The sequence below is a fragment of the Bactrocera tryoni genome, chromosome 3 (assembly GCF_016617805.1).
Source record: "Bactrocera tryoni isolate S06 chromosome 3, CSIRO_BtryS06_freeze2, whole genome shotgun sequence".
Taxonomy (NCBI): Eukaryota; Metazoa; Arthropoda; class Insecta; order Diptera; family Tephritidae; genus Bactrocera; species Bactrocera tryoni.
The window spans coordinates 77,519,905-77,641,800 of record NC_052501.1 but is presented as its reverse complement, the minus strand read 5'-3'; the positions used below and the strand labels follow the sequence as shown (position 1 = coordinate 77,641,800).

Below are 121,896 nucleotides of genomic sequence, written 5' to 3'. Positions count from 1 at the left end.
CCTGCCTCAACGGTACTTTTTGGCGAAATTTCGCATATATAACCGTAATTAAGATTATTTGTGTAATATGCATAATAACTATTTAAATCAATTATATTATTTGTTGTTTGATAAGTTGTATTTGTTGTTGTTGTTGGTGAATAACTCTCTCCCACACCAGCTAAACGTTCGAAGCTACACATATTGGTTTTAATAGTTTCTATAAAAGTTTTATTTACTTCACTCTCCTCGGCAGCAGTCGTTTGCACATTCAACTGCTTCGTCCAAGTGCCATCAAGTACTAATTTGTTTGATGGCTGCATTGCTTTTTCGGAATCATGTCACACAGTGGTGCCTTGTTGGCCTGGCAATACTGAGCCACAATGCGGTGGCACTTTGAAGGCGTCTCGATAGCGCTCACGACAATCACCTTTGGACGCAAATACGAACTTGTAAATGATGTACATCGGTATGCAGAGTACCGAGGAGCAGGTGACAGCCCAGCCGACTTTAATGCTCCATTCGGGGTACTGGTATTCTTCGCCCAACATTTCCTCATAGCCGAGTATGGAGAATATAAAAATGGCCTGCAAGTAAGCATTTGCAACTCAACTCGTTTATAATTTAAGTATTACATATATAATAAATGTTTACTAACCAGTAAAAATACCGGACTTATATAAGTCCAACAGATGCGCCAGAAAATACCCGGTTTAATGCCCAACATCTGTTCCACATCTTCAGAGAAACGATCGACGCCGTAAAACCAAAACACGCCAGCCGCTTCCACGAATACCACGAATAATATAGCCAGACCGGGTCCGTACACGTTCAAGAAGTTTACCAAGAACACGCCGCCCTAGAAATTTTTATTATATAAAAAATAGACGATAAAGTATATTGTTTATAAAAATATGTTTTAAAGTAGTACTCGCATAGGCAAGTTTTCTAAAAGGTTCTTTCAAGCAGAGTTCTCGCGATTCAACCAACCATACCCGCTGATTGCTGTATGGACTAAGTTAGTAAAAGCAGTATTAGTTTTTACAATAGATCCTTTTTAAAAAGCACCTAAAGGGCTAATGTTCGAAAATTATACGAAAATATATGGCGACTAACAGAAGTTTTCAAGTCCAGAGTGTATTCTTGTAGAACCCCCAGAGGTGATCTAGTGATTCATCTCCAGAGCAACCGATTCCCCAATCGATGACGACGTGGACGTTCCATTGCCCGACTATGAGGAAGTTCGATTAAGAATTACCCGTCTGAAGACCAACATAGCGGAGGAGCACGGCGGCGAAGAGCTGATAAGAAGCATGCACCAGCTTCTTTGTAGCTTATGGTCGGACAAAAGCATGTTCGACGATGGGTATTTAAGTGTGCTTCGCCCAATACACAAAAAGGGAATCCTGAAATCTGCGCCAATTACCGTGGGAGCTCTCTTTCACAACCCGAAAAGGAGCTGCCTTAAGGTCTCAATTTGGAATCCCCGCAAATCTAATACGACTTTGTAAACTGACGTTGAGCAATACTGAAAGCTCCGTCAGGAAAGGGAAAGATTTCTTCGAGTCATGTGATACCAAACGAGGTATCAGACAAGGTGACTCTCTTTCGTGCGACTTCTTCTAACTACTCCAGGAAAAATAATTTGGGTCAGGTAGTGAACGAGGCAAGACGAAATATCTCCTATCATCAAAAAAACAGTCGTCGCACTGGCGACTTCGTTCACACGTCACTGTCGCAGTCGTAACTTCGAAGTTGTACATAATTCCGTCTAACTTGGAACCACAACATCAGCTTCAAAATCCGACGCAGAATAACTTTGCAAACAGGTGCTACTTGGGATTGAATAGGCAATTGAGCAGTAAGGTAGATGAACAAAGACCAAATTCTACGAATCACTCATCATCTCCGTCCTGCTATATGGTGCAGAGGCCTAGACGATGACAACATCTGATGAACCGGCGTTGCGAGTTTTCGAGAAAAGTTCTGGGAAAGATTTATGGTCCTTTGCGCATTGGCCACGGCGAATATCGCATTCGATGGAACGATGAGCTGTATGAGATATACGACTACGCTGGCTAGGTCATCTCATCCAAATTTATGAAAACACATTAGAGTATTCGACGCAGAGCCGCCGGCGAAAGCTAAGGAAGAGAAAGACCTTCACTCCGTTGTAAAGACCAGGTGGAGGACCTGGCTACGCTTGGAATCTCATTGGCGCCAAACAGCGAAAAAGAAGAAGGACTATCGCGCTTTTATAAACTTGGCTATATCCGCGTAAGCAGTGTCTACGCCAATAGAGAAGAGTAAGTCAAAGGGTGTAGGGGTCAAACTACCACAGTGTACTAAAATGACAAAAAAAGGTTTACGCGACGGCAAATTTTTGAACTCCAAATACGTAATCAGGACAACTTAAAGACCCCACAGACCTCTTAGCAGTCGCAATTTTTTCCTTCAGATTTGTTGAGTAATGTAACCTTCTTCTTTGAAGGTAGTCCTTTGCTGAGTGACTCGTATTTTGGTGATTCTATAGTCATATTCGCAGATTTTCTTGAAGTTATGCCTAGTATTTGTCAATTATAGATTCCTAAACTCAAAACACACTTCAGTATCTCGATGAAAAAAATAAAAAATTCTTTGCCACTTCCAAGAAACATATCAATCAAGTTGAAACCTTTCCTAGATTTATCACTTAGCACCTCCAGATATCTCGATTATTTTTTTTGTTGCATATTTCTTTGGTACCCCCAACATACATAAAAGCCTAAGTAGGCACACAACCGGCCTGGCGGTGCCAAAGAATATCGACACTGATTATGCGCACATCAATTGAAACACGACTAAATGCGTGAAATTATAATTTCTAATGCAATCAAAGAGAGTGATAAGGTCCATTATCCCTTCTTTGCCATGCTACAGCTTAAAGCCGTTAAGCGGTGCGCTGGTAGTTGCCTGTGGAGACAAGTGGGTGGCCTATATAAAAGCAACAATAAATAAAATCAACAATCACTGATGTTTACCAACGCTGACAGGTGTTAAAAATGGCGCTAAAGCTTGAGACGTTGGAAGCAAGTGTGGCAAGAAAGGAAGTAAACAAAAGTGCACGTTAGCTGACAGGCAGACGTGTACACACAAATACACATTCACAAAACGGAGGCATCACACAATTGGCTTTACAATGGAAGCCACTTAAGTTGACCACCTGGCTGTGTTGCTGTTGAGTTATAAGCCGAGCCATAGCGCTGGTGAACCGCAAGGCAGAAGGACTTATCGGTTGCTTATGGAAAGAAAGCTGAAAAGGTAGGGCTACACACATACACATAGTCAAATGTTGAAGGTGAGTGTGAAATTTATTTATGCAGGTCAAGATAGAGTTAATGCACTGCGAATAAGCATAAAGTAATAACTTATGCGTCGGAAAAGGGAAAAAAGTAAACGAAACAAAATCATTTATTAGATAAACACTAGAAAGCACTCGTCGTGTGGTACGTTTAGTGGCTGATTGACTAGCAAGATAAATGAATAAATGTATTTGCTAAATAGCTTCAGGATTGAGCGGTGCCTAATAAAATTAAGCCAAATTAATTAATGCAATTCTGTGGTTCTGAATATTAAACCCATCTAACTCTATGTATGTATGTATATTTGGGTGTCCATTGTTTCCCAAGTTGATTTGTATTTTTTTTTTGCAATTACTTCATAACTATGAGTTTTCTGATTTATTGAGTAGTCGAAAAAGTCTTTTCGTATTTCTAATGAAACTTCAACTTATTTTTTTACATTTATAATGAACCTTAATGAACCAAATATGTACCATTTTGGTCGATCTCTTTTAGCCATTTTTCCGCTGGAAACAATATTCTATCAGTGTAAAACTTTTCTGGTTTCTCGGCAAAAAACTGCGACAAGTAATTTTCAGAGGTTTCTCTTGAAGCCAAATTTACTCCATTAAGGGAGTTCTGCATTGACCGAAACAAATGGTCAGGGCTATATGGTGGATGCATCAAAACTCTCCAGTCAAGCTTTCCCACTTTTTGCCGAGTCACCAAATATGTGTGTGGTCTAGCGTTGTCCTGATGGAAGACGATACTGTTGATCAGTTCGGCCCGTTTTTTCGATTGCTTGCTTCAATTTCATCAGCAGTTGGCAGTAAAATGTAGAATCAATCGTTCGATCAGGCTGTGGCAGCTCATAGTGGATGATTCCTTTTCAATCCCACAAAACACTCAGCATAACCTTTCGTGGCGTCAATACTGGCTTTGCGTCCATTTCTTGAGCTTCATCACGCTTGGACCATGATATTTTTCGTACATTATTGTCTTATTTGATCCACTTTTCGTCTCCTGCTATCATTCGCTTCAGGAATGGTTCGATTTCATTTCGTTTCAGCAAAGAGTCACAGATGTTAATTCGGTCCATTAAATTTTTTACAGACAATTCATGTGGTACCCAAACATCGAGCATCTTTTTGTAGCCAGTCTTTTTAAAATGGTTCAAAACCGCTTATGTGACAGTCCTTGTCAATCGTTTCTATAATTTCATCGACTTTTTCAACGATAGGTCGATCAGAGCGAGGTGCATCTTTCACATCGAAATTTCCAGAACGGAAGCGAGCGTACCATTGTTGTGCTACACGAACTGATACAGCATCGTCTCCGCAAACTTCACAAATTTCATTGGTGGCTTGCGTGGCATTCTTCCCTTTTTTATATAAATATTTCAAAATATAGCGAATTTCTTCATTATTTTTACTAATTTTTTTAACAGCTGTAACTTTTTTACAACTTCCCCAATTTTTTTTTTGGTATTTTTATTGACAAAATACGAAAATACTTTTTCGACTACCCAATATAATGATTTTTTTTTTCATTGAGTTACAAAGTTTTCGGAAAAAAAAATTTACTTAAAATAATATAACTTCAAATTTAAAAATAAGACAAAAATAGAAAATTGTAAGGTGGAGGACCTTCCCGTTACAATTAAGGTCTCATACTTATTTTTGAAAGTACCAAGCGAAAAAAGATTCGTTTTTTACCCACCCTAATGTATGTGCATATATAATTATGTTAATCTTATATACGCATAGTACTCACATAAGTCATAGTCGGCAGCGCGCACAGGTAGATGCAAGCCAAAAGTAGCAGCACAAAGATTTCGCGGCGTCGACCAATGGCGCGTGGATATTCATCACAGAGCGCGGTTATCATAGCCTCCAAACCGCCAAATGTGCTATCCAAACCCAATGTGATGAGCATGAGAAAGAATATAATGGACCAGAAAACTGAGCCGCTCATTGTGGCTATGGCCTCCGGATAGACAATGAACACAAGACCAGGACCTTCCAGACCCACCTTATCAATTGAGGTCTTCTGCACATGTGCCATGTAGCTGGAGGTGAAAAGAAAAAAAAATATAAATATTTATGATATTAAAGTAATAGACACGTTTTTTTAAATACATTTACTAGATGTTTTTAAATATTTTTTTTTATACGCACCCTAATACTGAAAATATCACGAAACCCGCCAGAAAGCTCGTCAAACAATTAACGCTACTCGTTATCAACGCGTCTCGATAGCAATTGTTATTGAATTTATTGTAACTAGATAATGCGAGCAATGTGCCGAAACCGGGACCAAGCGAAAAGAATATCTGCGAGGCGGCATCGATCCAAACCTGTCGTAGCAAAGCACATTTTTGGCATTAGAAAAAATAGTAAAAATTAACATTTAAGTATGCTGAAAGCATTACCTTAGAGTTCTGCAATTTGTGCCACTCGGGCGTCAGATAATACCGTATGCCCTCCATTGCGCCTGGCAGCGACACACCGCGCACCAATAATATGAAAAGCACCACATATGGCGCCAATGCTGTTACCCACACAACCTTGCCAGCGCTGCGCACACCCTTCCACAGCGAAAAGTACACCAAAATAAATACGCCAAAGACGCATAAAGCCAATGTGGGCTTAATGGGACCCATATAGTCCAAGCCATCCGATTTGTACTGCTCGAGTACCATGCGTCTGCGTTTAGTTGGCAATAAAAATTCAAACTAGATTTACAATTGTTTCAAAGTTGTCGCCTTAAAATTACTCACTCGAAGAACTCCTTGGCTGGTGTGGTCGCCTTATCGGTGAAATTTTCGTTCGTTACTGGCATGCAACTATTGGTGTTCCACGAATTGCCACAAGACGTCCACGGTAGGGTTGATGTGAACGATGCGAATAGATAGTAAACCGCCCAGCCGATTATCGTGTTGTAGTACATGCCCATATAAACATCAATTAGGCAAATGGCGTAACCGACACCTGTTTGTATGAGAAGGAACGTAAAGAGGATGTTGAACGCTTTGAATGCTTAGTGGTTACATAAATGCTTATAAGTTAAAGCTGTATTTAGTTTAAATTTGGTAAAAGAGGAGATGCCTTCTTTTTTTTCTCCATTTGTTGGGGTGTTTTTTACGTGGCGGGTTTCGAACTCATCGCATAACCTTGGGAAGGGATGTTTCGCCTTCTCACTTTAGCTCGCCTTCAAACGCATGTTTTTTGACCACCCAGAAGATACTTGGCCTAAGATCGGAAGTCGTAGGCTACTCGAAAGAAAAAAGGATCGTTTGTAAAATAATGTAAGGGGAAGACCTACACTTCGTTGGTAAGACCAGGTGGAAAAGGACCTGACTACACTTGGAAGCTCCAATTAACGCTAAACAGGGAAAAGCAAGAACGACTCGCGCGCATTCGGAAATCCGGTTATAACCGCGTATGCGGTGTCTACGCCAATAAAGTAGAAGAAAAGAGGAGATGGATCGCCAGTACTCCAGATTTTTTTTTTTTTTTCAGGAAATCTTTAAATACCATATATTGGGCCAGTGCCGATAATATTTGAGTACATAAAAGTCATAGTAGGATGAAATTTATTGGAGTAGAAAGATAATGAACAAAAATGAAAGGAAAATTAATTTACGCTTGATCTGAGGACGGTAAGAAGAAAGGAAGAGGTGTGGTTGAATTATTTAGGTTTACACATGATTTTCCTCGATTTCCGGCAAAACTGCAAGTTCTATTAAAAATAGTTAAATGGCAACATTGTAGGTAATAAAAATATGTATTTACATCTATTTCACATAACCTCAAAATTTATGTGAAAACTGCAATAACCGGGTTTTTTGTCATTAATTTTTATTATATACAACTTGGTTGATGATTAGCGTGACGAGTTGAGTTGCTTTAACCATGTTCGCCTGTTCATCTGTACATACCCAAACCAGTCTCTTAGTGTTTGAATTTTGCTCACGTTCCCTTCTTCCTAAGAAGCTACTTATTTGTGGGAATTGCCGATATCGGACCACTATAAAATATAGCAGTCATATATTCTGACCGCTCAATATTGAAACCTATGTCATTCCCGCGACATTCGGATCTACGTAACCGGAATGGACCTGGACTTTTATCCGGCCAAGGACATTCCACATTACTTCAGGAATGTTTTCAGGCGCTGCAAAAACAACAAAACTTTGTATGAAACATTTTTTATTGGACATTGCCCAGTTTGGGAATGCCTGGAATAGAATAAATATTATTTTTTGGTCATCACTGTTAAAAATATTCGAACTTTGTAACATAAAAAATTCAAGTATCTTCTTATTATTCCTCGCTTTTAGGCAATTACAACATTTTTCAACACCATCTTCATTTTATTGTCCATTCACAGACCCTGCATAAACATTTTGAAAAAGGTTCAAATATCACTCGAAATGAGGACATATTTATTCTTTACTTACTAACATTACTAACGCCCTGACATAACGGCAAAATATGTATGGTTGTAGGTAATCAGTCACACCCCCTTTTACCTATGCGCGCTTACGGTAATGGTTTCCTTTGTACTTTCTTTGCCGTTCGTTCGTTTCCTTTCAATCACTTTCCACTTGCACTTTGACTATAGTAGTTGATTTAATAAAAGTTGACTAAGCAAACACTTGTTGAGCAAATACCACAAAGCAGTGTCAACGGGGATTTCCTCGCAAGCCACTTGAAACTATGTGACTGTGTATGTATGAGTGCATGAATAAAAAGTAGTGGAACCTTAAGTGATAAGGCATTTGTCTGAAGAGCGTTTTATTCATTGATTTGAAGCACAAGCAAGCCGATTGAACTGTTGGCCATTTTTTTTAGTGAAGGTTAACGTTTCAAAGCACAGTGAAGGGTCTCATATAGTTGGAGTTGTGGCATAACTATATGTTTATTCAAGGTAGAGTTTTGGCGGTTATACCGGATCTTAGAAAATTTTTAAAATGAAAGCCAAGTTGACAGCCAAGTTCAATAAACAACGTTTAACTATGAATATCTTTCGGTTTTGGTAATGTCGCTTTATTTCTTAGACCACGTGCTAAAGTTCTTATAGCAGTGTGATTTTTCATGAATCTCTCTTTTCTCGTGGTAGATGAAAATCAGTCGATTTAGTCGAACAGCTTAAAAGTAAAAGGGATAAGTTCATTTTTTTATCCTGAACAGGCAATAAGTTTGCCACAATAAGTTTGTAACATCCGAAAGAATAGTCGAAGACCCTATAAAATACATATATACATATATTCTGTGCGAAACTCGGTAAATCCGCGACAGAGACGTTTGATTGATGAGCAGGTTTACCCAGATATTGCTTTAGCAAGAAGTGGTGTGTTTCGGTGGCACCAGGCCTTAGGACCAGGAATAGTTCGCTGATGAAGACCAGAAGAATGAGCAAATCCAAAGTGTAAGCGATGCTCATTGTATTTTTTGACATCAAAGGCATCGACCACCATGAATTTGTTACTCCTGGACAAACCGTCAATGCCACGTTTTACGTGGAAGTCCTCAAGAGACTCAAACGAATTGTCAATCGGCTCCAAAAAGACATCGCAGTCGATTGGAAATTGCACCACGACAACGCCCCTCACACCGCCTTTCTTGTGAACAACTACCCCAAGGCCGGCATACCAACGCTTCCGCAGCCGCCTTACAGCCCAGATGTGGACTCCAGTATTTTTTTTGTTTCCTTGCCTGAAAAGTCCAATAAAAGGCAAGCATTTTGAGACGACAGAGGGAATCCAAGCAGTATGCACCTCGGCTCTCAAGGCCAAATACTTAAAATTTCTTTAGAAGGAACTTTTACAAGCAAATATGTCTATATCTACAACAACTTACTTTTAGCTGGGCAGTGAACGCCTTGCCAAACAAATGTGTTTATGGAAAAGAATTTTATTAATAAACCTAATATTTGCAGTGAATGAAAACGTAATGATGAATGAACAAAGTAATGAAATTAAAACTATATACAAACATACATACAGACACATGTTAACAGCGTTGGGCACGCAACCCGGCACATTTAAATGTTTCTATCAGCGACTTCAATTCAAATTTAATGCATTTACGAGTATGTACTTGTACACACATATATTCAATCTATATAAATATGTCTGTTTGTACATATGTGTGAGAAAGTTTCATCTACACCATGGATTGCCAGCTAATTGTGCGCTAAAGATGACTTGGAAGATATGGGCACAATCGCCCTCGTAAATATACAAGCGCAACGAGTCAACAAGGCGTGAAAATACACAGATATCTATATTCATATACATATATCATATTATAGTTGTATATATATACATATATATAACATATAAAATTCATGTGCCTGTTTGAGTTTTCAAAATATGTCAGTTGCAAGCAGAACTGGCAAAAAATAGATGAGGGAGGACATGAACGAAAACAATAGCACACTGAATATGTAGATTAAATCGAATTAAAAATTTGTTATCACAAAAGTTTGTTAACTTTTGGAACTGTTAAGACTTGCGGCATTGAGTAGATAGTTGGCAGTGTGATTTGGAAGAGTGATATACAATATGTATGTTCTTGGATGCAATTGTAACGGGTAAACGAAGTAGAGGGACATTTTTCACGTTTTCGACCCAAATTTTGTTCAGTGGTGAGGTATATTACTGGTTCATTGGGTATGTAAACAATCAAAATGCCACATTTGGGACGAAGAGGAACCTGAAGAGATTCAAGAGCTGCCATTTCATCCAGAAAAAACCAACGTTTTGGTGTGGTTTTTAGGCCGCTGAAATCATCGATCCATATTTCTTCAAAAGTGATGCCGGTGAGAGCGTAACCATCGTTATCGCCTTATGATAACCGAATATTTGATGCTTGAAATTTAAGCTCGTGATCTTGGTAATGTCAACAAGACGGCGCCGATTCCCACACATCGAAACAATCAGTGGATATATTGAGAGAACACTTCAGTGAGCAAATAATTTAACGTTTTGAGCCGATTGATAGGCCACCAAGGTAGTATAATATCACACCGGATCAACGGATGGACCAACTGGGACGTAGCCGCGACCAAAAACAAAGAGATAATCTTCCGTTCCCACGACAGTAGGGTCTACGTAAGCAGAACGGACCCAGATTCTTTATCCGGTCAAGGGCTGTCAACACGGCAGAATTCATTTGTTTTTGTAAGAAATTCTTACTAACTTCTTATTGCTAACTTCGACTGAACTTAAGCATAAAAGGGTAAAGAAAGATTTTTAACTTCAGTAAAAAATAAAACTTTTTAAATTATGTAGTCAATATACAAGTATGAATTCATTGAAACGTTTCGGGGCAACAACATTTTGATAGCACTATACACGTATAATAAATAGCAAACAGTTTGGATGCCACAGCAATTTTGCTCTGAATTACATAGGTTGTGTGAGCAAAGATTCTAATTATTTGTTTGAATTTAGTAAATACAAGTAAGGAGCTTGACTGGTTTGGGAGATACATACATATGTAGATTAAACCGATTATGGGTCGAGGCTACGCTCACTTTTTAAATATTTTCAAACCACAGGTGACACTCACTACTGCCGTCCTTTAGTTATAACACTTTATATACATGTTTTGCGTTTTGTGGGCGTGACAATGAAACAAAATTATTATACTCTGTAGCAACATATTGCAAGAGTAAAAAAATACCGAACAAAAGCAAACTTTCCATAAAAGCTTGAAAGCTCATGAAAGCACCGCAAAAGCAAAACGCAAAGCTGCGCACGTCGCTTTATAATTTCTTACCGAAAAAGCTTTGCACCTTGCCTTGGCGACGCACAATATTTATTTCCATTGAAAAAAATAATAAAAACTATTGATCTCATATTTATTTCAATTATTTACAGCTTAACGCATATTCAACTTAATTTTTTATCGCACAACACTTTATTTCCATACTTTATTTCCATAATTATTCGATTCACATAATTATGCTTGAATTTGTTCACACACCGTGCGGAGACTTACATATTCGGAACCACAAAGATGTCGCCGGAACTTTGACAGCACAGCGCTGTATTTTCAAACGATTAGTAGTAATTGTGGTATTCACTATACGATAATGTTGTATTTGCATAATAAATTATTAAAATAATAAATTGTGTATTTTCGAATTTTGTTATATGAAAATAATAGAGATAAATATTATTGTAATATTTAAAATTTAGTTCGAATTAAAATTTACAAAATTATTTTTAATTCAATTACATACATACATATGTACATACATATATGTATGTATACATTTGTAATTATTTTGGTAATTACTTTTTGTGCTCTGGGAGCATGTATATTTACAGGAGTGACCTGATAAGTACTAACTTTTCAAAAATTAGAAAATTTTTGAATAATTTCGATTTATTGCTCTCCTTTTTAACCGATACACTTCACTTAGTGATGCTCCCATTCCTTTGAGAGATTTGGAAAACATGTTTTCTGACGGTCTGGCATCATTCGATCTAAATATATGTAAATATTCTTATTATTTGCATATTTTTTATGCGAAACTGTTAAACAATTTTTTTTTTCTTTTTAATCACTTTTTAGATACATATTTATGTATTTTTAATTATCCTTATAAATAACGGTGTTTTTAAAAATATTTTGTTTACATTTTACTTAAAAAAATCATTTTATAAAATTACATAAAAACATTTTATTTAATGAAATAATAACTTTGCCACCTGACCGTGAATACCCCACTTGACGCTTTTCGGTAAAAATGTAACCCTGCGTTTTGTAAAAGTTCCGGCGCCATTAAGCTTGAGGCGTCAGTCCCGAATTATTTTTACGCCGCGCATCACGAAATCTGTGAAAAACGGATATAACTTTTGGAATATCGTTTAAAGTACAGTTTTTTGTGCGAAATTTTCAAGTTGTGTTAGTTCCAATGTGTGATTGAGTGAACCAAATGCTGTAGATGCATTTTTAGAGGGTTTTAGCAAATAGCAAAAGTAGTGCGTGCGTGATGGCAAAAATGCGTGTGTGTGTGTAAAAGTGTTTTCTATAAAAAAACGTGTTAAAGTATATGTTATAAACAATAATGAAATAGGCGCATCGTTGCCTCCAAGCAAGGTAAGTTTAATTAAAAGAAGTTCTGTTATATAGAAAATGTATGTGGCGGAGCACTAAGTATTTTCTCGATGCACCATTATGTTCCAGTGCTGCTGTCAGTGTCACTTTTTTGCTGTTTTGTCCCTGAACGATCGTTTTGTTGTGGGTAAAATTGCGCAGCTTTTATGTAAAGCTTTTTTAATTTCATAAAAAGCTTAAAAGCTTCCTGCCAGGAAGTCCCTAAAGTTATTTCCATTTTATATTTGTAAAAAATTTTCAATTTAGTGTTATGGGCTCCCGAAACTTTAAAAGTGCTTTTGTGAGTATAATTTCTCTAAATGTTGTCGGCTTGACCGATCCACTTGAGAAATCCACACGACCTTTTTTGATAGATTTCTCAGGTAATGATCGAAGAAAAACGAGTTATTTCGATTTATTAAGGCACTCTGAAGAGTAAAAATCAAAAAAAAAGTTTTTTTTTCGAAAAGCCGCCATTTTGTCAAAAATCAAAATTATGACTTGTCATTCCATCAATGCCTGGATTCATCTTATGTAATCATATATTTCGTTAGTATTTAGGGATTTGAGATAATTTTAAGCAGAAAAATGTTTCTCGCCGCTAGGCACCTTTTTTGGAAGTCCTCCTAGAGATCGATTACGAGATCAAGGGAAAGCAGAATTTTTCAAAATGAAACACTGATTATCCCGTTGAAAAAAATTTTTTTTGGTTCCTGTTTTCATGATAAAAATCGAACTCCAGAATTTGAAAAACATTGCAATTGTTATTTTTAACTCTTGAAGTTTGCCTTTGCCTGATAGGAACGGGCTTGATTTGGCCATACGAGCATAAAAGAAATAAGAAAAAAATGCTATAAAAGCCAACCTTTATCAAACAATGTTTTTCGCCTTATTTTTGGTGTAAAAGAAATTGTAATTTAACATGCAGAAGTTAGAAGTTTATTTATTTAGTAATTATTTTCTTCCATAATATTGCATTAAGATTTTTTTAATAGATCGATTTTTTATATAATATTTTGTTATTTTTTCTCATTATTTTTTTATAATTATGGTTTTTTATAATTTTTTGTTTTGTATATTTTATATATATACATATGTATATTATATATGTATATTTTATAATTTTAACGAAAAACCTCGTTTTTTATGACTTGCAAATGGGTATAACCCCTTAAAATCCGTCAGCTAATTTTTTATTTTTTATAAAATATCAGATTTTTAGTTTTCACTGAGAAAAAAGTCTTTTAAAAATGTATTACCCTAATGTTCATGTGTTCGTTTGCTGTGTATATACATACATATATATTTTAGTGCCTCTGGGCAATTGTCGCAAATAAATACACACTTAATAGCGGGTTTACAAAACCAAAGCCAATATTTTTTATTACAAAAAAAAAACAAATATACAATTGCCGTAAAAACGAGTATCAATACTCGTATTAATTTGTTGCTATTGTCAATAAGATTTGTTTATTGGCAATAATCATGTTTACTTGAGTTAAGTGAAAAATTTGCCCAAAAGCTAAATATAAAATATAACTGCATATAAATGTATTAATGTATATAGATATGTACATATGTATATGTAAATATGAAGGTTTGCAAATATTATCGAAATATACATAGTATGTATATACGTATTATGTATGAATATGTATATGAGCCATATATATCGACAATTGACAAATAAATGTATAGTATGAGGGTTAATAAGCGTGATTGAAAAGGGATACGAGGAATAAAAACTGGCAATAAATACACTTGCGATTAAAAACATAAATTCGTCGACAGCAATTTGTTTGAGTGTGTAAATGACATTATCGCAATGTGTTTGTTATAGCATGACATTAAAGATATACCATATTTGCATACACACACACACATGAATGTACATATCAAATTATGAAATTCATGAAACTGTGTATGTTTAGCACTCGTAGAGGGGAAAATAAAGATTTTTTAAAGTCAGTACATTCATTTAAAGATTACATTAGAATTTACTCATATAATTTGTGACGTTGACGATGAACCACGTTCAGGACGACCATCAACAATAACTGATAAATAAAATAAAGGAATTGGTGCTTGGGAATCGACGATTAACAGTCAGAGATCTTACTGCCATCGTTGGAGCATCGGAAGTATCAGTGAAAACCTTTTCGAAATTCATTTGGGCCTCAGAAAAGTGAAAGCACGATTTGTTCCAAAATCACTAATTTTTTTCCAAAAACAGTGTCGCGTTAACTTCTGTGAAACAATGCTTTCCGACTAACAGGATATCATGAAACGTATTACTACTGGCGACGATCTACGCTTACGATCGGGAAACAGACGATTAATCTGCCGAATATGGTGGCCAAGGAGAGCCGAAGCCAAAGCCGATCCCGTCAAAGCAAGTCAAAAATCAAGGTTTGTTGACACTTTTCTTCGATTATCGTGGTGTGGTGCAGTCCAAATTCCTTCTGACCAGCCAAACTGCTCCGGGGAAATCGTTTTGAGTCAGTTGAAGACATTAAACGTAAATCGCTATACGCATTGAAGGCTTTTCCGGAAGTTGACGTTAACAACTGTTCCGAAAATTGGAAAAAAAAACGTTGGTATTGGGACGTGTATTGGGACTAAGGGGATTTACTTTAAGGGGGTGACAAAGCTTTTTTTATGAAGAAAACTGTTGGAGCGAATACAGCGAAGCGCTATTCTCTGCATAATAGGAGCTCTAACAATCACTCCAACGGCTGCACCAGAAAGTTTACGTAACCTACGCTCTGCAGCATAATCAGCCGCAAGATTGGCGGCGTTAAGTGAATTCTCCACAAGGACCTTCGGGCCTAGCTCAATAAGCAGGAGATTGGTGACTAAATTATACCACATACTTACACGCTTTATTTCGGAGGAGGAGACACTAAAAGAAGTTGGATGGCGCAGGAGCATGAGACTCACCAGCGGAATGGAGGGGAGCCGGAAGCTATTTTTCGGAGCCTCTCTAAGGCGGCACTTCAAGCTTTCGGAATACTGCAGTATCTACCAGGCGGAAGTGTTTGCGGTCAAGAAAGCGGCTGAGATTGCTAACAACACAGGATAAAACATGGAAATTAAAAATATACACGTCGATAGCCAGGCGGTAGTTAAGGTAATAATCTCACAATGCATTACGTTAGAGAATGTCCTTAGAAAAGCAGGGAGGAAGTAGATGTAGTGGCTGCCGGAAGCGGCTGCATATACATATGCAGGGGTACAGGCCACAAAGGAATTCCTAGAAACGAAATAGCCGATGAGATTCACAAAAGTGCCATACGCATGCCTATCAACAAAGTACAGGAAATACAGACGTCACTAAATACTATAAACGATACTTAAGGGCTGACAGACGGATCAGGACGGGATGGAATGCAGGATCGTTAAGATCGTATGCAAAGAGCTTTGAAAGAAAACTCGCATGCGTTTTAATAACACTGTCTCAAAAGGACTGCTGGACGGTTGTTGGCGGGTCACAACTTACTTTCATTACATGCGAGCCAGATGATCATAAGTCATGACGATACATGCAGAAAGTGCAGAGCGGTAAGTATGAGAGAGACGCTGGAACATCTCCTAACATTTGCCACTGTTCAGAATCGACATTATGTAGGCTGCGATTTTTCGAGTCTAGCTTGAAATATTGAACCGCATTTAAGACTGATTTCTTGAAAAATTTTCTATATAGGAATAGTAAGATAGTCACTCATCATCTAAAGTCTTTAAGTTACTTCAAGATTTTCATTATTCTTGCTTGCAATTGCTCAATAAAACGCTTTAGAAAAATAATCATTGCCTGATATCTCAAATTTCTGCAATCTTTTCAATAGTTATATAATTATTGTCTCGTTATAAAAAATGCTTTACCTGTTTTAATACATACATACGTAGGCGCTAGGCACCGAATCTGCTTTCTATAATAAAGGCTGACATACCATATTTAGTATGTAAGCATAAAAAAATTTCTGACACGTTCCGGCAGACGAGATAAACAAGCGGACGTGACTGATTAGCCTCATAAGCGGCGATAAAAAATCATTAAGGACATATCGGTGTATTGAATTGAAGTCAAATGGATGAGAATACAAGTAGTAGGATTAAAAGATGTCCCTACAACAAGTTACGTAACTTCAGTAACGACAATGGAGTAAAAAATCTGAAGAATGAAGAAATGCAAAAAGAAAAGGCAAAGCCGAAGTACACAATCACCTGTGGAATTTGCTTGATTTGTGAGAAATATGCAGGCAGCACGTTTGTAAAATCAACAGGTTGCTAAGTTTTTGTTTATGCATGCCTTTGTTTCGGTCCCTCAAGGCATATTTCTAACGTTTGCTTACTACTTAAGGAAAGTAGTGCTTAAGTGTTTATTTATGAATGCGCTGGAGCATTCATGCTATAATACATACTCGTATTTTTATACGACTGAAAATTAAATATCTAAAGGCTTACTATATATGCATTTCTTTAGATATATATATTTTTTTTCAATTTGTTTCAATTTACCTTTTAAAGCCGGACAAATGCGCTTCCAAATGCTTAAGCAACCACAGCGATGAAATTGCCCCAAAGCCAATTCCATATAGAAGAGCGGTAGGCCACCGAATATTAACATCACACAGTAGGGTATAAGAAAAGCACCGCCGCCATTCTGATAGCAAATGTAGGGAAAACGCCAAACATTACCCAAATCGACGGCAAAACCAATAACGGCCAATAAGAACTCCGCCTTTTGACTCCACGTTTCACGGTTGCGTTCGGTGACGGAGACGATCAGTACACGCTGTGGGTGAGATGTAGAATGTAACAGTAACATTAGTACCTTAATATTAAAATTAGTTTATTTCGAAAAAATTTATCGGGTATTAGCGTTTTTTAAAGGGTATTCTAGTCTAGAAATGTAAAAAATCATTTGTTTTTTTTTTTTTTGTATTTTCCAAGTTTAACTATGTCAATAAGAGATTTTTCAAAATTCAAACTATTTTCGAAGATATATAGTAGGTATTTTGCTGTTCTGGCATCGATACTGGTTTGGCCGGCCCTGAAACTTTATACGCGTTTCTCTCGAAACTTTCTTTTTCACTGAGATATTTACGACTTTTCAGGTTCTATTGAACCGATTTACCTGAAATTTTTAGAGAGTCTACTTTATGGACTGCTCTATGTCTGGATTTTCCATAATCCAAAATTTAAATTTTTACTTTTTAAAACTTTCGAAATAGTCAAAATGTGGTAGGAAATTGTTCCTTTTCATGCGGTCGATAATTCGTGAAAAATAATTGTTCCAACTATTCCATTGTTCCAGACATCGCGAAGTGATTCTAGACTAACATTGTTTTTTTTTTGGTTTCAGAATGCTACGGGGTTAAAATTAGTCACGTGCCATTTTTTGGAGACCTACACTTTATCAATCGCTAATTTTTGAAATTATTTCCTTTTTTTATTTTTTCCCTTCTTTCGTTTATTTTTTCTTTTTCTCTAGACATTGCGACTTTATTAACATATAGATTTATATTTTTTCTGGTTTCAGATTGCTAGGTGAGTTGAAATCGTGGGTATGGTCACGTGCCAATTTTATAAAACCCAAACTTTATCAACCGCTAATTTTTGAAATTTTTAATTTTCGATTTTTTAATTTTTTTTTTATTATTTTCCCTTTCCTTTAGACATTGCGACATTATTAACATATAGATTAATATTTTTTCTGGTTTCATGGCTATGGTAAGTGTCAATTTTTGAGACCTCCACTTCATCAGCTGCTAATTTTTGAAATTTTTAATTTTTTTTTAATTTTTTTTAAATTTTTTTTTTTTTATATTTTTTGTTTTTAATTTTTTGCTTAATGAAAACTTTTTTTTTGTTTTCAAAAATATGTTGAATTTTTTCTTTCGACATAAATAATATGCTCTATGAGTGATTTTAAGATTGTAATAATCTAACTAGAATGCTTGGGGTTTAACCTATCTGGTCAAAAATAATCTACAAGTGAGTCGCATATTTTCTAAAACGCTTGTCTTACTAAAGAATCATACTTTTACAGTTTATAACTAACTACTCACCTCATTATTGGCTAGTTTGGGCGCTAGCGGATCGGTGACCTTGGCGGGCGTGGCGGTATCAGCGTCATCTTCCGGCGAATCATCCTCGTTTGGCTGCGCTGACGATTCCTTATTATTCGCCCAGGGCGCTGACATTGCGGCAGCAGCAGCAGCCGACGCTGTTGTATTGTTACCAAATTCTAAACTATTATTCTTACTACGATCCATATTCGATCCCGAGCAATTCTAATAAATGTACACGTTCATCAGTGGCAACTCCGCTGACGCGTCCGTGTTAATGATATTGTTTAAAAAAAGTATTTGTAGCGTAAGTGTGTGTGGTTTTTGTTAGTGGTGTTGATGTTGTTGGTTGCTGGCAGTTTGTGAAAGCATTAAATGGGCGCTGTAGACGGTTGTGGGAGGAGCAACGTGATGGGCGTGTTGTTGTGCAGATATGGATGCATATGTTGCGTTGGCAGGTCGCTACAGACGTTCCGTGGTAATAACAATAATATTTGCGCACTTTCTCTACATATGTATGTGTGATTGTTTGTTTGCAAGTTTATGTTCTGTCCGCCTCTTGAACCTTTAATAGTTGCAATGTTAGCTCGCTGCGCTGATATTTCACATCATTAACAACTCATTACTGCAACTGCAAGAGAGTGGTGAAATAATATCTTTTAATTAAACGCAATATTAATATGTTATACGCGCGCGGTAACTATTAATATAAATGCAAATTTGCATGGCTCCTTTAATATGCAAAAAATGAGTGTGATATGATATGCAAAGCACCGTCGGCAATTGCGACCAACCCATTAGCTGCATGAGTCTGTTGTATCGGCTGTGTGTCTGTATACATATGTATGCATGTATTTGCATATCCCCAAGGTGATGACTTTTAAGTTGCTTCTTATGCATCATACATTTGGCTGACACTGTTTCGGCGCGAGTCCTGCTGACCGGCCATTGTCAAGGTGTGTGTACATCGTCAGACGGTATTTGCACACATATGTATATGAAGATTTATGTATATGAATATTGTGTTTTTACAAGCATGAGTTTATTGCAAGTGCACCAATGTCAATGTTATTTGAGTTATCAACACGGTTAAGAGTTTATCATTTAACCTTCATACTCGTAATAACGCTTGAATTATTTTTGCTTGACAATCCTTAGTGTACACTCTCAAGTCGCGTTTAAATACACATATGTATCTATTACATAAGAGAGTGTTTATTAAATAGAGTTCAGGTAGACTAAGCAGTCATATGAGTATTGAATTCCCAAAGCAATGGAATGGTGTCTGAGATAACTGCGCTTTAATTGATATGTGGCGAGTATTTATATTAATTTTATATCATTTGAGGTATTTTTCCAAAATATGAACAAAAAATACATACAAAAATACATCAAATACCCTTCAATTGTATATTTCTTATAACTTGAAAGTGTATACAAAATTTTAACTTGAAATTGTAAGGTTAGTTTCTATGGCAGCTATATACTATAGTAGTTCGATCTGCTTAGTATTTTTGGAGATTGTAGCATTGTCTGGGATACTAATTCAAACCAAATTTCATGCAGATAACTTGTCAAATAAACAAGTTTTCCATACAAGTATTTGATTTTTAACGGTCAGTTTGTATGGTAGCTATAGGCTATATTTGTCCAATCTAAACAATTTATTTGTAAATTAGAGCGCTGCTTAAGACAATAATTTGTGCCAACTTTCGTGAAGATAGCTTGTCAAAGAAAAAAGTTTTCTATACAACAACTTTTTGTTGATATGTCAGCTTGTATGACAGCTATATGCCATCGTGGTCCAATTTGAACAACTTTTACCGAGATTGCAGTGTTGCTTTGGATAATAATTGAAGCCAAATTTCGTCAAGATATCTAGTCAAATAAAAAACTTTTCCATACAAGTACTTGATTTTTACCGGACAGTTTGTATGGCAGCTATAGGGTATAGTTGTTCGATCTGCACAGTATTTTCGCAGATTTTACCGTTGTCTTGAGCAATTATTTATGCCAACTTTCGTGAAGTTATCTTGTCAAAGAAAGAAGTATTCCCTACAAACACTTGATTTTTACCGGTCAGTTTGTATGGCAGCTATATGGTATAGTTGTCCAATATCGGCCATTCTAACAAAAGACAAGCTTCTTGTGAAGAAAAATATATGTGCAAAATTTCAGATTAATATCTCAAAATCTGAGGTAGTACTTCGCTTATAAACAGGCGGCGCAAAGTCGACTGAGTTCGTTTTTTTTTGTAGGCGTTACAAACTCCTTGGCAAACTTAATATACCTTGTTCAGGATATAAAAAAATATATATTAATGTTAATTAACCCTACAAGGCACAATGCATAAATAAAAGAAGCCACCCCACTTCAGCATTTAAACAAAAATCACTTGCACCTTCTGATTCCTGAAAGTATTGTCTCAAATGTCGTCTCTCGCGGCTTGTATGCATGACTAATTATACTAAAATCTTTGTATTGTTGTAATTATTTAATAATTGGATGTAAACATTTCTGTGCACATGACAATAATACTATTGCCTGGAGTGTGAGTGACTGAGCTAATGAGAATATCATTCGCATAAAATTTGAGGTAAGAAACAGTACACCAGCGGAGCTCGAGAGGTATTTTTATTTATATTTCATTTAATTTTAAATGCATTATGCTTTCGAAGAAGAAGAAGAGAAAAATACTAATTGAATTGTTTCGAAATTGAATTATTTTCGTACGTATCAGAAATGGTTGCCAAAATAATAACAAAAAAAATATTTTTTTTACTTTAGGTGATGTAAGAAGTTATCCGGCCAACGCGGCGCTTCTTTTTTCCGACGGGTCACCGGTAATGGCGTCGCAATGGCTGAGTTTAAAATATGTTTCCCAAAAATTTCAGAATTTCTTTGTTAATAGTGTATGTTTGTAACAATAAAAAATTTTAACAAAATATTTCATTTTTATATGAGAAAGAAATTGTTGAAAAAGGCTGTTTTTTACCTGAGGAAACCCATGGAATCCCTTAATATTCTCCATAGTTCGAAATTTTTTTTTAATTTTTTAAACTTGTATGTTGAATAGTTTTACTACGAAATCTGTAAAAAAGTACGCAGCCTCAGGGTGCTTTACTTTTGGTTGATAAATAATGATCCACACTTTGAGTTATAGAAGCTCATAAATAATAAAACACTAAAATATTTAGTAAATAATAATACATAATTTTTATAAAAATGTCTCAACAAGAAATATTTCATCAACACTATGCTCAATCAGCTTTCTTTATGCATTTATCTATCCAACGAAATTCACTGAGCGACTTGCTCCATCAACCGTGATTTGCCTTGAACTTGCCATATTATGTCAATCTACTAATTGCCAGTTCCGCTAATGTGTATGGCATTTACAGTATATAATTAATACATACGCGTGACTATAATTAGATCTAAGCTAAATTTACTTATTGTGTAAATTGTCAGAACTAGCATTTAGCAATTAGATAAAGAAATTAGTTATGTCAACACAGGCAAGTGAGTGTTTGAGCTAATCGCTCAGATGTCAGTTAGCACGTGGATAAATACAAATATATAAATACTTGTAGAATGAATTTTGTTATTCAAAATGAAAAAAATGTAAATTCGGTAAAAAAATTAAGGCAAAGCTCTTCGTTCATATCGCCGTGAATTATGTACACAGAATTAAGCGATCAATATGAAGTTTAAGGCCGAAGTTAGGGGCGACAGGCTAAAAAAGGTGATTTTTGCAAATTAAAACAAAAAAGTACTGTGTCAATTACTTAAAAAAAAAATAAAATTTGTATTAATAAACATATTAATAAACATATTTTTGGAATTTTGGAAAAAAAAAATTAATAAGTTTTGAGCTCCACGCAGTCGCCGACGGCGCTAAAAAAAGGTCCAGCACTACTGCAGTGATTTCGGCCTTCTCCATGTAAGCACTCGAGCAAATTTGAAATATGCACTTTAAAGTAAAGCATATTTTAAACAAATTCTAAAAACTTATTTGAAAAAAATAATAATAACTTCATGTGATTTTTCTTTAAATTATGTTCTTTGTTTTGCTGTTATTTTAACTGATTTAAGGGTATTTCTGGTCAAAAAGAACGCATGAATTATTTAAAATGAAAATAATATTGTGATTTTTTTTCAATAAAAAAAAAATAATGTTCTTTGTTTTGCTACTATTGTAACTGCCGACGGTATTCGTGGTCAAAAATACGTATGATTTATTTGAAATTAAAAAATATAAAAAAAAGTCATCTAATTTTTCTTTTAATAAAAAATAGTATTTTTGATTTTGGTAGTATTTTAACTGCTTTAAGCCTGTTTCTGGTTATAAAATTCGCAAAAAAAGTATTTTAATAAAAATTAATTTTATATTTTCTTGAAATAAAAGTTTTTTTTTTATTTTTGCTACTATTTTTAACTGTCTTGTTAAAAAATACTTATAAATTATTGGAAAAAAATCATGAAATTTTTTCTTTTAATAAAAAAATAGTTTTCTTATTTCTGGTACCTTTTTAACTGATTTAAGGTTATTTCTGGTTAAAAAAAAACCCTAAAAAATTATTAAAAAAAAAAATAATACATAATTTCATGTAATTTTACTTTAAATAAAAAAATAAACATTTTTTTATTATATTTAAATAAAAAAAGGTTTTCTTATTTTTCGGATTGTTTAACCTGCGGAAGGTATTTCTGGTTAAAAAAAATCGTAAAAAAATATTTAAAAAATAATAATAATTTCATGTAATTTTTCTTTGAATAAAAAACAGGTTTTCTTGTTTTTGGGACTGTTTAACAAGCGGAAGGTATTTTTGGTTGAAAAAATACGTATAAATTATTGAAAATGAAAAAAAAATTAATTATTGTAATTTTTTCTTTTAATAAAACAATTTTTTTTCTTATTTCTGGTAAAAAATACATATAAATTGTTTAAAATGAAAAAAAAACTAATACTAATGAAATTTTTCTTTTAATAAAAAATAGTTTTCTTATCTACTTTAACTATTAAAAAAATAGTAATAGCAAATTGTAAAACTAGTAATTACATGAAATCTAATTTTTCTTTGAATAAAAAAAAGGTTTTCTTGTTTTTGGGACTGTTTAGCATGCGGAAGGTATTTTTGGTTAAAAAAAGTCATATAAAATTATTCAAAATCAAAAAAAAATATTATTGCAATTTTTCTTCCAATAAAAACTAGTTTTCTTATTTTTTCTAGTATTTTAACTGCCGACGGCATTTCTGGTTAATAAATACAACACAAATTATTTAAAATGAAAAAAAAAAAATAATTAATGTAAGTTTTCTTTTAATAAAAAAAATGTTTCTAATTTTTGGTACTATTTAATCTGCGAAAGATATTTTGGTCAAAAAAACTATATAAAATTAAAAAGAAAAATAAATTAATATATTTATTTCTTAAAAAAAAATTGTTTCCTTATTTTTGGTATTATTTTTAACTTTCTGCTTTAAAAATACATACCTATGAACTATTGAAAATGAAGAAAAAACCTTGAATTTTTCTTTTAATAAAAAAATAGTTTTCTTAATTTTGGTATTATTTTCACTTTTTAAGTGTATTTCTGATTATAAAATGCATAAAAAAAATTTTTTAAAGTAAAAAGTTAAAAAAAAAATAGTTCAAAAAAATAATATTCCTTTTAATTAAAACATATTTCTTATTTTTGGTACTATTTTCACTTTTTTAAGGTTATGTTTGGTTATAGAATTCGTCACAGAAATAAAAATTATTTAATTCAAAATTGACTTACTTACATAAAATTTTCTTAACACTTTTCTATTATTAATATATTTAACCCGTATTTTTTCCGAACAATAACAACAACAATTATCAAAAAAAAAAAAACAATAATTATTTAACAACAACAGCAGTAAAATTAAAGTTCACAAATCTATTCTTCTATTTATTCTAACACAACACAGGAAGAGTTCAACACTTGCAAATCACAAATCAAAGTATGATATTTAGCCACTTTATATCCGTTTCCGTTCCGCTGGTTATGTAGAGGGTTTTGAGCGCATCGCACGGCGCCGAGAAAACTGCAAGCTTTCGAAATGCTACGCGCCTTTTTATAGCCGCAATGAACACACTACACACGCCATGTGCGCTACGATTGCGTTCTGTGCGTAGCAGTTCGTCGTCAGCGTCTTCGTCGACGCCATCGCCTTTACTTTGCCACTTCTACTTCTGGTTGGTCTTACACTTCAACAAACCAAATGCAAAAAAAAAAAAAAATTGAAATTATCCAAAGAATATAGCGGCTAACAGTAAAGAGATACAGTGGCAGCACAAATCCACTACAACAAATTTGCAGGGATGTGTGTGTGTATGTACATATGTATGTAAGCAAATATGCCAGCAGCCAGCCAGCAAAGTCAGTCAGTCAGTTTGTCGGTGGCCAGTAGCTGCTGGTTCGTCTATTTGCCAAGGCTTTGTGCGCACAAACTGTTGCGCCATCGACAAGCCTCCCAAAGCAGACGCTTACTTACACACTCAGGCACACGCACGCACATAAGTATGTATGCAACCCCACCCTTTCGTACTTGCAAGTGTGTAAATGTTTTTCTGTTTCGTTTTTTGTTGTAATGTGCGTACGTTGCTATCTGTTGGTGGTGCCATCGGCCCATTACGCATACGTATTTCACCTATAAATGCTTTACAAATGTCGACGCCATCATATGCATTAGCTTCAATAGGCGAGTGCCACGCGCCACCCATCATTGGCGGCACATGTTCGCCACTGCAAGGCTACTCGTGGAGGTAACAGCGAACGCTTGCAATAAACTGTTGCTTTTCACGTGCGCGCACACATATACACACACGCACAACACTTCCTCGTTACGCGTATTCGCCATTTAGGAATATGATTTGCATGTGTGTGTTTGTTGCATTGTTGCTTGGCGCTGCTTTACCAACTTGTTGCACGAGTATCGAACATCAAGCGACGGATGGTCAATGCCAAATTATATAATGTGATTATGCAATAGTAAACAATTTAAGTCAGACTCGAAAACTCTTGTCCAATGAGGAATATATTTGCAGATTCGTAGAAATCAGCTGGCAATTTTGTTTTGGTATCCTGTATGTGATCCATTTTTGAATATGTATCATTATTTTCTTGTTTTAAATTTGGGTTTCAGCTCTTTTTTGTATTTTGTGGTAGTGAAGGATCATTCTGAAGCCTTGTGCTGCCTTGTCTGTGAACTAAAAGTCTTTATTATGACCACCTTTGCACTATATTTATTTCGTTTCGACTACATTCAGGTCCAACTGTTTGTATAATACATGTAATCTAATCCTTTTTTGTGCTTTTGAGATAGTTGCTTCCGAAATTTCAAGTTATTAGTGCTTAGCTCGTGGCTCTATTGGGTCTTTTTGGCTCCAAATAATGTGACTGCATTTGAGCTTGTTACAGCAGACGCAGTATTTGTAGAAAAATAGTATTCATGCAGGCACGATTCGAATCTGTTCAGCCTATAACTCTTTCGTCTTTCAGCCTTTCGAGCCGTTCGCGTCAGCCATGAGTACCGAAGAAGATGAAACTGGGAATTGTATGAGCTCTACGATGAGATATACATATATAGTAAAGCTCATACAAATCTAACGAATGCGCTGTTTAGACCATGTCGAACGGATCGAAAACGATGTTCTGGTGCATAGAAACATGTCTACGCTTGGGATGTACTTGTACAACAGGCGTGACCACGTAAACAAGTTAAGCATGAGGAAATGACTACTGCCAGCCGAATGATGACTTCAGGCCATTAGAAGCAGACTCGGCGTCACCAGGAGCATGGTATCATACTCGATCTTGCTAATGAACTGGGCCTAAGTTAGCAATAACACCGAAAAAAGGGGACCTACAAGGGATGAAACACATCGTTTTCATTGCCCAGCAGAAAAAATTGAACCAATAGTTCTGTGATCGACAGTTTTTTACGGCTAAATATACATACATACTCTTTGATGGAACAAAGGGTGAAAAAAAGTGGTCTTCTTTACATTAAGTTATGAAAGTAGGCAATAACAGGACTTTTAGCTGGTAATTCGGTTAATATCATCTGGGTACCTGGACATATAGGAATAGAGTGAAATGAAAAGACAGTTGATCTGTCTCACTGGGTGACAGTTGGATAATTTCCTTAAGCTGCTCCAGGCTATTCCGCTCCCGTTAGGTTTATTTGAATCAGTGGATACTTGAGGAACACTTCAGGTCTTGGAACAAAAGCACGAAATTACTTTAGGGCAGTGTTGATCCTTGACAGACCAAATAGCTCTAGGCAAAATGAAGCTGAGTGACATTGGAAGAAATAGCGGCTGCGTTTGCTAGGTCTTGTACGTATGCACAAAAACACTCCTGCTCTGAAAGTATTTGGCGCAAAATCCGCCGGGAGAAGCAAAGGAAGAGGTAGACCTCCACTCCGTTGGAAAGAACAGTTGGAAAAGGACCTGGCTTCGCTTGGAATTTCTCATTGGCGCCACGTTGCGAAGAGAAGAAACGACTGCGTCTACGGCGTCTACGCCAGTAAAGAAAAAGAACTTTGTATAGGTCATCGCAGGGCACCTGCCCTTAAGATCCCACTTCAGAAAATGGGAAAAGCGAATGTGGTTGAATGCAGAGCATCCGCGGAGGATGGTCAGACGCTGAAACATTGTCTATGCTAATGCCAAACCTTCAGCAGGATGAGATGGGACATATTACACGGCTCCCAGTGTTACCACTTAAGAGACGTTGGGCAGCTGGGTGTTTCACGTGTTGCGTAAATGCGAAAATGCGCTCGGCTCGGCTTGTAGCGTTCACTACTCGGACACGCTAAGTGCTGCCGTCTGCGGTTCGGCGCCATGCGTCTCCCCTTTCAGCCAACTAACCACCCATTGCCGATTTGCTGAATAATCATAAGTCTGAGGTGAAAAAAAAACATTGATAAATGAGCTTTAGTTTTATTTTTGGTCAGAAACATTTTAATTTTTTTTTTAATTTTGAAATTTGCTTTTTTAAAATTATACATAAAATATGTACAAATAGATAAATATCATATATGCCATAACATATATGTATGTATACCAAAATACTTTAGTTTTTAATATGTATTTTATACCTTCGACTCTTACTAGCACATATTTTGCTTAATCGTTGCTTCCATCTGAGTGGCATTTTCACTTTAATTTTAATTTTATTTATTTGTATTAAAAATATATTGTTTTTGCATTTGAAAACAGTTTTTTACCATAAAAATTTACTAAATCATTTTTCATTTTTTTATTTTGTTTTTTTTAAATTTTTTTTGATTTTGTCCCATCAAAATTCACTAAAAATTTTTCAATTTTGTTTTCATTTTGTGTTTTTTGTTTTAAAACTACACTGCACACAAAGAAATTTCAAGCTCTACTAAACTATTTTTTTTGCATTTAAAAACAGTTTTTTTGTACTATTTTTGTATCATAAAAATTCACTAAATAATATTTCCAAAAAAAAAATTTCCTTTTTGTTTTTTAAATTAACCTTAAACCTCATTGCACATAGAAAAGAAATTTCCCGCGCTACTAAAATAATCCAACACGCGTCGCGCACAACATCATTACAACTGCTTTAGTTGGTTTCGTGAACGCTATCATCGTTCTAACAAGCGACTATGCATATTCATGTGCACTTTACGTATGCACTAACGCGCTGCAAACACCTATTAAATGCACAAACGCACATACAGCAACCAACAGATACAGGTACATATGTATGTATGTAGGCAATTATGTATGCATGTATACTTTTGCATATGTATACACGTTGCCGTGACGAAAATCAAGTGCTCGAGCAGCAACAGCAGCGTTGCTTAGACAATATTGGAGACAATCAACGACAACAATTTGTGGTTTGTGTGGTCATCGATTCATTCATAGTATAAGCAAATTTAGTGTCAATATGTTTTGCATGCGGCGTGGGGGTGTGCACTATGTGTGTATAGTGCTTGCTTACGGTAGTCGTTACAAAAACAATATGCCACAGTTTGTTTACATTTTAAAAAGGTCTTTTGTTGTTCAACGAACAAATGTTACTCATACGCCGTGTGTGTTGATCATATGTTTGTTTATTGACACTAAGCCTTAGACATGCACGATTGACACAAGTCATGACGTTTGCGATACTTAACATTGTACTGCTTTGATGTTCATACATATAGTATGTGTAAATATATATAGTCGTATATATAAACAAACAATATGTTATGTGTTCTGGTTCCAATGTGTCTAAAATGAAAACAATAGCGTAAGAATTGAAAAATATGGCAAATATTCGCGTCGGATTAAGCAAATACAATTTTTCAAAGCTATACTTTTGGCTACGCCGAATAAAAAAAATGATATTTGCACATACATGTGTACATGTGTATGTATAAACAAATGTATGTTTTATAATTCCTAGAAAATCAAAAAAAATCACTGAATTTAAGTTATATTATTATTGTTTCATAATTTTGAAAAAAAATAATGCCACAAAACCGTTGATTTTAATTAACATGGTCAATACCATGCTATCAATCACTCAAAATGTTTCAAATTACCGATCAGTTAATAACCACAAAACTACGTCATTCGGTTTGCGTTAGCAATAACCGAAGTTTAGTATAATCTGAATCATTTTTGTACGTATGTATGTAAACACGTCAATACCTATATATAGCTAGTTGTTTAATATCAAGGAAAGTATATTTGTGGAACTAATTATTTATTTATTATGTTATATTTTTACCCCAAGACACGTGTGATGTTCTGTTCCAACGCCTTAATCGAAGCACGATTTTCCGCATAGACTTTAGGCTTTACATAGCCACACAGAAAAAAATCTAACGGTGTGATAACACACCATCTTGGTGGCCAAACGACCGGCCCAAAACGTGAAATTATCTGTACACCGAAGTTTTCTCTCAATAAATACATCAATTGATGTGATGTGGCGCCGTCTTGTTGAAATCAAATGTCGCCGAGATCACGAGCTTCAATTTCAGACATCAAATAGTCTGTTTCATGGCGCGATAACGGTCGCCATTGACGGCTACCTTTTCACCAGCATCATTTTTGAAGAAATATGGCTCGATGATTAAAACGGCTCACAAACTACACCAAACCTTTTTTTTTTTCTGGATGAAAAGGCAGCTCTTGAATCTCTACAGGTTACTTTTCGTCTCAAATCCTTGTTTACATAACCATTGAGCCAGAAATGTGCCTCATCGCTGAACAAAATTTGGATCGAAAACGTCGGATCTTCTTGGAGCTTTTCAAGAGCCCATAGAGCGAAGCGATGACGCATTTTTTATGTGTATTTTGTAGAAGTATATAAATATTCTTATTTTTTTTTGATTTGCTGTATATTTTAATTGAATTCTATCTGAAGACAATCAGCAAATTTTATAAATAGTAACCATCATGACAGGAATGATTGGGTTCCATTGAGACTAATCAATATATTCTCCTTTAACATAATTTGCTAAAAAATATTTTTAAACTACTTAAAATCTATCAGGAAGGTCCAATATGTGAGTTCTTTTTAAGCGTCTAACATGCATACTGTTGTTCAGTAGACTTATCGCCAGAAAGTTTTCATGATTAGAAAGTCTATCAAGGCATCTTCGACAGGCTTTGCAGATTTCCTCTTTAACAAAAGGTATATTTAAGTGTTTGTGGGTTTCGAAGTTGTTTATGTGCTAAGGAACACTGCAATGCTTCTTAAAGTCTTCGATTGATATCTTTGGAGGATTTCAATGTTGGATGTACCCGCTGTATCCCATAACTGCATTGTATACGTCCATACTGCTTTAAGGTTGGACTTGTAGATCTTAACATTTAGTTTTTGGTAAACAAGTAAAAGTAAAAAAACGTGCCTGTTATGCTGTTAGTATAGCTAGGTTAGTCTAGCAGGCTAAAAAGTCACGTAAAGACCGTTGTGTTTCTTATAGCAGCTGGAGTGCTGCAACGTAGTCCATGAGAAGTAGCCATCCTTAAGAATATCAGCGCTTGAAGCGAGTTTCAGCAGATTCTGTGGCCTCGGCAACGCTACCTCTTCTAGAAACTTATACACTTGAGCCCCCAAATGATTAAAATGTTGCTTTGTCAATGCGATACCAGTGTACAAGAGATGTTCCATTGTTTCATTGTGCCTTGCTTTTGACGTTTCTTAGTCGTCCTGCTATTATAGATAGCTTGTATGTCCTGTTATTTCAAGTACTGTCATTCTTAACATGTCACTGGCCTGGAAATAACTCATAAAAAACTACTTGCATCGCTCTTTAGTAATGCAAGAGCCTATCAGTAGCAATAAGTTGAGACACAGCTTAGGTACATCTAAAAAATATGAACATATTAATTTAATTATGTGTAGTCTCAGCGACAAATAATTTTCTACGAAACCCACGTCTTCCATTACATCTGCAATAATACCAGAAATTGCTTCGAAAGCACTTTCAATATGGAAAAAGCTTTTGTTTACAAACAAATACATTTCGCATCAGCTGGTTGTCATTTGCCGTCAGAGAACGTAGAAATTGAGAGCGTACGTTCTCTGACAGTTGATTAAGTACGCCTTGCCAACCGATTTACACCATGAAAACAAATTCTAGTTGGTAACGCGAACTTATAAATGTTGAAGATTTTGTTTTATTTAATTTTAATTTAATTTGTTGTATTAATTTTGTGTATTGTAACAAAATAAAAATAAATTTGTACGGAACTTTTATTATTATACATTGTACTTGTAAATACATATATATCTAAATGAATTTATTAAATTATTGCAGATGCAATATACAGTGGCGGTTGCAAAAAATTTACTTCTTTAAATAACAGCCGATTTACCACGCATAAAAAAATCTATATGGTATTAATAGCTACAGATTCTTAAGGTTATATTGAACTAATTATTGTACGATGTGCCTTTTTTATGATTCCATATTATTTTGATACTGCTGCAACCTGGGGTAATAGTTTTCATGAGAGCTTAAAGTATTAAAGTTTTTCATAGGCTAAATGTAATGTTGTGAGGAAAGGTCTTTAAAGATGTTGAAAGTACATATAAAAGACTGGGCTGTGAGTTGAAATTCTTGCGAGGGAAAAATATGTGTGCTTCAAGCTTTGAAGACTAAATGAAGAAATCAGACACGGAAAGTGTGAAAATTGAAATTTGTGTCAAAATGTGATTCACTTAAGGGGTTACATGGGTTTACGGGAGCAATAAATCGATTCTTTATTGTTTTATTAAATTCTACAACACCTCTAGTCTTAAGTTTTCAAGTTGAACCGAGTAATAGTTTCGGTGATACAGCCTTGAGAACTTTGAGATACAATTCCTAACGACTTGGACGAAGGACTTTTTTTCTATTACAACTTTTTGAAAAAAAATCGCGTAATTTCAATCTTTTATAAAGATGTCTGCCAAAAGTCCAATCTTGAGTTTTGTTCTGTTTTTTTCGTCCAAGTTCTAAGTTAAGGCTTTAACAAAAACACACATTTTTTCACTTTACTTTACGATACTGTAAGGAGTTATTCGCATCTTTGTTTCCGAGAGGTCACTGGAAATTGCGTCGCAATGGTCCTTTGAACTCAGATTTTACAAACTTCATGAATCAAGTCAATGCACCTAAAAAAAAAGTACTAAAGTAGTGAATATACAGCTTCTAACTAATTAGCAACTGTTTGAAATGCGCATTAACCCACAATACCAGAAACAGGAATTGCTAATCATTTACACATGTGTCGATTGACTGAAGCGTAACAAAGCTGTTTGTTTGTAAACAATATTAAAACCTTTAACTTTTGGAATGTTCTTGATATGCTTGCTTTTTTTAGTGAATAAAATTCTATTGAATGTGGATTTTTATTTTGATATTCTTCCACCCAATGCTACGGAACCCATATATCCCATTTCTCTCATTAGTAATTTACTAAGTTAGGTTAGGTTAATCTGGTAGGCCAATAAGTAACGCATAAACCAGTTTGTTCTTTTGTTATACTAGATGAAGTTCAGCCGCTAGGTCCATGAGGAGTAGTCGTACTTTAGAATGCCTGCGTTTGACGCGAATTTTAACAGACTTTGCGGCCTCACTCGATACCTCCTTCAGTGTATTGTACCGTGGGAACTCGAGATGCTTGTAGCGTAGACTTGCCAATGCGGCACAAGTGCACAGGAGATGCTTTATTGTTTCCCTGGTGTCTTGCTCTAGACATTTTCTGCAGTCTTCTCGACCTACCAGCTCCATTCTACGGCCTTGTGTCGCCACCAGACAGTGACTAGTTAGCATTCCGATCATGTTCCTACAGTCTCTTCTATCGAGCGTCAATAGGAATTTTGTGTATGAAATATTAAGATAAAAATATTAAAATCACTGGAGAGAAGCTCAGCCTTAAAATGTAGCTCAAAAGATTTAGCGCTACTAATTCTCTTCATGTGATGGACTATAAATTTTTGGATTTCCTTGATCCCGTAGACAACCTCCAGGATGATCTGAAATTGAAAAACAAAATCCAAAAGGGGCTAGTCATAATTTTGATTGTAGAACATCAATGGTGGCTTCCTAAAAAAATATTTAAAAAGTCGAAATTGTTGTAAAAATCTTATTTCTTCGATTATAATCTGATGAATATATCTAAGAAGATCTTGTGAAAATTTAAAACTAATCGTTTCGAGAAAAACGCGTTTAAATTTTTGATTTCCGGTCATATCTCCGAAACTCTTTGCTAAATCAGCTTCAAATTTTCGGCGAATATTCTCAATTATATGTAAATTCGAAATATACTTATGTAAAAAATCGGTTTTTGAATTTCACAAGTGATCCACAATAATCCTCTATGTAAATTGAAATTCATGTGATTGAAAAAAGCTGATTCAAACATTGTTGACTGAACGAAGAAGTCCAAAAGGGGTAGTAAAAATCGAAGCTTGTGTCAAATGATGATTCACTTGAACTTGAACTTGATTTGTTCAGTTTTTATACACTTTATGGACCAAGTCAATGCTCGGAAAAAGTACTAAAGTAGTAAATTTACACCTTCTAATTAATTAGCAACTGTTGCGCATTTAGCCATAATATTATAATACAAACTGGAATTGTTACTTACGCTACACACAAATATGGATTTATTGAAGCGTAACAAAGCTGTTTGTTTATTATTGATATTAAAACCCATTTTTATTTTTTTTTTCTTTTAGAATTTCCTTCATATGTGCTAGCGATGGTGACTTAAATTCTATAGAATGTGGATTTTTTGTTTGAAAGATCGCTTGCTAACAATTTTACTAAAAACTTTAAGGTTAGAATCACTGTGATGAAGCTCAGTCTCAAATAGTATTCCTTGTCAACAATTTGGCCAGTCGGAGTGAATTCGTAGTGCAACACACCTCGTTAATCGAAGAAAACTGCAAAACTGCCTTGATTTTTGACCTGTTTGGACGTGATTTTTTTGGTTTCGGCTTACCTTTGCCATATTAGTCGTACGATTCATCATCTCTTTCCGGGTCATAACCATAGATTCAAGACTCATCGTCAGTAATATTACGTTTCCTAACTTTATGGTATTCGAAAATCATTGTTTCACAGACGTCAACGCGATGCTGTCTTTTTGAAAAAATTGAATGCTTTTGGAACCAATCGTGCTTTCACTTTTCTTAGGCCTAAATTTTCTTTCAAAAATCTTTTCACTGATCCTTCCGATATTCCAACGATGCAAGTAAGATCTCTGACTGTTAAACATCAATTCTAAATCACCAATTCCTATGTTTTATGAACGTGTTGATCATCAGTTGATATTGATGGCCGTACTGGTCGTGGTTCGTCGTCAACGCGTTCTCGACACTCTTTGAATAGTTTGTACCAATCATAAACACTTGCTCGAGACAAACAATTATCACCGAATGCCTCTTTCAACATTCTGAACATTTCGGCATCATAAATTTGATTCCGCACACAAAATTTAATGGAACTTCTTTGTTGAATAATTTAAGCCATCGTAAAATTCGCCGAATGCACTTTATTTACTTCAGAAAGACAAGCGTATACCAAGCACTAAAGATTATTTAGATGTGACATTTGGCACAGATGTCATATACACCTAGAAAAAAAATTTCGTGAAAGTTAAATTAAAAAGTCTTACTAATTTCTACCTACAGTAGTATTTGGTCAATGAAGTCATAACGCTTTTTGCGAAGCGATTTTTTCAGTTTCAAAAACAGAAAAAAATCGTAGGGCGCCAAATCTTTTGATTTTACTGGTATATTTATAGATTCCTTGTATCTTGAAACCTGTTTTTATCCTCCAAAGCATGCACTGTAGTCAAGAAGATATATTTCATAAAAGCTTGAATAGAAATCTAGATCTTTCGTTGTTTTTATATACCTAACTGTGGAAATTTTCTGAAATAGTTGTGGGTATTAATGTTTTGGTGAGAATCCATTGATATCCACATCCAATTCTACATTTGAAACTTCATATTGGTTCATATTACGCAGATCGCGCTGTTTTGGAAAGGAACCGAAGTGTTTGTGGTAAAACGATCGTGGACTGAGACAAATCAATACTAGCTTTAACATGTTTTAAACACAAAAATTATTAAGAATTTTTGCCAAACACCCAACAAGAAATAAAAATTGAAATCTTTGAAGTTATATACGATTTATATTTAAGTTCAATGTTTATTAAATTCACAGCTTAATGGTACAAAGGAATATATCACTATAGCATACTATACTATACATACGCATGCTTTTTTGTACAGCCCTACAAATGGGCTTAATAATTTATGTAAGCACTATATATGTATATATCAAATCGCCATGGATTTTCACAACCCATATTCTATAAGTATAAATACAGTTTACAATAATACCAGAATATCCGACAAATTAACACTACATATATGCAATACTTTTACAGTTTTATAGTTTCGTGTTGATGGTGTCATTCTTAGACGATTTCTTATCGATTTCGTTCCATTTTTGTATTTCACCCGAACCGAAAACCCAAAATATCAGCGCAGGTATTATATAGACCGCGGCGCCTATCAGGAACACGTAGTGCCATTGTTCAATGGTGTTCTAAAGAGACAAAGAAATTTATTAATGAAGCTAACTCATAATTTATACATTTTAAATGCCGAACACTTACACTTTCTTTAGTAAAGGCAGCCACAATCATGGGCGAGAAAATACCAGGCGTAGTGCCAATACAGTTAATGATACCGTACAGTGTGCCCGCATAGTTGGGTGCCAGATCTTGTGAGTTCTGCAAATTAGATGCGGTCGCTGCGCCATTGAAACCCAATGAGATTGTCATAATGATGACACAAACATACGGATCTCTTATGAAATATGCCAGTATGATGAGCATGATGCCAGGCAGAATGTGCGCTAAACGAAAATGCGGGAAAAATATATAAATTTTTTGGAACACAGTCAATTTTTTTTACAAAAATCAGTACTTACAAGATAGACAGAAAGTTTTACGCATCATTGTCACGCTCAGCCAACTCTTGCGGCGAATGAGATCGGCGATGGCGCCAAAGCCGAAGGCGCACAGTAAACGCGCCAAATGTGGCAAGCTGGAGAGGAAGCCGGCTGAAGACAAGTTGAAGCCGAGCACCTTTTAAAATAGCAAACAAAACATTTAAAATTTTACTACAAAGCCAATAATAGAAGTAGTTGTAGAGCTCACCTCACTAAGGAACTTAGGAGTGGCGGTAATTAGGAAGAACAGACCCCACATGCTGCCATAATGTAAGAGCAGTAACGACCAGAAGGGTAGAGAGACGACGAGGCTCTTGTATGGTGGCCAGCGCTGTGAAATAAATAATTGAATATACATACATATTATATAAATACAGTAAAAGTAGTGACTAAATCTAAGTCAGCCATAAATAATACCAACCTTCTTCGTTGTGATGGTATCGCCCAGACTCTTTTCAATATATTCACGCTCTTGCACGGAAATGGTGCGATGTTGTGCTGGACTATCGGCAACAACGTAGAACCAAATCAATGTCATGATCAATACGAATAGACCAACCATATAGAAAGCCCAATCCCAGCCCATGCTCTCGATAATTACGCCACAAATGGGCCAAGTTATCATTGTGCCAAATGTGCCGCCCATTAAAGAGGCGACAAATTTACCCTTCTCATCAGGTGGCGACCATTTGGAGACCAAATCTGCGCAAAAGTAAACAAAGAAGAGGATTATTTTTTATTATATACAAAATTAACTCAATTTGCGCAACTACTTACTGTGACAGCACGGATAAATCACGCCCTAAAATTAAAAAAAAAATATATATATATAATTATATAAACGATTTCGATTAAACGATTTCAACCTTTAAATAATATTGTAACTTACACTAAAGAAACCAATGAGAAAACGTATCACGAACACAGCCCATTTATCCCATGCTGCGGCGAGGGGTGTTAGTGCTGTAAGCACGGCTGCGCCCAAACAACTCCAGCCTGCTACCGGCTTGCCACCGAAATTCTCGGCCAACATACCCGCCGGCAGTGAGGTAATCATATAGCCATAGAAGTAAGCGCCTAATAAATTGGCTTGATCCGTTTGACTCCAGTTGTAGCGTGGACCGTACTAAATATTGAAGTTGTGTTAGAATTTTTTTAAATTGAGAATTCTCGGAAGACTTACATTTGGCAGCGGTTCGGTGGCATTGGGGTCCGTGTGCTCGACCATAGCTATGATATTAATACTTAGATTGACACGCACCATATAGCTCATAAGACATGCCACGAATAACATTACCGCTATGTTGAAGCGTTTTGGAATGTTAACTGAAAGTGATAAAAAAGGAAGAGTAGTAGATTTAGTAGTCTTTTGTTTCTAAAGAGTTTAAGAGTATTTTAGTTGAACGTTATATATATTATTTTATGTTTTTTTGCATATATTGCGTAGTCGAAAAAGTCTTTTCGTAATTTTAAATAGATGTCGGTGCAGTCGTATATCTCCAGTGCTACCAATCAAATTGTGTCATACCATATAGTGTTGGAAAGTTGAGTTTTTAAGTCCATTTAACCAAAAAAAAATTAAATTCGGGGAAGTTGAAAAAAGTTACAGCTGTTCAAAAATATTGTGAAAATATTGAAGAAATTCGCTATATTTTGAAATTTTTGTATAAGAAAAGGAAGAATGCCACGGAAGCCACCAATTTGTGAAGTTTATGGAGACGAAGCAGTACCAGTTCGTGTAGCACCACAATGGTATCTCGCTTTGGTTGACCTATCGTTGAAAAATTCGATGAAATTATGGAAAATATTGACCAGGACCGTCACATAGGCAGCCATGATATCGCTAAGAAACTTAACATTCATCATCAAACGGTTTTGAACCATTTAAAAAAGGTTGGCTACCAAAAGAGCTCAATGTTTGGGTACCACATGAATTGTCTAAGAAAAATTTAATGGATCGAATTAACGGCTGCTATTCTTTGCTGAAACGAAATCAAATCGAAGCATTTCTGAAGTGTATGGTAACAGGTGACGAAAAGTGGATCAAATACGGCAATAATGTGCGAAAAAGATCATGGTCCAAGCGTGTTGAAGCTCAACAAATGGTCGCAAAGCCGAGATTGACGCCTTGAAAGGTTATGCTGAGTGTTTTGTGGGGCCCTGCTGGACCCTGGTCGAATGATTGACTCTACATTTTACTGTCAACAACTGATGAGAGTGGAGCAAGCAATCGAAAAAACGACCAGAACTGAGTAACAGAAAGGGCTTCGTCTTCCAACAGGACAACACTAGACCACACACATCTTTGATGACTCGGCAAAAACTGTGAGAGCTTGGCTGGGAAGTTTTGATAATCATATAGCCCTGACCTCACACCATCGGACTACCATTTGTTTTGGTCAATGTAGAACACTTTTAATGGAGTAAAGTTGGCTTCAAGAGAGGCCTGTGAAAATTACTTGTCGCAGTTTTTCGGCGAGAAACCAGAAAGGTTTTACACCGATGGCATTATGTCTCTAGCAGAAAAATGGCTAAAAGTGGTCAACCACAATGATACATATTTGGTTCATTAAAGCTCATTATAAATATAAAAAAATATGTTGAAGTTCCATTAGAAATACGAAAAGACTTTTTCGACTACCCATATACTGCTTTTTTTTTAATATTTATCAAAAAGCGGAATTTTTTGATTTGAAAGAAGAATTAAACCCCTTCAATCCATAAAGTTTTTGGTAGATAAAGTACTGAATTAGATTTTAGCCTAGTTACTAAATCATATTTCGATATCAAAGTGTATAAATCTAGAGTATGTACCAAAAATGGCGGTGATATATTTATGAAATCAAGTTAAACACAATTTTGACTTGTTTTGAAAACTCAAAACTGTCAAAAGTTTTGTAATTATTGAGGTTATGTTTGTTAAGAGTACATGTGAGCTCTTAAACGATGAAAGAACACATTTTGTCATATCCCTTTTTCATCAACCGATCAAATCGATAGCTAGTACTTGTTTATCTAGTGCACAGATATCTAGTTCTTGTTCATAAAGTGCACAGAGTCACTGTCATTTGTCATTACCAATCGTATAAACATTATAGAATAACTACAAAAGTCATTAGTTAAACTCACTAACGCTTCGACATTGACACGCCGTTGGAACTAAAAATTGTCACGTTGCAAAATTTTCATAATTAACTTGGAAATTTGATAACGGTACAAACACATGCAATGCGCATTTGTTAAGTTGGACGGAAGTTTTAAAGGCCCTTTGCTATGTATTTTTATATTTTTTTCTAGCTACAGAGACTGTCACGCGAACTATTTCTTTTTTATTATTGCTGAAATTAGTTTATTGTGACAAATAGTTTTCATTCAAATTTTAAGCTTCAAATAACGGCACTAGCAGCTAACTGTTATTTGTAGCAGGTTTATTGTATTATAAAACGTACTACTGTGCTTTGCGTTAGGAAATTTTGCGTTTTGTTATAAAATTTTATAATGACAATGAGTTCATTAAAATAAGAGCATTTTTGATGTGATTACTGCCTGTGATTACTGACTATATAAATCTTTTAAGTCTTACCTATACAAAATGCACTATCTAATTTCTCATTCTCAATATGTATGCTTTCTCAGTTTACTTGAATTATGTGCGAATATCATATACATAGCAACAAAATATTCTATATTCTTCCTATATGTGAAAATATTTATACCCTTAACCTTAATACCCAGAAGGAAACGCCGAAGACTCTATAAAGTAAATACATACATCTTTATATATAACAATTACATATCACGTTGTTTGTCCGCGATGGACTGCTAAACTACTGAACCGATTTTAGTAAAATTTAGCACACTGTGTCCAGTTTGAACCAACTTAGAAGATAGTGTAGTCAAAAAAAATTCATAAAAATAAAAAATACAGTGAAAGCTCAATTAAATGGACGATCCCAGTTTGCGCAAACGTCTTTTTATGCTCAAACTACGGCTTATTTGTTGGAACCGCCGTTATCAGACGACTTTAGACTATAGTTGCTATACAAACTGACCTATCAAAATTAAATGCTTCAATGGATTTTTATTTGCAAAGATATCTGTACGAAATTTGACACAGATTATTGTCCAAGGCTATGCTACAATTTCCGAACATATTGTTTAGATGGGATCACTATACCATATATCTGTCATATAAACCGACCGCTCAAAATGGAGTTTTTGTATAGAGAACTTTTTTATTTGACTATATATCTTTTCCAAATTTGGTATGGATTATTGTCCAAGATAATCTTGCAATGTCCAAACATGTAGTTTAGATCGGACCACTATAGCATATAGCTGCCGTACAAAATGACCTATCAAAACCAAACTAAGCATGTTTGATACCTTTTAAGGATATAATAAATGCGCATATGAAGGGTATTATACCTTCGTTGCAGCCGATGTTAACAATTTTATTTGTTTAGTATTCATATTTGTAATAGTATAGCATTGATTTGCCAGCTTCTAACAAAGTCAGACTAGGTTAATTTCTAAGTCAGTGAAGCGCGAAAAATAGCTTAGAAAAAAAATTTCTAGCAAAAAATCATCATAATTTGTCTTATAATTAGCGAATCTGTAACAAATTATACATTATCTACATATATACAGGGTCTACCAAGGAGAACGACGTAGTGTTAGAATGAAAGAAAACACTTAAATTTGCTCAAAATGGCTTCTCTTTTTATACTCTTTCAACCAGTTGCTACAGAGTACCGTCCACTTTTTGGTGAAATTCCATATCTCGAGACCCGGACAACCGTTTACGACAAAATGTAGAATTCTTCTTACATTTTTATGACACATTATGAAAATGAATGAAAACGGACAATGTCAGATATACAAGTATATAACTGAAATTAAGGGATAGTCCTTTTCTTATCATAGCATGTCTTTCCTTAGCTCACATATACTTTTACAATTTACGCCAATTTTCAAAGACCTGGGGCAGTGTTTCGGCTGGAATTTCGGTTATATCTAAAATACACTGACAACACTCGACTCAAATCTGTAAACAAACAAGGCCGGCACAAGCTTTCAAAATCATATCATCCCTATTGGCAGACGCTGTACATACTTACAAAAATACATAGCTATTTACATACATAGCATAGCTCTTATAGAGCGCACACGAAGCCTTAATACTTGTGTGCCTAAATGATTAAATGTTTATTCTAACATACTTAGATACATATCGTACATAATCGTAGCATACATACAAACAAAGTCGTAGAATTTTTAATACATAATTCGCTGTAATAACTTTTGCTGGATTTGCGTTTAATTCGCGAAAAATGTAAATATCAAGCAGCGTTAGAGGTTTCATAAAAGCTTTTCAAGGCGGTTTTTTTAGTATTTCTCTATTCGTTTGTTTGTGTTTGTTGTTCGTGTCTGAACTTATTCATGCATCAAATGGGTAGTACATATCATCGAGATACTGTCAATATGTAACTGGTACATAATTTTGCGAGAAAGCAAAAATATCTAAATGTGTGCAGATTTGCTAATTAAATAAGATCAAATTATTATTGTGTAGTCGAAAAAGTCTTTTCGTATTTTGTTAAAAGATGACGGTGGAGTCGTATATATCCACTGCTACCAATCACATTGTATCATGCCATATAGTGTTGGAAAGGTGAGATTTTAAGCTTCGTTTAACAAAAAAAAAATAAATTCGATGAAGTTGAAAAAAAGTTATAGCTGTTCAAAAATGTGTGAAAATAATGAAGGAATTAGGTATATTTTGAAATTTTTGTATAATAAAGGGAAAAATGTCACGGAAGCCACTAATGAAATTTGTGAAATTTACGCAGACGATGCTTTATCAGCTCGTGCAGCACAAAAATGGTTCGCTCGCTTCCGTTCTGGAAATTTCGAAATTTCGATTTACACTGATGGAATAATGTCACTAGCGGAAAAATGGCAAAAAGTGGTCGACCAAAATGGTGCATATTAGGTTTATTAAAGTTCATTATGAATAAAAACAAAAAAAAAAAAAAATAAGTTGAAATTTAATTCGAAATACGAAACGACTTTTTCGACTAACCAATACAATATCCTTCATAGGTGCATTTCGTTGAGCAGAAAATGGTATAAAAAGATCTTTCTCTTGATTTTGAGGGGTTAGTTTGTATGGCAGTTATATGCTGTAGTGGTCCAATATCGGCGTTTTTGACCGGTTTTTGACAAATGAGCGGCTTTTTGCTGAGAAAAGGGCGTATGCAAATTTTCAAATTGGTATCTAAAAAACTGAAGGACGTATACAGACAGACCGCCATATTATGTAGGCTTTCTATTAATGCTTCAGTAAGTCGTAGCCACAGCTGTTCCTACCTTTTCAGTTCTCTAATTTTAATTGTAGCTCGTATATTGCGGTTAGATATCGGTCTAAGTTAAATGTTCCGAATACATTTTCGAACGAATGTTAAATGTTAAGGCTCTATGGTGACTCATACAAACAGTTCTATCAATATCCTGCCATATTTCTTCAGTGAAACTGAAACCACCAGCTGTCGTCAAGGTTAGAATCTCGGTCAGAGATGTAAAAGTTATGTGATAAGATGCCGTAATGTTGTGCTGTGATAATAAAAGTCACATAAGAATCCTGAACTCCAAAAACTAATGCGTAAGTTGCGTATGTAGTATACATTCTAAACAGCAACAAATTAGATCTCTCAATTTTTATTTTCTGTAAGCTTCATGCCTGCTGTTGCTTGACACTACATACAAATGTTTGCATGTACATATGTATGTACCTTTATGCAGTTCTATAGCGGTGTTCGTGACGGCATGTAGCCTGAAATTCTCTTATTGTGACATATGAATTATTTGCACGTTTTATTATTGCCGGTAATAAAAACATTTTAATTTCCCTTTCAAAAAAATTTTGCTTCAATCGATTGGAAAATGTCTAATAGTCTCAAGAGAAACTATTTTACAAGGCATTTGGCTTTGGTTGTATTTTGGTGACAAAATTCAGTAAGGTATGTATGTATGTATATGAGTGCATGTGTAAATAAATACTTGCAGCATTTAATAGTAACAGCGCTACACTATAAGACTGCATATGTACATTAGAGCGGATCGATCTTAAAAAGAAACGCAGAAATATCAAATTTAATGGAGAATGTTTATTATCATTCAAAGATTATCTCTTTCAAATGTTGGTCGCGGCTGCGCCTCAGATGGATCATGCGTTGAGTCCAATATTCGTTCGACGATTTCGTTCGAGAATTTCGACTTTTAACTGGCGAATGACACGCGTTATGTTTTGCTCCAAGGCCTGAATCGAAACAGGATTGTCCGCATAGATTTTAGACTTTACATAACCCCACAGGAATAAGTATAACGGTGGGATATCACACGATCTTGGTGGTCAATCGACCGGCCCGAAACCTGAAATTATCTGCTCACAGAAGTGTTTTCTCAATAAATCCATTGATTGACGCAATGTGTGGGTAGTGACGCCGTCGTGTTAAAACCAAATGTCGCCGAGATCGCGATCTTCAATTTCAGGCATCAAATAGTCGCTTATCATGCCGCGATGGCATGTCACCATTGACGACTACATTCTCATGGGAATTTTTGAAGAAATATGGAGCAATGATTTCATCAGCCCACAAACTACACCAAATCGTTGGGTTTTCTGGATTAAATGGCAGCTCTTTAATCTCTTCATGTTGCTCTTCGTCTCAAATGCAGCATTTTTGCTTGTTTACATACCAATTGCGCCTGAAATGAGCCTCATCGCTGAACAAAATTTGTCTCGAAAATGTCGAATACTCTTGGAACATTTCAAGAACCCATAAAGCGAAGCGATTGGGAAAGTCGAGCGGCTTCAGTTTTTGCACAAGCTGTATTTTGTAAAATACACCAAGTCGTTTCATACGTCAATCCGAGTTGCTGCGAATCTGAATAATCGGTTGTATGGGAGATATGTGATATAGGTGTTCGATCTGACGGACTACGACAAGTGATTAACATAAAATCAATTGGACATCTTGAAAACTGACGAAGAAATCCCTAAAAATCTTCGCCTTAAAAATTGCTGGCTTTAAACCGGTTTTAGAGCCAGTGTCGCTTAGGCAAAGTTGCTCAGAAAGATTCTTAAAGCATTTCCCACAAACGCGATTTTATAGAAAACAATCGACCCACTCTTCCGATTTTCCGTATTTTTGGCTCACTTTAAATCGAACCGTTCGCATGTATATATTTACAAAATCTATGAAAACTCCATGAAAATTAACGGTACACGCTTGTTTTCCCAGAATTTAGCAAATCTGCAAGACAACATGTGAACCAATAAATTGCGTACGCCATTTATGTGCATTCTGCATGTGTTAATTGAATTTACGTGACATTTAATTACGTTTAAAATGTAGCTAGCATTGTCACGCGGTTTATACCTGGAATAAACATATACATATGTATATGTATATTTGTTTATTTCCATTTGTAATTTTAGTAGGAAACGTGTGGCTGCCAAAAATAGCGCGTTTGCCAGCAAAAACCCAGCTAGTTGCCGTGAACTCCAACTACGCGGACACTTGCCAAAACATTAACCATCACCACCAGCAAACAATTCGCGAAAATATGCTTATTGGTAAGATCAATATTTGTGACAACGTTTTTTGGTGACGCTCGTCCGTCGTCGGCCTGCGTCTTTAATTAACAAATATTGTATTTCAATTACTTTCTATTTGCATAAATAATAAAGCATCACATGTTTGGGTAACTGTGCAAACGCTATGGCAGTCAATTCGTCATATCAGTAGGCAGCGAAATAAATAATAGATTATATAATTTTGGGTTTATGTGCAAATTTTAGCAAATATATTTTTCAATTAGCATTGGGTTGACAAAATAAGTGACTATCAAATATTATATTTTAGTCACCATATTATATTTTCAATTCACTAGACACGATTGTTTATTGAAAAAACTAAATCAACATACTACTTTATTTTATTTATAGCATAAGTATTTTTAAATCCTTTCAAAGCAGATTTCTCAAAAAACTGAATTAATTTTTTTTTGGTTTACTTATTAACTGTAACACCCGTTTCTATGATGGCAACTGTTTTTTTAATGTTTGAATTGCTTACATATGCATGTATGTATGTGTCAGAAAGAAAAAACAAGAACAAACACAAATAAAAAACAGTCTTTACAACAACTTTGATCAGTCTTTTGTAGATTAGCTTTATGTTATAATAACTCGATCTGAACAATTTCTTCGTCGATTCCACTGTTGCGTTGAACAATAAACAATGCAAAATATAATTAAAAATACTTAATTTTCTCAAAATGTTTGAAAATAATAATTTTTAAAATTCTTATTTTTTAATAACTTTACTATTTTGTTATATTTTATTTACGTACATATTTTCAAAAATATTTAAATTTTTAATTTTAAAAATTTTAATTTTATTTTAAATACTTAATAAAATTCTTGGAAAAAAAAGTTTTCAATTATTTTTTTAATTTTTACTATTTTGTGATCCCTTAAATTTTTTTACTAATCAAAAATAATAAATTTTAAAATTTTTTATATTTATACCCTGAACAGGGTATATTAAGTTTGTCACGAAGTTTGTAACACCCAGAAGGAATTGTCGGAGACCCTATAAAGTATATATGTATATAATTGATCAGTATGTCGAGCTGAGTCGATTTAGCCATGTCCGTCTGTCTGTCTGTATATATACGAACTAGTCCCTCAGTTTTTAAGATATCGTTTTGAAATTTTGCAAACGTAATTTTCTCTTCAAGAAGCTGCTCATTTGTCGGAACGGCCGATATCGGATTACTATAACATATAGCTGCCATACAAACTGAACGATCGGAATCAAGTTCTTGTATGGACAACTTTCACATCTGACAAGATATATTAACGAAATTTGGTATATGTATGTTAGTTGCTAAGGCGACAATGTAATCTCCGAAGAAATTGTTCAGATCGGTTAACTATAGCATATAGCTGCCATATAAACTGAACACATAGTTACTAACAGAAATGCACCTGTGAAGGGTATTTAGCTTCCGTGCAACCGAAGTTAACGTTTTTTCTTGTTTTTCCTAAAATTATTATATGAAAATTTTTCAAAGTAGTTATTATTTATTTCATTTTTTAAATTTATTTAAAATATAGTTTTTTTTTTATAATATTTTAATAATTCAAAGGTTCGAAAACATTTAAAATCGTTTTCTAAAAAAGTTTTTTTTGTAGTTTGCCTACATTTTATTGATATTATTTCTGTATATTGTAGACTTTTGAAAACGATTGATTTTTTCTGAACTTTTGAAATTATTAATTTATTAAATCCATAAATTTTTCTTTAAATTATGGTATTAAAATTTATTTATTTATTATCGAAATTTTTAATTTGCTTCAATTTTGAAAATTTTCTTAGAAAACAGTTTTCATTTTATTATTTTATTAATTAAAATTTCGAAAATATTTGAAATCTTCTTCTAAAAAAGTTGCTTTTAATTTGTCATAATTTTTTTGATATTACTCATACATATTATAGACCTTTGAAAATATTGATGTTTCCTGAATTTTTGAATATTGAATTTTCGAACATAATATTTATTTATTTTCGAAATTTTTAATTATTTTTATTATTTTGTTATAATTTTTTCGTCATAACTATATCAAAGTAATTATTGTTTGTTTAAAATTTGAAAACATTATTTTTTAAACTATTTAAATGTTTAGAAAATATTTTTTGTTTATTATTTTAATAGTTTTAATACAATTTGTTTATTTTCGAAAACATTTGAAATTTTTAATTTATATTTCTAATTTTTTTACATAATTTTCTGATATGTTTATATTATAGAGTTTTAAAAACTTTTTTTTTTAGCTTTATCGGAATTTTTGAAAATATTCATTAAATAAAAATTAAGGATTTTTCAATTTCCAAAAAATAAAAAATAAAAATAAAAAGATGGCAAAAATGTAAAAATATTTTTTGGAAAAAATTAAAAATATATCAAATAATTTGGCAATAATAAATAAATTTTAATAAAGTAATTTAAAACAATGTAAGGATGTCAAATTTTTTATTATTAAATTTTTTTTATTTATTTATTTCCAAAATTATTTGAAATTTTTTATTATTTTTCCAAAACATAGGTTTACATTTTTGTTATATTTTTTAATTTTTTTTGGAAATTGGAAAAATTCTGATTTTAATTTAAATTTGTTTTTGATCTTTATATTTTAATACTTTAAGTCTTTAGAAAATAGTTTTTTCTTATAATGAATTTTTTGCAATTTTAAATTTTAAATTTTTTCGAAAATTATTGAAAAATATATATATCTTTAATATATGAAAAATATCTGATATTAATTGATAAATTATTAGATATTTTTATTTTCTTTCCAAAAAATAGTTTTAAATTTTTCTCATATTTTTTATTTTTTTTTTTTGGAAATTGGAAAAACCGTGATTTTTATTTAATTTTGTTTTTAGTATTTATGCTTTAAGTCTTTAGAAAATATTTTTTTTTATTAAATCATCAATTTTTTAGTTTATTTTTCGAAAATTATTGAAAATATCTGTTTTTTGTTTTTTTAAACACTTGGAATTTTTATTGTAATTTTATATTTTTTCAAAAATTATTGAAAAATATATTTTTTTGTATTTTTTAAATATTTGGATTTTTTTTTAATTGTATATTTTTCAAAAATTATTGAAAATTTTTCTTTTTGATATTTTGTAAATACTTGAAAAATATTTGCATATTTTATACTTGTATTTAATTTTTTAAAAATTTAATACTAGCTTAAATTTTTTTATTTTTTTTATACTTACGGCATGGTAAATTTATGAACGCCATGATATTAGTTTTGGTGGTTTTATAACGAGGTAGTTGTGTTTTTTACTTGACGAAGCGGTGCGTCGTTTAAAGTGCTCACGCGATTTTAGCAACTCATATCAACAAGCAAGAGTTAGAATATGATTTTCAAAAAATCTGAAATAGATGATAAATACAGTTCAATAAATTTGTATAAAATTTGTGCTACTTCGATACACTTAATATAATTTTAAACGTTTTATCAATATTTCTAATATGGAAAAGTCACAAAAAAGGTTGAAAATTATTATTTTTTATATAAAAATTAGCAAAATTTTTACAAAATTGACATTTGATAAATACATATAAGATTTAATTTACAAATTCAGGCTCGAAAAACATTTTTCATAACATCGAACTAGTTAATGACCTCTGATTCATCAAGACATACTACAAAGCAGTAGTATAGTACTTATATGCAGTATATGTATAAATTAATTTTAATACATGCTCATGTTTGCGCACTTTTTGAGATATCGATATGAAAATTTGCACATGTAATTTTCGCTCCATTCAGCTCCTCATTTGTCGAAACCGCCGATATTGGAAAACTATACCATATAGCTGTCATAGAAACTGAACAATCAAAAACAAGTTCTTGTATGAAAAACTTTCTTATTTGACGAGATATCTTCACGAAATTTGGCATGAATTATTGTCCAAGTTAAAACTATAATTTCCGATGAACTTGTTAAGATCGGATCACTATAGCACATAGTTGCCACGCAAACTAAACGATCAAAATTAAGATAAAATCTCTTTATGCCCTTTTGAGCAATAAAAAATGCTCTTTTGGAAGGCCTTAAATGCTGGGTGCTACCGATTTTCTTTTTTAATTAAATTTTTAAATTTTTAAAATTTTAATTTTTTTAATTTCATTTTAAAATTTTAATACACGTTGCATTATCAAAATGTGACTAATTCAACGACTTTAGCTTAATTCATACTTGAGATATAACTAAGTATGCATTGCTGTAAATCAGGTTCTAATAAGCCAGAAAAAAATATTTGCGTTTCCAAAAAAATGTGTAGCAATGCGTTTGACCCCCAGAATGTTAACGGACTCATAAACCAAAACCGTCAGCAAACATTTTATCGCATATTAATTACGATTGTACTCTTTCCTCTATGTTATGTGCTACATATCACAGCAATAAATTGTTGCAGGCATAGTAAAAATGTGATAATTAAGTCATAAACATGTACAACTGATAACCATAAGGAGCGTGTGATTATAAATAATTTAACTGGTTATTAGGCAATTAGAAAATAATCAATGCGCAACAACAACAAAGCATATTTGCACCATAAATCAACGATATTCAATGCCTGCAAACATATTTACATACATATGTACACAAATAGGTGCTAAGCAAGTGCTCATAAAATAATGATTTATGAAAGAAACTTTTCACTCTTTTGTCACTTTGTTTTATTGCTCAATTGACGGTTATCACTGGAAAAATTGCATTTCAGAGCGACTCGTGCACAAATATTTACACCGAACAAATATATACCCACACATATATGTGTGTGTGTGTGTGTTGGGTACATACAATAAAAGTTTGCTTTAACCGTTATCAACGGAAACAGAAGCGCCTGATTATAAGCACACACACACACACATGCACTCGACTTGAATTGACAGTCGAAAAGTTGAAAATTATTTGTCTGAGTGTCGGCTTTGCCGGCATTACAAGATGTCTACCGACACCGTCGTGTTTCATCACAAATTAGCTTGTGGAATTTTTTCTCGCGTTTTTTGCTCACACGCTTTTATTTGCATGCGCATGCTCGTAAGTAGGTAGGTAGGTAAGAGTGCACGCAAAATGCAAATGCGCGTGTAATTTAAGTAATGAGTTAGTATGGTGTAATTGGAAAGTTCGATTTGCAGTGTGCCACTTTTTAATGTCACCTGGTCCACGTGGCTTAGTAGAGTCCGGATGCAGCTGACTTACTTGTACATAAACAAACTTACTTATGTTCATATTTCATACGTCATTAAGCGCGCAGCACAGACATGCGTGTATATTTTAATTTTTTTTTTTGGTATTTTTTATTTCATATGACGTTCTTGTGGCGACTACCGTCACAAAGCACTTATTCTGTTGCTTTGTGCAAATGAAAAAGTTGTCTACGTATTTTCAAACTGTAATTTATATATTTAGTAGTCGAAAAAGTCTTTTCGTTGTGCTAATGAAAGACGAAGCTATTTCTGTTGATCAGTTCTGGCCTTTTGTTCGATTGATTGCTTCCAACTCATCAGTTGTTGTTAGTAAAATGTAGAATCAATCAAAATACGAAAAGACTTTTTCGACTAGCTTATACTGAATTGCATATATTGAATGTATGATGGATTTATTAAACTACAGTAAAGCTCTATAGTCTGCTATGCTTATCGAGCTCTAGAATTTTCAAGCAATACACGTCACTTCTGTGAACGTAAGTGCCTTGACGCTCTTGATTAAAGTAGTGTAATCATAAAATGTTAAAATAATAATCCATTTATAATTGACAAGTAGCTGAAGTGTGTTGAATACTATTCACATTTGTGTGTATACATAACCGCGTCAGTGTTTTCTATGCCAATAAAGAAAAAGATACATATAGCACATACACATTTCTAACTGTGATCTTCAACTTTAATGTTAAATACGCAAGTATTAAGCGTATTAAGTGATGTCTGATGACATATTATTAGGAATTAAAAGAGTTAAGTAAAATCCTGAAAATTATGAAATGTAACTGCGGTTACTCGCTGAAAGTGAAAGTTAATGTTAATTAATTTCTGAATATTGTTTAGTAAGCATATGAAATATGTATGTAATTGAAAGGACTAGAAAGTTTGCTGTATATTGTCTTAGCTGCTGTATAGAATAAGAAAAAACGTTAACTTCAGCTGTGTCTATAGCTACCCTTCACAGCTGCCTTTCTTATAGCAGAAACGGTTATAGAAATATTTCTATTTTGATATTGATCGAACAGTTTGTATGACAGCTAATTGTTATAGTAGTCCGATCAGAACACTTTCTTCAAAGATTCTAAAGTTTTCTTGGACAATAATTCATGCCAAATTTCGTACAGAAACTTTGTGAATTAAAAAAAATTTCCCTCATTAGGACTTGATTTTGATCGATTAGTTTGTATGGCAGCTATATGTTATAGTAGTCTGATCTAAATAATATAGTAGTCTGATCTAAATAATATAATCAGAGCTTTGTTTTGTATAATAGGTTAAGCCAAATTTTGTGAAGATATGTATCTTGGCAAATAAAATAGTTTTCCTGACAGGGACTCGAGATGTATCAATCAGTTTGTATGGCAGCTACATGTTATCATGGTCTGATCTGAACAGCTTCTTCGGATATTGTAGCAATGCGATGGTTTATAATGCATGCCAAATTTTGTGGAGATATCTCGTCAAATAAAAAAGAACTTGATATGGATTGATCAGTTTATAAGGCAGCTATATGTTATAGTGATCCGATATCGGCGAATTTAGTAAAGGAGCAGTTTCTTGGCGAGAAAACCACATGTGCAAAATTTCAGAACGATATCTCAGAAATTGAGGGACTAGTTGAAGTATATAAAGTTGTAAAAAAACTATAATTAAAAATAAAAGCATTTTCTATAAAGTTTTAATTAAAAAAACCTATTATAAATTATAAAAATTTATAGATCTTTGAGGATTTCAATAGCTAAAAGTACTTAAGGGGGTATTCTGGTCTAGGATTTTGAAAAAATTGATTTTTTTATTACATACTTTGAAAGTTTAGACTTTCAAAAATATGACCTTGGAAGAATTTTTCAAAATTCGACTTATTTTCGGAGATACAGCCGATTTTGTGACGTGGCGTCCGTGTTCACTAGAATTGTCTCCTAAACTTTAAACGCGTTTTTCTCGAAACTACTTTTTTTTGAGGTGGTTGACATGATATCTCAAGTTCTACCGAACCGATTCCCTTGAAATTTGGTATGTATCTTCTTTATACAATGTTCTATCGTGTCTGTATTGGATTTCCAAAAATTTTGATTTGAAGTGTTTTTAAAAAATCGGGTCAAAACTTTTTTTCAAGTCGACGCCATTTTGTTATTTTTTCTTTATTTTTTTTAAAATGGTCAACCCGATAACGACATCCTTACTAATGAACAATCTTCTTGTCTTTTGTGTTTTAGATCTCTACAAGGGTTGAAATCACGTCAACCAGGACGCACCGTTTTTTTTTAAGCCCCCACTCCACCGACCCGTATCTCGAGGAATTTTTGTTTTTTTTCTTTCAATTTTTTTTATATTATTAAAATGTCAATAAAGAAAATATAAAAAAAAATGGATGGTAAAAATGTTTTTCATTTTTTCTTTATCTTAGTTTAAAAAATGCCTAAAATTCATGCGTCTAGACCAGAATACTCCCTTAAAACATTTCTCCAAATTAGAATAATCCTAAGGTTATTGAACGCCGCAATAATTAAATTTATGAATTCCGCAAAATATTTTGCGTTTAAAAACATTAAATTTTAGCGAAATGTGAGAAATTTTAGACTATACTAATTTTCAATGTCACTGAATAGCCCACAGCATAACTTTAACCTCGTAAGAAGCATACATTCGGGCGCACTTGACACATGGATGTGGGAAATGACAAACATTTATGTATAATGTACATACATACATAACTAATGCACGAAAGGCAAACTATCGTTTTATAAAAGTTTCAGAAAAAATATATTACAGCCTGAAAATTGTGTTATATAAACACAAACTATTAGTATTTGAGGAACAGAGAAAAAATCTGAGACAATTTGTATAAATACATATGGGCTTTATCGAGCTTTATGCGCACATAATTTTGGAGAAACTTAGTTAGCTTAGTTTTATTTAATATACAGTGTTTCCAGTTTGCGTAATCTAATAAATATTACTTTTTTCTAAAATGTTGCTGTAAAAAAAATAATCTTTATAAATAATTTGTAAACAATGAAGTGATCATACAAGTTTTAAAACTCTCACACTTGTTTGTGCTAAATTTTGCTGCGCCACAAGTTTAAATTATGAAATTAAGTTCAGCTTTAATGAAAGTCGGAAAATGTGCGAAGCTCAAAATATCAATTTACTATATGATATATACGCACATGCATATAAATATTTTATATAAATGTTGCCTGCTTTCACTGATTGATGACGAAGCAGTTAGCGTAGGGGAAAAACAGACCATAATAGCATGACAAAAACTTAGTGAATAAATAAATTAAAAATTAGTAATTATTAGGAGATTTTTTCTTTGGGTTTTCATATATGTAATAAGATATTTTTAATCTATAAATGTAAAATATCTATAAATTTCTATTTATTATATATACTGAATTATGACATCTTAAAGTTAGAGAAAAAAACGAAATGAATGAGACATCATGTGAGGTTAGCCTCTTCCTAGTTGCGGGGCGTTTAATAGGACATTACTCAATTGGCGTCCATGCGGTGAGGTGGGGAACCTTACCAGACGCCATCTGCCGAAGTTATATGGAAGAATATGACGTGGAAACAACTCAACACTTCCTTCTGGACTGTCCCGCGTTTGGGAGGTCAAGCCTTAAACACTTGAGAGCACATGCCTTCAGACATCCTAATGAACTGGCGGTAGTGGAAATTAAATACCTCTGCAAATTTCTCTTAGCTACTAGCGTTTTGTTAATTTATAAGTTCGAACACAGGAATTTTTCATTTTTATGGCTTCACAAAGGACTACATATAGCAGTCCACGTGCCATCTTTGATCAGCCATCTAACCGAACCTATCTCATTATAGTTGCTAAAGATGTAATCTCAAGCCTTACCCTACGCTTAACAAGCAAACATTTTCTCTAACCTAGTCCCACCGAACCTCCAAACTATTGTAAGCTACTTTGGTTATAAAGGCTTGTGAGTTTTTTCAATATTTTTAGCATTAGCACACAAAATATCACACAGAGCTGCCTGTTCTTATGATAGTCAGCTCTACAACCGGAATGAATCTAATATTCATACATCCAACTACTGCCAACAGGCTAATGTTCTACAAATATTAAACATATACGAGTATTTTGGAAATATTTCGTACGTTGTATAATGAAAGCAATAACTTTAAACTTCTTTGGTTACCGATTTAGGATCATAGTACAAATTTTTAGCATAGCAAAATGTCAAAATTATCAAAAACTGCTTTTGCAACTTTTTTTGTATTACCTCATGGCTTAAAAAGTATTGAAATTGTTTATGAAAGTATTGAAATGTTTATAATAACATTAAAAAAAATTAAAATATTAATTTGTTTTGAAAGTAAATGTTATCACAGACTGCTTCGAGTTCAAGCAACCCCAGTAATTTAATTTTTAACAGACATGTGTTTCCAACAAAAAAAAAATGTAAAAAAAAATGTTTTGATTTTTAAAGTACGTTATTTATTTGCGTCAAGTCGCGATCTTGTTAATTAATGAACTTAGCCGAAATACGAGAATACTGTCGGGTTAATTAGCGGCACACATGCTTGAATATTTGGTGCTTTGGTAGATACTAAGTAAACACTATAATTTTTTATGATTACTTTTCATTATTTGCAGGGTTTTCATAGAAACTTTGGAAAAAATTTAAAAAAAATTTACTTTATCTGGAGCAAATAAAGTAATTACGTTGCGATAGGGTCTGATTTTTTAGATAGTCTATATAAACAAAGATTTTGCGAGTTGAATCAGATCTCTGGGCGGATTTTTATTAACTCTCATTTTGAAGAGTGAGTTAGAGAGAGAAAGTTCTGTGTAGTGTGAAGCATTTTTTAATTAGGACATGGGATGGTACGAGTATACTAGTAATAAGTATTTATTAAAATTAACTTAAGTCCTTATTTCACCAGTCTCTTCAGGCCATAATTAAATTTAAAAGCATGATATCTGCATACAGCTAAAACACTTCAAAAACCTTGTGACTGCAACACCATATCCGGTTTTTAGGGTCTTTTGCCTTTCAGCCCTTATTCAGCTTAAAATAATGATTGCTGAATGCAGTGCTGAATTAGAAAGCCATAGAAGTATTTTGCAAGCATATGTGAATTGCAATTGTTGAAATTAATTAGGTACTTAAAATATGACATCATTCGATGATAATTCTGTTTTTAAAATCTTAATGACTGGCGAGTGATTTGTAGCTATTAAGACTTAAGCTTCGATAATTGAGACAGATTTCTTTAGCTTGATTAGCAACACTATATTTTAAAACTTTCTAATATTTTGTAGTGTGCTCTTGTAGCCAAAATTTGTACAAAAAAAGGGTTTAGTCATAATAAAACAACAATATATAAATGAGTTTTGAAAAATTATGCAATTTACAAGTGCTTCATACTATATTTGATCTCTTGTGATATTAAGTTCTTCATACAATGTACTGTGAGTGCTTGTAACTTACTTTTACTTATGCACTTAACTTAACTTCGAGTGTTTGCAAATCTCAAGTTCAAAAGCTTAAGTGGCGTAAAGGGTAAATGTACATCGGCGGTTTGATAAGACAGTAAACTTTTTGGGACCAAAAAAAATGAACGCTTAACGACAACAACTTTTAATATACCAGAACTTTCAGTTACTGAAAATATGGCAGACCACTTCTAAACCCTTAAAAATATATTGAATGTATTTCTAGAGGCTCTATAAAGACTCTCTCTCTTTTCAAATAGGTTAGATTATATGGCTGATCAAAAAGGACCACTTTGGGTGAGAGACCCCACCTTTTAACAATGGCTCCTCTACAGCAGTACAAGGCAATCTATGCCTTTTTTGCTCTCTCTTCGATATACGGCTTCCAAGAATGGTTTCTATCCAGGATGAGCCGCAGATATTTCACTGTTACCACTGCCCAATTGATTACGACGTCAAGGTACCCCAAGTCGTAAACAGTGCTCACGAACTTTCCTTTGACCATAGGCGCTACATCATCTGCTTAGGCAATTACCCTGTAGCCATGATCTTCAAGTCTTTTAAGCAGGTCGTTAACGACCAGGATCCATAGAAGAACAGAGGTAGTCGTTCCCCTACTCACGCCTCGTCGCGCACACGTATTACCTCATTCCGTTTCAAACACTCTGCCGCACAGAAGACTGAGAATGAGGTTTGATTCAACCCCAAGACCGTCCAGAGCAGTAACGACGTTGTTGAAGGCTCACTCAATATCAAGGAAGATCCCAACAGCGGAATTCTTAATCCTAATGGCTTCTTGCTTAAATTAGATTTTAATCAAAATTATTTGGTTTAAAAACTCATTTTAAAGTTTTTTAAGTTTGAATTTAGACATAGAGATTAACAGATGTGCTTTTTATTCATGTACATTATTTGTATAATTCAAAAGCTGCGTGATTTATCAAATGTCCCTCGTACATCAACTTGCGTGACGGAAGCTACACTGCCAATTGTTGTCAAGTCGAAATGTGTGCATTACCACAACAACACTTAATGGCAATTTGTGACTACTACTAATTTGGAAAATTGTTGTTGTCATTTTTTGAAACGAGTGTGTAAACTTAATTAAAGGTTTTGTTTTTGTAGTGCAAAATGCACTTGATTGATTTGCTAATCGAGCTAATGCAATTCGCAGTCAAGTGGTTAGTCAAACCGAACCAAACTGTAATTGCAACAGTCAAAAAGTTTCTAAGTGAATTGTGTTTGCAATTACAGTTATACATACATATATTCAAACATACATTACAATTAACTATTTCGCGGTAAAAAATTTTAGAGTTTTTTAATGTTGATTTTTGTTTTTGTTGCATTAATTAATGCCAAATTCAACGTTCTTCGAGTGTATAACTCTACATATGTATATACTATATATGTATATTGGGTAGTCGAAAAAGTCTTTTCGTAATTCTAATCAAATTTCAACTTATTATACCCTGAACAGGTTATATTAAGTTTATCACGAAGTTTGTAACACCCAGAAGGAGACCCTATAGAGTATGTATATAAATGATCAGTATGTTGAGCTGAGTCGATTTAGCCATGTTCGTCTGTCTGTCTGTATATATACGAACTAGTCCCTCAGATTTTAAGATATCGTTTTGAAATTTTGCAAACGTAATTTTTTCTTCAGGAAGCTGCTCATTTGTTGGAACTGCCGATATCGGACCACTATAACATAATCGAGTTCTTGTATGGAAAGCCTTCACATTTGACACGATATATTCACGAAATTTGGTGTGGATTATTTTTTAAGGCAACAATGTAATCTCCGAAAAAATTGTTCAGATCGGTTAACTATAGCATATATCTGCCATACAAACTGAACAATCGGAATCAAGTTCTTGTATGGAAAACTTCCTCATTTGACGTGGTATCTTCACGAAATTTGACATGGATTACTGCTTATGGTAATAACATGATCTCCGAAAAAATTGTTCAGATCGGATTACTATAGCATATAGCTTCCATACAAACTGGTCACATAGTTGCTGAAACAAATGCATCTGTGTAGGGTATATTAGCTTCGGTGCAGCCGAAGTTAACGTTTGTTCTTGTTTTTTTTTTGTTTTAATTTATACTGATAAATATAATATATTATAAATAAAATATATACATTAATAAAAAAAATTTGATTAAAAATGTTAACTACAATTTTTGCTGTTAAGCCTGAAAAATCAAAACTTTTTTTGTTTTATAAAATGTTTTTTTCTTAATTTTTTTTTTTTAATATTTTTTTTTTATAATCAAACTTGTTATTTTTATCTACAATTACCCGCTTTGACTATCACACCACAAGCCATCAAACAAAAATGTTAAGAAATAGCAGATATAAGAAAAAAAATAAATACAAATGTGTGTAATCTTTTTCAATAAAGCGGAAAGCTGAAGTAATTATGCAACACCAAAAACAGTTCATGCAAATTTGCATTGTCTATTTTTGTAGCGGAACATCTCATTTTGATTACAAACATAAACACGAACATACATACACGCACAGCCAAATGTGAAGTCTCCAAGTGTTAAATAAGAAGACCGTAGCATAAGAAACAAAAATTGGTTTGTAAAAGAGCAAGAAATTACAAATAAACCGATAATAATTTATAAGACGCAGCACGTATTGGCCCATACGCACGTGACTTACATTATTATTGACAAGCGGAGTAGACAAGCGCCTAAGCAACCGTCTAAGCAAGCCCGTGGCGCTTGGCTTGATCTAAATATTTTCGAAATAATCCACTATCCATACGAAATATACCCAACACAATGAACTGGTGTGACTTCGAGTGATGAAGTTTCGCTAATAATTTTTCCTGTTGCATAATAAAATAAGGGATAATTTAGAAAATTTAAAATTCATTCTAGATACTTTCTAAACTTTAAATAAGTAAGCGATTTCGGCAAAGTCCACAGCTCCTAAATTTGACTGCTAATCGAAAACCCGAATACTGCCTTTGTTATCACCATCATTGAAGGCTTGTTAAACTTCTATGTTGAATGTTGTTGTTGTTGTAGCGGTTGAAAACATTTCTGAAGAAATTTCGAGGAATGGTGCCGAGTTGACAATCTTTGGCCGGATAGAAATCCTGGTTCGTTCTTATTACTTAGATCCGACTGTGCTGGATCCTTTATATCGAGAGAGATAGAACTACTTAAAAATTTCGTTGAACAAAGCTGAAGTTCTTATACAACCTATATCACACTCTAACCCTAAAAGTCCATGTGAGCTTCGAAGAAATTTCTTTCTAATATCGTTTTACATGGTTCAGTCAATTGTCCAGACAGTCTAAAATAACACAAATTTGACTAAGGTTTGACGAACAAACTTGTCTTCCGCAAAATTTATGCATTTTCCTCATAAACAAAGGCTTTACTGCCGAATCTTAATGTGTTAGCTAGTAGTTCAATGGATACCGCAACTTCTAGGCGCATTATTGGTACTCAAACTTCCTTTAAAAGGGGTAATCGATCACTCCTTCGATTTCTTTCAAATTCATAAATCTACAACATAGTATATTGCCTGTCTTATTCAGCTTCAGAATGGCTCGACCTTACCAACACCTACTTCGGATCTTAGCTTTGTTTAGGAAGTTCAAATTTCGGTTAAACTCTGAGCTGGTGGGCACGGCATTCTGTCCCTTGTAACTGCCTTTGTCTCGTTAAAACCCTGGTACCCCAGAGTGCGTTCTAGGTTTTCCTCGTCATTGTTTAGTTAGTTTTTTAGGTGTTGGTTGCAAAGGCTCTTTTCTTACGTTGGTCAGTTCTGGTCGGATACCACATAAGAGCGTGCGTCAACTCCCGCCTTCTCTTCGTCAGAGATAACCTTGGGTCTATTGAAGGTGGCTTTCTTTCGGGGGACGGATAGCGGCTCTTATCGGCTATGAATTGTAGGAAATTTTTTATAAACTGAACGAGGAGCAAACTAAATCGGGAGGTGAAAAGAGCTTGGAATCGACATCCATATCTATAAATGCGAGCGCAGAATCCAGCGTAACGGAACCATCGCCAGTCAAGGCTGCTAAAGGGACCGGTGTAGCCTCTATTTTGTGCATCAGGACTAGTTCTACTAGCAGGAAAAGGAAAGACACGGTAAGTCGATAGGTGGCGGGATTACCATTACTATCAGAGAAACCACACTACATATAACTACGAGCACAAAACAGAAAGGACCAACGCTTGGCAGTCAAAATTTTAGCGCTTTAGTGACAGATAGAGTGAGCAAGTAATGAAATTGGGAGGTGAAAAGAGCTCGGAATCGACACGCCTATCTATTCCTGCGAAAGTGTAAACCAGCGTAATGGAACCATCACCAGTCAAGGCTCCTTAAGGGGGCGGATCTTGGCTTCGATCGTTCAGTTTGTATGGCAACAATATGCTATAGCACGGGTTTTTGTTATGTAATATACTCGTCAAAGTTATATATGTACATATGTATGTATGTACATACATCACAGATGTTTGTTGGGTATAGCGTCTTTCCCAAATCTATGTTAATAATTATTTACATACATAAATAAATATAAAATTATGCGCTAACAGCTTGTGACCAAAGCAACAAAAAAAAAATTGCATAAATAGTAGTAGCAATAATATTTCAATGTCAATGAACTGAGACATGCATAAAGTGAATAGAAAATATGTAAAATTTGTCAATGAAAGTCTACTATCAACGCGTGAATTTTTATGACTTATTTAACAACAACAAATATTTATTTTATATTGCACTCGTCTAGCTAATTATAAACCAAGCCAACTATTTAGAATTACGCCTAAAAATAACTGTATGTGTACAGTTACATTTTATAGCACGAGTAATCTGGCAAAAACCGTTAATTGCATCACTACTTCGCACTCAACTGTATACAGCTGTTTGCATTTAAAACTACCGTAGTTTTATAGCAACGCGGTAAACAACTTATTATTTTCGCTATAAAATCATATGCAACTCCACATGCAGTTTGTTATCATTCACTAAAGTCACAAGGTGCTGTTACACATACTATAGTATGTAAGCTAAGTTCTAAATATACCTACATATATTATGTATTTATTATATGTTATGTGTATATGTACATATGTATGTATGTATACTAGGGTGTTTTTTGTTTTAACTATTAATTTTTTTTAGTCCCCTCATGAAATTTCCTTGGAAATACCCTAAAAACAATTCCCTGAAAATTTGAGCCCTTAATATTAACATTAAGAACTGGACCAAGGCATATGAAAATTTTACATAGAAAATACAGGACAATCGTAGTTTTTTATCTTTAAATTTTTATAGTTCAGAGGCATTTTATGGCATCGCTTTGACTTTAGACACATATTTCTCAGAATTGCACACTCTACAAAAGTGCCCACTGCGACAAAGTCGGAACTTACACCGGCGAGTAATACTTCTCGAGATACTCGAGTGTTAAAGTAAGGCTGTATGGAATTTTCATAGATTTTTTATTACATACCATCTATGAAAATTCTATAAAGCCTTACTTAAAAAGTCGAATACCTCGAGAAGTATTAATGAAAGCAGTTTTGACCTTGGATCTTTTTTGTAGCAAATAAAATTTCCTACAAGTTTGTCATGCAAATTTTTTCTATAGCTCTTGTCATTTACGAGATATATACAAAAAAATGCGAATTTCGTAAATAAAGTCAAGTTTAGAGCTCCGTACTACCTCGCCGGTGTGAGTTTCGACTTTGTCTCAATGGGCACTTTTGTAGAGTGTTCAATTCTGAGAAATATGTGTCTAAAGTCAAAGCGATGCCATAAAATGCCTCTGAGCTATACAAATTTAAAGATAAAATATCACGATTGTCCTGTATTTTCAATGGAAATTTTTTACATGCCTTGGTCCAGTCCTTAATGTTAATATTAAAGGCTCAAATTTTCAGGGAATTTTTTTTAGGGTATTTCCAAGGAAATTTCATGATGGGACTGAAAAAAATTAATAGTTAAAAAAAACACCCTAATGTATATATATGTGTGTATGTACATAGTTACACTTCTATATGGAAAACATTGTGCAACAAGGTAAATATTTATTAAATTAATGGCAGCAATCGACCATGCTAATAGCCCATATGCTACTACTTGCCTTTTTTTGCCTTTAATTTTTGCTCTAACAAATTAGTTTTGTTTAATTTGCTTTGTAATTATTCCATTAACTTTGGCATAATTATATTTCTAGCGAAAATATAAAAAAAAATCGCTTAGTTACAAAACGTGTTTGTTTAAGGTTCTTAATTATAAATATGATTCATAAAATTAAGTAGTATATTTGTGCATAAGAACATGCGTATCTTTCTTTTTATGACGAATAAGTGAGGTTAGGAATCGGGTAGCGAACAAAAAACACAAAGAACAGAACGTATAAGAACTGTCTTCGAAAGCGGTTTTGCCCGAAATCAGTTGTAGTATCATACAGCTACAACAACAATAAAGGACAACAAAAAATTTTAGAAATTTCTATTCTAAATCACATAAGTGAAGAAAAAACGCGTATTTTGAAGAGGTCAAATTTGAAAAATAATACATACATATATAATACGTCTTAATAGTGCTTGATTTGTTGAGAACTACATATGTATTTTGATCACCAGAACTATTTAAGATAAAAGATCTTAACACTAGCGACCATATGCTCTATGTTTAAAGAGTCAATCTTGATGGAATTACTACGTGCTTGACATTTGACAGTTTTCTAATGAAATTTCTTTGAAGAGTAATGCAATCTAGTTAGGCTAATGGGCTAGATTCAGGTAAAATCACACGAAACTTTTTTAAAGAGTATGAAATTGTGATTAGGCTTTATCTAACTATATACTCGTAGTATTCCGTTGAATTTAAACAGAAGTACTACGAAGTAAATGAAACTGAGGTGAGGTATTGGACACTGGACACTGTCAGATCGGGATTCAAGCTGAAAGATTGAACATCTTACCAGATCCCAGCTGTAGCAGCTATTTGGAAGCAGATGAAATAGAGTGATCTCAACACTTACTACTCGAATGTGCCGCTCTTGCCAGATCAAGGCATAAACATCTTAGACCTTATACATTTAGACATCCAGGTGAAAATTAGGGAATATATAAAATATGTACATAAAAGGAGTTGTGGTAGGATCAGGACGTTTCGGCTATAGCTGTTATATCATACAACTACAGGAGTTTTTCGTGTGCTTTCACAAAGTTCTGTATACATTTATATGCTTATTAAATAGAGGTTAGGTGATCTCAAATTATATCTAGGATAAATTTAGATGAAAGTGCTTGGAAGCGTTTGAAAGAGAGATTAGGTATTCTCAAACTATATTGAGATAGATTTCGGGGTAAGTTCTTGAAAGACTGTAAACGAAAGGTGTAGTATTCTTTAAATGTAATCAGATACATTTCTTTGAAAGTTCTTGAAAGGGAGTTAAAGTGAGATTAGGTATTTTCAAACGATATTCAGATAAATTTCGATGAAAGTGCTTGGAAGCGTTTGAAAGAGAGATTAGGTATTCTCTAACTATATGTATATTCAGATAATTCGAGATTTTATTTCTTGGAAGGAAGTTAAAAAGAGGTTAGATATTCTCTAAAAAATAATTTTCTGTAAATTTAGATGAAAATTCTTGGAAGGAAGTTGTTTGCCTGGCTTCACAATGGACTCTACATAACAGTGTGATCTCCTTTCATGAAGAAGGATCAACCATGTAACCTAACCTAAACTACCTAAGGTTAGGTATTCTTACACTGTATAGAGATCAATGATAAAAATTCTTGGAAGGAAATGAAAAAGCATTTAGGAATTCTTAGCTATATTCAGATAAATTTCGATGATTATTCTTGGAAGGGAGTTAAAGAGAGGCTAGCTGTTATCTAAATATATTTATGTAAATTTAGTTGAAAATTCTTGGAAGGAAATGAATGGGCGTTTAAGTATTCTTAACTATATTCAAATAAATTTCGATGATAATTCTTGGAAGAGAGTGAATGTGAAGCTAGGAATTCTCTAATTATTTGTATGAAACGTTGTTAAAAAAGAGTGAAAGTGAGACCAGATATTCTTTAACAAAATTGAGGTATGTATATTTTAAATAAAGTTTTTCAAAGGAAATATTCTCTAAATCAATTTTGTTTCTAGAACAATAATTAATACTGTCCATTGCAACTCATGTTTTTGAAATTATATGAACCTGAAATCTATAAACAATGGAAGGCTGTTTGAGATCATATTCAGATATTAGAAGAAAACACGTGACTACCGATTATTACCTTAGTTGCTTCAAAACATTCTACAGTAACTGATATACATATGTACATATATACATACATTTCATGGAATTGCATAATAACAAAAAGTTATGACTAATTATTATTAAGTGTTGAAAAAAAATATTTTTAAAAATAATTTTAGAAACGTTCAAACTTTATTTGTAATTTCAAGAAGTTAAAACAACAGTTTTACTAACAGTTTCAAAGAAATTTATGTACGTTTAACTGTTTGCTCATAAACTGTCTCATACACATGCACATACACTTGCACATATACATGCACATACACATGTGCAAAAGCACATTTAGCGGGAATTTACATTTGCTAACTATTTTTTTGTCATTTTACAATTTATCACATGCGCATTCGTTTAGAGTGTCAAGGAAAATCAATATTTCGCTTTAATTACAACGAATTAGTTGAAAAAAAATTCCCAAAAATGCGCACTTGCATACAAAGTTTAATGGACTTAAGTAATTTGGAGAATCAATAAGTCTAAGTATAACCGGTTCATACCTGCGAATTTCCAAAAAATTAATATAATAGACAAGTCTGCTGAAGTAAGCTGGAAAGATAATCATCAGAGCAGACTGGGTATTGCACATGCGAGTGTCATTGCACAGATTGGTACTTATGTATATATAGCATGCACATACATACATATGTACAAGTATGTATATGTATGTATAGAAATATATTTATGTTTGCACAAACTTTATTTGGTATTTACGCATGCGCATGCGCAACTGCCGTGGTCAAACACTGACTGGCATACACAATACCATTTAATAAAATATCAACTAATTTAATATATTTGGGTATTTTATACAAAACGACGTGATAAAAAGAAGAAAAGAAGGGCAAAAGTAACAAGAGAGCGACTTAGAGTGCCTATCTAGGGAGATAAGTATGTTACATTTTATAGATCTTCGCGTATTTTTCGTCGGATGAAAAAAAAAAATTCAAATACCTGCTTCTAATTAGTGGAAAACCTTTAAAATTATTACTTATGTTTGTAAATATATTGAAAAAATTGTCAAAGAAACCAAGGCAACGCTACGATCTTCGAATCCGTTTGCGGCATTTGGTTTTCCTGATTTCCGTCATGTTTGAACATAGAAGCGCAAGGGCTCCTCAAGATTGCATGAGGAAGGTGTGAGATTTCTTTTAGAATGAATGCTGCTTCTTAAAGGTCATCCATTTCGAGGTTCCCTACTTTTTTAAAGAAAAACCACAGAAACTTCAAATTTAATGGGGAATGTTTATTAACATTCGAAAGAGCATTCATTGGCATTTATTTTTTGAATATTATCTCTTTCAAATGTTGGCCGCGGCTACGTCTCAGATTGTCCACCCATTTAGTCCAATTTTCGATGACTACTTCGAGCATTTCGACTTGTAACTGACGAATGACACACGTGTTTTTTTGCTCCAAACCTGAATCGAAGCGGATTGTTCGCATATACTTTAGACTTTAACATACCCTCACAGGAAAAGGTTTAACGGTGTGATATCACAGGATCTTGGTGTCAATCGACCAGTCCAGAATCTGAAATTATCTGCTCACCGAAGTGTTCTCTCAATAAATCCATTGATTGATGACGTCTTGTTGACATCAAATATTGCCAGGATCACAAGCTTCAATTTCAGGCGTCAAATAGTCGGTAATCATGGCGCGATAACGGTCGCCATTGACGGTTACGACCTAACCGGCATCATTTTTGAAGAAATATGGTCCGATGATTCCATCGTCCTACAAAACACACTGTTTTGGTTTTTTTCTGGATGAAAAGGCAGCTTTTGAATCTCTTCAGGTTGCTCTTCGTCCCAAATGCGGTAATTTTGCTTGTTTAAATACCCGTTGAGCCAGAAATGGGCCTCAACGCTGGACAAAATTTGGCTCGAAAACGTCGCATCTTCTTAGAACCTTTAAAGAGCCCATAGAGTGAAGCGATGTCGCTTGGGTAGATCGAGCGGCTTCAGTTTTTTTACAAGCTGTATTATAAACGCTTTCAATTTAAGATCTGGACGTAAAATGCGCCAAGTCGTTCCATACGTCAGTCCGAGTCTTTGCGAACGACGCCGAATCGACTCTCCACAGTCTTTGTGTACACTCTCAGCTACGGCTGCTCTACTTTTTTCTCTGCGTGCTGGACGTGGCCTATTCTATCGAATATGTAATGAACTCTGAGTCTCAAGATGGTGTTGCTTAGTAGGCCGATTATGTTGACCATAAGTTGAGCGAAGCACGCGAAACACATCCTTTACAGAATGAGAATTTTCGAAATAAAGTTGAACGATTTGTAAGCGTTATTCAGGCGTAAGTATTCTCATGATGGAATGCCAAACAATACTGAACAAAAATAACATGACCGCTTGAGACGACTCACGCGTCATCTGTCAAGAGAACGCTATTAAAAAAGTTGCTCTACTTGTATCACCCGCTATATAGTCTAAGTTAAAGTATCGTCTAAATCAAGTCATAGAAACAATTGTGATTAAAAATGCACTTCTAGCAAAAAACCGCTTAAGAAGATTAAGCGCGGTTCCTAAAATATTGGTAATTTATTCAGCGTACTAAAACTACTACTAGACTTAAATATTGATTCACTCAAAAGACCTGTTATAGCGAACAGCTGTGCTGAAATATTCCACCACGGTCTACTGCCGGCTTCAGTAATAAATTTCCACAACCATCACAGTGAAGACGCCGACTAACCGGGTTCGCTTGCATCAAAGCTCAGGCATAGATATGTATGTATATGCATTATCATTAACAAAAATATAACTACAGCCATGCTTGTACGTATGTATGTATGTGGGCTTATCAACAAGATTGCATTGAATGAGCGTGCGCTGTGCGACTTGCCAAGCTTTATTGACAAGCGTTATTCGCTTGTTGTGTTTACTTTAGCTTAGCTCAGCTTAGTTTAGTCCGCTGGTGTGTTGTTTTATTCAGCACTTTTTTATTGCTACTTACTGTTTACCGCTACTATCGGTTAAATCTGCTTTACTTTTAAGCATGCACCGGCAGTGGATCGTCTCCCAGCGCTGGCAGTAATTAACACGCGGTTGTTTTGGTGTTTTAACATACATAGTTTTCGCATCTAATGGCTTAATTTGAATGGTACTGCCACTGAAAAATTCCATGACAACTGCCGACAATGGCATTACCAACATGCACAACAACAACAATGCGGTATCTTTTATTGACAAAGCAATGATGCGTTATAAAAATTAAAACACAAAAAACAAAAAAGCAAAAACAAAAACACTTGAAAATTTGGCATCATTTATTTTATCTTCGCTTCTCCTTTGTTTTATTTTAAAGTTTCAAATGATAAAAAAACTCGTTGTCATTTTACTTGTAGTATTGTTGTAATTTCGTGTTTTTGTTGTTATTTGTTTGTTTTTGTGTTGTCAACAACATATGATTGTTGCTGTCTGCGGTTTAGTTTGGCAATTTCTATTTTATTTTTAACTGATACTTGAAAAGTATTCAATAGCACACACCCATAAATGTACATATGTATGTGTATGTGCATACATAAAAACATACAAAAATATATATAGATTTGCAAGCATTTCAGCAATCAGGAAATTTCTAGCAACCAATTATGGCACACTCTAAAACACTGTTTTTCGCGTACAATCGTATCGAATTGAGCGAACGTGCGCCAACATAAGTACGAGTACTTGGAACGGATGCAAAGCAAAAAAGCAACAAACAAGATGCCAGAATATTCGTAAATTTGATGCAGAGAAATTTGTTGTTATTACTAAATCCCAGCAAAAATTCGAACCAGCTTAAAAATCTCCTAACATTTTTTTAAACACCTTTAATTGTACGAGTAGTGGTTGTTGATGAGGTTCGAATTCTTAGAAGGATGCTTGAGCATCCTCAAAACATGTTAAGTCGCGTGAAATATTAAGGAAGCTGTATCAAGCTTTCAACGATAAAATTTACTATTCCAACAATAAAATTGTTCCATGCTTCAGAGAAGAACTCAAAGAACTGTTGCTTATAGTCATCTCGCAAGTTTCTTGCAGTGTTTTGAAGCTTGGTTTTCTTGTACGGAAATCTTAAAGAAATGTATTTAAAACAAAGTAAAGAATCTAAGCTTTTCATCAGCGCCAAAATTTTCCGAGGAATGTGTGTGTTCATAATTCATATATTCATTTAAATCATTAACCCTCTAATGCTTCCAATACTTTGAAGCTTGGGTTTCCTGAAATGTATTTGAAACAAAATAAAGAATCTACACTTTCCATCAATATCAAAATTTGCCGAAGGATATGTCATACTTCATATATTCATTTAAAAAATTAACCCTCTAATGCTTCCAGTGCTTTCGAGTTTGGGTTTCTTGCTCGAAAGTCTTAAAAACATATATTTGGAATAGAGTAAAGAATATACATACGTACACTTTCCATCAAAACCCAAATTTATCGAAGTATATATTCATATGTAAGACGGTTATGCTTCAAAAGAAAATTTTGCAGAACTAACAAACACAATAAAGAATCTAAACTTTTCATCAAAACCAAAATTTTCCGTAGAATATTTTCATACAATATTTTAACCCTCCAATGCTTCAAAAGATATTATTTGACAACAAGTGAACTTAAACTAAAAATATGCTTCTGTATTCTTTCAGCGTTCAAAAATTAAGAAAATTTGAAAAATTAATTTTGAAAAAATTGAAATGGAAAAAAGTGAAAATTTTATTTTGAAAAATTTAAAAAAATTTGAAAAATTATTTTTAAAAAAATTGAAATTGAAAAAAGTGTAAAATTTATTTTGAAAATTTAATTTAAAAAAATTTGAAATTAAAAAATAAAAATTTTGAAAAAAAAAATAAATTTTGAAAAATTGGAATTTTGAAAAAAAGTTGATATTTTAGAAAAAAATGGAATTTAAAAAAAAAAATTAAAAACTGAAATTTTGAAAAAAAAAAACTGAAATTAAAAAATGAAATTTTGAATAAACTGAAATTTTGAAATTTGAAAAAAATTGGAATTTTGTAAAAATTGGAAAAAATTTAAATATAACAAAATTAAATTTTGAAAGGAAACTAAAATTTGGAAAAAAACTGAAATATTGAATAAAAAACTGAAGTTTTGAAAAAATTATAAATTTTTAACAATTTGAAACTTTGTAAAAAATTTAAAGTTTGAAAAAATAGGAATTTTGAAAGAAAAAGAAATTTTGTAAAGAAAAATATCCCGTATTTCTTTGTTTGTAAAAACAGTATTTAAAGCCCGCTTACCAAATGATACTGATAGTCATAATTATTACTCTACATGTCTGATATTAATTGAGGTATTTTAGTTAATTTTAAAAAATCGGCGGGTGCTTACCAAGTTATCTTCGGAATTGTGCTTGATATGAATAGCAATCAGGTGGTCTTATTTTCGAAATTAAAAATTGTACATGAAAAGTATGATTCGAAAACTTATTTCTAATGAAAAGTAAATGATTTCATTAGTAAGTTGTTTTATGAAAAGAAAATAATTTTTCATACCCAAAATTAACTTCAAAAAGAGTTATATAAGAATTGTTTTCAAGAATTTTTCTTCTTTGCAGAATATCAGAAGACGTAAATGCTGAAAATTTCATAAAGCAATAATTTATGTAGACAAAAGAAAAAATTTAATACGACTTTACTTTCGGTGACGTCACATTAGCGAAATTCTTAGAGACGATTATGTTAATTGTAGGCACCTAATCTCGCTGTGACGTCACTTTAGCAACGCGCTGAGAAACAGCTGTAAAAGAGTTAGAAAATAAAAATGTCAATATTTTAATAATAACAATATTTTTTCTTAAAAAAAAATATCAATATTTTTTTCTTAACAAAATTAGTTATTAGTAAGCAAATTTCATATTAACGAAAGTGCAAGTTAAATTTTGCAGTAGTCTGAAAATTAAGCTAAAATGTATTAATATTTCATACATACATATATTTTTAATACTCCAAACAAACAATATTGAAATTTATTGCAAATTTATGCAAAATTATTGCCAAGCGATTGCGACTGTCTAGCGTATATATAAATAGCTTTAATTAATATTATCAGTTAAATATAATACTGATACAAGTTCTTCCAGAAGTGTGTCAAATTTTTAATTGCATAACATTTTTTTTCTAGCTTTGTGAAGGTGTCATACATAATTTAACTTCTTTTTGTTTCAGTTTTAGTTAGCAGTCAGAATAAAAAAAGTAAAAAAAAATATAAGTATATGGATCTTAAATAAGAAAAAATATCTTTGTTGTTGTATATGCTGAAACATTTTTTTATGTACATATTTGCAGGTTAGAATTAACACTTTTTATCCATGAACCATATAATCTAAAACAAATCTAAAATAATATGTTGACTCAAACGGTTTCGGTTATTAAGTTTTGTTTAATATTTTGCTTCAAAAATTGAAAAAATATTTGTGATTGCATTTACGGTACAAAAATGCAAATATATGTATTTATGTATGTATTCTGTAAATACATGTATATATGGGGTAAGTTAAAATTTGATTAGAAACACGAAAATACCTTTTCCATTACCGAATAAAATAGCATAAAAAGGTTAAATTATTTTTAGGTATTTTTTTTCTTGTTTAAAATAAAGATATTAGCTCAGCTGTCTATATGGAGCGAGGTAGCGATAATATATATTTTTTATTTAGAATGACGTTATAGTACTGCTAAGCATCTGCGAAAGAACATCAATAGTTTTCGAATAATAAAAAAAAAAATTTTTTTTGAATGAATTTTGATATTCTGTTCAGTTTACTTTAATTTTACTGCTCGCATAGCAGCTAAAGACTTTTTTAAAAATATTTTTTTTTGTTTAATAATTTTCCAAGTTAATGAATCATGTTTGAAGTAAAAGATTTTTAATGTTAATAACCATTTAACTTTACACCAAAGTACTTCTATATGTACATATACATATATATGAATATATGTATATACATATGTATATGGTATATGTAGGTACACATTTGTTAATTGTCAATTATGATGCTAATAATATTACTATTTTCTCCCCAACAATTTATTAAATTTAATGTTCACAAAAGTTTAAACTTTTTGACTCATAAATAATTGTAATTGCCCTGCAAACTGTTCCGCTATGATTAATAGCTGGTAACGCAGCTGTGATGCTGACAAAAAACTAATAAAAAATAAAAAAATAGGTGTAGAATTATTAGGTTAATTAAAACAAATATTTGTTATAATAGAAATGGGTTAGTTGAACAATTATTTAAACTGTTTTCATACAAAACCATAGTAAAAAAATTTTAATGGGAAATGTGCTAGGCATAAAAAATAAATTAAAGGAAAATGTACACAAATAGTAATTAATTTTAAAAATAAATTGGTTTTAGCAACTACGCAGATGTAAAATGAACTTTTTTTTAAGAGAAAAGCATTTTTATTTAAATGCATTTTCTATTCTTTATAAAAAGTGCAAGTGTTGGTGTGCACTTTTATTTCCAAAAACTAATTTCACCGATAAGCATTTTTTCTTTAAAACAAATAGTCTTAGAAAATAGTATAGTGCAATAATGCTCAACATACAATATTACAAATATTTGCATTTATGTATGCGCATACATTGCACACTAATGAAGACGCCACAACACAGCAATGTCACTCATACGCCATGTAGGGAAGTTTTACGAGCAGGCTTATTATTAGCGTTTTCAATTATTTAATTGCACATAACATTGTAAAAAATTATATTGCGTGCAATAACGGTAATTTTTTGTTTGAATCTATTTTGAATCTGTTTGTAAAATAGTAAAAATATTTGATCGATTTCGATTTATCAGTACCTACTATTACAAATACAAATCCAATATTAACAATGTTTTGCAGTTTTATGTCACAAAATTATCTCAACCAGCTGATACTGTATATAATTTGAGATAACTCATATAGCAGATTTAAAAAATGTAATACAATTTCAAAAAAATTAAAAAATAAAAAATATTAAAAAAAATTATTTATTAAAAAATAAAAATATTATAAAAAAATAATAATTTAATTAAAAAATAAATAAAAATAAAAAATTATTTAAAAAAAACTATTTATTAAATTAAAAATAAATTAAAAAAATAAATTGAAAAAAAAAAATATTCAAGGAAATAAAAAAATACCAGAGAAATTTCAGATTTAAATTTATGCATACTTTTTGATTTCATTGTTTTTTATTATGAATTTTACAATTAAAAATATTTAAAAAATTTAAAAATATATTTTTATTTTGTATATCATAATTCAGATTTTTACACATTTATAGGTCTGTATTAAAATGCATATTTCAGTCTTTGTTATGTTTGAAATTTTTTATATTAAAAAATTATTAGATTATATCTACATATGCATACATTTGTATGTATATATTTTTTAATTTCACAAATTCAAAAATTAAAAGAAATACATTTTAATTAAAAAAGAAATTAATAAAAAAATCAAGGTGATAAAAATAAATATCACAGAAATTTTAAAATATAAGCTTTATATACATACATACATACGCATGTAGGTATGTAGGTATGTACATATGTATATACAAATTTTTTTCAAATTCAAAACATATTTTACATTTGAAAATATATATTTTTAAATTTATGAACTCAGATGTTTATACATACTATGTACATACATATGTACATACATATATAAGTTTGTTTAAAAATGCATATTATAGTTTTTAATAAGTTTAAAAATTCGTTTTTTTAAGAATTTTTATATATTAATATAAAAACATGCATATGCATATATTTTTTTTAATTTCACAAAAAAATTTAAAATTTGCATAAATAATTAAATTTCAACTTCAAAAATTTTCTGGTTTTAAATTCTTCAGATTTTAAATTTTTCAAATTGAAATTTAATTAAAATATTAATTATTTTTTATTTAATTTTTTTTAATATATGTAGATATGTATTAGCTCAGAAAAAAAGTATATAATTTGCAATACATTTGTAGATATTTTTTAATTTCAAAACAAAATTTTAAATTGAAAATAATTATATTATAATTTAACAAATTTTAAATCTAAGAATATGTTTTTGATATATTAGCTCAGTAAAAGTATTTAAGAGTTTGTTTCATAATACATTTTTTTTAATTCCGAAAAAAAATTAAATTGAAAAAAATTAAATTTTAATTTAAAATCTAAGAAAATTTGTTTAATATATTAGCAAGGAAAAAATATTTAAAATTTTGTTTCTTAATAAATTATTTTTAATTTCGAAAAAAAATTTAATTAAAAATAATTAAATTTTAATAAAAAAATTTAAAATAATTTTGAAGGATTATTTTACATAACTTCCATTTATACTCAAATTTTTACACATACAAATAAAAAAGAAATTACTATTATATTTTCTATTAATTATTTACTTAGTTTTGTTTTTTTCAATTATGAAAGCTTATTTATGTATAAATTTCTGAGTATAAATTTCGATAAAAAAATTTTAAAATATTAAATTTTAATTTTAAAATTTTGAATGTTAAATTTTAATTTAAAGTTTTGTAATTAATTAATAACATATAAGTTTCGAAATAAAAATATATATATTTTTTATTAATATACACGTTTTTCATAAATTATTTATCATAAAAATCATAAGAAAATCATATTGCAAACTATTTTAATTTATTCATTCAAAAAAAAAAATAATAATAATATTAAATATAATACCCTTTGCAAATTTGTTAACCTTAATAATATGACCATCAAGTTCTGTTTAAAAATTGCCTCTTCATTTAAGGAAATTACTTAGTATTTCACTAACAATTTCAAGAGCTGCCAAATTTTGGCTTTAATACCCAAGCTGCACTTATAAAATGATAAGCAGACACACAACTTTGTCTGCTACTTAAACTCATATTTAAAATTTTTTTTATTTAAGCCACAAGCACTCGAAAACACAACACTCACTAATATTTAAACAAAACATTTGAAATAAAAATAATAATTTCATTGTACGAGCGTTCAACTAAACGCTTCTTTGTTCACTTGCAAAGTATTTTCCAACAAAAATACAGTTTTATACTACTTGACAACAACACTTTACCTTCTGCACACTGCCGAAGAGACCAAACACCTAATTATTACACTGTTTGACGCATTCACACGTCTGTTACTTGTGTTTTTTACTTAGCTATAACTGTAACACTTTAGACACTGCTACGAAGCTGGCAAAGCTGGTAAGCCAAACCACCGCACGCTATGAATAGTTCAAACGTACTGCGCGCTGCACTTGGCAAACTTTTATATTTTACGGCTCAATTCGACTAACTTTTTCAATTTTCGCCAAACCGCCGCGATTGATTGACTGCCAACGGACAGCGCTTTAATTCGTGCGCTCTTCCAACAATACTAACAACAACACACACAAGCATACATGCATAGGCAAGCGTGCGCTTGACTGTGTCGGCATGTAGGTGAGAGCCAACGCAAATGCGAAACTCGGTCGAAAACGAAAAAGCCACTGTACATACATACACACGTATATATACTTAACTACATGTGCACGCTGTGTGTCCGCAGCGTAAGTTGCGAATTTAGAGCGCTCGGCGCAGCCGCCAGAAAGCTACTGCGCTGGCTGTTAACGCCGACGACGCCAGCGGCGCTCGGCACCCACCTGCTGTGTAAGGAAGCGCCGAGCGCGTCGTTGCGCTTAGGCATCGAAAGTTATAGCCAAAGGTAAGCGTTAATGAAATTGTATATTATTGCGCATGTATGTGTGTGTGTAAGTGCGAAGCTCATCAGTTAATCGTTCATATTAAAATCAACTCGAGTATGCATTATAAAAGCTCAAATGGTTAAGCATCTTACTAAGTATTGCAATAAGAAACATCAACATAATATGATGACGAGGATCACACACTGATATGCCGTTTAAGTAGATTGCAGTAGAATGCGCACATTAGGGTTGTTCTTATGTAGTAATATTGACAGAAATTTTTGCAGCTGGTTTGAAGCTAATGAATAATGAAAAGGAAAGCGAGACGCATGTGCATACAAAAACAGAAAGAGACCGAAATGCGTGAGTGTGAAGAGGTTGAGAAGCTGGTCGACAGGGGTAATGTTCGAAAATTCTACGAAAAGTTGCAGCGACTAACGGAAGGTTTCAAGGACGGAGTATACTATTGTAGAACCCAAAATGGTGATCTGATATTGAGAGCATACTGAAGTTATGAAGGAAACACTTCTTCAGTCTCTCGAAGGGCAATGAAAGTATAACATCTGGAGATGGTGAACCCGTTTCCCCGATGGATGACGATAGAATAGATGTTCCATTGCCCGACCATAAAGAAATTCGAATATCAATCACCCGCCTAAAGAACAACAAAGTGGCAAGGGCCGATGGATTACCGGCCGAGCTATTCAAATACGCCGGCGAAGAGCTGGTAAGATGTATGCATCAGCTTCTTTGATATGGTGGGATGAAAACATGCCCGACGATTGGAACTTAAGTGTGCTCTGCCCAATCCACAAAAGGGGGGGACTCACAAGCAAATAAGATCTTAACGAGCGTAGTTTGTGAAAAACTGAAGTTCACCGTCAACTTATGAATTGTACCTTATCAGTGTGGCATCAGACCCGGAAAATCTGCCATCTTACAGATTTTCACTATGCGCCAAATCTTGGAAAGGACCCGTGCAAGGAAGATCGACACAAATTCCCTCTTCGTCGATTTTAAAGCCGCGTTCGACAGCACGAAAAGGAACTACCTCTATGCCGCTGTGTCCGAACTTGGTATCGCAATGCTAATACGGCTGTGTAAGCTGACGTTGATCAAAACCAAAAGCACCGTCAGAATCGAGAATGATTTCCGACCGAGCCGTTCGATTCCAAGTGAGGTTTCAAATAATGGGTCTGGTTTTGAACGAGGACAAGACGAAATGTGTCCTGCCATCAAACAAATAGTCAGAAAATAGTCGCGACTTGGCTCGCATGCCACTGTTGACAGTCATAACTTTGAAGTCATAGATAATCTTGTCTATCTTGAAACCAGCATCAACACCAACAATATCATGGTTCTACTTTGGATTCAGTAGGCAATTGAAAATAAAGTTCTCTCTCGATGAACAAAGACCAAATTCTATAAATCATCATTCCCGTCCTGCTATATGGGGTGGAGGTATGAACAATTGCATCATCTGATGAGTGGGCTTTAAGGGTGTTCGAGAGAAAAGTTTCGTGGAATATTTATGGTCCTTTGTGCATTGGTAACGGCGAGTACCGCAGTCGATGGAACGATGAGCTATACGAGATATAAGGCAACATTGACATAGTTCAGCGAATCAAGGGACAGCGGCTGCGTTGGCTAGATCATGTTATCCGGATGGAAGAGAAAGCTTCAGCTTTGAAAATTTTCGATTCAGTAACCGTCAGTAGAAGCAGTGGAAGAGCTAGACCTCCACTCTGTTGGAGAGATCAGGTGGAGAAGGGCCTGGCTGCGTTAGGTTTCTCGAATTGACGCTAAATAGTGAAAAGAAGAATCGACTGGTGTGCTGTTGTTAGAAGAGAAGTTTTTCAAAGCGATACCCACGATTTCTCAGGTTTTACAAGACCGATTTAGTTGAAATTTTTCGAAAGTCCTCTTTATAGATTGGTCTATATATATGTATATATGTATATGTTTGGAACCCTATTCCGAAATTAGATAAAAACCATCTGCGTTGGCCAGTCAGTGTAGGAAAGTAAAACGGTGGGAAAAGAAAGGCAACCAAGCTCAATAACAAATTTTCCATGCTGCTTTATTATAGTCCACTCAACCGAAATAAACCTTAAAGTATTCTATGACCAGCAATTAGGAAGTATATTGCACATACTTATAACACAGCAAATAGTTTTTAAATCCCCGAGCTGAGTAAGGCAATTTTTTGATATAATATTTGTGGAAGCTTAAACCAGTTGCCGTTAATGCGCTTTTATTTATAGCTCAACCGTTGCACAACGATTTACTAGCTGCTATATTCATGAATCAAAAACATATTGACACTTATTTACATATTTATATGCACTAAAGTAAATATTGTAAAAGATATTACAGTATTTATACCGTATTGCGCAAAGCATTAGCCAACAGAAACAACAACCTCTTGAGATTTAGATACCATATGTAACTATATACATTATAATATATTTTTTTGCCAGCTATACATATTTTATCCTAGCGAAACTGGATTTAAGCCGCCCAACCACTATAAACTGGATAGCTTTAACTAATACTATGGACGAGTACCCTGAACAGGACATACTAAGTTTGGCACAAACTTTGTAATACCTGGAAGGTACCATCATAAGAACTATTCTCAGTTTATGAGCTGTCATTGCAAAGTCTTGCATACGTCCTTTACTCCCCAAGAAGCGCCAATATTAAATCACTATAGCATAGAGCTGCCATACGAGCTTATTTATTTTACAATGCATCTTCATGAAATTTGACATGGGTTAATGCATTAAGCAACGATATAGACTCTGAAGACTTTGCTCAGAATCATACAAATTGATCCATCAGAATTAATGTATGGACATCTTTTTTATTTGACGAAATTTGGATTTTTTATACAACTTTTTGTCGCTTAAAAAAACTTCATTTACTGATGAAAAGTAGACGACATTTCGTATTAACTTAATTTTTATTTTGTCTAGTTCATTTTTGCTAAACAGTGATTTCAAATAAAACAATAGCATTTTTAGTAAATATTACATAATAAAGTTAAAAAAAACTATTAATTCACAATAAGCATAATTTTAGATAAACAGTTCAACTGCATTTAAAGAAATTATGCCATAAATTCAAATATTATTTACAAATACAATATAAAGTTAGGCCGCCAACTTTAAGTTTTGACATAGAGCATGCGATGGGCCAGCGACTTGCCGACCAGTTTGCCATATTCTATTATTAAATCGCGATCATCATCATCACCAGTGATCTGAAATTAAAATGTTTAGGTAAATTTAGAAAAAATACAAAGAGTAAGCAATACAAAGAACGATAAACATAATTACAAAAAAAATTAAAAATATTTTTTTTTTCACAAAACAAGCCAAAAATATGAATTTGGATATTTACATAATGGCAGCTGTATGTATGAAAGTATGTTGATATGTCTGTATGTACGCATGTACGCATGTATGTATGTATGTATGTACATATGTATGTTAGTATGTATGTATTTAAATAAAACACGTGCAATTACCTTTTTGTAAATTCTGCTCCTTATGACGTCCAACATGTTGTCAATGCTGGGTATTTTCAATGACTGCGCAATATTTTAAACAACATGGAAAAGGAGCAGAGTTTTCAAGATATATGTACCAATAATTTTGTAAGCGAAAATGTTATGAAATGACACAGATTTCTAATTAAAGATATTGTTAACTTTTCGTTGAAGTAAATAAATTTTTGATTTTATTTGTATTGAGCGTTATTTGAATATAATAAAGCAAAAAAAAAGTAGTTTAATATGAAATAACAATAAAAAATTCGTTATATAACCTTAATTTGCTATAACATTCCGAAATTTATTTTTTAATCATGAAATCTGTGTCATAGCAATGAATAAATTAAAAAAAAAAACTTAAACTAAATATTAAAAGGAAAATAAGACTATTTAGTTAAATCAAGATAAAAAGTAAATTTGAGTTGCACAGAACATATAAAACCCTTTACATATAAAAAAAATGCCAATAGAAGCACCTAATTTTGAGCAGTTAGTTTGTTGGCCGCTAAGTATATGCTATATTGATCCGATCTGAGGCATTAGTTCAGAAATTATAGCGCTACCATGGATAATAAATCGTTTAAAATTTTGTTGTTGTTGTTGTAACCGGTACCTAATTCTCGTTGGCATCTAAGTTATTATCGAGGTCATCCAACGGTAGGCCCAGGAAACGTGCTGTTTCGACGGGGTTGGATCAAATGAAGAGGGCTGTCAGATGTGTGTCAAATTTTGTGAAGACACCTTGTCAAATAAGGAAGCTGTTCATACAAGAACTTCACTTGGATTGTTCAGTTTGTACGGCAGCTATATGATATAGTTTTCCGATATTCTTGGTTCCTGTACATGAGCAGCCTTTTGGTGCAAAAAGAACGTGTGCAAAATTTCAGACCGATATCTCAAAAAATGAGCGACTAGTGCGCTTATATACTGACGATAAATCGGCTCAGCTAGGCATATATAGTATAAATATATTTTATAAGCTGTCCGACATTTCCTGCTGGGTGTTACAAACTTCGTGACAAATTTAATATACCCTATTCAGGTATATATACATTAGAACGATTTACAGGAAACAAAAAGTCGGAAAAACGCGTACTCGGGAAATGTGCTACGGATCATTCTGAACAACTTTGCTTAAGATACTATGGGTCGGGTCTAAAGCCGGTTTCGTGCCAGCGATTTTTAGGATGAAGTTTTTTAGGGATCATATAAATTTCTTCGTCAGTTTTTGGGATATCGGAATGAAATGTAAATACATAACTGCATTTCGATATTCTATTAATCATTTGTCAGGATCGGACCGATTGGATAACTATATAAAATATCACTCATACAATCGATTACGCAGATATTTTAAACTTCTTAAAAATCGCTGGCTCGCAAACGGGTTAAGAGCCATAGTCTCTTAACCAAAGTTGTTCATAATAAAAAAAATCGACACGCTCTAATATAAATATATATACAGTAAAAATATGAAAAAAATGCCCTTAACAAAAGCCAAAACCAAAAAATGACCGTTAGGGCAAAACAAATCAAATTAATTTGGTTAGTTATTTTATAAAAGCCTCAAATTAAATTAACCAAATCGCTGTCACCAGTTAATAAGGTATACATACCTGAATATACTGTCGATAAGTTAAATAAGTTTTGTCGTATAAGAGCACAGCTTTGTTTAAGTCCGATTCTTGAAAATCCTCTGCATCTTTAGCACCGGCATTCTCATTAAAACGTTGGTATTTATTTTGATTTAATTTATCACGAATTTCTGTAATATAAAATATAAGTTTACAGCTAAATTTTTATTTAAAATTATAATTAAATATACCATCAGTCAACAGATGCCATGTGTACACCTCGGGGCATAGTAGATATGAGGGCGTCAAACGGCCCTTATAGCGCATTTTGGGGCAAGAATGTATGTAGAAACCCATGTAGTAGTATTTAAGAGCGGGCACTTTGTCGGCCAATTGCTGGACAAGATCAATTTCTCTAGAAATAAAAAAATATACTTATTTAAATGCAAAAACAATTACATATACACTTCCGACACACCTCAGAGAACCATAGGTACCCAAGGACAAAAAGCTATAGTCTGGGTCATAGAAAAAGTATACTGAACTAACACAATATGGCAGTATGTCAATTACGGCGACTGCTATAAGCTTATCATCCAACCAATATTGTTGATGAAACGAGCCATAACCGACAGTGGGACCATCGCGTGTTTTAGTGTGCTACAAGCAAAAGCAAGAAAACGGCAAAATTAAATAAAAAGAAAATACTTTTTGATGAAATTTCGTTGGTTATGAAATAAATGCTTGTTAATAAAAAAAAAACAATCAAAATAATAACTGTAAGTTTTTCATTAATTTAACCTTGATTGGCGACTCTTGTAAAAATTCCAAATAATCACTAATAAGAGTAGGTGGATCATTGTGTACGATTGTTTGATACTTCTGGTAAAGCGCATATGTCGTGTCTAGCGTATCCTTAAATTGTTGGCTTTTTACTTGTACCAGTTTTAACTGTGAAATATAGATGAGAAATCAATTTAATTACCTTAACAGGAGACATGTAACAAAAACGCTCTAAACTAGATGGTGTTAGACGATTAGGATCGTCATTGTGTACGAGCAATTGGTATTTCTTATATAAATTGAATGCTTCATCAGTAACGTGTTTTTTATTCGGCGGTATTAAAATCACCTGTAAATAGCAACAACAATACAAATCGAATCGAAATAAAGTTTGATATTTTATTTATTTAAGTAGTTTTATTATACGAGCTTGTAGAATGTTATATCGTAAATAGTATATACATATGTAAGTTGAATATTTCTACCAAATTGCCAGGACAATGATAACCCGTGTATCGCAAATAATAAAAAATAAACAAGATGCTTAGAAGTTGTTACTTACCTGTAATTTGTGTTTATCATTCGGTTGGACATCGGCAAAATAGTCGGCAAGCGTCTTCTCTTGAGCATTTCTTTGCTTTTTTGTTGTGGTTTTTGTATCTTCCGGTTGTTGTACGCCTTTAGCGGCAATTTTTGCTTGCCTACGTTCCAGGCGGAGAATCTTCGCTTTCTTCCGTTGTACGTTTATGCCATCGTGTGCTAGAAGAATTTGAATATAGGTTCAAAGTGATTTCTAATAAGAGAATATGTTAACATCGGTTGTACCGAAGCTGTAATGTTTTCCTTACGACAACATGATTTTGATCGTTGTTGTCATAACGGTTATTTACACCCAGGTAAAGTTCGGGATGTTTGTCATCGAAGTCATTTAACTGCAAGCCCACGAAACGTGCTCTTTCGATGCGTCCGGACCATAGGGACAGGGGTGATACGTGATTTGGGTTCGCTGGGCATGCAAAGAGGTGATTAGAGACATGATGATGCTCATTGCATGCTGGATATATATTTGATATATCAGGGTCGATTCTGAATAAGTAGAATTTCAACCTGCTACAGTATCCAGAACGAAATGGGGTGAAGGTGATTCTAAATTCTTAGGGGGAGAAAGGGAAAAAAGCAGAACTGCGTGGATAGAAGTTCATTATGCTCCTTTATAGGAAACATGCGGGCCATGGCTGTGCAAATGTTAAACCGGAGACATCCCGTAGTCGTGCGGGATGCAATACATCCAAGCGACTATATCAGTGGGCGTAGTTTATGACCGAATGGCCGATTTCCTTGTATGTTGCCAACAACGTTTCTTTGTCTCTTCCCCATGAGCTGCCGGCTTGCGACTTGAGGCTTTTGTTGCGGCGCTGTACTTTAGCACTTAGCTCGGTCATATCTAGGGGGAAGGTGCAAAGGGTGTGAACCCTAAAATTTTAGGGTTGTTGACAATCAGTTGAAGGTCTGCTAGACTAGACGAACAGACGGACGTGTATAAATCGACTCAGCTTGTCATGCTGATAGGGTATAAATAGTTTATATTTCGTACATTTCTTAGTTGCAATTTGACCGTCTGCCACATCCGCACTTTCTGTAGGTATAGTATTAATGCTTTGTGTTGGCGAAACCGTCTGATCATCGAAGTGCTCATGTTTCTTGCGTGCTGCCTCATGCTTTTCCGGATTGGAAGCTGCAACGGCTGCTAGATCGACATCAGTTATTGGCAAATTTGGTTCTCGCGGTTCGTCATTTATTCCACCCATAGTATCCATTTCGTTATCTGCACCGCCAACTGCACCATCATCCGCGTTAGCCTGTTTGGCTGTGCTGCTTGTTACAGAATCTTCGTTTTTATCTTTTTTACCATCACGAAGAAAGCGCGTCATGCGCTTCAAAATTTTTTTATGCGATTTAGTTAGTTTGAATTCCAAAGCATCACATCTGTAACATTAAGAACATTTAATAAATGCAATGGTAAAACAATGTCATAAATAATATACTTACTTGATTGTATAACAAGGACAACAGGTTTCATTATTCAGTGGCTTATAACAATAAAGGCCGGAACGGCGCCAGCCACGATCGATCAACTCCTGATAATCTTGTGGAAACATTGTGTATGAATGCATTCCTAAAAATTCAAGAAAAATTGTCTTTAAAGATGCAGCACTTGCGATAAAATATTGTTTTTTCAAAACTATACTATACATTTTATTATAATACAGGTGCAAAAAACTCAAAAAAGTATTGTTTCTCAAAAATATACAATACATAAACTGTTAATTATATTCAGTTATGATTAGAGGTCTTAAAACTGATAAGGTTCTAAATGACTAATAATATGCAGTAACAATAATATAGCAAGTATAACAAATTTGAATGAAACAATTTCTAAGAAAAGAATTATACATTTAAATATGTACATTACACATTAATATGTACATATGTATGTAAGTAAATTATTATTGTAAGTACCCTGCTATACCAAGTATCTAACTACATAAGTATATGCACCAAATTCAACTTCTGCAACTGATACCCATATTTATATACCAACTAGTGTTTTGTTTCTTAATTCCTTTCAAATGCCATACATTTTTTCTATATTTGTTGTATTGAACAATTTATTATTCAATATTTTGTTGACAAATCAATATACATACAAACATTCATACAATTTCAATCAGAACGTTAGTTAAAATTCCAAACTTACCATGGGACACCGATGTTTTTAAGCCTTTGCAATAACCACAGCGGCTGCTCTGCTTACTGAAGTAATGATTTATTGTAAATTCCATCTTTTACTTTATGAAATAAAATAAATAATTTGAGTTAGCTATTAACTATTGTTAAACAGCCGCAAAATATCTCATAGAATAAAATGCATAGACAAAAATAAAGAAAAGTAAAAAACTGCTGTCAGCCACCAGCTGGCCGAATTTTCACGCTACCAGACAATTTGAATTACATTAATTTGAATGAACTTGTAATTTTTGATATTTGTAAAAACTGTATACCTGCTTTTATTTATATTTGTTATATGAAAATAAATTTAAATTTTTTTAACAACTCCATGAGGTAAAACAGATATTACTCGAATATTCTTTAATTTTTTACAATTACAAAAAATCTATGAACACCGTGCGCACTGTGTGTCTCAAAGAATTCGCTAATTCACCTCAAATCAGCTGTTTGGCACATTTCTGCTCTTTGAAAATACATACCATGATTGAGAGTATCCTATCAATACAACTGTTTTGCTCACTTCTTATTGGATTTTCGAAGAAGTCGGATGATTTATGAGTCGGAAGTCGAAATCGTAAAATAGACAGTTTTAAAGTTACGTAGTGCGGTAATAAAGTGATAAAGAATATCTGCATACGTTTGAAAGCAAGTTAAAAGGTTCGTTCTGACATCAACTGATTGTAATTGATAAATAAATGTAGAATGAATGTGCTGAATTTTTATTAGTTAGTGATTGCAACGATTGAATGAGTGTTTATGTAAAGTGCGAGTGAAAAATTTTAGTGCGCAAGTATTTTTTTTGCTTACAAAATGCAGTATATACTTAAATGTATTAAATGTATGTATGTGCATATATAACAACATAAATACAAATTGCTATCATGGTTGGGAATATATTAATATGTTTTATATAAAAAAAACCTCGCGACATACGCTAAATTAATGACATATGTACATATGTATATATGTATATATAAGTGGTTGAACTTGTACCTTTTCCAATTAGAACTTTGGAAGCAAATGTCCTTCCGCCAACAACAATCACATATTCGACTTTTTCTGTGCGAGCAATACATACGCTGTACAAAACAAATATTTCGAGCTTTAAGTCAGAAACAACAAATTAACAGCATTAACACAAATACACACAAAAAAAGTGCTCAATTGTAATGTGAAACCGATTATTTGCATTTCAGGTAAACTGAAAATATGCGTGTATACAGCCGTGTTTACAAAAGAAGTATTGCCGGTAAACTATACAAAATTCAAATGCTCTCTCGCGAATTTTGTTTTTGTGGTGACTTGCGAGTGAAATGTAAAATATCATCATAAAAGCTAGTATAAAGCAAAAGCAGTGAATTTTTTAGTTTACAAGCTCTCAGTATTGTTTATTGAAAACCGTATGCTAGCTTTGAAGCTGTTTCTGCGAAAAAAATAAATAATTTATTGACACGATATTATGAAAAAAGCTTAGCTACTGGAATTTTTAATTTAAGTAGTTATATATGTACATATCCATATTTTAGTGCTTTATTTTACCCACGATTTATGCCAATAAGATTTTAAAATTTTAATAATAAAAATATTTTTGCTGATTCATAAAATGTTGTGTGAGTGAAATAATCGAAAAAAATGTTTGATTTGCTAATTTCTAATAATACTTAAAACTAAGACAAATACGCAAGTTGTCTTTTAAAAATATGAAAAAACGCTTAACTATGAAAATTAATAAAAATTAAAAGAAAACGGTTATTTTGAAAATAAACTAAATTAAAAAACAACGAGTTGATTTCAAAAACTATTTTGAAAGTAGAGAAAATTAAATATTAAAATATAATTTATTATTATTGTTGTTTAAAAATTAATAAAAAAATAGTAAATTATTTTCAGAACTAGAAAAAAAATTGCTTTTAGGTTGTCAAAAAAGTCTTGCGGTATTTTCGCTAGTTGGCGCTGAAAGCGCGTAGTTCCAGTTTTATTCGTCGCATCGGGTCATGCTATACCTTTTTGAAAAGCTCATTTCACGCGTGTCTGATTGATTGTCGTTTCTTTTAAGTCGTTTGTGAGTTATACATGGAGCAAAATAAAGAGAAAATACGGCATATTTTACAGTACTACTACGATAAAGGCAAAATTGCATCTCAAGCCGCTAATAAAATTTGTGCAGTTTATGGACCCGATACAGTTTCCATTTCCACCGCACAACGATGGTTTCAACGTTTTCGTTCTGGTGTAGAGGTGGTCGAAGATGCGCCACGCTCCGGAAGGCCTGTCGTCGAAAATTGCATTAAAATCGCTGAATTGGTCGAAAGAGACCGGCATAGTAGCAGCCGTAGCATCGGTCAAGAGCTGGGCATGAGTCATCAAAAATTCATTTCAATTTCGATAAAAAAAAATTCAATAAAAATACCGCAAGACTTTTTTGACAACCCATTATTTAAAATTATAAAAAATTATCATATATGTAAGTATATGTATACATATATAATTACCATTTATATTTTTAACTGTCCCTTATTTAGAAAAGCTTATAATTTTTATTATCGGCATAAAAATGTAATAATTTTTTGTTATAAAAGAGAGTTGGGAATAAATTAAAGTACTTACATACTATATGTGCATTAGAGTGATTCAAAAAAAAAATTTTTTTTCGTTTCGTACTCGGAAAAATAGGTTCCTAGACACCTCTAAGAAAGCCTCTCCAAAAACCTTATTCATAATGATTTTTTTCATTGAGTTATAAAATTCATAAGAAATAAAAAATTTTGCCAAAAATAATCAAACTTTAACCGTTAATAACGGTTGGGTTTACGAAAAAATCATAATATACCTTTTTTGTAGAGCATTCAATTTCCTAAAAAATCCAACTAACAAGATATTTTTTCAAGTAATTGGAAGCGAGATATAAATTTTTCAATCTGATAATAAGAAAAAATAGAAAACTGTATGTAGCAGGACCTTCCCGTTACAATTAAAAACTCACGTTTAGAGAGGCTTTCTTAGAGGTGTCTAAGAACCTATTTTTCCAAGTACGAAACGAAAAAAAAAATTTTTTTTAATCACTCTAATGTGCATATGTACATACATATGTATGAAACAAAATTCGCGACAATAGTTAATGATTTATTTACTTTATTTTTTTTTTTTGTAATGTAATTGTATTTATTTTTGATAAATATGCATATTACACACATACATATACAAATGTATGCTCATAATATAATTATTCTGATATCTTAGCAACAAATACATACATATGTTTTCCATATATTATATAGATACATGTCAGCTGTAAATAGACAGGAAACTCCCATATCGCTGCGTTATTTCAGTTAATTTTATTTGTATAAGCATTCAGAAACACGATGGAGCCCAGTTTTGATAGTTGGGACTTTGCCGTGCTGATTATAATATTGGCAATATCGGCTATGATTGGCATTTACTATCGCTATACGGGCGGAAAGCAGAAAACAATCAAAGAATACCTCCTGGCCGATCAGAGTATGACCACATTTCCGGTTGCTGTGAGTTTGATGGCGAGTTTTATGTCCTCCATCACGCTACTGGGTGTTTCCAGTGAAAGTTATCAATTTGGCACCATGTTTTGTATAATCAATTTGGCATACATCATAAGCACACCGATTGCAGCGTATTTATTTCTACCGGTCTTCTATCGCATGCGTACCATGAGCGTTTATGAATACTTGGAACGTCGTTTTGGTCACTCAACACGTCTCGCCGCTTCGATTGCCTACTCCATACAGATGATACTTTATATGGGCATTGTACTTTATGCGCCAGCCTTAGCCCTGGAAGCTGTTACCGGTGTGAGCAAAGCTACCGCTATATTGGTTATTGGTTTAATATGTACCTTCTACTCGACTATTGGTGGCCTAAAGGCTGTGCTGATAACCGATGTCTTTCAATCGCTCTTAATGTTCGCTGCCATTTATGCAGTAATCGTGGTGTCGGCCATCAAAGCCGGTGGTTTGGCGCCAATTTGGCAGGTAGCCGAGGAGCGTAATCGTATATATTTCACGGACTTTTCTCTGGATCCCACTGTGCGACATAGTTGGTTGAGTCTCATTGTTGGTGGTATGGTGACTTATATGTCGTTGTATGGTGTCAATCAGGTGCAAGTGCAACGTTTATTGAGTGTACGCAATTTGAAGAGCGCCCAGGCGGCACTGTGGTGGAATTTGCCAATTTTGAGTTTGCTCAGTTTCAGCACATTGTTCAGTGGTTTAGCGATATTTCACTATTACAGAAATTGTGATCCGCTACTGGAGGGTAGAATACAATCGAGAGATCAATTGATGCCTTTATTTGCGGTGGATACAATGGGTAAGAGTCTGAATTAGTTTTTAATTGATTGATTGAACGCATAATTAAACCATACATATTTATTCAACACAATATATCGCATCAAAAAGAATATTAGGGTGGGGCATGAACTGGATTTAATATTATTGCGCTATATTATACACTATAACTGGAAAACCTCTAAGACTTTTCCCTTAACATCTATTTTTCGAAGATTCATTTTATTTCAGCCACCAACTACTCGTTAAAGTAAAGTTTAACTTAGGTTCACCGGCGGTTAATATCAATCTCAGTCACTTCTCTTGGTTCACTAAAGGTGTGTCTACCGAGATATTTCAATTTCAGCCTGGCAAAAACCGGGCAACAGCGGAGGAAGTAGTAAGATGATTTCACCACGCCTTCCTCCATACCTTCATACAGTTTGCTAAAGAGCGTTCTACAGGTTATGTAAACACGCCGCGTGATGGAACACCTGCTTCTTCTTCTTTCTCAGAGCGCCTACAGTTGCTAGAAAATTGGGGCTTTGCTAACAGCCAGCCATTTCGGAGGACCTTTTACGGTTTGCTGTGGGTCAGAAGGATTTCGAGGTGCAAAGGTCCAACGCAAAGTTCACGTTTTATATTTTTTCGATAAAACTTACATATATATGTATATGTATATATATCCCAGACAAGCTAATATTAAAACCAATACCGATTATATCACAAGGAACGAGTTAAACGTTTTTAGGTTATGTGTTAATTACTTCATAAAGCTCATCTTTTTGCTTTAATCGTAAACCTCAATTCACATAATCACATCAGTCATCTTCAACAAAATTACTATGTTATTTTTCTACCACTTTTTCAACACAGGTCAGTATCCAGGCTTATGTGGTCTCTTCGTATCGGGTATCTTCTCCGCCAGTCTCTCGACTGTTTCATCAGCCGTCAGCTCACTATCGACTGTAACGTTAGAAGACTACATCAAACCATTGTATAAACACTTTACGAAAACACCGTTACATGAAACTAAATCAACACTGCCAAGTAAAATTATGGCCTGCATTTATGGGCTTGTCTGCATCGGTATGGCTTTCACGGCTGGTTCTATGGGTGGCGTTTTACAAGCATCTCTCACCATTTTCGGTGTAATTGGTGGACCATTGTTGGCACTCTTCACACTCGGCTTGTGTACGACGCGTCCGAATCAACGTGGCGTACTTCTGGGTCTACTAATCGGTTTCATATTTTCCTTCATTATCGGTTTTGGTGGTCCGAAACAACCGCCCACCCCGTTAGATTTTAAAGATGATGGTTGCTCAGCTGCTGGTAATATGACTCTAGTCGCCGCGGCCCTTACACAGGCGTTTAATACGACAACCGCTCAACCAACAACAGCGTCGCCAACAATTGAATATAATTGGTTCTATAGATTGTCATACTTGTGGTTCTCCGTAATTGGTTTCTTAATAACAATAATTGGAGGTTATGTTTTAAGTTTGCTATTGGAGACCTTGAAATGGGCTGACAATAAACAAATCTATTTAGATAGTCAGCAAATCGATGTAGACTTATTCATACCACCGTTGGCGCGAAGATTAAGAAGGCATGACATTGAAGAAATGACAAAGTTATAAAGCGCTTTCCAAGCTAGCACCAAAACAACAATATACTTAATTATAGATGAAAGTGCAAAAAGTATTCATGTATATAAAAAAGTAATTAATTTAAATTCGCTTTTATTGGTTAGTGCTTTGAAAGTTTATTATAATGTCAGTGTGTGCTTAAGCTGTTAAGGGTTTCTTTTAAGTTGTCGTAGTTGGTAGAATATTTTTAGCAAAATCGTTAAATACTTCGAGTATGTATATATTTATAGATTATTTGATTGATTTAGTACAATTTTAGCGCTCTACAGGGCATTTATTTTAAATAAAGTAGAGCCAAAATAGTTGTTTACCCCAAATTACAGCCATTTTGAGGTTAACACTACACAATTATATTACTACATACATGTAGATTATAATATTAAATTTTATTTTTTTAGGATCAATGTTTTCATAAAATTTATTTGTCATTTATTAAAAATTATTTTTAATGTATTAAACCCCTAAACAATGTATATGATTTAATTAAAAGGAGCTTTTACTTAATTATTAAAAAACTTCTGTTCTAAAATACTGCAAACAAAGATTCTACGCTTTTAAAGCTTTAAAGAATGAAATCACACTCAAAAAATATAACTTTATATGTACAGTAGTATATTCTCAGGGCCAGCTTAACCTATAAATTATATAGGCTATGCAATATATACATACTTATGTACATAAATATTTTTCTTTAAAATTTTATTAAGTAAGTAAGTTTCGTGATTACCTCAAATTATGTTGAATAGTCTTTATAATATTATTCTTTATCGAAAAAATCTAAAACTCTTAGTTTAAGCACTATATTTCTTTTTTTAATTATTAAGCAAATTAAAGTTTATATTTTATTCAATGAAATGTTAATATTTTTTAGTGTTATTCGTATTTACATAAAAAGAAAAATAATTCTGTTGTAAATGTGCTCAAAATAAATTGTTACAAATATATTTACTACAATACTGCACATTTATGTCAGATATAAAGAGTCTTCCATTTTAACTGTAGTCAGCTGAAAAAAATATTGTAACGGTTTTAATGCTGATATGCTGTTAATAAACGGTGATCGGTCGGTGACTTTGAAGCTTTAATTTTTATAAACACTGCGTAAATGTAATTACAACAAGAAAATTGTAAATAGTAAAAAGGAATTGAGGAATGTTTTTGCTGACTCGGCATTTTTTGAAATGAAAGCAGATTAAATTTTATTTATTAATATATTTTTTATTATTAAAAAGCATTTTTAATTCACTGTAATTATTTCATCATACGTGGTTTAAGTGGTTACAATAACTTTTATAAATTTTTTAAAAATATTGTTGTACATTTTTTTGAATATATTTTAGTTATTATTGTAATTTTTATAATTTATTCTGTTATTATTGTTTTTTTATTTCTCACTTATTGCTTTAAATATCATTAATCAATTTCAATAATACGAAACTATGATAAAAGTCTCAAATATACATATGTATGTTAAGGAATTCATTCATTCATGTTCATTAACATTCTCTGTACACACCTTTGACAGCATATCAGCAAAATGTTAGCATTCATTCATGTTCATTAACATTCTCTGTACACACCTTTGACAGCATATCAGCAAAATGTTAGTCCTTAGCAGATGATTTTAAGAGATGTAGCAATATTTGCAGTAATCTGTTTATCACCAATAAAATACTCTCCATCTACTTATAAACAGCATCAAAAAACACTATGAAGAATCTCTAAGGAGTGCGTACCTAAAACAATTTACAAGTATATACATGTATAGTATGTACAATATACAAATAAACGTAAGATGTTACTTAGAAAAAAAAAATTATAAAATATATGTATAAAAACAATATACCACATTGAAAAAATGTATATTTATGTATTAAATATTCCGTTAAAATGTAAATTATCTATTTTTGATGAACTATTTTTGATCAACCTTGAAATTAAGAATAAAAAACGAATATGTTCGTGCATATACAATTTTATTGTATTATATTAAGAGCTAATATAAGCACGTGAAAATCTCAAAAGTGTATATTTTCAGTCTTAACATCAGAAGAGTAAAACTATGCCTACGTACACACTTATTTGCGTATAATTAATGTGTTTATAGTAAAAATGTTATAATAAATAATGCATAAAACATAGTGAAAAATCCATTTACTATTATTATTATATTTCTTTTTAGTCTCTCTAATTGATTTATGACAGATCATTTATAACGACATTCATAATAAGTATATTTTCTTAAAAAGTAGAAACATCAGCTACATTTAGAAAAATTATTGTTTAATATAGAAAAAATACTCATAATTTTCGTGAATGCTTTTATCAAAATATTATTTTAACTTCCTTGTCGGGGTAGAATTATAACAAATTTGTATGGAGATCTCTAGAATCGTCTTAAGATCTGTCCAGAACTATTATAAGTAGTATAAGTCAGGTTGCTCTATATTTACTTAAATAATTAATATGCATTCTATAAGTTTCGAATTTACAGATTTGCATTGTTTCGCAGTAGATAAAGCAAAACTAATTGAGGAATAATTGAAGAATTGCTACAGAAATAAGTTTTTTTAATGGTCGTGCAAGCTTTTAAAAGCATATATTTTATGGGTTGGTAGTGCCCAGAGTGATTCCACACTTTAAGAGCATCCGGATACATATTACATAACATACATAAAAATACGCCACCGAAGGGATAAGAATATAAAATCCAACCGTTCAGTATAGTTATAAAAATAATCAACAATTTTATAAACTCGATTACGCTGCTCTTTTGATTTTTACAAGTATGTTTCAATTATTAGTAGTTTTTAAATCACACAATTACCGTTGACACATTCCTTTATTACTCTTGCTATTAAAATCGAAATGACCTTGAATAAATATTCTTTGCCATTTTTTTCTAATAATAATTTTGTTGTTTAGCGCAAGCATTCAATGATTTCTTTTATGATTAAGCATTGAGCATTACTGTGATAAGGAATTGAGTTTTGGCGTTTCGTCCATGATACATCGCAACTACTGCTAAGTGTTGAAATGTGTACTGTTATCTTCGAAATAAGCATTTTTGAAAAGAATTTCAAAATTTTAGCTTGAATTTGCATTTGTTACTTTCTTAACTGTTATAGAAAATATTCCAAGATTGAGATTATATCAGCAGATACATATACATATGTATGTATGTAGATAAACTCAGATATAATTCCTGGATGCAGGTTTAAAAATATTTGTTCAAAACTAAATATAATTTATATCGAATGCAACTTCATCCATTAGACTGGTTTATTGTTTAAAGTTCTCAAATAATAACAAATATGTACATACATACATACATACATACAAATGTATATATTTTTCGGTTCCATTATCATTAGCAAAAGTGAGCATTTTCTTTTCATTTCTATTCATTTCTATGTACATATATAATTCGTTATTATAATGCCAAAACAAAATTTTAACGTCCAATTAGCATTTTTTATAATTCAAATGTAAAAACTTTACACTCCATTGAAATGCTTTCACCTCAACTCAACACTTTTCTCAAAGTAACTCAACACAGAGAAAACAGTTATCGATTGGCACGTCGCCTTATAGTAACTAAACACGACAGGTAGGTTTGTCAGGTATGTTTGTGTGGATTACGATCGGTGTGTAGGATCATGTCATCAGAGAGCAATAAGCGCGGAAAATCAGACAACTACTATTTAAAAAAAAATAATAATAATGTGTTAAAATAATTGCGGAATAATTTGCACATATTTTTCAATTCACATGCGAATTAAAAAGTGTAAATATTAATTAACATTAACCGATTGTTTGTCGCACATGTTTCCAGTTTTAAGAACGAACGTTAAATGTATGGCGTGTATGGCGAGAGCAGTGAGCTTGACGTTTGCCAATATACGAAAGCCTTTAAATATTATTGAACTAATTGCGATTACTTAAATTCTCTGCATATTTTGCGCTCTGTGTGACTTTAAAATTTCTAATTCACCACAGCACCACGTCAGGTGTGCTCACTACAATGCGCGCCCTTTGAAAATATCGAGTTGAGAGTATGCTTTCAATGCGACCATTTCGCTCACTTCTTATTGGATTTTCGAAGAAGTCGGACGTTTTATGAATCGGAAGTCAGTATTCGCAAAATATACTGTTGTTAGGTGGCGCGTTGCGACAATAAAGTGTTTATAGGTGCGTACATGTGTATGCATGTGAAAAGGTACGGTTTGTTTATGTTAACTGTTTGAAATTGATAAACAATTGTGATGATTTGTTTGCAGTTAAATTATTAAATGACAGATTTAATATTTACATGTACATATGTATGTATCTAAAGTGTGAGTGAAATTTGTAGTGCGCAAGTTTTGTTTTTGCAACATAGACGAGTATACATACATATATATTTATGTACATACATATGTATGTGTGTCAGTGAAGAAGAAAACAAATATGTGTATTTTACATATATGTACATATGTATGTACATACGTATGTGCTATATACTTTTCGCTGCGTGTGCTTGGCGCTAAATTCATGACGTAAAAGTAGCGGATTTTGTTTTGTTTTTGAATGAGAAAGCACGTGCTGTTCTGCGCAACAACAACTATGCCGGCGTTTTTTTATGTGTCTTACTCATTTTTCTATACAAATATTTTGAGCTTTTCTGTTCAAAATTGCATCATGATCGTACTTATATTAAACATAAAATGCGTTGATGACCTTTGAATATTAAAATGGCGCGATAATTAATTTATGTATTAATATTCAATTAAATTATTATCTAATTATCGGAGAATCGTGTACTATGGTGATCATGATCGCAAAATTTTTAAATTTTTCTTAATAAAGATTTTCGGGATTAGTTAAAAAAAAAAATAATAATAATTTAAATGTTCATGCAATTATTTATTAGTGCAGTACTTGCAACCCTGATAGTGACTGAAGTTTTTCCGTTTTGTTACCGCAATTCGGATCAAGTTACAGTAGAATAATAAATATATTAAAAATGAAACCGCAATTAATTATATAAAAATGTAAAAAAAAAATTAAATTAAGTTGTAAAAATTGTTATAAAGTGAAAATGTGTTCAATCGTAAAGTGAAACTGATTATTAGTATTACAAGTTAATTGAAAACTTGTGGAACTTAACAATTTATCGTGCTTTCGAATTTTAATTTTTTGTGATAACAAATCTTTGTGGGCAGAAGTATCATAAGTCTCTCATAAAATTGGGTTTTTATAATATACGTTGAAGGACTGGCAAATCGGTAGCATACCTCAAAGGTATACAATGTATGTTAGTATGTATGAGGAGCATATTCTATAAATACAATAACAGTAAGTGCTTGCTGCGAAAGCCGGAAGTCGACAAAAACCGAACGCAAATCATATTGGAATAAGAAAAAAACGCTAGCTTCGGCTGCACCGACCTACATATATGTAATACAATTCACAGGTTTCTTTCTTATAACATAAAATGATAAACAAATATCTTTATCTTGATTTTGGACGGTCAGTTTGTGTGACAGCTACATATATGCTATAGTGGTCCGTCCTGAATAATATATTCAAAAAGATACATTTAAAATTTTGTGAAGACATCCTGTCATACGAGGTCGTGATTTATGACGTTGCGATCAATAGGCATGTCAGCGATAGGTTATATTGATCCGATACCGTCAATTTCAACAAATGAGCAACTACTTGGAAAGTAAAGAAGATGCACAAAATTCTAGGTCGACATCTTAAAAATTTCAGAACTAGTTTGCATATCTAAAAACGGACTGACGGACAGAGGGGCATAGCTAAATCGATTCAGCATAGTCATAATCATAGGGTCTTCGACGTTTTCTTCTGCAACACAATACTTTATAACATTTTTACTTAATTTCTCTAATTTCTGATATTAGTGCTTTAATTTATATTGACATGCTACATCAATACTCATTTATATTTCTGCTTTTATATATTTATATATATTAGATTTATGTCAGCTGTAATTAGGCGCGAAACCCATACTTTGCTTCGTTATTTCTCTACAATTTATTTATATAAACATTCATAAACACGATGGAGCCCAGTTTTGATGGTTGGGACTTTGCCGTACTGATTACTGTGCTGTCGATTTCGACTTCGATTGGCATTTACTATCGCTATACGGGCGGAAAGCAGAAAACAATCAAGGAATACCTCCTGGCCGACCAGAGTATGTCCACATTTCCGGTTGCTGTGAGCTTGATGGCGAGTTTTATGTCCTCCATCTCATTACTCGGTATATCCAATGAGAGTTATCAATTTGGCACCATGTTTTGTATAATCAATTTGTCGTACATCATAAGCACACCGATTATAGCGTATTTATTCCTACCGGTGTTCTATCGCATGCGCACCATGAGCGTTTATGAATACTTGGAACGTCGTTTTGGTCACTCAACACGTCTCGCCGCTTCGATTGCCTACTCCATACAGATGATACTTTACACGGGTATTGTACTTTATGCGCCAGCGTTAGCACTCGAAGCTGTTACCGGTGTGAGCAAGGTTACCGCGATATTAGCTATTGGCTTAATTTGCACCTTCTACTCGACCATTGGTGGACTAAAAGCTGTGCTGATAACCGATGTCTTTCAATCGCTCCTAATGTTCGCTGCCATTTACGCAGTAATCGTCGTATCGGCCATCAAAGCTGGTGGTTTGGCGCCGATTTGGCAGGTAGCCGAGGAGCGTAATCGTATATATTTCACGGACTTTTCTCTGGATCCCACTGTGCGACATAGTTGGTTGAGTCTCATTATTGGTGGCATGGTGATATATATGTCAGTAAATGCTGTTAATCAGGTGCAAGTGCAACGTTTATTGAGTGTACGTAATTTGAAGAGCGCCCAGGCGGCAATATGGTGGAATGTACCTATTCTGAGCGCACTAAGCCTGAGCACATTATTCAGTGGTTTAGCGATATTTCACTATTATAAAGATTGTGATCCCCTGCTGGAGGGTAGAATACAATCTAGAGATCAATTGATGCCTTTGTTTGCGGTGGATACAATGGGTAAGAGCCTGAAAAGGTTTTTTATGATTTTTGCATGATATGCATATGATACACTAATTTTGTTTCAAATTAATATGTTTAAGGAATAATTAAAAAGTTTTTAGTTTCGATTTTTCATGTTTCATAAACCTTAGCATGTTCTTAAACGCTCAAACCATAAAACCCCATCATACATTACACGTACCAAAAATATTGTATTTTTTCCTACTATTTTCCCATCACAGGTCAATATCCTGGTTTATGTGGCCTCTTCGTATCAGGCATATTTTCCGCCAGTCTCTCAAGCGTTTCATCAGCGGTCAGCTCACTATCGACTGTAACACTAGAGGACTACATCAAACCATTGTATAAACACTTTACGAAAAGACCGTTACAAGAAACAGAATCAACATTGCCGAGTAAAATTATGGCCTGCATTTATGGAATGGTCTGCATCGGTATGGCTTTCACGGCCAGTTCTATGGGTGGTGTTCTACAGGCATCTCTAACCATTTTCGGCGTAGTCGGTGGACCATTGTTGGCCCTCTTCACACTCGGTTTATTTACGACGCGTGCGAATCAACGTGGCGTACTTTTGGGTCTACTAATCGGTTTGATATTCTCCTTCATTATCGGTTTCGGTGGTCCGAAACAACCGCCAACCACGTTAGATTTTAAAGATGATGGTTGCCCAGCTGCTGGTAATATGACTTTGGTCGCCGAGTCCCTTACACAGGCGTTCAATATGACAACCGCGCAACCAACAACAGCGTCGCCGCCAATTGCATATAACTGGTTCTATAGACTGTCTTATATGTGGTATTGCGTAATCGGTTTTTTGATTACACTAATTGGTGGTTATGTTTTAAGTTTGCTATTGGAGGCTCTAAAATGGGCTGACAATAAGCAAATCTATCTTGATCATCAACAAATCGATGTAGACTTATTCGTACCACCGTTGGCGCGAAGATTAAGACGGCACGACGCTGAGGAATTGACAAAGTTCCAAGGTGCCTAGGAAAAAGTGTGTTTTGAAGTTCAGTTTTATGTTGAATATGTTACTCAATTAATTATAATATCTCTATTTTAATTTAATTATTTAATTGACTTGTAAATTTCGAACTTTCTTCTTTGCATTTATTTTTAAGCAAGTGGAGCTAAACTAACTCTTAGCTCAAGTCATAGTAATTCTATAGGTTTATGTTTACTGCAAAAATACTTAATAGCCGCTAAGGCTAAAATATTTACTTTTTACTTAATAAAATAATCTAGTTTAATTGTCAATTTTAAGCACTTTACTAATGAATGTAAAATATAATAATATTTGAGTTTATACTTCACTCAGGAAAATGTTACTAGTTTTAGTGTTATTTGTATTAACGAAACGAAAAGAAACTCTGGAATAAATATGTATATTCGAAATAAATTGCTAAAAATATGTATTTTTACTAAATTTTTCATATTTGTGTCAGATATATAAGAAAGTAGGTACAAATACAAATAGGTACATTTGTATTGTCGTCAGCTGAAAAAGTATTGTAAAGGGTTTTAATGCTGATTTGCTGTTAATAATCGTTGCTAGCTTTTGATGACACATGACATTAATGTTTTTACAGATTAATTTTGCTAAGCAAAGTATACACATTATACCATATACTACTGCAATTAATTTTGTTGAAAAAATAAAGTAAAATGTTTAATGTACAAAATTTATTTTGCATTAAGTTCACAGTAATTATTTCATCAAATTCCTCTTTGCTGCTTCATTAAAATTTTAAATGTACAAACACATTAATGTGGGCAAAAAATAGTAAGACTTTTAATTTAAATTTCGCGCGAAAGCCTAATTATATTTTTTAGGTTGGTAAGACTGCCAGTGACACCGATGCCAAATCTCACATCAAAATAATCATTCGTTTTTAGTTTATGCTTGTCTTTCTAAAGCACATAAAGTGCATTCGGCCAATTTTACGATGAGTGAAATTATTCAACAAAGAAGTTTCATTCGTGTAGAATGCTGGAACAGGTCATCAAGTTTTTTTGATTGGTACAAATTATTCAAGGAGGGACGAGAACGCGTTGACGTCGAACCACGTCCAGGACGGCCATCAACTTCAACTGATGACCAACACGACAATAAAGTAAAGGAATTGGTGCTTGAGAATCGACTATGAACAGTCTGAGGCTTTACTGTTATCGTTCGAATATCGGAAGGTACAGTAAATACCATTTTTAAAGATCAGTTGGGCCTCAGAAAAGTGAAATTTTGATTGGTTCCACAGTCATTAAATTTTTTCGAAAACAGCTTCACGTTAACGCCTGTGAAAGAATGCTTTTCGACTATGAAATGTGTTCTTATTGGCGATGAGTCTTGAATCTATGCTAACGACACAGAAACAGACGATCAATCGATCGAATATCGCGACAAAGGTGAGCCGAAGCAGAAAAAATTACGTCAAAGCAGGTCAGAAATCAAGGTTATGAGATATCCGAAAAATATTTGAGTATTATGCATCGTTTGCGCTAAGTTATTCGTCAAAACAGTCCGGAATTATGTCCAACAACTCCTGGATTTTGCGCCACGACAATGCACCGTCGCATACTGCATTGATTTTTCGCGAGTTTTTCGCCAAATTTTCTACCAATATCGTGCTGCTACCACCGTATTCGCCTGATTTAGCTCTGTGTCATTTCTGGCTATGTATTCACAAAGTCAAACGACTGCTCCGAGGAAATCGTCAATTGAAGACATTGAACGTGAATGCCTACGCGCATTGAAGGCTATGCCGGAAATTGACTTTAACAACTGTTTCGAAAATTGAGAAAAAACGTTGGCACAAGTATATTGGGGCCAGGAGCGATTACTTTCAGGGGACGACATACATTTTGGAGTATACTTTTATTCATCTGTAGTAATAAATTGTAAATACATAAATCAAAATTTGAGTTTTGGTTATAAAATGATTATGATAAATAGTTATATATTGGTTATAGCTGATAGTGGAAGCTTAAAATTTGACGCATGAAAAAATATACAAAACCAAAAAAACACATTGCCACATCCAACTAACTATGTACATATGTATGTATACTATTCAAAATCGTATTAAAATATGAATGCCGTATTTTTGACTTCAACTTTCTAAATATTATGCTCAAAATTTCACAAGCACGTGTCCTTGTGTCTTTAAATATATACACAAAATTACCTATAAATACATACATATGTACATATACTATATAATTGTGGTATGGTCTGATGTAAGCACGTGAAAAACTCAAAGGCGACAAATATTTATGCTAAGGCACAAAGTCTAGGAAACACATACATACTTGTGAATATATCTGTTAACCAGATATTGAGAAATTAAATTCGTTATTTTTTTCATGAAATTTATTTGTATGAATATATTCAAAATTAAACCTCAACACAATCCCTTGGATTCTTATATCGACAATAACGTTTTCGCCTTTATTCGTAAATAAAATTTTTACTGTATTGAATAGGTTATTATATGAATAATAGTATACAATGTATACCACAGCAACGATCCACTAATAAGTATGTATACTAATATAATATAATATAATATAATATAATAAAAAAATTTTTATTAACAATTTAAGCATTAATTTTAATTTCTTTAGTGTGTGGTAATATTTATAGAGAAAATATTTGATTAAAACAAGAAAAAACGTTAACTTCGGCTAGCACCGAAGCCAATATACCCTTCTGGCAGGTGTATTTCTTTCAGTAGCTAAGTATGTGTCCAGTTTGTATGGCAGCTATATGCTATAGTTAACCGATCTGAACAATTTATTCAGAGATTACCTTGCTGCTTTAGAAAATAATCTATATCAAATTTCGTTAATATATCTTGTCAAATGCAAAAGTTTTCCATACAAGAACTTGATTCCGATCGTTCAGTTTGCAGCTATATGCTATAGTAAGCCGATCTGAACAAGTTCTTCGTATATTACATAATTATCTTAAAAAATAACCTGTGCCAACTTTTGTGAAGATACATACATTGTCAAATGTGAAAGTTTTCCATACTCGATTCCGATCGTTCAGTTTGTATGGCAGCTATATGTTATAGTGGTCCGATATCGGCCGTTCCGAGAAATGAGCAGCTTCTTGAAGAGAAAATGACTTTTGCAAAATTTCAAAACGATATCTTAAAAACTGAGGGACAGACGGACGAACGGACGGACAGACAGACAGACATGGCTAAATCGACTCAGCTCAACATACTGATCATTTATATATATACTTCACAGGGTCTCCGACGCTTCCTTCTGGGTCTTACAAAACTTCGTGACAGACTTAATATACCCTGTTCAGGGTATAAAAATTAACGAGTGTGTCTATATGCTATAGAGGAAATATGTATGCTCATATAATCGAAATAAAAATACTAATTGTGTATAGCTTTGTAGATATATGTATGTACATATATGGAAAGTAAGGCGACAATTTATAACTTTCTCACGCTCATATAATGTTAATATTATCAGGCATAATACAATTTATTAATAACCGATCTCTAAATAAGTGCTTCAATATTTATTAAATGTAGACGCTTTTAGAGTAGTTCGTAATGAAAAATTGAAAAATTTCTATCCTATGAATAACTCGGAACTCAGAGAGAACCTTAATCTGTCTATGTGTCCAAGTTAAGTGTTTTCTAGACAATTTTAAGTGCGCACAAGTACCTATTGAAGGGTTTGTGAAGTGGTTGAGAACTTATTATAAGCCGTACCGTTAAAAGTTGCGTCATTTATTCATGTTTACGTTTACTATTTGTAAACTACAATACAGTTTTGAGAAAAACGCGTTAAACTGATCGATCTGATAGAACTGAGCGGCAACACTTTGGTAGGATGTAACTCAAAAACTATTTGAGATATTAATTTAAAATTTTGGTTTGTCATTTTTAAAGTTATGACCAATAGAAATGTGAAAATATAGATTTTTTTTAATTTCGGTCAAGAACTTTTTGTTTGTCTACACACCACACTGATGGAATAATGACTCTAGCGGAAAAATGGCAAAAAGTAGTCGATGGGATGGGATATATATTTTTTTTTATTTATTAGTACAAAGTGCGTTGCAAAGTAAACAGGACTTTTTGATTCTACTTATATGTCGACTGATGCGTTAGAATCTGCTATTTTTATCGATTGTTCAGTGCGAATTTCATGACATTTCATTGATTGGAAGTGAAGTTATTGCGTTTTAAGTGTCAGTATGTTTGTGTTATCGGTGCGAAAATGAGCTTCGAACTAAGAGCCAACATTAAATTTTGTTTTAAAATTGATAAAACTTTTACCGAAACGTTTCAATTGATGAAACAAGTTTATGGCGATGATTGCCTATTCCATAGCAGAGTGCACGAATCAACAGTCGTGTGACGATCAACATGTGAGCCAATCAAAATCCGTGATCACCGGAAATTCCATCGAAACTGAGCGTGAATTCATCAAAAATCAGTCGAAATCATCATTGAAATTCATGGAAATGGAATTGAATATCTCCAAAACATCCATTTATCGCATTTTGACCGAACATTTGGGCATACGAAAGGTGTGTCCACGGTTTGTTCCGCACAAATTGACTGATGACCAAAAATTGCTCAGAATCCAACATTCGAAGGACGGTTATTTGACTAAAAATCACATTTTAACCATTAAACACTCCTAGTATTCACCTGATATGGCACCGTGCGACTTCTTCCTTTTCGGAAAAATGCATTTGCCCATGAAAGGAAAGCGTTATGCAGACGTAGATGCCATTCAAACCGGCATACTGGCGGCCATACCGGCCAACGAGCTAAAACACTCGTTCGACATACTTATAGACCGTGCAAAAAGGTGTATTGAAGCAGAAGGAGACTACTTTGAATAAAATAAATTGATTGAAAATTGAAATTGAAAAAACCATTTGATCTGTTTTTTTTTTAATCCTGTTTACTTCGGAACGCATCTTGTATAGTAGTATGCGAAAAAACTTTTTTGATTACCCAATATTTTTATGTTTTCGCCCGTAATACCCTTTTTGAACGCGCATAGAGAAACGCGCCATAATAAATCAAATTTTGAAAATTTGTTTTGTCTGGACTTTGAGCTTCCGCGCTTATGCTTTGTGCTAGTGCTGTTGCTTCAGCTACTTTATCGAAAAAGCGAAACAATATATCAAAATAAAATACTGTATATGTATGTACATATGTAAATATGCTACGATTTTTGATCATCTGACCCGTTCATTGACCCACAGCAATTTGCAATTTAAAATGTGGAAAAATTTCTTTTACCAATTGTCTTCTTAATCAAAAATGATTGTGCGACTGTGTCTCGAATAGCTCTATCGAATTGAAATGCGTAAACAAAGCTCTGAGTAGGTAAATAGAACCAATAGAAATGCGACTCAAGATCGGCATTTACATACATACATACATATGTATGTATGTATATACATACGTATGTATGTGAATCTGAGCTTCACTTAAGCTTAATGCGAAAAAGTTTAAATTGCCGGCGAGACGCCTTTGTTTGATATCGGGTGACGCAGCGTTAGTGTATGATAAAATTAAAGGCGCCAATTGTCCACATAGTATAAGTTCGCAAAAGCCGGCATGCGTTCAAATACAAGTACATACATGCATATGTATATGTAGTAGATATGCGCTTACATTGTTGTTGCGGAAAGCTTAGAAACACGCCACCAAAACCGGCATTACTAACGACCGAAACATATTTATACACATACATGTGGACATATCTATGTACATATATACCCAGCTACTCTATCTGCGGTGGGGTGATTTTTTATTTTTGCTTTTAGCGGTCGCTCGCAGCTTATTAACTTTTTGCGATTTCTTTTAATTTACAAAATTAACTAAATTAGTGTGACTTCATACTTATATACATAATAGTAGCGAAATTCATCAATAACTGTGAGATTTCACAATGTGGGTCAAACACGTTTAGCACTGAAATGCTACTCACAATGGGCACTTTCCAAATTTGTTTGACAACTCAAGTCCAAAGTCCATCAACAAATCGTACGATAAAAAAAGAATAAAATATTATACAATTTTCAACAATGACGCATGCAGTACCCCCTATTATCAAGGTGTATGTACATATGTATGTATGTACATATGTAGAAGTGGAGCAGAGAACTATAATTTGCTCAGCGGCAGTACAGGGTAGGCCTAAAGGCGCTTTCGAAAGGCTAACAGAACAATGTAGTAACAAGTCAATGAGATAAAGTGGAATAGGAATCACAAGAAATATATTTCAGATTAAATCCAATGTTTTATTAAGCTTAGCAGTATCAATGCGTCACATTTTAACCGGATTAGACCATTTAAACTATGTGTTTCTGGGAATGCAGGAATATACATAGGTGTTTGAGTGCCACGAAACCTTCGAAGACGGTTGAGAGAACGTAGAAGGTTTCTCGCATATTATTTTATCAATTTCATCACCTATGAAGAGTGAGGCAGATGCTCCTAACATCTATTTTGGAACGACCATTTAATTATATTTCCAATGATGTATTATTACAAGTGGCGCCGTAGTCAGTTTCTAACGAAAGTTCAAAATGAAAAAAATAAAGAGGTCTCAATATACATTTTTATATATTTTATATGTTATTCACCGACTATGTTTCCTGTACCGGAAGCTCAAATACGGTTCCGGGAAACGCAAGTCAATTTAAGTGATACCAAGCAGCAGGCTGATGGGACTGGAGAGCATTGCTTTCAAGTTAAACATAAAAAAAATTACTAAATTGTATATTTATATAAACATATGTATATCTATATATATATCCGTACATAGTATATTAAAAGTGACAATGTATAACAATCTGAGGATAATTTTATGAAATGTCAGATTATCTTAACTTACTCATTGCAAATGATTAACGAACATACACATGTACATATGTATGTGTACATATGTTTCATGAATTACACGTTCATTCAAAAAGCATATCTTTCGGCGCTTAACCCCCTAATAAGAACTAGACGTCGAATGCGGCTTGAGAAGGTTTGTGCCTACTACATTTGGGTATATGTAACCGAAACGGACACGAATTTTTATCCGATCGTGGTCAGTCAGCATGGTAGCATTCCTTAACGTTTTTTTGGTGAATGTTTACAAACGATACAAAAAGTAGTGGCTCACTTTCGTCATTACAACAGCAACAACAGAGGAGACGTAGTATGTCACTTCAATATTCTATGGATGTTTTCCTCTGCGATGGATTATTTTGTCATATCTCTTTCATATTTCTACCTACATACATATATCTGACTTAAACTCTCCCTTCCTCTTCCGTTTGCTTTGGGAATCTCTGACGACGACGTCAAAGTAGGATATTTGGAAATATTGTTGTTTTACATATTATTGCAATGTCTTCAAACGTACCTTTCGAGACACAGTGCTAGAAGATGTTGCTCGAGATCAGAAAGCACAAGGAAAAAAATAATTTTAGTTGCTGGGAAAATTTAAATTCCGTTTCTTATTTTTTTATCTCTTCTATAATAAACCTCGATTTTTATCCTTATTTTTGCATCTTTAAGTAGGTGACCAGATGATAACATTTATTGAAAAAAAAAATTCATTCAGGTTGTTGATTCACCTATGACTGAATTTTATTTTCAATAAATATTGGCATCTGGTCACCTTTTTCAACAATCATGTAAAATGATTGACGAATAATACAAACAAAAAATTGCTTAATGCTTGAAGCAAATCAGAATAGTAAAATAATCTAACTTTGTATATGGTATAATTCTCAATATTAGGTGAGACTTGTCCTGTTTTGTTATACACCATATTTACATATTTCGAACTAATTTTGTTTTCCACATTTTAACAGTAAGGAAAAACATTTCAAACGCTACTATATAAAATACCGAATTGCACTTTTTCCACAGGGTTAACGGTATTTTAAAATGGATATGTATGTCATATGTAAATATTATTACTAATACTATTTGTAATGTAGTGTAACTTATAAATTTAAAGCAAAACAATTCTATATTTAAACAGCTCCGAATACTGTTGTTTTAGAGCGTATTTTCCCTACCTCATTTAACTACGAATCTTAAGAAATATCGAGTTTTTTGTAAATTAAAATTTCTGCTATATTCCATAAAGGTCCACCGATTAAACGGAACAAAAACAATTTGACCCAACAACTCATCTCTACTTCCTACAATGTTAGACGATAAAAATTGAAAAAAAATTTGAACACTGACCATTATCGTCTTATAAGCAAAATCTACATTCTAATTTCGCTATTACTCACAAAAATTATACCAAACACTTGAGCACTTCACAACCTACAATTCGACCCGTAAGAGTCAAAAACTCACACCATATCCTTTGGAGTAACTAACAGAACACAACAAAATTGGTTTAAATTATTCACATTTAATTATCTGTTTATGTTACTGAATTCATATCAAAAATTATATTTTCAGTTTCACTTTTTAGCACATTTATATCCAAGAAAGAATATGTATGAGCCAGGAGGAAATTTATAAAACAAAATAAACCAATTGGCAATCGAAGAATTGTTTACTTCTTCTTCGACACACCGACAGTGCGTCCGCGACGACCGGTTGTCTTGGTGTGCTGACCACGCACACGCAGACCCCAGTAGTGACGAAGACCACGGTGAGAGCGGATCTTCTTCAAACGTTCCAAATCTTCACGCAATTTAGAATCCAAATTGGATGATGTCAATTGGGTGTATTTGCCATCAATGATATCCTTTTGTCTGTTAAGGAACCAGTTGGGCACTTTGTATTGCAGAGGGTTGGAAATGATGGTGACAATCTTGTCAACCTAAAAAAAAATAAAGCAGATGATTAGTTTAGCATAGATACAAAAATATTATGTTACATTACCTCCTCCTCAGTGCATTCACCAGCGCGTTTGGTGAGATCAACATCGGCCTTCTTCAAAACAATATTGGAGTAACGGCGACCCACACCCTTGATGGCGGTCATGGCAATACCGACTTTACGTTTGCCATCGATGTTCGTATTCATAATACGAAGAATGTGTTGGAACTTATCTGGTATCACAAGCGACTGTAAAGCAGAGTAAAACACATTATTATTATAAAATAATTGAGTGCATGTTCGAAAAAAATCGGAAATCTGTGTCGTACTAGTTGTGAAGTTATTTATTGATTTTTGCAACCATGTACATTTTGCACAATTTGCTTTCAATACAGCATATTTTAATGCACAATGTGTAGGCATATTTTCTCTACGTTTTGTACAACACAAATTTTCCATTACTTTGTAGATGTTTTTGCATTTTTACGATTTTCTAACGTCACATACCATTTTGCCCTTTGTTAAGCGACCGAGTTTAAGCCGAAAAAGACAGATGGACGGAAGCAGCCGAAACGTCACGGAGTTGCAACGAGTACGCCATGTTGTATAAAGTTGTACTCGTTCATTTTCGCGTGGTGAGTTCTTGCTTGAGTTGAGTGTGTTCACGTGTATAGTGTGTGTAAGCTTGAGCGACAGATGGCGCGCGGTATAAATGTAAACAAATAAGAATAATAAATATGTAGTAAATAAATTAATATTTTAATGGCTGTGCGAATATTTCTTATATTTAATAGAGTGTTTCAATGCTGCAGAATTTTAATTAGCCTGAAAGTAGTTCTTTATTATAAATATACTTTAAATGTTGTTAATAGTTTGTTTCGTTTTAATATTATTTGTATTAATTCTTTTGAATTTGCATACGTTGATTACGTGTATATACTTTTATCGAATTTAGCACATTTTATATAACATTTTTGTTGTGTTAGCGTAGTATTTGATTTTCAAAGTTAAACAATTGCCGGATACTTTTGAAATTTAATGAGCTTAAGTGCCTTCCGTTGTCGCTCTGCTGAGTGCTAATCGCAAATATTTACATACATTCATACATATGTATATGTGTATTAAAAAGTACTTAAAGTTTGCAAACACCAACACGTGTCCATAAATACGTATGTACATACATAAATACATACATACATACATACATACATATGTACATGTGTATATTATCCATGCAACATTTTCCACAGTGCACTTGGTCATGGGAACTTATACACCTGCTTGCGCTAAAACTTGTCTTCATTTTTTATACCCTGAACAGGGCATATTAAGTTTGCCACGAAGTTTGTAATACTCAGAAAGTGACGTCGGCGACCTGCTTACCAGCAGCTCTCTCGCAAAAATACAAATAAATTACCAAACTGCCATTCCTTACCTCCTCCTTAAGCAAACATGTAAATCTGTATGTGCGTGCTGCCCAGCAACATTGTTGCAGCAATTTGTTGTTGCTACTCATCGAAGCCATTGGCAATATTTACAAATTTGAAATTTATTATTATGAATGAAATTGTTTACGCACCTGCGCACTCCACACGCCAGCTATGCTGCCACGACCAGTAGCCGGCATCGGCATGTGTCACGAATCCATTGCCTGCGTTTCAGCTGGACCGTTGGTGGAAAACTCCAAAATAATCGCAACACGCTTTTCCACACACAGTTTCGCGCTATTGGCGCCAGTTGCCGCGGAGGCATTCATCAATGCACTTCTTTCACGGTGATGAGCCGGTTACGCGCGTGCCAAGAGCGAAAATAAGCGCAAAAGCGAAACAATTGTGTCTCACACAGCCAAAATTTGTGTTATAACGGTTCTGAGTTTATGAAATAAAAACATAAAAAATTGCTGAAGCGTGTGTATAAAATTTGCTAAAAAGTGCTATGCGGAATTTTCAAAATTAATTTTGAATATTTTTGAGCAATTGCCAATTCTTGTGCGTGTGCATGTATGAACATGTCGCTTCTATTAATACTATTTACTTTCGACACTTGAAAAAAATTATTAAAAATTGCAAAATAACAACAAAAAAATATAAAAATAAAACAATTTAAGTGAATAAATCGCCAAGCCGTATTTTTGGTGAGCAGTACACATACATATGTACGTACATATTTAATTTTTGTTTGTTGAATTGGCGGCAAGCGTGCGTTGTGCTAAAATTGATTATAAATTCTATAAATTCTTGGTCACAAATATAAATTTCATCAAGCTTGTAAATCAAAAGTGAATGCTTATACACATACATACATACATATGTATGTATGTACATATATATGGAATAATGAGCGGAATTTAGTGTAAAGTTCAAGTGCGCTGTGTTAATTGATATTTTAAGTGAGTATGCTTAAAATATGTCTAATATATTTCGAGTACAAAAAAAAATAAAAAAAATAATTTTTTTATTAAAAATGCATATTAAATAAAAAAAAAGGTTATGAAATTAATTTACAAAAAAACAAAAAAATTGTTATCAAAAATTCAATGAATATTTACACGAAATTTAAGAAAAACAACAACATAATTTTATTATTTTTAAATATATTTGGAATAAATAAAACTCAATATTGCAATTCAAAAATTTTGGAAATTTCGAAAGTTTTTATTTTTAATTGAAAATTTTTGAACTTTTTTGTATCGAATAAATTTCGAAAATTTTTTTACTGAAAATTGTTTGTAACAAAAAAATTTTTGTATCGAATAAATTTAAAAAAATTTTTTACTAAAAATTGTTGGCTCTTGAACACCGAAATTTTATGAAAACTCAATATTCAAAATAATAAATTTTTTGGAACTTTTTCTACATTTTGCACAAAAAACATAACAAATATTTGATGCCAAATTTTTTTTAAATTTCTGAAAGTTTTTTATCGAAAATTATCTTTTGGCATAAATAAAACTCATTGTTGTAAAATTTTTGTATTAAAAAAAAAATTTTTAAATTTATGCAGCACAAAAATTTTTTGTTTCGAAAAAGTTTTGAAAGTTTTTGTATCCAAAGAAATTTTAAAATTTTTTTACTGAAAACTTTACTTGTTTGTAACAAAAAAATTTTGAAAATTTTTGTATCGAATAAATTTTGAAAATTTTTTTACTGAAAATCGTTTGTAACAAAAAAATTTTTAAAATTTTTGTATCGAATAAATTTAAAAAAATTTTTTACTAAAAATTGTTGGCTCTTGAACACCGAAATTTTATGAAAACTCAATATTCAAAATAATAAATTTTTTGGAACTTTTTCTACATTTTGCACAAAAAACATAACAAATATTTGATGCTAAATTTTTTTTTAATTTCTGAAAGTTTTTTATCGAAAATTATCTTTTGGCATAAATAAATTTTTTCAAATCAATATGTTTCAAATAAAAAAAATTCAATACAAAAACTCAAAAATTTTTGTATTAAAAAAAAAAATTTTTAAATTTATGCAGCACAAAAATTTTTTGTATCGTAAAATTTTGAAAGTTTTTGTTTGAAATTTTTTAAAATTTTGAAAGCCCTTTATTGAATTTTTTTTTTTTTAATTTTGAAACTTTTTGTTTTGAAAAAATTGTGAAAATGTTTTTACAGGAAAATATTGTAAAACAAATCTTTCGGAAATTTTGAAAATTTCTGTATTGAACGATTTTGAAAGTTTAGGTATTGACATTTTTTTTTAAATTTTGAAACTTTTTGTTTTGAAAAAATTGTGAAAATGTTTGTACAGGAGAATATTGTAAAACAAACTTTTTGGAAATTTTGAAAATTTCTGTATTAAAAGATTTTGAAAGTTTAGGTATTGAATTTTTTTTTTTAAATTTGAAACTTTTTGTTTTGAAAAAATTGTGAAAATGTTTGTACAGGAGAATATTGTAAAACAAACTTTTTGGAAATTTTGAAAATTTCTGTATTAAAAGATTTTGAAAGTTTAGGTATTGAATTTTTTTTTTTAAATTTGAAACTTTTTGTTTTGAAAAAATTGTGAAAATGTTTGAAAAATATTGTAATTAAAACTTTTTGGAAATTTGGAAAATATTTCAATTGAAAACTTTTGGAGGTTCTTGTGTAGAAAAACTTTAAAAATTTTTGTATTGAAAAAATTTCAAAATTTCTGCATAGAAAAAATTTTGAAAATTTTTGTGCTGAATTATTTTTTTGAGTTTTTGTATTGAATTTTTTTTATTTGAAACATATTGATTTGAAAAAATTTTGCAAATGTTTCTACTGAAAAATATTGTAATTAAAACTTTTTTGAAATTTCGAAAGTTTTGTATTGCAAAATTTTGTTGATTCTTGCTTTGAAAACATTAAAATTTTTTAAAGTTTAAGTATTGAAAAATCTTTGAAAGTTTTTGTATTGAACATTTTTTAAAAATCATAACATTTTTTTATTTGAAAATTTTTTTAAAATTTTGTACAGAAAAATATTGTAATTGAATTTTCTAAAATTTTTGTATTGAAATTTTTAAACATAAAAAACATAGCTTTTCAATATCTTTGTGTATACATATTATATACATACATATATTACATTTAAAATTTTTTAGTCAGTAATTACCCTATGCAAGAGCTTAAATTACCATTCTGGAATTGGTGTGTGATTGTGTTCTGAGTTTTTATACTGTTTTTATAGATTACAACTTTGGCTAATATATATACCAGTATGTGACATAAAAATGTGTACCTACCAAGTTAAGAGCATAAAAACTTGACTGACTGGCATTCAATACACTTTGCGACAAAAATTTCATTTTTTCTGGGTATTGGACTGAACCAATTCAGTTTTTCGGTTTTTGAAGTTAGTCTCCATAATCGAAATATTTGCCTTATAAGTTCGAAACTAAGCTTATTTCAAGCATCATTAGGTCGTGCCTTTTAAGATATCTCTCTTATGCAAGAATTCAAAACCATTACAGATGCCACTGAGGCGAATTTATTACATTTTTGAGGCAGAAATTGAATATGGTTCCACACATGATTTGCTTTAAAGATTCACTTTGAAATTAATATTCAACTTTTCAGAGGTGATATGCTTGGACGTATTTACTGTACTTTATTTTGCGTATGTTTCTAACTTTAGCCCTTGAAATTGATAATGAATATTTATACCTATTATATGTCGATAAGAAGCTATCTTATTATGCTCGGGGATGTTTTTAACCGATGCGGGAAATTTTATATTTTTCTACCATCGGAATTTGAACCTAAATCTGGTACTCACATCATCAAGTTTGTAATGGATCATCAAAGTCTAGAGTTAGATATTTGTACATATACGCATTCAGATGATGTGTTTTCAGTTTTTGTGGACTTCATATGTTCAAAAAGTGGCAAAGGAGTCTTTCAGCTGAAAAGTAATCCACCCCCATGCATTTGAATTGTTCCTACCATGCTGAAATGGACCCGTATTAATTTCGGCCAAGGACTTTCCAAACGAGAGCATTCATCTAACGTGTTTTGGGAATGTTTTCTGCTGCTACAACAGCAACAACGTATATACTACTGCTATAATAACGGTTTATGCAAACAAAATGAAAAGAAAAATCTATATTTGTGGAGTCTCATGCATATGAAGAGAGAGAAACTTAGGTAAAACTGTTATTAGTATTGTAAAGCTTCCGAAGCTCGTCCACAGCAGAAGGAGGAACACATAATTAATATATTTAATAGTTTTGCGTAGGCGTTTATATACAAAGGACCTGTAATCATAAGGTCATGCTGTGTCAATGTCAAAAGCCATTTTGTTGAGGCCTGCAACAACGACGAAAGCAAGAACACAAAATATAATAAATAGAAGAACGCTCATCAAATTCTCTAATTTCTATTTGAAATTTAACCTTACTAGAATTTATTGACCTTGAAGGTTGTAAAGTTAACGGTAATTACAAACATTGACATTTGATGACAAACACCTGCGTACTACATACATACATACATAAAAAACAAAGGTAGGCAACTGCCAATTTCACTCAAATTTCCACTATTAACTTAGAGCTAAGTTTGCTGAAGAACTAGAAGTACTCCTAGCACACACACACACACATACAGAGTGCGTTATATTGTCAACATAATGATGACTTTGTGACGATTCCTTCGCCGCTGTCGCAACAATTTCGAATAAGCTAATTGAACAGCGGCGTGCGGCGGCAAAGCTGCAGGAAAACATACAAAGTCGACCAGCAAACATGCACAAATAATAATAATGATAAAGTGGCATGAAATTGACAACAACAACAGCATGAAATTCTCTAAGCCAAAAGACACCAATGATTGCTTTACGTCACTTGCGGTAGCAAACGCACAGCGTTGTCTTGACTTTTGTTTTGATTGAACAAGCAACAGTTGGCACATTTAATGGGGCGGTGCCAAAGAAAGAACAAGAAAAAACGTTCATTTCGGTTGCACTAAAGCTATAATACCCTACACAACTGCATTTCTTATAGCATAATAGGGTATAAAACATGTTTTGCTTGGTTTTGATCGTTCAGTTTGTATGGCAGCTATATGCTACAGTGGTCCGATCTAAGCAATATATTTGGAGAATATAGCGTTGCCTTAGGCCATAACTTAGCCCTAGTTTGTTGAAGATATCTTGTCAAATAAAAAAGTTTTCCATACAAATACCTCTTGAGCGATCAGTTTTTATGGTAGCTATATGCTATAGTGGTCCGATATCGGCGATTTCGACAAATGAGCAGCTTATTGGAGACGTGTGTGAAATTTCCGATCGATATCTCAAAGCTGTGAGATTAGTTCGCGTATATACAGACAGATGGGCATGGCTAAATCGACTCAGCTGGTTACGGCGATCATTTATATATTGGGTAGTCGAAAAAGTCTTTTCGTATTTCTAATCAAACTTCAAGTTATTTTGTTTTTATATTTATAATGTACCATTTTGGTCGACCACTTTTTGCCATTTTTCCGCTAGAGACATTATTCCATCAGCGTAAAAATTTTCTGGTTTCTCGACGAAAAACTGCGATAAATAATTTTCACAGGCTTCTCTTGAAGCCAACATTACTCCATTAAGGGAGCTCTGCATTAACCGAAAAAAATGGTAGTCCGATGGTGCAAGGTCAGTGCTATATGGTGGATGGATCAAAACTTCCCAGCCAAGTTCTCCCAGTTTTTGCCGAGTCATTAAAAATGTGTGTGGTCTAGCGTTGTCCTGATGGAAGACGAAACCCTTTTTGTTGATCAGTTCTGGCCGTTTTTTTCGATTGCTTGCTTCAATTTGATCAATTGTTTTTTTTTTCAAAATTATTTTATTTATTGAATCTGCTTTTTCTTAAAGCCTTACAATAAGTAATAAAATCTATTTAAAAACTAGAAAGACTCAAGCAAGACTCAATTGTTGACAGTAAAATGTAGAATCAATCGCTCGACCAGGCTGAAGCAGCTCAAAGTGGATGATTCCTTTCCAATCCCATCAAACACTCAGCATAGCCTTCATAACCTTTCGAGGCGTCAATCCTGGCTTTGCGACCATTTTTTGAGCTTCACCACGCTTGGACCATGACCTTTTTTTACACATTATTGTCGTATTTGATCCACTTTTCGTCTCCTGTTACCATTCTCCTTAAGAATGTTTCGATTTCTTTTCATTTCAGCAAAGAATCGCAGATGTTATTTCGATCCATTACGTTTAACACAGACAATTCATGTGGTACCCAAGCATCGAACATTTTATGGTAGACAGCCTTTCTTAAATGGTTCAAAACCGTTTGGTGATGAATGTTAAGTTTCTTAGCGATGTCATGGCTGCTTATGTGACGGTCCTGGACAATCTTTTCCATATTTTCATCGACTTTTTCAACGATAGGTCGACCAGAGCGAGGTGCATCTTTTACAACGAAATTTCCAGAATGGAAGCGAGCGAACAATTGTTGTGCTACACGAATTGATACAGCATGCAGGGTATAAAAAACACTTGCTTTTGCGATAATTGCCATTGAAGTCATTGTCTATTGACACGCTATATAATTACAAATACCAGCAAAGATAGTCGGTTGGTCGGCTTTTCCCCAGGGTTCGTTTAAGTTCACTATGGCGCCGGCTTGTACGCATATAAACAATACAACGGTTGATAGGTAGGACATGAGAACATGTGTGTATATCATTATGAAGTGCCATTGGCCTTGAATTGGAGAAAGTTATAAATACAGTTATTTTATAAAAGATATTACTTAATATGAATACCAGGAATTTGCGCATTAAAGTAAGTTTTCTTGCGCACTTAAGTCTCTAATATTTAATATATGTATGTATATATTTCTTAAGTAAGTATATTTTGCAGTAAATATTAATAGTATTTTTTAATGTATTTAATTTAACATTCTTAGGCTTCTAAATGCATTTAAACTACGCAGTACTTTTATGTACATACGTCAGCAAAGTAGTGTGAGCCTCCTGCATCCGTTGAAATTTTATCAACGCGCAATAAATCGCTCAATTTGCTGGCATGACTTTGTAGAAAATATCAATATGACAAGGATTGATGGAGTCGATAATGTATGACATAATCTTAAATGCAACACTGTGAGCGGTAGGTGTCAATTCTTGATAGACTGGGGATAGACGCATTTGGTTCTATATAAAACTGAGAGCATGTTTTGCTCTTAAGCAGACAGACATAATACACTTCATAACCAAATCAATTTATTGTATCGACTTAGCTTAATTATTTGCTACATGATAGGTTATAGCTTTACAAATAACATATTGAAATTTTAAGGCGATATATCAAATATTTTTATTAGTAACAAGCCTGTGAAGTGCAGCCAATCAACTCCATCTTTAAATGAGTTTTGCTCCAAAATACATTTTTAAATTTGTTTGACTGAATACTCAGAGACAAAATACCCGATCACTAACTGCATGTTATGCATATATTTCTTCATACAATGAACTACTAATTTTTTGATCTGGCAGCACAAAAACGATAAAAATGTTGAGTAAAGTTATATTTTTTTTAAATGCCGTTACTTTGTAAAATTTTGATACTTTTCGACCGTAGGTCATTGTACGGATAATATCGTCTGATAGAGACAGTTTTTTACTGCAGCAGTGGAGAACCTGTTTTTAGCGCCGTCGATGGTCGCTTGTAACTTGAGAATATTACATTTTTTTCTTTAAAAATTTTACACTGTATTTTTAGAATATGTGTAAATACTTATATGAACTTATACTTTTAAAATAATTTTTATAGGTATTTTTTAATTCCCGAAAATCCTCTCTCTTTAAGCTATCACATTAGATGTATGCCTTAAAAATATTTTATTGGGTTGTTCACTTTGTTATTGTTTTTAGTGCAATTCGCACACGATTTCTTTATTGTGTAAAGCTTTTTATGATTTGATTCAATATCTTTTGCCAACCTTTGAAATCCACGCTCATACAATTTTTGATGCTTGGAGCCAAAAAACTGATCTAAGTGCTTTTTGACGTCCTGAATTAAGGTAAATATTCTCGCATACAAACAAATTTTGCAGAGATCGGAGTAAATAATAGTCCATATTAGTTAGGTCTGATGCATATGGTGGTTGCAGTAGCACATCTCATGCAAACTGAAACACTTTTTGGCGAATCATTAAACTTATATGAGGTTGGACATTATCGTAGTGGAAACTACACCCTTTCTATTGATCATTTTTGACCTTTTCTTCTCTTCAAATTTGTCCAGCTGAGCACAATACACTCGAGAATTAATCGACGTATTGTCGGAGAAAATCTGAAAATAAACGATCCGTTTGAAATCTCATGAAACAGACAACAGAAACTTTTTTGAACACTATCGGCCTTCGAAGTGGTTCGAGCTGGCTTATCCTGATTAGACCAGGATTTCTTGCGCTTTACATTATTGTGAGCAACTCACTTTTCGTCGCCAGTAACAAAGTGCTTGAAAAATGGATTGTTTCTTTGATAAGCAAATCACAGTCTCGACCAAGCAAAGTCGCGTTCTGTAAGAACCTATGTATCAAGCTCCGAAATTAATCCTAGACATTTCATGTGTTTATCGCGTTCCACAAATCTAATCTTTCAGCAATAGCTTGAGTTGTTATTCGACGATTTGATGACCTTTTGATCGTAAAATACTAAAATATGCCAAATATGCTGTTTTCGATGACCCGATGTACCGTTTCAACCAACTGTCCTCGTACTAGCAATTATAAAATATATAAAGCGAAAATCAAATCAAGCAAAGCCACTTGAATCTCTTTCACAAGAAAAGCTCGAAAATCATACCGATGCGTTGGACGCCAGGCACGCCTGAAGTGCTGTTGACGGATGAAAATTCGCTGAAGTCGAACTCGATTCAGTTCATTATTATGCGGCAGAGTGAAAAATGCAGGAATCAGCGAAAAAAATGATTGAAACGGTAATAAACATGTGAGGTTGTCACACTTAACCGTAGCGCAGCGTGAAGATTTTATATATTTATTCAAAAGAAGACAATGTTTGATTTTTATGAACATACAGAGTTCGTGATATTGGCTACTTGGGAAGCATGGTACATGAAATAATATTTAAAACTTTAATAAGAACGCCAATCGTATAGAATTGGCATGCAAACCAAAGTGAAAGCGCTGTTTAAGTTAAGCAAGGAAGCTTTTTGTGCTTTTTGTTAAAGAAAAAGCTCTATAAAGCTTTCGATTTCACTAGTTTGATTCTATAAAGCATTTGTTGTTGATGACTTTTTCTCGGCCTTGAGAGGTGAAGAAATCAAGATCAGAACCTAGCGTTTGTCTTTACTATAAGATCTTTTTCTTTTCCTGTTGAACAATACCAACTACAGAATCGATTGGAACGCCATTTAAAATGCGAGGCCAAAATTGCCACATAATTGCATTCAAATATAATTCAAGGAGAGGAAATCAGATTTGATTAAGAGAACCTCGGTAAAAAAAATGAAGTTTCAACACGGTTATTGAAAAGGAAAAATGTAGAAGAAACCTTAGACCAAAGCTCATACATAACATGGGTGATACATTTCGAGGTTCCCTACTTTAGTGAAGAAAAAACACGGAAACCAAACACGACCGGCTCAAAACGTCAAATTATCTGCTCACCGAAGTGTTTTCTCAATAAATCCCTTAATTGATGCGATGTGTGGTATGTAGCATCATCATGTTGAAACCAAATGTCGCCGAGATCACGAGCTTCAATGCCATGCATCAAATAGTCGGTTATCAAGGGACGATAACGGGTGCCATTGATGGTTACATTCTCACCGGCATCATTTTTGAAGAAATATGGACCGATGATTACACTGGCCCACAAACCACACCAACCCGTTTTTTCTGAATTAAATGGCAGTTCTTGAATCTCTTCAGCTTGCTCTTCGTCCCAAATGCGTCAATTTTACTTGTTTATATATCCATTGTACCAGAAATGGGCCTCGTCGATGAACAAAATTTGGCTCGAAAACGTCGGATATATTTGATGTCGCTTGGAGAAGTCGAGGGGCTTCAGTTCTTGCACAAGCTATATTTTTTACGCTTTTGATTTAAGATCTCGACGTAAAATGCGCCAAGTGGTTCCATACGTCAGTCCGAGTTGCTGCGAACGGCTCCGAATCGACTCTCCACGGTTTTCGAGTACGCTCTCAGCTACGGCTGCTATATTTTCTTCATTGCAAGCTGGACGTGGTCTATTCGGTCGAATATTATCTAATAATAAGTGCTATTCAAAGAAGTACCCATATTGGATCACCCGTTATAAGTATACATAAACTTCTAAACCAGCCGTTGACCACACATTGTTAGACACTCTCCAGTGTTACTGTATTCCACTACTATAACGGTCTTTAACCATCCATCAACAGGCTTTCAAACATTAGACGTTTGTGTACATTTTCAGTTCGAAAATAGTAGAACTAATTGAAAAATTGCTAAATTTGTACTGTGGTTAAATTGAGCTGTCAAGAGCACAATGAAAAATCATTGCCGATATGCAGATGTGTGTGTGTACGTAAACATATGAAATTCATAGTCACTGTACTACTAGAATAGCAGCATCATCCAGGAAGGAGCAAGTAAAAAATCACCATCAAAGGCAATCAAGCGGAAGGTATACATACACAAATACACAAATACTGGAGTTAATGAAAAAATAGCGACGCTAACTTTATGTTGCCCATGCGTGGGAACAAACACACACGCATCTCGCATATTGTTGGCCATTTCGTTGTAAACGTAATATATGCAAGTTCCAGGTAGGAGCTACTCAAGTTGCCAACTTTGAAACAAATACCAACAACATTTTCATACTAATATTATTCAAGAGCTAAAATCAGTTTGGATTTTCTGAAATGAAATATACCCACTTTTTCAAAGTTTCAGCTTAAAGTACGATGGATGCTGAGATCGAGCTACTTCTAAAAGCTACATTCTCCAACCGATCTGGTTGACATACTTATCATGAAATAAGGTAGACGGTTTCCATACAAGCACTTGATTCCGATCGTTCACTTTGTATAGCAGCTATTTACTATAATGGTCTCAAACGGCTGGCAATAATGATTCTTCTGATTGAAGGAACTACACAGCATGCTCACCCTCACATTTTTAATTAAAAGTGAGCACTCATCAGAGTTGTCTATGCTATACCAAGTTCACGGACGAAAATCGGAAACATAAAGTAGTTGCGTTAAAAACAAAGCATAAATAATAAACAAAAACAAATTTTTCGAACTTTATACGCGCACGTTATGATTTTGGCAAGCCATCAAGTTTTGTAATTGAAAATATTTGTTTTTCCAAATTTTGTTGTTGCTTGTTCGTTGCACTATAGGCAGTGATGTAATGGTGAGTAAGCTCAGAGAGGAGGAAAGACCATGCGTGATTTGGTTCTCTTGTAGTTATATAAGTAGGTATGTCGGTTGAATTTCCGTGCCACATGCATTATGTATGAACACGCGCAGGATATACAATTTTTGATTCGAAGAACAACATGTAAAAGTAAATAAACATAAAAAAATGTGAGAAACTGATTTAGTGAACTTTGTTTTCATTTTTAATTTGTTTTGATTTGTTGTTCACAAAAAAAAAGTCGTAAAGATATATGGTCTTAAATAATTTTCTAAATAGAGGAAGGCATGGATAATCATATTTGTTTAATAGTTTTAATTTTAAAATTGAAAAAAGATAATTTTGTAATAAATGACGGCGTTTTGAAAAAGTTGAATTTTACTCAAATAATTGGTCGTTTTTGTTAGGTCTTGATAATAGTATGACTGTGTGTTACAAATGGCTTGAATCGGGTCAATATTTCTCTTAGCCTCCATTTACCCAATATGAAGGTACTTCTCTGGCTTCAATCCTTGCAAGTCGCAAGAGTATGAAATATTCGGTTATAAACGAACTCGGTCCTTCCTTATTATTTTTAATTTTTGGAGTTTTTTGACAGTTTTTTTGAGAACCACACACAAAATAATCACAACAAAAAAAATTGTCTTGCGCTGGCGCCGTCTGGTTGGCGGTGGCTCAATGGACACTAATGCGATAATTGTCAGTTATTCACTTCTGGCTGACATTGGCTCGCATTTATTAATTCAACAGAAATATAGTTCTGAGTTGCAGCTTCATTTTAAACACGCATTTTTGCTACGTCCTCATATATGGACAGCTCCCTCAGCCGGATGGTGCTACGGTGGTTGTCCGGTTATGAGGAATTCCACTGAAATATTATGAATAAAAAAGCAATTTTTTTCATAAAAATTTTGCATATAAATAGAATAATGTTATCTCTTTTTAATAAAAGTTAATTAATAAATTTTTTGACGTCAGCGAGAGTAACTTTTACAATGCATCTGACATACAGATTAATTGTTTAGTCTTAAAAAATAGTTAAAAATATTATTTATCAAATAAAAATCATAAAAATAACAGAAATTGTTTAGTAGCTTAACCTATAGTTAGTTTTATATAAACAACCTAATATGTACATTCTGTCAAATAAGTACCCGGAAATTTTAAATAAAACACAAACAACTTATTTGAAATAAAACACAAACACATATCATAATGTCATCTAAATTTATTATATTCTGAGACAATACACTTCTTCCAACGAACAATCCAATCATCGAAACACTTTTTAAAGCTATATTCCGGGATGGCCTTCAGTTCTCCTTGCGAATTAGTCTTGATGTCTTTAATGCTCTCAAAACGGGTTCCACGAAGTTGTTATTTGAGTTTTGGAAACAGGAAAAAGTCACACGGGTCCATATCTGGAGAGTACGGTGGTTGTTTGATGTTATTTGTTAAATTTTTGTTCAAAAACTTGTTCACAATGATCGCTTTGTAAGCTGGTGCATTATCGTAGTGCAAAATTCAACTATTGTTCCGCCACAAATCTGGTCTCTTGCGACGCTGCGACTTTCCGCATACCGAAAACATCAATCAAAATATGATGAGACATGTCCATTATTTGGGCTATCTCTCGCAAACTATAATGACGAATTTCGAGCACCATTTCCTTTATTTTGTCGCCGTTTTCTTCAGTTGAAGAGGTCGCAGGCCGTCCTGAACGTGGCAAATCGTTCACTTCTTCTCGCCCCTCTTTGAACGATTTATACCAATCGTAAACTTGAGTTTTCGACATGGTTGAATCACCAAATGGTTTCAGCAATAAAAATTGGCTGAATAGTGACTGACAGTTGTGGCAACCTGGGAAAAAAAAATTGTTGAAATATTCTCAGCGGGTACGTATTTGAGAGAATGTATAGCTACCATAATTTTCTCGAATAACAGCATTCCTCGTTCGAATTTAACTAAATTTTTCGTACATGCAGGGCCACCAATTTTCATAGAACAACTAGTTCGTTTAGCAATTTATTATGAGAGGTGTAAATTTGCATTTGTCTTGTTGCTTTGCATAAACACAGATTTCTACTCTGCATACAATGTAATTTAAAAGTAATCCAATCTACTAAAACAAAAATTTTACAATTTTACCAAATGGTGTATACATTCATTTATTGCCCGCTCTGGTGTTTTCAAAATCTCTGTTTTACATATATACATTCTGTTGCTAATCTATCAACATGCACTGCTCATATCTCAACAATGTGTTTCAGCCATTTTTATAACCATAATTAAGTGAATATTTCACAATTTAGCGTGCATGTGGAAAATTATTGAGCTGTGCCCAATTAATGGTGGAATGGCCCATAAATCTATGGGCATCTGTGGCAATTTCAATATTTAGACATTAATATGCAATAGAAAGTTGTTTAATGATAAAGATTTTGAAAATTATGTGCAATAATTTTAATGTGTAATTTCATTAAATTTTTTAAAAAATACGAAAAAGTCTATAAAAAGTTAAAATTAATTATTTTATAATATTTATAAATATTTCCATTTTTTTTATTTCAATCAAAAAATATAAATATTTTTTTTTAATAATTTTTTCTTAATTATCATGAAAATGTTTTAAATTTATATTTATATTTAAATTGGGTTGTCGAAAAAGTATTTTCGTATTTCTAATTAAACTTCAACTGGAGATATACGCCTGCAACGACATCTATTGACAAAATACGAAAATACTTTTTCGACTAGCCAATATTTATATTTATATTGATATTTTATATATGTATGTATGTATGTGCTATATGATGTATAATCACTTTAATTTTGTGTTACAATAATTTACAGATATATGTGCGCATTAATTTTAAGGCGCCATAACTTATTGCCTCAAGGCAAATTGAATTCTCTCTTATTCGATTACTTACTGAGAAACATGCATACAGTATCAAATATCAGCAATTGGAATCGTATAAGGCTAATTAGCACTTGAGTACATTGGCTTGGTAGTAAAAATATATATGCTCGTGTATGTATGTGTGTACATACACTTACTTCGAGTTACTTTTCCTGATTCTTCTTTTGTTAATTCTATTTTTACATGCCGCAAGGCGTTTGCCTTAAAATGAAATTGTAGGAGTTTATATGGGAGGT

The 121,896-nt window shown here is 33.1% G+C and overlaps 6 protein-coding genes and 2 long non-coding RNA genes across 13 annotated transcripts; 3 read left to right on the top strand and 5 right to left on the bottom strand.

The window, feature by feature from the left end:
• Positions 1-295: 295 nt before the first annotated feature.
• Positions 296-27,718, bottom strand: LOC120771535 (sodium-dependent serotonin transporter). The gene is made up of 9 exons (XM_040099591.1): positions 27,623-27,718; positions 18,487-19,117; positions 16,934-17,210; positions 6,079-6,289; positions 5,731-6,004; positions 5,477-5,655; positions 5,073-5,367; positions 638-838; positions 296-566 (listed from the first exon to the last, which is right to left on the bottom strand). Exons 2-9 carry the CDS (start codon positions 18,691-18,693, stop codon positions 321-323), a joined length of 1,890 nt encoding a protein of 629 aa, XP_039955525.1. The 5' UTR covers positions 18,694-19,117; positions 27,623-27,718; the 3' UTR covers positions 296-320.
• On the top strand, positions 466-909 carry LOC120771536. The gene is made up of 2 exons (XR_005704977.1): positions 466-572; positions 641-909. It is a non-coding gene; the product is annotated as an uncharacterized LOC120771536 (long non-coding RNA).
• Positions 27,719-30,540: 2,822 nt separating the features above from the next.
• LOC120771382 lies at positions 30,541-31,038 on the bottom strand. Its single transcript, XR_005704964.1, has 2 exons — positions 30,931-31,038; positions 30,541-30,860 (listed from the first exon to the last, which is right to left on the bottom strand). It is a non-coding gene; the product is annotated as an uncharacterized LOC120771382 (long non-coding RNA).
• Positions 31,039-35,162: 4,124 nt separating this feature from the next.
• On the bottom strand, positions 35,163-73,936 carry LOC120772145 (sialin). Its single transcript, XM_040100578.1, has 10 exons — positions 73,737-73,936; positions 47,871-48,030; positions 37,193-37,335; positions 36,899-37,135; positions 36,787-36,811; positions 36,431-36,711; positions 36,218-36,340; positions 35,989-36,145; positions 35,672-35,913; positions 35,163-35,601 (listed from the first exon to the last, which is right to left on the bottom strand). Exons 2-10 carry the CDS (start codon positions 47,893-47,895, stop codon positions 35,443-35,445), a joined length of 1,392 nt encoding a protein of 463 aa, XP_039956512.1. The 5' UTR covers positions 47,896-48,030; positions 73,737-73,936; the 3' UTR covers positions 35,163-35,442.
• A 3,358-nt stretch (positions 73,937-77,294) lies between these two features.
• LOC120771823 (arginyl-tRNA--protein transferase 1) lies at positions 77,295-83,201 on the bottom strand. 4 transcript variants are annotated; one of them, XM_040100049.1, is made up of 10 exons: positions 83,020-83,201; positions 82,311-82,437; positions 81,856-82,247; positions 80,824-81,020; positions 80,464-80,610; positions 79,957-80,138; positions 79,730-79,893; positions 79,521-79,669; positions 77,881-77,943; positions 77,295-77,613 (listed from the first exon to the last, which is right to left on the bottom strand). In XM_040100049.1, the coding sequence occupies exons 1-10, from the start codon at positions 83,102-83,104 to the stop codon at positions 77,518-77,520; spliced, it is 1,602 nt and encodes a 533-aa protein (XP_039955983.1). In that variant the 5' UTR covers positions 83,105-83,201; the 3' UTR covers positions 77,295-77,517. The 4 variants fall into 4 exon arrangements, with proteins under 4 accessions (XP_039955983.1, XP_039955982.1, XP_039955986.1 ...); XM_040100048.1 differs by lacking the exon at positions 80,464-80,610 and adding an exon at positions 80,280-80,429; XM_040100052.1 differs by lacking the exon at positions 77,881-77,943.
• Positions 83,202-83,570: 369 nt separating this feature from the next.
• LOC120770479 (putative sodium-dependent multivitamin transporter) lies at positions 83,571-90,296 on the top strand. Of its 2 annotated transcripts, none has more exons than XM_040097983.1 (3): positions 83,571-83,708; positions 86,330-87,395; positions 88,229-90,296. In XM_040097983.1, the coding sequence occupies exons 2-3, from the start codon at positions 86,417-86,419 to the stop codon at positions 88,990-88,992; spliced, it is 1,743 nt and encodes a 580-aa protein (XP_039953917.1). In that variant the 5' UTR covers positions 83,571-83,708; positions 86,330-86,416; the 3' UTR covers positions 88,993-90,296. The 2 variants fall into 2 exon arrangements, with proteins under 2 accessions (XP_039953917.1, XP_039953918.1); XM_040097984.1 differs by lacking the exon at positions 83,571-83,708 and adding an exon at positions 83,717-83,841 and having other exon boundaries at positions 88,229-88,992.
• Positions 90,297-93,018: 2,722 nt separating this feature from the next.
• LOC120770478 (putative sodium-dependent multivitamin transporter) lies at positions 93,019-97,318 on the top strand. 2 transcript variants are annotated; one of them, XM_040097982.1, is made up of 3 exons: positions 93,019-93,192; positions 94,984-96,049; positions 96,274-97,318. In XM_040097982.1, exons 2-3 carry the CDS (start codon positions 95,071-95,073, stop codon positions 97,044-97,046), a joined length of 1,752 nt encoding a protein of 583 aa, XP_039953916.1. In that variant the 5' UTR covers positions 93,019-93,192; positions 94,984-95,070; the 3' UTR covers positions 97,047-97,318. The 2 variants fall into 2 exon arrangements, with proteins under 2 accessions (XP_039953916.1, XP_039953915.1); XM_040097981.1 differs by having other exon boundaries at positions 93,019-93,220.
• An 8,164-nt stretch (positions 97,319-105,482) lies between these two features.
• LOC120772548 (40S ribosomal protein S18) lies at positions 105,483-106,481 on the bottom strand. Its single transcript, XM_040101233.1, has 3 exons — positions 106,402-106,481; positions 105,958-106,143; positions 105,483-105,895 (listed from the first exon to the last, which is right to left on the bottom strand). Exons 1-3 carry the CDS (start codon positions 106,402-106,404, stop codon positions 105,626-105,628), a joined length of 459 nt encoding a protein of 152 aa, XP_039957167.1. The 5' UTR covers positions 106,405-106,481; the 3' UTR covers positions 105,483-105,625.
• Between the last annotated feature and the right edge of the window lie 15,415 nt (positions 106,482-121,896).

Excerpts from the sequence above, each read along its gene's own strand:
- LOC120771823 (XM_040100048.1), bottom strand. The coding sequence starts at position 83,104 with ATGGAATTTACAATAAATCATTACTTCAGTAAGCAGAGCAGCCGCTGT. Across the intron at positions 80,139-80,279 it reads TACAAGAGTCGCCAATCAAG|CACACTAAAACACGCGATGG; the intron begins GTTAAATTAATG and ends TTTTGCTTGTAG. Across the intron at positions 77,944-79,520 it reads CTTATCGACAGTATATTCAG|TCATTGAAAATACCCAGCAT; the intron begins GTATGTATACCT and ends AATATTGCGCAG.
- LOC120772145 (XM_040100578.1), bottom strand. The coding sequence starts at position 47,895 with ATGGCGTTCATAAATTTACCATGCC. Across the intron at positions 36,712-36,786 it reads GATTTATCCGTGCTGTCACA|ATTTGGTCTCCAAATGGTCG; the intron begins GTAAGTAGTTGC and ends ACTTTTGCGCAG. Across the intron at positions 35,914-35,988 it reads TAAAACTTTCTGTCTATCTT|CGCACATTCTGCCTGGCATC; the intron begins GTAAGTACTGAT and ends ATTTTCGTTTAG.
- LOC120771535 (XM_040099591.1), bottom strand. The coding sequence starts at position 18,693 with ATGGATCGTAGTAAGAATAATAGTTTAGAATTTGGTAACAATACAACA. Across the intron at positions 5,656-5,730 it reads ACAAATTGCAGAACTCTAAG|GTTTGGATCGATGCCGCCTC; the intron begins GTAATGCTTTCA and ends TTGCTACGACAG. Across the intron at positions 567-637 it reads TAAGTCCGGTATTTTTACTG|GCCATTTTTATATTCTCCAT; the intron begins GTTAGTAAACAT and ends GCTTACTTGCAG.
- LOC120770479 (XM_040097983.1), top strand. The coding sequence starts at position 86,417 with ATGGAGCCCAGTTTTGATAGTTGGGACTTTGCCGTGCTGATTATAATA. Across the intron at positions 87,396-88,228 it reads ATTTGCGGTGGATACAATGG|GTCAGTATCCAGGCTTATGT; the intron begins GTAAGAGTCTGA and ends TTTTCAACACAG.
- LOC120770478 (XM_040097982.1), top strand. The coding sequence starts at position 95,071 with ATGGAGCCCAGTTTTGATGGTTGGGACTTTGCCGTACTGATTACTGTG. Across the intron at positions 96,050-96,273 it reads GTTTGCGGTGGATACAATGG|GTCAATATCCTGGTTTATGT; the intron begins GTAAGAGCCTGA and ends TTCCCATCACAG.
- LOC120772548 (XM_040101233.1), bottom strand. Across the intron at positions 105,896-105,957 it reads GTGAATGCACTGAGGAGGAG|GTTGACAAGATTGTCACCAT; the intron begins GTAATGTAACAT and ends ATTTTTTTTTAG.